The sequence below is a fragment of the Schistocerca americana genome, chromosome 3, assembly GCF_021461395.2.
Source record: "Schistocerca americana isolate TAMUIC-IGC-003095 chromosome 3, iqSchAmer2.1, whole genome shotgun sequence".
Lineage (NCBI taxonomy): Eukaryota > Metazoa > Arthropoda > Insecta > Orthoptera > Acrididae > Schistocerca > Schistocerca americana.
The window spans coordinates 692,098,550-692,242,728 of NC_060121.1; the positions used below are offsets into that span (position 1 = coordinate 692,098,550).

General features: G+C 42.9%; 1 protein-coding gene across 2 annotated transcripts; it reads right to left on the bottom strand.

Moving 5' to 3' along the window:
* Positions 1-8,854: 8,854 nt before the first annotated feature.
* Positions 8,855-112,712, bottom strand: LOC124606916 (putative inorganic phosphate cotransporter). Of its 2 annotated transcripts, XM_047139025.1 has the most exons (10): positions 112,498-112,712; positions 93,674-93,907; positions 91,808-91,892; positions 76,792-77,015; positions 70,094-70,255; positions 66,860-66,992; positions 40,419-40,660; positions 18,225-18,348; positions 10,452-10,479; positions 8,881-9,056 (listed from the first exon to the last, which is right to left on the bottom strand). In XM_047139025.1, exons 1-10 carry the CDS (start codon positions 112,684-112,686, stop codon positions 9,023-9,025), a joined length of 1,455 nt encoding a protein of 484 aa, XP_046994981.1. In that variant the 5' UTR covers positions 112,687-112,712; the 3' UTR covers positions 8,881-9,022. The 2 variants fall into 2 exon arrangements, with proteins under 2 accessions (XP_046994980.1, XP_046994981.1); XM_047139024.1 differs by lacking the exon at positions 10,452-10,479 and having other exon boundaries at positions 8,855-9,056.
* Positions 112,713-144,179: the final 31,467 nt, after the last annotated feature.

The window sequence follows — 144,179 nt, forward strand, 5'->3', positions numbered from 1 at the left end:
GTGCTTAAGAAAGAAAGCTTCTTATTAATTTCAGTCACTAAATTAACTTTCAGTTTTCCGGTTTTATTAATTCTTTTGCTAAATTAAGTCAGAGTGCAGCGAAAGTTGTTACTTCTGACAAACTTTCAGTTTTCACACTACACGTGTCAACCTTCAGTTGCCACGCTTCTAGTGCTAATTATATGTGTAATTACCTTTCTTTTTCAGTTACTGTAGTAATTGTTCTTAGGACTGGCGACCGTAATTTCCCCCAAATCTCAAATATCTAATTACCGCTAGTTAATTGTTAACGTAACGGCCGCACATTTACTTTCTTCATTAACTTTACCCCTTTTCAAAATTAATTTCCACCAGTTTCATTTGCATTTTTCCTTTCATTTAGATGTAACCCTTTCCTCCCTCTTTACCGACAGATTAACTTCGGTGACGATTGCTTTTCCCAAATTTCCATTAGGTACACGCGGTTTAATTTTTCACTGTCATAAAGGTCGATAAGTGAGGGGGAGGTTACAAGTAGCTTAAGAGTCGATTTCATAAACTTGCAATTGCCCAACAACTTCGCTCTGGCTGATCGTAACATACCTAATCCGTGAGTCGGAACTTATGTACTTAATCCCCATAAACCTTTTCCAGAACGTTTTTCCCTCAACGCTGTTCTCTGGAATGTATGGCTTACACATATCTCCAACTATTTTTTTTTATTTGTATGTGTCTTACATATAGTAAAGTGTGTATTAAACCGCAAGAAGACTGATCCTAAACTGAATTTTCCAGACTAAGTCTTCTTCTCCTTAAAGCCATGCAACAGATGGTCTGGGACTGAAGTATTTGTGTGTATATGTTACAGTACTTGCTGAAAGAAGACTTATATCAAGTGTACGTCCGTCAGAATAAAGGGTTATTTCGCTTCTCGTTTTAACTGCTAAACGTTAACCTTTGGACATTATTTCCTAAGTGGCCTGACACTTTTATATCTGTCTGGAGTGGAAAACATAAGTTGGAATTGGTAGCAGGACGTGACCGGGGTGTGACGCAAGATCTGATGACCGAGAAAAGATTAGCCTCAAAGTAAGGCGCCAGCGATCAGGAAGATTACTTATCTTTATTCTCCACACTGAAGCAGGCACCGTCTATTGCTCCCATAGCACGTAGCTACGTAATTAAGTTCACAATACAATTCACAAATCCACGGTGCAATCCAAATGGTAACTAGGTTCTAGGCCCAAGGTTGTCATATAAGATCTATACAATAACACTTCGATACTAACACAGCTAGCGAGCAAGAGCGAGTGGCCGAGGCGTCAGGTCTGTGCTCCCGTTATATCTTGTGGCCATAGAGGGCGCTGCAGGCAAGAAATATTGAATGGCGCGACGTCTTCAGCCGGAGATAACGCCACGAACCTCCGGCGGCCGCGACGTGAAGCTAGGGCCAACCACCGCGCATGTGCGGTCGGGCTGAGCGACGGCAGCGCGCGCGTGGTTCGGTTAGGTCCGCGGACATAGCAGACACATTATCTGTCTCTATCCTATGTTACATCCCTTTCTTTGTTCAATTTGCTTCACTCTGATGACGGTGCCGCCTCTCTAAGGTGCTCTATCTCTTTCCTCTAGGCAGACAAATTAGCAGAGGACAGATATTTCCAAAATGCGGATGTGTTACCTAGGGCGAAGTTGACAACACTGATCCACTGGATCTATCTCTTTGCTCTAGGCAGACAAATTAGCAGAGGACAGATATTTCCAAAATGCGGATGTGTTACCTAGGGCGAAGTTGACAACACTGATCCACTGGATCTATCTCTTTGCTCTAGACAGACAAATTAGCAGAGGACAGATATTTCCAAAATGCGTATATGTTACCTAGGGCGAAGTTGACAACACTGATCCACTGGATCTATCTCTTTGCTCTAGGCAGACAAATTAGCAGAGGACAGATATTTCCAAAATGCGGATGTGTTACCTAGGGCGAAGTTGACAACACTGATCCACTGGATCTATCTCTTTGCTCTAGGCAGACAAATTAGCAGAGGACAGATATTTCCAAAATGCGGATGTGTTACCTAGGGCGAAGTTGACAACACTGATCCACTGGATCTATCTCTTTGCTCTAGACAGACAAATTAGCAGAGGACAGATATTTCCAAAATGCGGATGTGTTACCTAGGGCGAAGTTGACAACACTGATCCACTGGATCTATCTCTTTGCTCTAGACAGACAAATTAGCAGAGGACAGATATTTCCAAAATGCGGATGTGTTACCTAGGGCGAAGTTGATAACACTGATCCACTGGATCTATCTCTTTGCTCTAGACAGACAAATTAGCAGAGGACAGATATTTCCAAAATGCGTATGTGTTACCTAGGGCGAAGTTGACAACACTGATCCACTGGATCTATCTCTTTGCTCTAGGCAGACAAATTAGCAGAGGACAGATATTTCCAAAATGCGTATATGTTACCTAGGGCGAAGTTGACAACACTGATCCACTGGATCTATCTCTTTGCTCTAGGCAGACAAATTAGCAGAGGACAGATATTTCCAAAATGCGGATGTGTTACCTAGGGCGAAGTTGACAACACTGATCCACTGGATCTATCTCTTTGCTCTAGGCAGACAAATTAGCAGAGGACAGATATTTCCAAAATGCGGATGTGTTACCTAGGGCGAAGTTGACAACACTGATCCACTGGATCTATCTCTTTGCTCTAGACAGACAAATTAGCAGAGGACAGATATTTCCAAAATGCGGATGTGTTACCTAGGGCGAAGTTGACAACACTGATCCACTGGATCTATCTCTTTGCTCTAGACAGACAAATTAGCAGAGGACAGATATTTCCAAAATGCGGATGTGTTACCTAGGGCGAAGTTGACAACACTGATCCACTGGATCTATCTCTTTGCTCTAGACAGACAAATTAGCAGAGGACAGATATTTCCAAAATGCGTATGTGTTAGCTAGGGCGAAGTTGACAACACTGATCCACTGGATCTATCTCTTTGCTCTAGGCAGACAAATTAGCAGAGGACAGATATTTCCAAAATGCGTATATGTTACCTAGGGCGAAGTTGACAACACTGATCCACTGGATCTATCTCTTTGCTCTAGGCAGACAAATTAGCAGAGGACAGATATTTCCAAAATGCGGATGTGTTACCTAGGGCGAAGTTGACAACACTGATCCACTGGATCTATCTCTTTGCTCTAGGCAGACAAATTAGCAGAGGACAGATATTTCCAAAATGCGGATGTGTTACCTAGGGCGAAGTTGACAACACTGATCCACTGGATCTATCTCTTTGCTCTAGGCAGACAAATTAGCAGAGGACAGATATTTCCAAAATGCGGATGTGTTACCTAGGGCGAAGTTGACAACACTGATCCACTGTATCTACCTCTTTGCTCTAGGCAGACAAATTAGCAGAGGACAGATATTTCCAAAATGCGGATGTGTTACCTAGGGCGAAGTTGACAACACTGATCCACTGGATCTATCTCTTTGCTCTAGACAGACAAATTAGCAGAGGACAGATATTTCCAAAATGCGGATGTGTTACCTAGGGCGAAGTTGACAACGCTGATCCACTGGATCAACAAGCTACTTCAGTGCATCGATCTCGTCTTATTGTTCATTGTTGCCATTTATAAAGCCAAAAAATAGCCTCAACAATACATATGAAGCTGTAATCTGCATTCCTGAACAACAAACGACCACAGATATTGCGGATGTGGCAGTCTGAGTTATAAGTGGGGGCTCGAATGAATAATATTTAAATTGAGACTAAGATCTCAACATGTCCCCCTTCAGACATTCACTGCAGTGCTACGTGTGCTAGGCGTGTCTAAATCCAATAGTATTTTCTTCCAGAAAGCAAGTCACGTTTGTACCAAGATAACCTTAAGTTGCTCTATGCGAGCCACTCCCACTCCTAAGTCATTAATGTCATCGGCAAAGTTGTCGTCGGAAAAGTCATGAATCAGTCCAATAACCTCAACATTGTTTGTACTGTTGCCTGATGTCGAGACGGGTGCAGTTGTTTTCGTAAATGCTATTTCGACAGCGTATCTTTCCGTCTTTTAGGCGATACCTGTAGAATGAGTGTCTTTGCTGCATCCAGCCTCCTGAATACTCTCATCGCCCCTCTACCCCTTCCTTCCTTCCTCCACTGCCGGCCGCACCAAGGCGGGTGGAGTGGAGTTGGCGAGTGCTGGATCCCAAACTTTGCTGAGAGTGAACCCAGTGTCTCTGTTGATTAGCCAATCAGCCACTCGTATTTCAATAGCCACCGTCAGAACACAGTCCCAAAACGACAATTTATGTTTCGCACTTCCGTTTCTTCGTACTTAATGGAGAATTTGTTGGTTGCTTAAGTTCGGTAGAATGATTACAGCCGTAAGAAGAGCAACAACGACGAACCATAATCACCCTGAAGGGGAAAGAGACTGATAATGCGGAAAAATCAGTTCTGGAAAAAGGGACTGAAGTTGACACCAACGCCAACTACTAAACCTGATTTAGAACAGTGAGAGGTGGCGCAGTGGTTAGCACACTGGACTCGCATTCGGGAGGACGACGGTTCAATCCCGTCTCCGGTCATCCTGATTTAGGTTTTCCGTGATTTCCCTAAATCGTTTCAGGCAAATGCCGGGATGGTTCCTTTGAAAAGGCACGGCCGATTTCCTTCCCAATTCTTCCCTAAAACGAGCTTGCCCTCCGTCTCTAATGACCTCGTTGTCGACGGGACGTTAAACACTAACCACCACCACCATCTGATTTAGATTTCATCAGTCGTGTAGAACAAGTAATTTTCATCCTCTCTAACGATGATGAGGTCGCTGGCTCACTTGAGCCTTCTCGTAGAGGACGAACATCACGAAAGCGGAATGAGTTGCCTCTCGAGAACTAAGGAACGATCCTGAAATAGTCATTCTACATGCGGATAAAGGAAATGCCGCTGTACAGCTACCGCTGTCACAGCACAATCGCAACATGTGTGACATACTCGAGGATCCAGAGAACAGGAAATAGAAGGGAGACCCTACTAACAGACTGAAGAAGAATGCTGTTGAGCTTCTGCGCCAATCTCTGCCGAAGGAAATCGTCAAGAAGCTTCGGCGACGAGCTGCTGTACCATTAGGCTCTGAAGCATTACACAGAATCATAAACGGGATGTTCCTCTACGTCTTATTCTAAACAACGTAGGCAAACCAACATACCATCTAACGGCAATGTGAATCTTCAGGTTTTGGCGGCGCAAAGACTGTTCCATTAAGTTTGAGGTGTGCAGCCGCAAGAATTCTCCTTCTTCTTGTAATATTTCAGCCGTATAAGGTTCAGCCATCCTCAGAGTGAGCCGCAAAACTGCCGCTCCAGTGCTCGCTTCGTCCCTTTACACTCGTGTAACGCGCAACTGCGCATGCGGCCACAGATACAAATGTGTCAGAGAAGACTTGAAACCCACGGTATTCTGGAGATATGTTGATGATACCTTTGTAGTTTCGCCCCTTGGTGAAGATAACTTGCAAGACTTCTTAAGACATCTGAACTCCCACCACGATCAAACAAAGTTCACAATGGAAATTGAAAAGGAGGGATGCCATACATTCCTGGATGTTCTGGTTCGGCGCAGAGAGGATGGCACTTTGGGACATGAAGTGTATCGGAAGCCGACGCACACGGATTTGTATTTACGTGCAAATAGCTGCCACCATCCTGCCCAGTCGATGAGTGTTCTCCGAACTTTGACCCATAGAGAGCATATTATTTCTGACGAAAGCAGTCTGCAAGATGAACTTTTCCTCTTACAAAGAGTATTTGAAGACAATGGGTACTTCCCACAGAAAATACAGAAGGCACTGAAAATGAAACTGAAACAGGCCACATAGAAGGCAGAAGAAACCTTTAAATCGATGGCCTTCCTGCCATATGTGGGTGGCCTCTCATCAAAAATAGGACGGATTCTCAGCAGACACAAAGTAAAAGTGATTTTTTGTCCTCCACCCAAGACAGCTGCACTCGTGGGCTCCGTCCAAGATGATTTTCTGCTCCGAAAATCTGGAGTTTACATAATTCCATGTGAATTTGGCCTTTCTTACATTGGACAATCAACTCGTACTGTCCAAGAAAGATGTTCAGAACACCGGAGGTACACAGGGCTTGTAAAACCTAACCAGTCGGCAGTGGCAGAGCACTGTATTGACACTGATCACAGTATGTTGTATGACAACGTCGAAATTTTGGCAACTACATCTTTTTCGGACTCTATAGTCAAGGAGGCAATTGAAATTCGCTTGACGTCGAATTTAATTAATAGAGATAGTGGTTTCAACCTTGATAAACCATGGAATCCGGCACTTGCTGTAATAAACTCACAAAGACGCCGTCACAGTGCTGCTCACAATGATATATCGACATGCCAACACAAATCGACTGCGGAGTCACAGATGTAACTCGCGCTCTGTGCACGTCTCTGCCGCCGCATTTGGCGCATTTGCATCTGTGGCCGCATGCGCAGTTGCGCGGTACACGAGTATAAAGGGACGAGGCGAGCACTGGAGCGGCAGTCTTGCGGCTCACTCTGAAGATGGCTGAACGTTATACGGCCGAAATATTAGAAGAAGGAGGAGAATTATTGCGGCTGCACACCCGAAACTTAATGGAACATCTTACGGCAACATTAAGTCTCTAAGTTGTAAATGTCAGCAGCACATCAGGAGCTCTGTACATTTCATTCAACAGTTGCAAGATGTACGCCTCCGTCACCAGGACCTTACAACAAGCTTTGAAGTGGTATCTCTGTTCACCAGAGTGCGCTTGCTAATACCATCAAGCTGATCTTTGTATTAACACCCTTTCTCTTCAGTGGCGACTAGTGTGAACAAACGGATGGCGTCGCCAAGTGTGCTCTCTGTCACTAGTTGTGGCAAACTTGTTTATGAATAATTTCGAACAGAAAGCTCGGGAAACAGCTTTTTCAGATATGTTGACGTCACGTTTTTGGTGTGCACACGTCGGAGTGAAAGACTAGGAGTTCCTCCAACATCTGAACCCTCTGCATTTCACTATATAATTCACCATGGAGGTGAAAGAGAATGACGAACTGCCCTTCTCGGACGTCTTAGTCAAGTGCAGAACGAACCGCTCTATACGACTCAGTATGTACAGGAAAGCCACCAACGATGATTAGTGTCTCCATGCTGCAAGCTTCCATCCTCCTTCACAGTGTGAGTGTGTGCTGCGTACACAGGTACACAGCATGCTCGCAATATCGGACGATGAAAGCTTACCAAAGGAGCTAATCCACAATAAGCACGTTTACAAGGAGAACGGTTTCGACGAGTGGCAGCCCCGACTTCTTTCCAGACAGAAAGTACTTCCCCAGCAGACAGAAAACGACGACGAGGAAAAGACAATGGGTATCTGCCGTGCGCCGGCCAATTATCGAACAAAACTGGCAGCATCCTGACTCGACGTAACGTTAAATGCGTTTTCTGTCCAACTCCGAAACCGCGTGCCCTATTAAGCACGGTGAAAGGTGACTTGGGGAGAATGGACGGACAGTCGAAGAAAATCGCAAAAAACACAGAAGAGACTTGGAATTTAAGCAACCAAAAAATCAGCGGTTGCAAAACATAGCATGGCTACAGAGGACTCCATGAAGTATGAAGAAATGGAAGTGTCGAGGCAGAGCCCGTCGTTTTGGCTGTGTTCCGAAGGAGTCTATTGAAATAAGAGAGGCGGACGGGCTGATCAACAGAGACACTGGGTTCATTCTCAGAAAAGCTTGGGACCCAGGACTCAGCCAACTAAAATCATAGCGCCGGCCGAGAGAGACTTTCACGCCCAACGCAGACCGCAGGAGAATTGAGGGGCCAAAGGTCGCGCCCAGCTTCCAGCGGCGCCCCCCTCCCCCTCTCCCCCCACCACAACCACCACACCCCCACAAACACCACTACCATAGACACCCCACCATCGCTTCACCATCCGTGGCGTGCGGGAGGAAGGAATGGAGGACGATAAGAGTGTAAAGGAGGCTGGATGTAGCAAAGACACTCATTCTACAGGTAATCATCTGAAGATAAGGGCAAGGTACGCTATCGAAATATTTTGATACCAAAACGACTGCAGACCGCTGGACATCCGACAACGATACAGATTCACTGGGAAGGACTAAGATCACAAACCCTGAAAATTAGAGATTTTCCACTAACACACGTGCTAGTCGTCTCTTATCCAAACTATATTTTTTCGCTGATTGAGCCGAGTATGTATTCACTTTAACTCGTACAGGTGTTCAAGTGCTACACGTTTACGTCATCTTGTTCACAATACAATCCCCTACAAGTACTGGAGCTATAAGTGTCCTACCCTGAACACAGCTGTCTGTTTGTACCAAGTCACATGTGTACAAAGTTAGGTTGAAGTTGCCCCAGATGAAACTCAGATTCGATTAAATGGACTCTCGATGTGTTTTGGTGTGTGTGTGTATGTGTGTGTGTTTATTAGGAAGTAGAAACATTCGATTTATTGTTTAGGGCTGACTTGCACAAGCAGGCACTACAGTTGTGCAAAGACTGTCACTTGTACTAGAGCCTAACCGGTATAAAGCTACAGGCGACTCCGTATAAAAGTTCTGGAGAGTACGCTTGACACTCACGTATTCCAATTGCATCTCGTGAACAGCAGCAGGTGGGACTAGTATTTCTTCCTGTGCGTTCAGTTGAAGAGTTTCTCGTTTTTGGGGGCACCTGCATAACTAAACTATGATCGGATATGTCACAGAAACGTATTTTTTTCATGTAACACAATATATTTAATATGTAAAACATTGCAATCTTTACACAACAACTATTTACATAATATTTACAAGACAACAGGTAACAAATAATCGTTACAAAAGTTAAATAAATATGAGACTTAATTTAAGCGTAACGTCCAACACAGCTTACAGCTGCATTTCAAATGTGCACTGACTGTTCCTTCTCAAACGCATTGTTGATATGACCCTCGACGAATTTCTTATAGGATTCCGGAGTCTCTGGAATCTGACACACTACAAATAAAATAAATACGAAATTATTATTTTGTCCTATACTATGGAGTACTTGATATATAAAAGCAAAAAATTTTAGCTCCACATAAATTACACATTGGATGAAGTTATACATTTATAAATTTTAATTTTATAGTTCCCTCTCAGGCTGTGACTGAAAATTATATATTAGTAATTTAACAGCTTTTGGCAATTTTTTTCTGCAATACTACATTAGAAAATACAGCGTATTCTTGATGAGTGAAAATAATACATGAAAGCAGTATGAATGAACAAAACCTTTTTTTACATTGTCGGGCACACATGTTAATAACTAGAATAAATGACTGCTTCAATTATAGAAATTATACTGAAAAATTTATATGATGCATTCTCCAAATTTTTATAATTTTTTAGCTGAATATTAAAAAAATATTAGCTGATTATATGACATTACATGATTATTTGCTTGTCTCTGAGTGCTTTTAGACAGCAAAAGGAACTAAATCTATTTATAGAGAGAAATCAAAGTAACTTTATTTATATGTGTAACAAGACAATAAGGTCAGTATAAAAAAATATTAATTCAAGGAAAAAACTTGGTTTAAACACCAGTTTTTCTTTCCCTTCCAGAATGAATTTGTCTGTAGTAAAAGCAAGGCGATTTGGAACCCACCCCTAGCCTTTCATTCTGTTCGACTGAACTTACACTTAAATGTCACTGGGACTGTAAGGAATCATCTTTTTGACACCGAAACCCATGAATTTGACCCTAGCTTTATTTCTGTATACCCCCTTAAACTCCTACGTGATCTACTATTGTGTTACTCATACGGTATCTTCTTTTTTCAACTAGTAAGTCAGATTAATTGCTCTCGGCGTTTGAGAGTGAATCTATGTTTTACGTATCATCTCACTTCCACCCCTCTTGACTCCTGGATGTCATATTTCCATAGAAAGCTTTCCCACTTAGTAATACGTTCATCAAATTTCACCCTCTCCACATCTAGTCATAAGGATGCTAGGGTACAGTGTTCCCACAAAATTTATTGTATCATTTAGTGAATCATATATGTACAAAATTTGGTTGAAATTACTTAAGCAATTCCTCAGTTCCAACGACATTTCCTTCCTCTACGAGTGATAAGCCCAACATTTAACTGGTGGGATAAAATGATAATACAGAATTGAATTTTCTAGTAAATAAGGAACATAGGTTGTGCATGTATGTGGTAGGATGCGTTCTACATTCGATGTCGTAGGAAACGTTGTATATTACTTCTTACATCCAAATTTTCTGAGATAGGAGACAACGGTGAAAGGTATCCAGGGTCTAGTTTCACAAAGCGGTAAGTGATCTGCTACAGGTGCTAATCGGAATCTATAAGTCAACTGGGTCAAAACTAAGCTCATTACCTGATCATCTCCATCGATCCGCACCAATCTTGATTGTAAGCAAAGAAACAATGAACAGTATGGCACAGTTAAGACATTTCATTCATAATATCAAAGAGACTACATTCCTAGTTCCTAGTTTGTCTAAAAATTCCAGAAATATCTCACTGATTATTTCAGCTACGCTGGCTACTGCAAATGTGAGAGCTTAGAAAAGCTTTGCTAGCGTATCTATTTAGACGTACATCTACAGCATCACAGAACATCCAAAAAGACGCACCTGTTGCAGCACCAATATTGCGCGTGAATGAAAGACAACCAGCAGTAAACTTTTTGTTTCATTCGAAATACAATGAAGCTGAATTTGGTCATAACTGGTTGAATTTTTAAAAGGAAATGAAGAGAATTGCAGTCAACTGAAAAACTCCAGTTTTGTTTCTACAAGGCCTATAAATCTGGAATTGTTTTATTTAGTCCTTCAGTTGTTCCTGTTAAATACGACCCCGTCGTACTTTGAAAGACGTCCTCTTCGGTCTATGGTACATATTTAAATGCACTTTATTATGGCAAGGCATCCAGCACCATTGGGATCTCACTATTTCAAAATTTTGTTTTTGTTATCCATGCATAACAACGTATTCCAGAGCCCTCTTGTAATCTACGATTTTCTATCGTCATCGATCATTTTCGCTACACAGAGGTACTCCGAATGTAGCAGCACGCTAACGTTTTTTCTCACAATTAAGTATTTGTCACAAATGGAAGGCATGTGCCTCCACGAAGTACAGTCACATCTTTTACACTTCCATCAGACTTCAGGTGATTATTGGAAGGTCGGCGTGCTACGTAATACCTTATGTCATGCTTCTAATTTTCCATTTCTCTTTGCTTATCACCAGAAAATCTGCGTACGGCACATACGATGTCCGTTCTATGTTATGTCATTGATCTGCTGTAACTGAGTTCAGATAGCATTTCACAAGTTGATCAAGTAGAAGTGAGAATAATTTATCACACTACGTGACCCAACAATCCATTTAGAACTCCACAGATACCTCTTCATCACAAAGTAATGCTGATAGCGATTCTTGTGTGCTTTTTCTTGTTAGGTTGTTCATCTGTCCAGTTATAGTTAACAACGATGATATTATGTAGACAGTCGCGATGGTTGTGGTCTTGCGTCTTTTTAAAGTCAATAAACAGAGATAAAAGGATCCGTTTCACAATTTTACGAAAGTACCCACAATAAATGTGTTATGCACAGTTCAGCGCTCTTGACGGAATTCTTTTGGTGGTCAGGCAAGGTGTGTTCCATAGCTTTTACAAATCTTTACAACAAATAAAAAAACATTTTGTATTTTGAGGAATATAGCTCGAGAGTTGCTACAGTCTTTCGATTGGCCATTTTTGTGAATTGGTCAAATCCGAGTTCATTTAGTCATTTTCTTCGTGCAACTGATGATGTTTTGCGTTAGGCACAGTATCACGAGGTGCAGCCAATTTTCCTTCATTTCAGTGTTCCTCCATATGTAGGTCCCTTGTTGATCTTCATATTGTAATTACTCTTCAGTTCTTCCATAGTGTGGTAGGTCATTATTCTCCTCACTTTCACTATCTCTCATGATTCGACTGGATCATCGTTACTTAGGGGAACACTAAAATAATTTTCTAATATCTAATATTTCGTCTTTTCAGTCAATATGTTACTCCTTCTTTCCATAATAGTTCTTTTCATTTAACACTCACTTTTTGAGTCTTTTGATTGCCCGAAAGAAATCTTTTGCTTCATAGTAATGGTCATAGTCCGTGATTTCCGGTGTTATTACACAAATAGCTAAATTCCTTACATTTATTATTTTTTGTTGCTTCGGACTCATTTACCGAAAGTAGTTAAAAGAGAAGTTTTACCGATAAAGAAGACGTAGAGTAAACTTTGTGGCGTATCGGAGCTGAATAGCGGTAAGATTCAGTAACTTCCGCAGCAGTAGCACCGATTCGTCAGTTGAAGACATGATATTGCTTAACGGACCACTAAAAATGGAAATGAATCAGTTCGATGTGGTTCGGTGCCCTCGCTTTCGACTCCGTGCCTGGATTTGTATAAGGCGCAGGCCATGCCCTGTTTACGTGTTGGCTCTTACTAATGAAATAAATTAAGTCATTCAACATTTATTTGTCGATTACGATCGCTGGAAACGCCCTGCAGTTATGATGCTCTCATGACGATCGTACATTCATTATAAGATGTAGAAAAGTTGTGACTTTGTTTCACAATCTTCTAACAAAACTGTGACCATGCTTGTTGGATACAAATCAACCAAACATTTATGAGTCATAGGACAGTGCACACATCGTAACATGTGAGCAACCTCCCTAGCAGTATGACCCATGTGTGTCTTCAGTGTACAAGATCCAGTATGAAAACATCTTATACGGAGTAAAAGGAAGTTCACATATCCTCAAAACGAAGCTATTGTTTGTGATAAATGGCACATCATGACGAGAAATGGAAGGAGAAGAAAATTAAGTCGGAGCAGTGTCTGATATTCAAATGACTCGAACTATCCTACAATGTGACATGCGTGAGCTCTTTGTAAATATCCTTCTTATATAGTGTTCTGTAAGAACTGTATGCTCCTTATTCTTAGCTGCAGGGATAACTATCACTATGCGTCTTTTTGGCGAAGACCAAGCTACGATTATGTCTCAGATTTTGAACGGGAGCGAATCTATTTTATTCTTTCGTGTAGATGCAGCACTTACGGGGCCAAATTGGATAACAGGAGTTGTTGCACTAAAGAGGTCACCTACATCTAATTCCACGTTTACATCTACAGTCACATCTACATCTACATTTATAATCTTGAAACCAGAGTGAAGTACATAGCTGAGGGCACTTCCGACTGCACCACGTATCTTGGGTTTCTTTTCGTTCCATTCACGAATGGAGCGGGAGAAGAATGGGCACTAAAATGATTCTGTGGGTGCCGTCATAGGTGTAATCTTCTCTTTGTACACTTTACAGCACCGATATGTGACTGTGGTATATTCCTAGGTTCCTCGCTGAACCGTCTGGTGCAGCTGTCCACTGCAGTGGACGGCTGCTAATGTCACTTCTTTGGCGTTCTTAAACAGCCCTGAGGCACGCAAGGCACAGAACAGTAAAGGGTATCCACTGGAATGGACTGTGTGCATTTACAGCCTCAGGAGGATTAAAAACGTCAAAGAAGGAACATTAACAGCTGTTCACTTCAGTGGACAACTGCCCCAAAGGATTAATACTAGTTCTTGGAACTTTGCCGCTCTTGCCGTACAGTTGACGTCTACCTTTAAGGATCTGTCAGTTTTGGCGTTTCAGCTTTTCCTTGATGCTGAATGTGAAACAAACCTGTAAGCATTCGTGTCGCTCTTCTTAGTTTACGTCCAATATCCCCTATTTCTCCAATCTGTAATCGGTCCTATGCGAACGGTATTCTAGACTGAGTTGTGTGTTTTGTAAGCAATCTAGCATGTGAATAATCATAACCAGACATTGCAGCTCCAAATACGACAGCACAGGATGACAAAACCGCACGTGGCAGACTTTAATCGAAGATACAGTGATGGGGCGCTGCCACAAATGTCTTCCATCACATTCTGGACTCATCTACAGGATACACATGATGTCAAAGCAAACACACCATTGAGTTAAAACGATCATTAGTGCTCTACTGACTAGGAACATACCCTCTTTTCTGATTAGATGAGCTACAGAAGCAGTGAAGGGATATGAAATGCAGTGGAAGTATAGTGCATCTACTACGGCTAGTACTGGACAAACGCATAGTGTCGATGTCGTTAGTGTGATATCATGTGAAAAGCTGCTCTTTACAACCTCTGTCAGTAAGTTTCTGAAAACAACTCGATCCCTGTTCATGACGACTTACTTTCACTGCCCAGGAAACGCCCCAAATCTAGAAGATCATCATGTGAAGTGAGAGTCCAAATGCTGTCCACAGGATTTGACCAGGGCGCAGAGTGGAAACGTGAGTGGCAACCTACAAGAACCCGACAATCCAACAGTTCCAGTTCCAGGCTTCCACCAACCAAGGGAGGTGTGGGTGCAGTTAAAGAGGTATCGGACTGAAGAGGGTAGGTGCAAATACAACATGCACAAGTGGGGCTTTTCAAGTGACAGTGTGTATGACTGTGGTGACACCCAAACAATGGGCCACATTGTGAATGAATGTCCAATCAGACGCTTCCCTGGTGGCAATGAGAAGCTCCATCAAGCATCCCACAAGGCACTCCGCTGGATCGAGTCCATCAACATTCAAGTGTAGTCTGCGCCGTTTTAAAACTTGCATATAATTTCACATGTTCATTTTTATATATATTTCTTTGTTTTGCTGAATGTGTGTTACTGTAATTGATGCATACGGTAATAATAATAATAATAATAATAATGTGACAGTGATCCAAACTGTTCTGAGTTGTAGTACTGTAGCGTTGAAATGTGGACAGACTGCTGCATCTGAAAGTTTTAGAGTTCGAGATAGTTTCTTTCTTCAAGTACATTATTCTACATGCATTCTATGAGGAGAATTCCCGTCCAAATGTTGCAACTAACATGCAAGACTACTTCGCTGCAGTGGAGATACCTCCCCCTTAATCCATCCATCTCTTAACACGTTAGCTGACTAACATGCCTGCGATTTAGCTCTTCGGTCACACGTTCATGGCTTTCCTACAGGGAAAACTTTATAGTCATATTCGAAGGCTTGCAGTTACTCGGGTATACGGTATTTCAACCGATACTGATTTAGTACGTGCGGTATTTTTTTTATTCCTCTGAACGTGTCATTATAAGTCGTATGCGGAATTAACGTCACAGTGCAGGTAGTTTTCACTAGTATAGTAACGTAGAAAGGATATCCTATATGACTACAGTTGGAATAAGAAGCATCAAGGGAAAATACCATAAAAACTGAAGAAGAAATGAAAATACGCTCTAAGAAGGAAAACGACGCACTACGATGGAATTATCCCAATGGGACAGAAATTGGTAGGTGTGATATACACCTACAGACAATCAAATTATTACAATTTCGAAAGAAATATATGATGTACATAAGCGAGCTTCACAAACAGGAAATAGCAATAACTCATTGCTTTACCTCTGGCCCTTGTGAAAACAGTTATTCGGCTTTGCATTGATCGATAGAGTTTTGTATGTGCTCCTGAGGGATAGCGTGCCAAATTCTGACCAGTTGGCGCGTTACATCGTTGGAACTTGTCCATAATGCTGCAAACGTTCACAACTGAGGAGAGATCCGGTGGCCTGTCTGGTCATAGTAGCGTTTGGCAAACACGAAGATGAGCAATAGAAACACTCGCGGTGTGCGCGCGAGCATTATCTTGCTGAAATGTAAGTTCAGGATGGCGCAGAACATCGTCGACGTACCACTGTGCCACGGATACAACCAGAAGGGCCCTATTATGAAAAGAAATGGTACAGCAGACCATCACTCGTGATTGTCGAGCCTTATGGTGGGCGACAATCAGGTTGATATCCCACCGCCGGGGCGTCGTCGGTCTGGAATCTCATTGACTGGAGCAGAATTGTCTTCAGACATGAGTCCCGCTTCGAATTGACTCCGAAAACCAGCGAAGCAAGATAATGCCCGCCCACAAACGGCGAGAGTTTCTACAGCTTGTCTTCGTCCTTGCAAAGCCCTACCTTCTCCAGTAAGGTCGCCAGTTGAAAACGATTAAAAAATTGAGGGCAGGACCCTCCAACCAGATCGGAATGTTGACTGTCTAATGCACCAGTTGGTCAGAAATTGGGACGATATCCCTCAGGTGGACACCCAGCTACTCTGTCAATCAATGTCAAGCTGAATAACTGCTTGCATAAGGGGCAGACGTGGATCACCCCGTTATTGACTTGCTCTTGAATAAATCATCCAATTTTTCTGAAACTGTAATCATTTGTTTGTCTTTACATATACATCGCGTCTACTGATTTCCGTCCCATTCTGGTGCTTCGCATGTTTTGTTGTATTGGAAATATTACACATAAATGAAGACAGTGTCAACACAGTCTTACAAACTGAAAGGAAATGTAACACAGAGATGGTTAGCTAGAGGTGAAGCTTGTTGATAAATGATCGTATGTACAATTTAGATGAAGACCAAAGAGAAGTTTGAGAGATGAGATGAAAATGTGTCACCATCGAAATTGCTCAAATTAGGAGAAAGAGGAGGGGAAATAATTAATATATGTGCTACGTAACAGATTTGGTCCGTAAACCCCAAGAAATATATTTACTAACTTCACCTTGGCGAAATATAGGGCGGTCTTTCCTTTCACGAATGTGAAAAATGTTTATTTGCAGCGAACAAGTGCCTCGAATTATAAACGCTAAAACATATTTCAGAACACTCAAGAATGGTACACAATAAGGCCCATATACAATGAATCAACATAATCATGCACTTAATTAAGCATTAATGTGACAGCACGACCTTACTGCTTAATTGTTATCCAAGAAATTATTAAATATTTCCTAACACCTGAATGCTGAAGTAGACAAGCAACAGGAAGTAAAAATTTATTGTTTTGAATTGCCTTCGTTCTCCTAAAGTCAAATGAGAGTAAATCACTTTAAGATAATAATTGGGAAAGCTGTTCATCAGACAGAAAGCACGGTTTATGTGATGGTGAGTAAGCCGCAAGTGTAGTGTTTGGATGTTTGGATGTGAGTTACGAGAGAATCTTGTCTTATGGGAAGTCGTGTCCTGCCTCATTATTGAATCAGTGGCGTAATAATAGAAAACAAGTCCAATGGCATCTTCCGCGAGATACGTTAAATAACATACTCTTGAAATAATGCTATATGAGCAGTATTCTGTGTGAAACAGGAGCATGGATACGGAGAATAGCACTAATTAATACACGAGCAACGAATTAAACAAACGTCAGCAGCACTGTTGTCAAAATGGGATATACAGACTTAATGGAGGGGAGTTAATGCTAAAGAGATTAGAGAGCGAACTACACGGTCATGCAGATAGAACAAGCGACGGGAGGAAGCTCATTTGAAAACAAGCTTATCAAAAGAGACAACAGAATTACGAGTCCAGGAAACTGAATTTTTGCTACTATTTTTGTTTTCAGAGCGGAAATCCCATTGCAAGTAGCTGCACTGCTATTAAATCTGACAAAGCTGATTCATTATTGAGCGCAGCTCGCATTGAACGTCTGACCTACGTTTCGCTACTGCGCAATATTTTGTAAGGGCCAGAGACTATTGAAAAGAATAGTATCCGAAGGAGGAACGTATATCTTAGATAAACTGCGCATAAATAAGTAGCGATACATGTGGATGACAACAGCCATACAAATAAAAGATGTAAACCAGACAACGCTGACTTGAATTAAAGCCGTTAATAAAAAACATACGAAAACAAACCACAGTGTCTCTAACAACGCAGTTCCCGAAAGGATAAAGCTCTATAATTCTGTAGGAGATACTACTGGTACTTACAACATATCATTGATAAAAGAGAACCCTTCTAGTAAATTCTTAGCGTAAGTTGTGCCATGAGGAGTTTCTTTTCTATGGGTTTTCGGTAGTGACATAAAAACTACGTTCTCTGCGTTGGATCAGCTGCAGTTTGGATTCTGAAAGTTCTTGTGAACACTGATGATTTAAGCTTTTATCACCACCTTTGGAACAGTACTGTAGAGCAAGTAGAATGGTGCGTATTTTTGGAAATGAGAAGTACAAATCCGTGCACGTCGGTACCGACCTTCTTCTTCAGGCCTGTTCCAGGGCTGCTCCTTGTCGGTGGCCAGCACCAAGTACAGCAGGAACGTGACCAGGCCCACGCCAGCGGAGATGAGGAACATGATGTCCCACTGACCCCTCGTTTGCTGAAACAGTCAGGCCGGACGAGGAATGAAGCACTCGCTATCCTCACTACTTTACAAGCATTAGCCCTTACTAACCGTTTCCAAGAAAAATCAGTAGGCCTTTGGTACAAGTTACATTGTGTTTATCATTCTACCTCAAACTTTCTATACATATCACCTATACTGCAATGTCAAATACGACCATATTTACTTTATTGTTGAAACCAAATATTCATACACTGGGCTGTCAATTATCACTCGTCGCATCCTCGTTTAAATGAGAATATTGCCGACGAAAGTAATTTTAGCAAACGATTCCATCCCACGATAGGGAGCTAACGGCCGGCCGGTGTGGCCGAGCGGTTCTAGGCGCTACAGTCTGGAATCGCGCCACCGCTACGGCCGCAGATTCGAATCCTTCTTTGGGCATGGATGTGTGTGATGTCCTTACGTTAGTTAGGTTTAAGTAGTTCTAAGTTCTAGGGGACTGATGACCTCAGAAGTTAAGTCCCATAGAGCTCAGAGCCATTTGAACCATTTGATCCAGGGAGCTAACTGACTTATTATGACCAATGATCATCTATATGGTGATGTAAAATGACAATAGGAAGAAATGGGTTACTCTTCATTTAAGCATCATTGATTTTCATGTTTCACTAACGGTAATACTGCCCACAAAAAGGCTCTTCAAACCAAGAAGTACTTTCTGATGGCACAGGCTTATAAATTCATATCAGAAATATTCACGAGAACAGTTGTGCCGGCGCTAAATTTCGACTGTCAAACTGTGTAAATCAGTATCCATATGTATTTTAAAATCAGTGTACATATTTATGTATGTATGTATGTATGTTACATACTTCCTACACTCCTACACCACTGGCCTGATGGCAACCAAATTAGGTAGACATATCACTTACTGACTGGAAAAAATTGCTGTGGGGTAAGACCTACCTATGTATCAGAGGGGTGTGGGTGGAAAATCAGTGTAGCTCACGTGCAACAAACTTTGCAGATAAATTCAAACCCTCGCGAAACTTTTCTCGCTGATAACCCCACAAATTGATGGAAATAAAAGTTTATCGCTTACTACATTTTCACTGTACATGCAGTAATAATTCCGCATGAAGAATACTGTTTTTAATTTATCATTTCTTTACAACTAACCGTATTCGCTACGCAGTTTGCAGACAGAATTCACGTACACCACTGAATGTACCAGCAAAATTATATCATTGTACGACAAGCATAATGTAGGGGTAATGTCTCAGATCAGTATTCAAAACGTTTTCTGTTCCGGGTTCGAAACCTACCGCCGATTAAATTTTGATCAATAACAAGCATTGACGGCCGAAGAGTTCCGGTAAGAGAACTCATCCTCATTCTACCAACGGCCTTCTCAAAGAAAACTGAGAAGCGAAAAGAGGTGGGGCACTTTCTAGTCCATGGGACAGGAAACTGCCCAAAAAGTTGGAAGAATGATCAACGGCATGAGGAAGGCAATGGAAACCACTGCAATAAAGACACATAAAGTGTGTCCACAGAACATGTTACCTGTAATTGAAAAAAGTGTCTTGATGATCTGTCCATTGGCAATAGATTCCGCAATAGAGCCCCATTTCCTCGGATCTCCGGGAGGGGACTACCAAGTGGGAGGTGACCGTGAGAAAAAGGCTGAATAACCAACGAAAGGATAACATTCTTCCAGTCGGAGCGTGGAATGTCAGAAGCCTGAACGTGGTAGAGAACGTAGAAAATTTGAAAATGGGTATGTAAAGACTCAATCTAGATATAATAGCGGCCAGTGAAGTGAAATGGAAAGAAGGCTTTCCGGGCAGATGGGTATAGGGTAATATCAACAGCAGCAGTAAATGGCCTAAAGGGAATAGGGTTCGTTACGAATAGGAGGCTAGGCATAGACTGTTACTGTGAGCAGTTTAGTGATAGGGTTATTATTATCAAAATCGACGGCTAACCTACATCGACAACGATAGTACTGGTAAACACGCTTACATCGCAAGCTGTAGATGAAGAGATAAAGCACAAGAGGATACTGAAATGGTGATATAGAACGTAAAGTCAGATGAAAATCTCATAGTTATGGCGGACTCGAACGCACTTCTAGGGGAAGGGACAAGGAATGAAAGAGGAGAAAGACTGATTGATTTCTGTAACTAATTTCATAATAGCGAATACTCTATTCAAGAATCACAATAGGAGGAGGTATACTTGGAAAAGGCCGGGTGACACGGGAAGATTTCAGTTAGATTACATCATGGTCAACAGAGATTCCTAAATCGGATACTGGATAGTAAAATGCACCCAGGATCAGATATAGACTGAAATCACAATGTAGTAGTGATGAAGAGTAGCTTGAAGTTTAAGGGATTAATTAGGAAGAATCAGTACGCAAAGAAGAGGAATACGGAAGTACTAAGGAATAACAAGATCCGTCTGAAGTTCTCTAAGGCTATAGATACAGTAACAAGGTATAGCTCAGTAGGCAGTATAATTGAAGGGGAACAGACATTCTCTAAAAAGTGCAATCATAGAAAAACATAGTTACAAAGAAGGTAACTGCGAACAAACCATGGTAGTAGAAGAATTACTTCAGTTGATCGATGAAAGAAGGAAGTACAAAAATGTTCAAGGAAATTCAGGAATACAGAAATACAAGTTACTGACGAACGAAGTAAGTAGTAAGTGCAGGGAAAGTAAGACGAAATGGCTGTATGAACAACGTGAAGAAATCGAAAAATAAATGATTATCGGAAGGACTCATACAGCTTATAGGAGAGACAAAAAATCTTCGGTTAAATTAAAAGCAAGGGTGGTAACATTAGCAGCGCAACGGGCATTTTACTGTTGAATGGAGAGGAGAGAGCAGATAGCTGGAAAGAATACACTGAAATCCTCTATGAGGGGGAAGAGCTCTGTGATGTGATAGAAGAAAAAACAGGAGTCGATTTACACGAGACAGGGGATCCAGTACCAGAATTAGAATTTAAGAGAGCTTTGGAGGACTTAAAATAAAATAAGACGGAGGTGATAGGTGACATTCCATCAGAATTTCTAAACCCATTGAGGGAAGTGGCAACCAAACGATTATTTACGTTGGTGTGCAGAATATATGAGTATGGCGACATGACTTTCGAAAAAATATTATCCACGTAATTCCGAAGACTGAAGCAGCTGACAAATCCAAGAAGTATTGCACAATCTGCTCTTACACCCAAGGAGTTGACAAGAATAATACACAGATGAATGGAAAAGAAAATTGAGGATGTGTTAGATGAAGACAGCTTCGCTTTAGGAAAGGTAGAGGCACTAGAGAGGCAGTTCTGGCGTTGGGGTTTATAATGGAAAGAAGGCTAAAGGAAAATCAAGACATTTTCATAGAATTTGTCGACCTGGAAAAAGCGTTCGACAATGTAAAATGGTGCAAGATGTCCGAAATTCTGTGAAAAATATGGTTAACCTATAGGGAGAGACGGGTAATGTACAATATGGACAAGAGCCGTGAGGCAATAATGAGAGTGGACGACCAAGAAAGAAGTGCTCCGATTAGGAAGAGTTAGAGACAGGGATGTGGTCTTTCGCCCCTACCGTTCAATCTGTAGATCGAAGAAATAATGATGGAAATAAAAGAAAGGTTCAGGAGTGGAACTGAAATTCAAGGTGAAAGGATATCAGTGATACTACCAGCTGATGACATAGCTATCCTGAGTAGAAGTGAAGAAGAATTACATGATCTGCCCAATGTAGTGGTCTAATGAGTGTAGAATATGGATTGGGAGTAAATCGAAGAAAGACGAAGGTAATGACAAGTAGCAGAAATGAGAACAGCGAGAAACTTAAGATCAGGATTCATGGTCACGGAGTAGATGAAGTTAAGGAACTCTGCTACCTAGACAGAATATAACCAATGACGGACGGAGCAAGGAGGACATCAAAAGCGTACTAGCACTGGCAAAACGGGCATTCCTGGCTAAGAGAAGTGCCGCAGTATTAAACATAGGTCTTAATCTGAGGAAGAAATTTCTGAGAATGTACGTTTGGAGCACAGCATGGACTGTAGGAAAAGCAAAGCAGAAGAGAATGGAAGCATTTGAGATGTGGTGCTTTAGACGAATGTCGAAAATTTTGTGGACTGATAACGTAAGGATTGGGGAGGTTCTTTACGCAGAATTGGACAGGAAATGAATATGTGGAAACCGTTGACAAGGAGAAGGGACAGGATGATAGTACATCTATTCAGACATGAGGGAATGACTTCCATGGTTCTAGATGCAGCTGTAGAGGACAAAAACTGTAGTGAAAGACTGGCATACATGCTGCAAATGACTGAGGACGTATGTTACGAGTGCTACTCTGGGAAGTTGGTACAGGAGAACAATTCAGGGCGTGCGGCATCAAACCAGTCAGAAGATAGTCGATTAAAAAAAAAGGGCATTTAGTTCAGGAGGTATGGCGTCCAATACCGAGATGTATCCACATATGCCGCTGAATACACTAAAAAAGTATACCACTGTAAGACACATAATACAGATGATATAGAGTCATAAACATTGAGATGTACGAACTGCCGCATCATGCAACACGTTTAAACTCTGCTTTCTTACTGTTGACTCTACTCACAGTACATTTCGCTGACAGTAGCCACATAAACCTCTGGATCCATCTTCAGAATCTTATTACTGTATAGAAACTGGTGAAATATGTGAAAATATATTAAACGTACTTGAAATATATTTTATATGTGTGTATGTAGGCATAGCCACGGGTAGAAAGCTCATCCTAAATCCAAAAGCTGGTACAAATATCAGCTACGATTTGTGGTGTTAAGAAAAAAAGAGAAGATGGTCAGAGAGAGGGTGAGGAGGAGATAGTAGAAAGAGGGTGGACGAGGAAATGGACGGAAAAAGGTAAAAGGAAGAGTTGAAATTTTTGAAATTTGTAGTAAGTACCTATGGGACAAACTGCTGAGGTCATCGGTACTAGCGTTCTCGCTTCCCACGCCCGGGTTCCCGGGTTCGATTCCCGGCGGGGTCAGGGATTTTCTCTGCCTCGTGATGGCTGGGTGTTGTGTGCTGTCCTTAGGTTAGTTAGGTTTAAGTAGTTCTAAGTTCTAGGGGACTGATGACCGTAGCAGTTAAGTCCCATCGTGCTCAGAGCCATTTGAACCATCATCGGTACCTAGGCTTACACTCGATTTAATCTGACTTAAACTAATTCACGCTAAAGACAACACAGGGAGAGAGGACTCGAACCTCCGACGGGAGGAGCCGCACGAACCGTGGCAAGGCACCTAAAACCACGCGGTTATCCCGCGGGGCAGGAAGAGATTGATAGAGAGAGTGGGGAGGAGCAGATGGACATAAAGGAGAGAGGATGAAATGAACAGGGCGAGGTGGAGGAGGACGTGGACTGATAGAGGATATGGACAGAGCGTGGGAGGGTGGAAGGTGTGGGCCGAGGCAGTGTATGGAGAATATGGACAAAGAATCGGTGAAGGAGGGGATGTGCAGTCAGAGAGGAATGGAGGATATGGACTAACAGAAGATTGGAATAAATGCACACCCGGGCAGTGCTGGGTACTCAGCCAGCCTTCTATAAGTCTGTATCGTACAGTTTAGAATAATGAAAAATTATTTATAAGGACGAAAAATAAACACGACAGTCACACACCAAAAACTACGCCAACACAACGACTCTCAAATTCTTCATCGGAGTGCAAGCAGTTGAATGCTTGTTCCTAGACCGTTGTGTTTTGAGTAGTTGCACCGTGCTTTGGAGTTCACTTTGAACTGTAGGTACCCATTCAACAGCAGGGTACGTTAGTGCTAACGTCCGAGAAAGGCAGCACCTCTAACACAACGATGTGTAGTAGAGAACTGTGGTGCTCAGACTACACTCCAGATTACGTGCTTTACTAGGCAGGACACAGGGCGATTCTTATTAACTTTTAGGAACCTCCGAAACGTTGTATATGTCGCTCAGACAAGTAATTTAATGTAAGATACATGGAACGTGAGTTACCGGGAAATACCCCAAAAGTGGATGAGATATTGCACGTGAGACGTCGCCAGATGATGTACCTCGGCGCACGTGCAGGGTTTGAGCGTATCGCTCTGTCAACCTGATCATCACAACAATAGTTACGTATTTTATTCGGTGTGGCTGCGGGCTCACGAGTGCGACTTCAGTGCATGGGGCTCAGGGATCGAGTGATGAATCTGACGAACAGTATTTTCCTCACTGCTTTAGACAATTGTGTGTTTACACTGAGCTAAGATTTATTATTATGTTTATTGGTCTCGCCGTCTCTGCTGGTTTATTGCAAAGTACAGTACAGCAAAAACCTACGTCTTATCAGTAAATAACCTACGTTTCCTTTACTCAATAATGTCCGCATTAAAAAAAACTAGGGGACGAAAGGAAAGGAAACAATATAAGAACAGCTTTCTCTTGGTACTAGCAAGGACAATAATTTTGTAACTTTTGCGTGTTCAACATATCACATTTACAAAGTGTGCTGGGAACTTAGCTAAAATACAAGTATTGCATCGCCCAAGCATCTCTTCACACCCTAGCCCAACAGCTTCCAGTGTGGCGAGGTACGTAATCTGATGGCGTCATATGTGCAATATTTCTCAACCAGTTTTGGAGCATTTCCCGACATTTGCGGTCCCACGTGTCATATTAAATTATTTCTCTCAGCGTTGTCTACGTCGCTTTTGGGGATTTTAAACGTTAGTATGAGTCACCCTGCAGGTAGTCAGCAAAATTTCAGAGACAGATAAGTTTCACGATCTAATGTATTTCATGCTGAAGGGCATAAATACACAGTTAAATTTGCCGTAGAAGTACAGTTTCAGTGCAAATGTGTCATTGCTCAGGGTTATGCCATATAATATGGATTTTATAGCCTTACTTACCAGATATGTAGAAAAGTTAGAGGTACAGTTTGTGAAAGCCTGTTGTGAATCTTCAATGCATCACACCACAAAGAGCACTCGGCATAAATGGTGCTGTTTTCAGAGACAGCAGCTAGTCACTAATTTTTACATGTTTGCTTTCATACCAGTACTAAAGCGCTTCCTCATGATGTCATGGTGAATGATAGAAGACTTCTTAAAAGGGAAGCTTCATCTCAATTGCAGTATCATGTTTTCTTAGTCGTAAATGACATGCTAAGCATTACAATGAGCTGGGGTCTCGTATATGCCTATCTCATTTTCCTGTAAAGTATTTCGTGTAAATCCTTGGATTGGGCGCAGAGGACATGTACCTTAGCCGACCCCTTAAAAAGCGTATGTTAACGCAAAAAATACACTTTCCAAGTATTGTTACAATCTATTTATTGGTTCACAATACGAGCCCCTGACTTCCAATGCATTCTTCCAGCCAGAAGGCTTAGTGTGGTACTAAGGTATAAAGCAAACAGGTAACCCTGCCACGAAGACGCATTCGTGCTTCCTACTCCCAATTGAGTGAGTTTGAAAGAGGTCAAATTGTGACCTTCCGGGTCACAGAATTTCGGACATCTTGCACCATTTTACATTGTCGAACGCTTTTTCCAGGTCGACAAATTCTATGAAAATTTCTTGATTTTCCATTATAAACCCCCAACGCCAGAACTGCCTCTCTAGTGCCTCTACCTTTCCTAAAGCGAAGCTGTCTTCATCTAACACATCCTCAATTTTCTATTCCATTCGTCTCTGTATTATTCTTGTCGGCGCCTTGGGTGTATGAGCTGATTGAGCAATAATTCTTGGATTTGTCAGCTGCTTCAGTCTTCGGAATTACGTGGATGATATTTTTTCGAAAGTCATGTCGCCAGACTCATATATTCTGCACACCAACGTAAATAATCGTTTGGTTGCCATTTCCTTCAATGGGTTTAGAAATTCTGATGGAATTTCATCTATCACCTTCATCTTATTTTATTTTGAGTCCTCCAAAGCTCTCTTAAATTCTAATTCTGGTACTGGATCCCCTGTCTCGTGTAAATAGACTCCTGTTTTTTCTTCTAGCACATCACAGAGTTCTTCCCCCTCATAGAGGATTTCAGTGTATTCTTTCCAGCTATCTGCTGACTCCTCTCCATTCAACAGTGGAATGCCCGTTGCGCTGCTAATGTTACCACCCTTGCTTTTAATTTAACCGAAGATTTTTTGTCTTTCCTATAAGCTGTATCAGTCCTTCCGATTCACAGGTAAGAGGGCTTGTGAGCCCAGACGTGTAACACTAACTGTTGGGTTGTTGTGGTGGAGGAGACCAGACAGCGAGATCATCGGTCTCATCAGATTAGGGAAGGACGGGCAAGGAAGTCGGCCGTGCCCTTTCAAAGGAATCATCCCGGCATTTACCTGGAGCGCTTTAGGGAAATCAGGGAAAACCTAAATCATGATGGCCGGGAACGAACTGTTGCTAACCGGTTAACAACAGTAGGACTAAGGGCACGCAAACGTCTAGCCTGTCTTCTTCTCACGCCACATCATCGAAGAGCACGGCTCGATTGGTGCCCTAAGAGATCACATGGAAGATGGAATGGCGCGACGTAGTCTTCAGCGATGAAAGCAGATTGTGCATGCACGCAGATGATGGTCGTTTGCGCTTATGGCGCAGATCTGGTGAGCCCTGTCTCGCAGAGCGCGTTCGTCCAAGGCACACTGTGCCTCCCTCAGGCCTTATGATCTCGGCTGAGATAAGGTACAACTCTCGTTCATCCTTAGTGTTTCTGGAGGGGAAGCTAACCTGTGCTTGGTACTTGAAGAATGTTGTTGTTCTATTGCCGTTCTTGCAACAGCAGGGTGACGTGTTGTTCCAACAGGACAATGCTGGTCCACATGCTGACAATGAAACTGAAGATGCTGCGCAAGATGAGCAACTTCCCTGGCCAGCACCATCTCCAGACTTGTTTCTTGTCCGGCAGGTGTGGGATATGATGGGACGAGACGTGGCTTGTACGACTGCGTGAGCAGGCCCAAGAAGCGTGGCGTAACGTATCCAAAGACGGTAATAGCCACCTGTGCGATCGAATGGATGTCATTTTCTGCGCCATCATTACCTCTCGTGCAGGCTACACAATGTACTAATTAGAGTGTTTCAGCATCGGTTGATACCTGGCACCTCAAAATCACTTGCGCTATTGATCTGTGTATGTAATTCTCGTGCTACAGCCGTTTGAAATAATGTTTGCTAGGTAGATATACAACAGGATAGTCATGATACTGGATGCTTACGTCGGATCGGCTGATGTCATTTGACGTCCATCCTACCTCTCTCACATACTGTAGCTCGAGCCTCATTCACGTACTTGTTAGAGTAACATGCTTGAGAACATCCTTGCATAATACACCGGCATGATCCTTCCGTAAGGGAAAGCTCTCTGTAATGGAAGAGCTACTCGTCATCTTTATCAAGATCGCTATCCACAATGTCCGACTCCATCGGACGTCCTTTACGCCCCAATTACGCAACGGCTTCGAGGAGGGGATACCTTCACAGTCAGCAGGCGTTACACCTTACACCCTAATTGGAAGAGGCCGCAGTGCACCACGCTGAAGGGGACCCCATCGACAAGTATACGAGCAATTGCGCATGCAACGGATGCCACATCGAACCTTACTGGTGGTGGATTACAAAGCTAACCCTCCTTTGGAAAGGACAATAATGGATTAACTGTAAACAACAGTATTTGTGAAAACTGGTTAAATTTCCTTTTCGTTCTTCGGCTGTTAATCAGTGGTATTGTAAACGAGTGATATACTGACGCGCGCCTAATAAATTACTTGTAAAAAGGGTCACCTTAAAAAAGTGTTTTCGAGTAGTTATAGCACGGAAACTGTACGTTTCTGGACGTGGGTTCTAGTTCAAAATATAATCTACTCATTTCCCTCTATAAGTCCTAGATGTTTCTAAGGAAAATGTAGGGCGTCCAAAATTAAACTTCAAGTTTCAAAACGCGTCAAATTTGAACACAACATTATTTAAACAGGGAGAAATGTCACGGAACAAAAAAAGGAAAAAATCGAAACTTTTGCCAATGTGTGTTGCTGTTAGCATCTTAACGTAAATTGGGTCGAGTACAAAAGACAGATGAATCGCAGTACGACGGCTATGGTTCGAGATGCACATTACACCATCTGTACTGTTCAACGTGCATCTCTGTACAAGTTCGGCAGTCAACAGTCGTTTCACCGCTAATTACGTAAGGGCATCCACCACAGCAAGATCGAATCACTTTGTATGAGAAAAATCAGTTTTTAATAGTCCTGAGGTCAAAAACCGTATAAAAAGCAAAATAACACTGGTTTTTAATTGTCCTGGGGCAAAAACAGCATAAAAATGAAAATGACATCGGTTTTTAAATGTCGTATGACTGGCTCAAGGTATGTACAGCACGCTGTATCGTTTTCTGCCTCAAGTTGGAATCAAGAAACAGAACGTTCCACAACAGATCGAAGTACCACAGGCGTCACGTTCAGAATGTGTTGCTCAATGCATGCCTTCAGCTACGTTCGATTGGTTGACTGATTCGCTGGAGGGGACTACACAGCGAGTTCATCAGTTGGAATAGGGAAGGATGCGGAAGGAAGTCTGCCGTACCCCTTCACAGGAACCATCTCGGCATTTCCCTTAAGCGATTTAGGGAAATCACGGAAAACCTAAATCAGGATGGCCGGAGGCGCGTTTGAACATTCGTCCTCCCAAATGAAAGTCCAGTGTGCTAACCACTGCGCCACCTCGCTCAATGGCTACGTTCGTAAGTGAAGCACTGAACTTAACATCTCTCAGATAACCCCACAGACACAAATCATAGGTGATCTGGACGGCGAGGCTGTAAGGAGATTGCGGCTGATAATTCTCGCATTTCCGAGATGCCTCAACAGCAGCCGCTTCACTGGCTGTGAAATGTGCGATGGAGCTCCTTCTTGCATAAAAGTGACCCTGCCCATACATCCACGATATTGAAGGGTTGGAATGATGGTGCACTGAAGACTCTCCTAGCGTTCACCAGCGACGGTACAGGTAATAGGAAGAGCAAGACTCATCTCTTCGACATTCTACGACCCTCAAATAAATCATGCCGCCAACCAGCACCACACAGACACCTCTCAGAAATGAAGTGGTGGCTAGCCGGCCAGAGTGGCCGTGCGGTTCTGGCGGTACAGTCTGGAACCGCGAGACCGCTACGGTTGCAGGTTCGGATCCTGCCTTGAGCATGCATGTGTGTGATGTCCTTAGGTTAGTTAGGTTTAAGTAGTTCTAAGTTCTAGGATACTGATGACCTCAGAAGTTGAGCCCCATAGTACTCAGATCCATTTTGAAGTGGTGCCTGTTGATGTTCATGTGGATTTTGCGTTGGCCATATTCTGCAACTTACAGTCGCTTGGAGGCTTAGGTGGGCTTCGTCCGTCCACAGAATGTGCAGTGGCCATTCACTGCCCACTTCCAAGAAAATCCAGAGCGAGCGCTTGTCTTGCTGGAAGGTCCACTCAAAGAAGCTCCTGAACATGAGTGACTGTATCTGGACAGCAATGCAGGATGATTCGTAGGATTTTATGCGCCGTACTCGCAGGCATGTCCAACGTGCGGGCAATTTGCCGTACAATGTACGTTAGCCCGCCGCCACTCGACCCCTCATCCAACGCTGTGACCACATCTTCAACGGACGTCGGATCAACTGCTTTCCTCCGTCTGCCACATTGCCTCTCCTCCCTCGGCCTGTTCGAATTTTGTTATAATTTTCTCCAGACATTTAACAGACATCGGGCCAATGCCTTCTTTCACACCTCTGAGTGTACAGAACTTCTACAGGGCTAGTGGGCCACAGTCAACATTCTTGTCGGAGGGATTTACCAGCAGGGTGCGATACTTCATGAACGCAGTCACGTTAGGAGTCTCGGACGCAATCTAAGGAACAGCCGTGCGCCGCGCTTCTTTCGGTAATCGATCCAGAAACCTTCCGTTTAACATGTGTCCGCACACGATTCGTTTGTGAGATAATTGAGGCATTTTGTGGAAGGAAGGCTCTTAGGAGAAAATGGTTATTTGAGATAGGGCAGTTTAAATGCTTATTTCCGATAAATTTTAATAACAGTCTGAGTCCAATACACAAGTAAACTTCAGTAGGAAGTGTACTACTATTAAGTAAATATATTCATAATATTAAATATTTTAACCTGTGCTTTTAACGTAGAAAATAATATTTCTGATAAACATTTATATGGCCTTTCCCATAAAACTGTATCAGTAGGTTATGATAAAGAAGCATTTCTTTCATTACATGTTATTATAAGCCTCAGAAGACGTTAAAACATAACAGTACTACTATTCTTAATAATACCTACGATCAGGGAACCCTATGAATGGTACGAAAATAAAATAACGGGAAGTAAATTGATAACAAAGTACGACTACACAAATGAAATCCCACCGTGTTGGTCCTGTGATCCATACATTATGATGGATAATTTTTCTGGAGTAGTTTCTAGTTACTGTAGGACGTTTCCGTTTCTCTTCTTCTTCTACTTTCTTCTTCTTCTTCTCCTACTTTGTCCTCTCCTGCATGGATGTCTATTTTCTAAATAACTTCTGGTTGCTAGTAACTATCTTGAAGGGTGTTTTATAGCAAAAAAAAAAGGGTTCAAATGGTCCTAAGCACTATGGGACCTAACATCTGAGGTCATCAGTCCCCTAGATTTAGAACTACTTAAACCTAACTAACCTAAAGACACCACACACATCCATGCCCGAGGCAGGATTCGAACCTGCGACCGTAGCAGCAGCGCGGTTCCGGACTGAAGCGCCTAGAACCGCTCGGCCACAAAGGCCGGCCGTTCTGTAGCCATGAACTACTGTTGTCATCTGTGTACTTAAATAAACTGACATCTTTTTTATTTTCTGGCTTCACTGGATTAAACGCCATAGTAGGTAGTCTCAGGTTTTTCAGTGCTTCGTTATTGTATTTCTGTTTCCAAAACCTGAATAATGCACATGGACCTTTGTATGTCAATGAGACCAGTACTGAAACATCTGCTTTATATTTCAGAACAAAATACTTCTGAGTTTTAAGCACAGTTCCCTCAACGATAGATGCAGCGTGCACACGCTTCACGAAAACGCTGCCTTGTCCTCTAGCATTCAGACAATGAAACAAAACTCTGGTAGAATATTTTCCGTGATCCGCTAACAATATCCCTAAAATGGGCACATAGACCTATGGACCCTTCTCCAGAAAGTGCCTCAATTGTATGTGGTTCCGGTACAACGTTGACTTCTGTGTGAACTGTTGTCCTAGGGAGTACAAATTTACTTTTAGATTTAGTCCCCATCTAATTAAGCTGAAATTTCGTCTACTTTAACAAAAGATAAAACATTACTTCAACATGTTACATGTCAAAGTGTAGAGTAGTACATTTCAGAGGAGGTGGTCCTTGTGTATTCCTAGACATGGATGCAATACTGCGCCCTTCGTGCAGCGAACTATGAAATCTTTGAAATAGCCTTCACTTCTCGTAAATCTTGATAATACTGCACAACTGCGGCTGCAGATCCTCAGTTCTATCAAAGGGAGCGTTGTACACCTCACTTTTGAGATGCGCCAGCAGAAAAATTCTGACCACTGAGGTCAATTGAAATAGGATGTCAACGTATATCATCTTACATCAGCAGCAAAACTTGTCAGTGATGTATCACGTTCCCCAACCACAGCCATGGATGAAGTTTCAACCCAACTGGATAGGGACTTACGCGAAAACTTTACACCGTAGGTACTATCGTTGTGCGTAGGACAATATTTCACAGTGAAATCTGTGGCGGCTCATACACACACACAATTATCTCACAAACAACTCATTTGTGAATTCATGATTACTGGAACATTTTTCCTTGTATTGCCGTACATTTTCAGTCTTATCAGTTTTCGCAATTAATGTAACGGATCGTTAATTACTGTAATGATTTATGCATAATGATGAATTTCTTACTATGAAGAGTGGTGTATTATTTACCTGTTGTAATGTGCAACAAAAGTACAATATAATATTGTAAATTTAAAATTAATCCTCTTCCCTTTCTTTCTTTATTGAACGTACTTCTTGCAATTGCATTTTTGTTTCACAACCAAATGCAACCTTTGAATATTTCAGTTGCCACTATGGACGAACAGCGACTGTGCATTGGACCAGAGCCGGCCACGCCACGCCAAACTGCCCGCCCGCCGAGTGCGGGCTGTATGCAGGCCAAGGCTTGGTCTGTGTCGGCAATACCCGGTCCTTCTCAGAGGTACTCGCTATGGTGCTACATATTTAGTATCGCGGTGTGGCATTTTTAGGTCGGCACAACTCTCTTCAGTTCGATAGAATCGTAATATAAGAGCAAAAAGTTACAATCATCGTTAGATGAGGTTCATTGTTCAGTATAAAAAAAAAAAAAAAAAACCTTTGTGTTAAATTTTCAGGCATTGAAGAAATTTATGATAGGAACAGTAAAATTTCTGATTTCGCACACATTATTCCACTGTCAGCTGGAACAGTTTACGATGGAACTGAACAAAGGGTACGGAGACTCTTAATATGTAATGTCGTAAAATACACTGTTTAAGTCAAGGGCCTTGCCTGGAACGATTTTTCGATTTAAAACCTACTATTGTTGGAATTATGAACGGAAAACGCAAGTAGAAACGAAAATTAGAACGTGCATTGTAGACCTCGCATTTTAAGAAGACTTGTCTGCGCGTTACCCACACTAAAGCACTGCAAAATGAGAAACAACTAACTTCTGATTTGTTGGGAATCATTTTAAAAGAAAATAACATCGTAGGAGAGGCAAATTCTAATAAACAGCATAGATGGTTACCCTAAGATCACGGGCTTTAAAGAAAACGCGAGTTTTAAATTATTCATTGTTGGTTTGAAAGAATTGCAAGGATATTTCTCTAAGCGTTTTGAGGACAGTGCCTATCTTACATCTGATTTCGAGCTGTTTTCGCGATCGTTCGCAATTTCAGTTTAAAGCATCCCTGTGCATGTGCAGCTGTAACTGATGGATCTGCAATGTAATTCCCTGTTTAAAGACGAATCCTTTCGTCAGAGTTGTCCAGGACCTATACATTGTTCTCCTCAGGTAGAGTTTCAAATTCTCTGTAATGAAGTTACACAAGTGCTACACTACTTCGATCAACATATGTGTAAAAGACGCTTTCTCGATTATGAAATTAATTATGTCGTATTTAAGTAGCAACCTGACTGCAAGAATCTGTGAAACGTCAGCGTCTGTCTGTATGCCGACAGTTTGCACCAGAGAAAAATTGTATTATCAGAATGAGATTTTCACTATGCAGCGGAGTGTGCCCTGATATGAAACTTCCTGGCAGATTAAAACTGTGTGCCGGACCGAGACTCGAACTCGGGACCTTTGCCTTTCGTGGGCACGTGCTCTACCAACTTTTTTAATTATTTTTTTTAATAGCCAGTTATCCTAGCCACTTTTTTAACAAAAATGAAAAAAAGGAAAAAGGATTTTGGGAGGTTTGTTTTTCTGTTTTTTTTTAATTTTAATTTTATTTTATTTTTATACAAATGGATAAAAGGAAGGCCGTTCCTCTTCGGCTACATAAACAGAATAATAGGAAGTCGTCCCGTTACGACAAAGGATGCTCCGTACTATAGCCCGCTGCGAATTTTTCGATGACTGTCGTCTCGTTGCTGTGTTGTTTCCGTTGTTTGTTCAATCTGATAAAAAAGTAACTGAGAAGAGGTGCTATGGTTATCTTCTCATGCCGGCCGCGGTGGTCTCGCGGTTCTAGGCGCGCAGTCCGGAACCGCGCGACTGCTACGGACGCAGGCTCGAATCCTGCCTCGGGCATGGATGTGTGTGATGTCCTTAGGTTAGTTAGGTTTAAGTAGTTCTAAGTTCTAGGGGACTGATGACCTCAGCAGTTAAGTCCCATAGTGCTCAGAACCATTTGAACCATTTTTTTATCTTCTCATGTCATCGATAATCCAGCTGCGAGGCGGATTATGGAATGCGCTCCAAAGAAAATTAGTAAAATATTGCCTACATTTAGGGTTCTTGACGATCGCACAATGTCGTTCGTTGAGGTAATAACAAAAATCGGGTACTGTCTTTTCGCAATTACCGAATAGGTAGACAACAGCGTGGCCGCTGATCCACGTCACAGAGTTCGTTTTTGCTCTTGGGAAATACATCTCATCGGGGAAAAGAAGTGATCGGGTAGTTATCCTGTCGGGAGTCGTGCGTGTGAGAAAAGCCAATATCTGACGCACCAAATACCAAACGTCCTTTGCCGACCCGCATTCGAAACGATGTTCATCCGTGCCAATCACGTGGCATGTGGCACACAAGGGTGAATCAGCGAGGTGGATGTCATGTAGGCGGGACTGGCACAACTGTTTCCCATTAACAGTTACGTACCATGCAGATTGCACGTCAGTATCAAGGGTGGTGGCATTCACTGCCTGCCACACAGCGCGCCACTTTGTAGTGGGGTGTTTGCTTTCAGTCACATTCGGCGTCCTGTTCGTTCGCATGGCAGCATATATCGCCCTCGTCATCATCAAGCGTGTGGGTAGTAGTGCGGTGCGGATGTAGCTTAATTCAAGGAAGAATTGGCTAATGAAGAACAAAGGTGCTGGAATGTCCGATATCATAACAGGGAGGTGACAGCTGACGAACAGGGCCTTTGCTCTGTTCTGAACATGACAAAGGCCTAAACCCCCTCTGCTCCTCGGGAGGGTTAGGGACTCGTAACGAATCTTAAATAACGTGCCCGTATTAACAAAGGATCCCAAAACCGCCAACATGCGGTGAGCCAGGTTAGGTGGTATCGGGAGTATCTGTGCAAAATGGGGGATACATGACGCCAAATAGACGTTAGCATATCGTGTCCGTTGCAGGAGGTCTAGATATCTAAGACGGTGGTCACTTATTCCTGCTGTCATCTGATTCAATAAACGCCTGTAGTTAAGGCTTCATGTCAGATGTAAATTCAATGCCAAGACAGCGGATTGTGTCACTGATTCGTAGCGGTGTGACGCTCTCGTCGGGTAGACCTCTGCCTATCGACAGGGCGTGTGATTTGTGGAGATTGAGATGGCTCCCCGATGCCGCGCCGTAGGTCGCCACCCACGCCAGTGCTCCACGAACATCGTCATTACTGCGAAGAAGGAGTACCAGATCATCCATACAGGCAGTGCAGCAAAAAGTGTGTCCACCAAGGGACATCCCAGTCAGGCGTTGTCGGAGGCAGCAGAGGAGTGGTTCCAAGACGAGGGCGTACAATATCGCCGAAAGAGGGCAGCCTTGTCGCACCGATCGCTGGATCTGTATCGGCGGCGTGAGACGGCCATTATATAACACCTTGGACGTCGCGCCGCTTAGGAGACGCATCAGTACCTTAACTATGACGTCCGGATACCCCATGTGTCGCAGTACCTCCATCAAAAATGTGTGGTCGACTCAGTCAAAGGCCTGGCTAAAGTCGAGTGAGGCCAAAACTCCTGACAGTTGGCGAGTTTTGGCTAGCGCGATGATATCTCTATATCGGCACAGTGCTGTGCGAATATTATGGTCACCACCTAACGATGCCTGGTCTGCGACACAACACATCGTACTGATCGCTTTAGGCGTGCCGCCAGAAGCCGGGTGAAAATCTTGAAGTCACTGTTGAGTAAGGTCAAGGGCCGATAGTCACTGATCCTGGATCCGCCTGGTGGTTTGTGTATGGGCACAATCAGTCCTTCTAGGAAAGCCCCAGGGATCTGCGTCCTGGGAGACATGAGATCGTGGCAAATATCAGTCCATGCTGGTGCCAGCAATTGTTGATATGTCCGGTAAAATTCCAGAGGAGGGCCATCAGGTACCGGGGACTTATGAACAGCCCCAGCCTGTATTGCTTCAATGATTTCCTCTTCCGTTACATCTGCAGTCAAATCTGCTGCCGCTGTCGGAGAGATCGTGCCATAAGTGAGTTGAGAGACTTTGGCGATAACCTCTAGGGGATGTCGATGTTCCGAGTACAGCCTAGTGTAGCGAGCATGAAGGGCGTTTCCTATGTCGCGCTGGGTATCAAGGCGGCGTTTGTCTTCCGTCGTGATAGCTTGGATCAGTGTCCTGCGTCAGCGCCGTCGTTCTGCAGTGACATGCTACATGGACGGTTCATCCTGGGTCACTCTGTCTTGAGTGCGCGCTCTGACGATCGCACCCTCAAGGTGGCAACGTGTTAACCTGATGATCTGTACCTCGGCACGGTTCACCGTCACCTGCCGTGTGGTACATTCCCTTAAGATGTCTCTTCCATGCTGCAACATCTCGGCCGTAGCCTATCAAGGTCTTCCGGAGGGCTGGTTTGGCGCAGAGTAACCACCACGACAGTGTAGACCGGTAGGTGCCACGCCGGCTGCTACAAGAATCCCACGTGTTCTCTATAAGGCAGTGGCATTCCTGAGAAGCTATGTGGGCGACGTTCAACTTCCAAGGACCACGGCTGTGCCATACCTTCTGGCGGCCGAGGGTAATATCCCAGATCTAGGCCTCGTGGTCAGAAAAAGCTGTGGGTCAAACTTCGGCAGCTCTTGTCCCCACAGCTACGGAGCGCGAGATGTAAATCCGGTCGATGCGGCTGTAGGAATGGCTGGTGTAGTGAGTAAATCCGGGTCGATCGCCACAAACATGTTCCCACGAGTCCACCAATTGAAGATTATTTAAAATTGTCGCAAGTTATGCGCAGCGAGAATGATGTGGTAACTGATCCTTAGGTCCTTGGCTACAGTTGAAGTCCCCTCCGATTATCAAGGCATCCTGACGGCCCATAAAGAGGGGCGTGATTGTATGAGCGAAAAAGGTGGATGGTTCGCGACGCCGACCAGATCCTGACGGTGCATAGATGTTAATAAGTTTGACTCCTTGGATAGTAAGAGCCATTTCTCTGGCGTCAAGGAGATATTCGACTTCGTCTGCGGATATACCTTCGCGGAGGAGGATCGCCACACCAGTGCCATTGGCAGACGCATGTGAGACCCAGGTCTTGTAGCCATAGTGTTCCTTGAAGTCTGCGACATACACTTCTTGAAGGAGCGCAATGTCGATGTCTGCTGCGTTGAGTAGATCCTGTAGCATCGCTAGTTTGTGTCGGGCACGTATGTTGTTGATATTAATCGTCGCTAGACGGTATGTTTGGTCAGCCAGGTCGGCAACTGGGTTGTTTAGGAGGCCAGGTGTGGGCGGCAGGGGCGGCGCCACAGAGGCTGACGATACAGCCGTAGTCACTGTAGTTGGTCGGTGCTGGGTACAGCCGAGCGAGCATCTGTGCCTTCGGCATCCTCCTGGTGCTGTGGCTCATTCTCTGCATCATCCGCCCAAGAATCAGATGCAGCGATTGGTAACTGTTGATTAGTGCTGTCAGTAGAGCGCTTGCGCGCATGTTCAGTAGCAGAAGTGATGTTGTCATACCGAGGCTCAGAAATTGTCTCCGCCATAGCATCGTGATGGGAAGGGTGAGTTGTGGTGGTAGAGTCCTGAGTGTCGTCCGACGCCGGATGTTCGTCCGGGTCACACATCCGATGCAGGCAATCTTCGGATGGCGTATGGCGCCGTTTCTTGCGTTTTCGAGGGGACCGTTGTTTCCGGACATGTTGTTCTGTGTCAGAGTGCGGGCGGCAATCATCTGACGCGGTCTCCATTGGTAGGAAGGCACAGGTAGGGACAATTTCCGTTTCTACTTCCATCTTCTCTTCAGGCTCGTCTTGGTGGCACAATTGATCACCGTCTTGAGGCAAGTCTGCCGATGACGTCGTAGAGGGGGATATGCTGTCCGCCACACTGTCATCGACCACTGACAGCAATACGGTGTTACGATCCTGGGCAGGAACAGCTGTTGCGGTTGCAGCCGCTGCATACGTGATGGGGAGTGAAGTAGGCGTCGCCGGGGATGGAACTTCACCAACCGGTGTCTGAGTCAGTCGGCGTTGAATGCAGGCCGATCGGACATGTCCTTCCTGGCCACGGCTGGCGCAAGTACGCGGTTGTCCGTCGTACGTGACAATGTCTTTGCAGCCGCCAATTACTAAATAGGATGGCACATGCTTCGTCAGTTCAATCTTAATTTGTCGCACTCCGTTTATGACGGGGTACGTCTCAAACGTTTGCCATTTTTCAGCCAAGTGGCTTAGTACGTTGCCGTACGGTTTGAAAGCTGTCATCACAACATCTGGCGGGACTTCGAATGGCAACTCGAAGACAGAGTGCGAAGGCCTAATCCAGCGTGGTCGATCGTGACAGTTCCTATGTGACCATCTGGATGCTTAAATTTAAGTTCATGAGTGTGTCGGCACACAACATCAGTGCACACCTTTCCAATGATCAGTTTTATGTAGACGACACTTTGTGTTATAGAAAAGTGGATCCCAATGATGTCCTGAGGTGCAATATGAAGTTCTTCCCGGATGAAACGTTCAATGTCAAGTACTCGAGGTCTTGCATAGTCCGCTTGAAATGTGATCGTAATTGTGGACTTGCGGCACGAGTGCGCCATGGCACTACCGAGACACGGACGCGTGACACTCGCCGCAGCGGAAGGTAAAAAGTAAACACTCGCGCGCGCGGAACGCTAACAGGGGGACACAGGCACGACGACCTTGCCCCACCGCTGGTAACAGCGGACTGAATCTCATTTTGTCGTTGCATCTTCTCGGGGCGGACGTCGTAAGACATCCTTTTAAGTTCGTTGTTGGACCATTAACTCAGTTTTTTTATTACAGAGGGTAGCTAACCCCCTGACCGAACACGCTGAGCTACCGTGCCGGCGCCAGCTGAGCCACCCAAGCACGACTCACGCCCGGTCCTATCAGCTTTACTTCTGCCAGTACCTCGTCTCCTACCTTGCTAACTTTACAGAAGCTCTCCTGTGAACCTTGCAGAACTAGCACTCCTGAAAGAAAGGATATTGGGGAGGCATGGCTTAGCCATAGCCTGGGGAATGTTTCCAGAATGAGATTTTCACTCTGCAGCGGAGTGTGCGCTGATATGAAACTTCCTGGCAGATTAAAACTCTATGCCCGACCGAGACTCGAACTCGGGACCTTTGCCTTTCGCGGGCACGTGCTCTACCAACTGAGCTACCCAAGCACTACTCACGCCCCGTCCTCTCAGCTTAACTTCTGCCAGTACCTCGTCACCTACCATCCAAACTTTACAGAAGCTCTCCTGTGAACCTTGCAGAACTAGCACTCCTGAAAGAAAGGATATTGGGGAGACATGGCTTACCCACGGCCTGGCGGATGTTTCCAGAATGAGATTTTCACTCTGCAGCGGAAACATCGCCCAGGCTGTGGCTAAGCCATGTCTCCGCAATATCCTTTCGTTCAGGAGTGCTAGTTTTGCAAGGTTCGCAGGAGAACTTCTGTAAAGTTTGGATGGTAGGAGGCGAGGTACTGGCAGAAGTACAGCTGTGAGGACGGAGCGTGAGTCGTGCTTGGGTAGCTCAGTTGGTAGAGCACTTGCCCGCGAAAGGCAAAGGTCCCGAGTTCGAGTCTCGGTCCGAAAAACGTTTTAATCTGCCAGGAAGTTTCAAATTATATTATGTTTCCAGCGCGCAAAAAATTATTAATCATGCTGCAAATTTGTTTTGCTTGTGATTTATATTGTTGTGAAATGTGAAATATGAAACCAGCCCGTACTCAATGCTACTGCACTTCCATTTAAATGTAGCTCGTTCACAGTTTCGCTCTTCCCACGGTCAAAGTGCCGTGCCGATGGGAGAAGTGCGCAGCTAGGCCGAGCCCTATGGCACTCGCGCCAGGGCATGACTCACGAGTGGAATTCTTGGTTACTCCTGCAGTAAATCTTATAAAGTAGCTGTGAACCCAAGGGCAAACTCCGCGCTATTCTCTTAATGGTTCAGTATCCGTTATAAAGTTTCTCCCATTACCATTACCTGAATTTCCATTACTGCGTTCTGTTTGCCCCCTTTTTTTAAGTGTAATAAAGAATTAATAATCATTAATTCCATACACGTTTAGTTCTTCAGCACAGCTACTCTGTGCGACATGTGGGCTACTTACGTTTCCATTGGTGAGGTAGCCGACGGCGTACGGGGCGAGGATGCCAGCGATGTTGGCGAACGTGTTGGAGAAGCCGTACAGCGAACCGGAGAAGCTGGGCGCCAGCGCCAGCAGGTTGGAGCCGTTTCCGGCGTACTGAGCTCCCAGGCACAGCCCGTTGAGCGACAGCAGCGCCACGGCCATCGTGCGGTCGCAGCCGGCGCGAGGCAGCAGCAGCAGCGTCAAAGCCGCTCCGGCGCCCGCTGCGGACATACGTGGGCAGCGTCATGCGGTGCGCCGGCCACTAGGGCCAGGGCTGAGGCTTCAGAAATGGTTCAAATGGCTCTGAGCACTATGGGACTTAACATCTTACGTCATCAGTCCCGTAGAACTACTTAAACCTAACGACATCACACACAGCCATGCCCGAGGCAGGATTCGAACCTGCGACCGTAACGGTCACGCGGTTCCAGACTGAAGCGCCTAGAAACGCTCGGCCACAGTGGCCGGCGCTCAGGCTTCAACAAGTATTTTCGGGCGTACGTGAAAGACCGAATCCAAATAGTTCGGCCTGCTTTGTCTTTCGGTCTAACCCCTTCACCCTAAAAGCAGCTCTACACCGTAATATTGTGTGCTTAAATGACTAATACAACAACTGATGTGTGTTGGAGATGCTGTCACGAATCATAGTAAGTACCGCTAAGATCGCTGCAGTTATCTCGTCCTGTGTGTCAGCACCGTCCAGGTGGCAACGAGGAAGGCCCCCTGTGAATGCAACACAGAATATTGTGCAGCAGCCCAACAGGACGCACTTGAAGAGTTGCCTGGGTGGCACGTTGATGGCAGGAAAAGCGAGTGTACAGCCCCAAATGTGGAAGTACTACCTTACCATAACATTATTGTACTTGGCCTCCCGTGACCGTTATTGGAAACATGCTTAAAGGGTCCTGTAACCACCTTTCATTAGTCCGGTAGCCCATTTTCACTAGTATTTCTCTTTCCTTCCTTGTTTCTCTTTTCTCATAATTATCATAGTGGCGTGATTGAATGAATGTGGTTGTGTGTCACGTTGCTAGACGGTGGCGTAGTCTGCTGCAGAATGTCTGCGATAGTCTTACACATTCAGCAGCAGTTGTACAGAATAGCCAACTCTCGTAGTGGTCAAGTAGGCAAAGAGGTTTTCGCTACGTGCGAGAAATCCACCTGCGTTAGGTTGGTGGCGAAAATGGCATCTTTGGTTTTTCCGGGCCACGCGGAGCGTGGAAGAGGCTGGAGAAGAAGCGGGAGGCAGTCTGCCGCCGGTACGGGAAGCGTCCACAGCTGTGCTCCAGTCGAAGAAGGGTGAGTTACACTGACCGCGTGGCGCGTTGTTACTTGGCGAGAGGAGAGCTGTTAGCTTTTGGCCTCGCTTTTCAGCTCTGAAAGATTGCTTTGCCTTGTCGCAACAAGGAATGCAAAACTTCGGCAGATTTTTCTTTTGGTAAATTTCTATATCAGAATTGGATCCACCGGAAGAGCGCCACACAAAGGCGTCGATAAGAAGTGAGCACTCGCTTCTGTATGAATGTCTGTTTGCCTTCAGCTGTGCCTGTATAAGCTTTCATTTTTCTACATAGTAATTAATAGCTTTGCCTTCTCGTAAATTTTCCTTGCTTTATGTGTCTTTCGTCCGTGGGGAGCCGACCACGTGGTTGAACATTAGAGTTTGTTGGGCTACCGTCATCACTAACTGTCCAGTCTCATGTTTGTTTTAAAGAACGTTAACTGTTCATGATTATGTGATGTGATATTGTTGCAACTTGGCCACGATACCTAGAAACTGCGTCTCCTCAAACCACGTGGGCACGCGGGCGTACTGCAAAACGTGTACCGTTTCAGGAGTTATTGCGATCAGTTATCAGGCATCAGCAGTTGTATGAATGATTCACACCAATGATTTTAGGTGTACATTATAACGGTGAATGTATCGATGCTTTTCGTTAATGTTTTAGGAATTAATGTTATCAGAAATTGTGTACATGCCTTCTTATTCATGTCTTAGGAATAAATGATTTTATCTACAATTTTCTCTTGCATTCCGAGGTTACGTTTTTGCACCTAAGCCACTCACCTCGTAGCTTTCCCGTTAGCACTTCCAACGCGTTTCCTTACAAACAGGTCCAGTGATTAGTTTCCCTTTTATTTTAGACCAAATGTCTTAGATTAAGTCTTATTTTCAGGTGTGTTGCTGGGAGCTGATCTTCTGCACAGTGTTCTTACATGTGCTATTTTATTTTAAATGGTTGATTTTCGTGAACAGTGCACGGGAAATACAATTAATTACATCGCATCCCGTATGAACGATATCATGATGTATGCATTTTTATGAGTTTTTTGTCTGTGATCAAATTAATTTATTTCGGACTTGACCAAACCGTTGATTAGTTGTATGGTTAGAGTCGGTGGCGACCCTAATCTTCTCACGTTAATTTCACAATGAATAAGCATTCCCATTCCCATTATTAATGTAATAACCCGTAGTAACAGGTTAGCTACAATGCGATGATGTTACAGTACACAAACACACTGGTGATTAAGGATAACGCATTAGATTGTGAATGTTTTCAGGACGCCTGTGCGTATACTACCAAACGGTTCAGCATGTCCTCACGAAATATCATGCAAAAAAACTCATAATGTGACCGATGTACCCTCTCCGTCACCTGCAGTTGTATAATGGTCAACGTCCCCCACTACTTTGGCGTCCAACAATCTGTTCCTTGCTGTCCCAAGAGAGCATGAATTGGGCTTGCTTCTTCAGTTGGGTGTGTGTGTTTTACATGTAGCGCTTCAGTGGTGAAGAGTAAGTTGTTGTTCAGTCTCCCCGCTGTATGACCCATATTGTACTTATAGGAAAGGGCAGACATTAGTACTGTATGGCACATATGGGCCACTACAATGTGTGATGTTCTACTATATGATCATTGCACTGCTGTTAACTGATTTGTGAGTGATAGATCACATCTGCCACTGGGTAAACAAGCTAAGCTTATTTCAGTCTCTTCACACAGGCAGTATTCAGGGACCGAATTGTTTGAGAAGTGATGATCGTGCATATGGGTTACAAAATTGTTTGTAGATAAATTACTCTCATTCATAACTCTGACTTTTTTGTCATTCTGTAAATAGGTAGGAAGCGTATGCACTATTAATGTGGTCAATTTTTACATGTTCCATTAAGTTTTGGGTGTGCAGCTGCAAGAATTCTCCTTCTTCTTCTAACATTTCGGCTGTATAACGTTCAGCCATCTTCAGAGTGAGCCGCAAGACTGCAGCTCCAGTTTTTTTTCTTTATTGTGATTTCATTCCCCTGTCCCATATGGGCAGGGGAGGGCTGTCAGTGGCACAATCCGCCGCTCTTCAGCCGATTGACATGGCAATTAAAAGAAGAATAAAATGTTACATACATAAGGCGATATAAAAGGGGAACATAAAACAGAGTAAAGGGAGAAAATTGAGGTAAAAATAGAGTGATATGGAGACGTTGATCGCGGACAGTTAAAAAAGTCACCAGAAAGTTAAAAAACACAGTTGGCGATTCTTAAATCAAAGAGAAGACACTGAATGGACATGCACAGGTTAAAAGTCGGCCACAGCATTAAAAACACTCCAGTACAACACACTTAAAACCCACTTGTAGCACACACGACGAAGAACAAAACTGCCAGGTGGGACGTGCCGAGGGAAAGGTCAGAGAGGATGGAAAAGGAGGGGAGAGCAAGGGGCAGCAGGGGAAGCGGCGGGATGAAGAGAGTAGGGGCGTCAGCGGGTACACGAAGGCAGCTCCAGTGCTCACTTCGTCCCTTTATACTCGTGTACCGCGCAACTGCGCATGCGGCCACAGATGCAAATGCGCCAGAGACGTTGGTCGGCGGCAGAGACGTGTACAATGCGCGACTTACATCTATGCATCCGCAGTCGATCTGTGCTGGCATGTCGATATATCACTTTGAGCTGCACTGTGACGACGTCTTTTTATGTTTATTACAGCAAGTGCCGGATTCCATGATTTATCAAGGTTTAAACCACTATCTCTATTAATTAAATAGGTCGTCAAGCGAATCTCAATTACCTCCTTCACTATCGAGTCCCAAAAAGATGATGTAGTTGCCAAAATTTCGACGTTGTCATACAACATACTGTGACCAGTGTCAATACAGTGCTCTGCCACTGCTGACTTTCTGTGTTGTAAAGGTCATGTGTCCTCCGGTGTTCTGTACATCTTTCTAGGTTAATATGAGTTGTTTGTCCAATGTAAGAAAGGTCACATTCACACGGAATTTTGTAAACTCCAGTTTTTCGGAGCAGCAAATCAACTTTGACGGAGCCCACGAGTGCAGCTGTCTTGGGTGGAGGACGAAAAATCACTTTTACTTTGCGTCTGCTGAGAATCCGTCCTATTTTTGCTGAGAGGCTACCCACATATGGCAGGAAGGCGATTTAAAGGTTTCTTCGTCTTCTTTTGCATTCGTTGTGGCCTCTTTCGGTTTCATTATCAGTGCCTTCTGTATTTGCTGTGTGGAGTACCCATTGGCTTCAAACACTCTGTGTAAGTGGGAAAGTTCATCTTGCAGACTGCTTTTTTCAGAAATAATATGCGCTCTATGGGTCAAAGTTCGGAGAACACTCATCGTCTGGGTAGGGTGGTGGCAGCTATTTGCACGTAAATACAAATCCGTGTGCGTCGGCTTCCGATACACTTCATGTCCCAAAGTGCCATCCTCTCTGCGCCGAACAAGAACATCCAAGAATGGAAGGCATCCCTCCTTTTCAGTTTCCATTGTGAACTTTATTTGATCGTGGAGGGAGTTCAGATGTCTTCAGAAGTCTTGCAAGTTATCTTGTGGCTCACTCTGAAGATGGCTGAACGTTATACAGCCGAAATATTAGAAGAAGAAGGAGAATTCTTGCGGCTGCACACGCGAAACTTACTGGAACAGTCTTTGCGTCGCCAGAACCTTAAGATTCATAATTTTCATATGTATTTTCTGTCTCTTGTACAGTGTAATTTTATGTAGACCTGTGGTTCCCTTTGTCTTGAGCTTATTGTGAATCTTGTGTAATCATTCTGGATTGTTTTTGTTCCATGGATTTGTCCAATGCAAATTAATTGCCCCATTTCCAATACTATAGTTAATATCCCTTTTAACTTCTGGGGCTCATTGCATCACCTTAATAATTATTCTGTTAACCATTTTTGCATTCTGTCTTCACTGAGCAAGCCTGGATCTGTTACTAATTTTTTTTTTATTGCCGGTCTCGTAGCTCAACATTTTTATCAAAGTTTTGAATTTATTGTAAAATGAAAATTGATGCATGTTTGTGAATAAAATATTAAAGATTATATTTGCTCACAAGTGAACGTAGCCCTACTACAACCCTGTCTTACTACGCGACGTTGACCTCATGAAACAGCTGCGTGAGTCTGTTCCGCGACGTGGCTGTCTCACCCTTTCATTTACATAAGCCACCCGCCTCCGTAGCCGGAGCCGCTAACGCACACCTGTGCGGTGGCGCTCGACTTGGAAGCAAGCCAGTTAGAATCCTGGCGCTGGATGAAATTCTCACTACCAGTGTTCGGTCGGCAGGAAGAGGAATGGTGGTGGTGTAAATTTTCCTGATCAACAGTCGCTGTACCAAGACCCTGGAATAAATTACAAAACTCTCCGCAGTACCTCATGAAATCAGGACATATGACACTGCTGACGGTGATCCATCTGTCAGATGGGCACTTTAAATTCTTTTGACGCCCTCGGAGTTATTTGAGAAAAATAGACTATTTGCCATGACCCAGGTTCACCCTATCCCATGTCTCACCATCATCATCATCATCATCGTACAGCCCTAAAATTACACTATAAAGCATCTATTACACTCATCTACACTCCGCGAAACAAATGAATACTACACAGTTACACCAAGTTATGGCGGCGAACTCTGTGCCTATGTTTGAAAATTCGTAGAAAGTGCGTTGTCAAACGACCATATGTCACAGAATCAGCGTATTCACCTCGACAACAAGTATAAGAAAATACTATATAAAAGCCGCAATTTACACACACAAAAAACGTGATGTAGACTCATTTCCCTTCGTAAATGCATACTAAACAGAAAAATAAAAATTACGTTTCGCTGTTTGCATACGACATGTTCATTGTGTAGCAGACCAGCTACCAACATAAATACCCAATAGCTTCTAGTAAAGTATGTATAAACTGATGCATACATCCACTCTTTTGTCTATAACTTTAGACATATCTCAGCTGTGAACGTGAACAAATGATGTTTAATATTTTACAGCAATTATTCATTCACTGTTATAAATATTTTGTACTAAAAGTTTCGCTAAATGTTAATATGTAACAACAATTTTACAATAAAAAAATGAAATGACCCACTGAAGATATCACAAAAAGTGCTGAAACATGTCTGGGAAAAACGAAACTGAAAAGTGTCTTGCATAAGGCGGAATTCCTCGTCCAAAAATTTACGAAGTTCGACAACAGACTGAAACTACCTTGTGTGATTCACGGTGATACAGATTATGTTCCAGAACCAGCTGCTACTTGCAGTCTTTGTAGTGACTCCGGTTAGCTTTCGATCAGGTACGTGTGCATACACCTTTCAGCATTTCCTTCTACATACAATTCAGCGATTGCAGGAAGTGGTTGACTGAACTACTATATGCGATCGCTGAGACAGTAAATAGGTTTTTGTTACAAAACTGGAAATGTGCACTAAGGAAAATTAGCGTTTCGCTGGGCTGAGACTTGGAGCGTTCATAGGAGCTGACGTAAAACCAGAGATTACTGTCATATCCTTGGCACTTACAGGGGTGTTCCTCATATTGTCTGCAATACGAGCTACATGTCTTCCGTACAGTCCCTGGCGTGTTCTACAGTCTTCGCAATGACGACAGACGTTTCTTGATCACGAACCTACGTGAACAAAACGACAGTACATGAGAGTAAAGAAGAAGTTCAGGAAAACGATGGTCGTATTTCGCTGGTTCCGTATAGCATGGAAAAATATAAATGATTTACACACAGTACTTCAGTAATGCACCGAGAGAGGAGATGTAGTATAAATTTCGGACTTATGGGTTCACTAAATTTTCTGATGCATTCCCATGAAAAGTGCGTGTTTCAAGATACTGAAGTCATATGCCCTGACGAACATGAGTTTAATTCAGTTAACCAAACAGATATTTTAATACCTATGTGTGACCAATGAATCGTTTCTACTGCATGATCATTTACCTCGAAATTAAAATTTTGAAATTTTGTTAACAGGCACAACAATAGCGAAACTGAGTAGCATAGAACTTGCTGTGTGTGATAAGCATTCAACTAAAAGACACGAGAAGAGTATTCAGATTTACATTTGTTCGAGTAGAAACTGACGTTCTACTGTTTGCCAACGTTTTTAAAAACTTTCATAGTGTATGTCTTAAATCATATGAAATGGATCCAGCCCATTGCATTATCTCGTCTGGCTTGCCTCTGCTAAAAATTACTGGAGAGAAGATATTAAACAAGTCCAGTTTGTTGAAAGAGGTGTTGGAGACGGTACTGTCCATTGTTCTTACAGTCATGCAGTTGCTAACAATGGATTCACGGTCGTTTATGATGACAAAAGTGAAGGATCTTACATCATATATCTTGATGTGAATAGCCTGTAGCTGAGTGATGATGCAATTTTTCTCACTGTCCAGTTTCATTGACTTCCTCCAGAGAGTGTGAAAATGTTGTCGCGCAATATGTACCAAATGACCTGAACACAGGTTACATATTAGAAATAGACCTGAATACCATGAAGGTATTGACGATTTACATTCGGATTTGCCCCAGTAGCCGCAAAAATATTTCACCACCATCAGGGACTAAGAAACCAAAGAAATTGCCCTCAACCTTGCATGATTCGTAAAACTACATCATTCATTACACAAATCTGAAATAATATTTTCAAAATAAATTGGTTTTAAACACAGATTCGCCGAATATTGAGGATCTCCCTGGGTGGAGCAGTATATTAAGTTTATCGCACAAAACTGTATGAATTCAACCAGTAAGTTTGAGAAGAACTTTTTCAAACTGATGAATGATAGTATGCTTGGATAAACTATGTAAAATGTGCCACAGATGCGTCATAAAGACTAGTAACATCCTGCAAAGTCACATTTGAAACAGCTGCCAAACCAAATTTTCAAAGGGCGATACTTTTAGCTATGATTTAGTTGTCATTGAGCAGGCTTAATGTGGTCTTCGATGAACCCATATAGTATCCCTTTCGAAATATTCAAGCCGATATATTTTAAGTAAATAATAAAAGGACTCTGAATAATATTATATGGACATAAACGACAAATTAATTATGAAAATGTATTAAATTAGCTTCAAAGAAAGACTATATCGATTGGAGTGTAATAAAAAGACATTATTTATGTTAGATGAGATCGTAGTGCATAACGTTCTCGCAACTAACGTTATTCTCTTTGTCATTATATATAAGAGAAAAAAGATATTTAAAATCACTTCGAGTCGGAGCTTTTCTTCTGCTGCATGTAAGGTACGCTTGCTATTGTAAAGCGGTAGCTTTTGTTCTATTTGCTCTCGTACATAGCGAATAACTCAAGTGTGTATTCTGCGCTTAGTGAAAATATATTTACAAAAAGTGTTAAAGAAACCATGCAAACAATTCTTCCTGGATTAATAATTGTAAGAACTTATTTAGCATTTTTTCAGTCTCTGGGAAGTGAGCAGAGGTGATCTTTGACTAGCAACAATTGGCCGCCATTACGCGGCGTATTTATTTTATTTATTTATTTATTTTTGTAACATATCAGCACAGCCGGAGCAGAAAGAATCATTTCAAGTTATTCAATTAACTAAAGTGCAAAGCAAAAAAATGCATTTCAGAGATACGATTTATTCTATGTCAGTGAACTTAGCCTGCATTACATTTCGCCGAAAGCATTTGAAATAATTTGTAGGGAGCCTGGCGCTCATTTGAAACATAATTTAATATTTATCTTTGGCCACCTACGTATGTGTTAACACTTTCTTGTGTTTCACTTAATAATAATAATAATAATAATAATAATAATTAGTAACCACAGAAAGTAAGGTATAATATACCCATTGCAGCTGGAATGCCATTTTTTATATTTTCAGGACAGTTTCTTTCAAAAATTCCAGCCAAATTATATAGAATTGTGCTACCATATACGGATAGACACACACTGATAAACCAAATCGTTGTGGCCACTGCCCTATGCGAGGTTGGATGTCACGTGGTGGCGTTGCGAAAACGTGACACGGTAAGGAATGTACCGGGTGATCAAAAAGTCAGTATAAATTTGAAAACTTAATAAACCATGGAATAATGTAGATAGAGATGTAAAAATTGACACACATGCTTGGAAAGACATGGGGTTTTATTAGAACAAAAAAAAAAAAAAACAAAGTTCACAAAATGTCCAACAGATGGCGCTGGACAGCAAAACGTCAGTGATTGCGCATGACAATCGTGTATAAAAGGAGCTGTAATGAGAGAGAGAATCACATGCGCCAGCAGTCGCAGCATGTTGACGTTACCTGAAACGGCGCTTTTAGTGAAGCTGTACTATCAGAATGGGGAATGTGCTAGTTCAGCGTTACGATCCTATTGCCATAGGAAGGGGATTCGAACTTGACAAATGCAGCTGTGGCGAGAATGATTTCGAAGTTCGTAGCCACGGGTTGTTTAGACGATAGACCCCGTAGTGGCCGACTGTAATGCTGCTGACACAGTTCAGGAAGAAATGGAGACTGTAGCAGGTTCGTCTATGCACGGGGAAGTCAGCGCTCGTGCAGTCGCACGTCGCACCGGCATTCCATACAATACTGTTCGGTTGACACTTAGGCGTACCCTCCGATGCTATCCGTACAAAATCCATCGGCATCATGAACTGTTACCTGGCGATTTAGTGAACCGGAGGGCATTTGCGGTGTGGGCGTTTCAAAAGATGGCGGAAGATGTCGATTGGTTGAGTAACGTGTTGTGGACCGACAAAGCTCATTTCACGCTGCGAGGGTCTGTCAACGCCCACAACTGCAGAATTTGGGCTACCGGAAATCCTAGAACTGTCGTAGAAACTCCATTTCACGACAAGAAAGACACGGTATGGGTTGGATTTACCACATCTACCGTTATTAGGTCTTTCTTCTTCGAGGAAATGCGTGATTCTGGTTTTGTAATTGCTACCGTGACGGGTGAGAGGTACGCCGATATGTTACAGAATCGCATCATCCCCAGCCTGGCTGATAAACACCTCCTGGAACGTACGATATTTATGCAGGATGGCGCTCCACCCCATATTGCTACACGCGTGAAAGATCTCTTGCGCGCGTCGTTTGGTGATGATCGTGTGCTCAGCAGCCACTTTCGTCATGCTTGGCCTCCCAGGTCCCCAGACCTCAGTCCGTGCTATTATTGGCTTTGGGGTTACCTGAAGTCGCAAGTGTATCGTGATCGACCGACATCTCTAGGGATGCTGGAAGACAACATCCGACGCCAATGCCTCCGGACTGCTTTACAGTGATGTTCACTACATTATTCCTCGACTAGGGCAGCTATTGTTGAGGAATGATGGTGGACATATTGAGCATTTCCTGTAATGAACATAATCTTTGCTTTGTCTTACTTTGTTATGCTAATTATTGCTATTCTGATCAGATGAAGCGCCATCTGTCGGACATTTTTTAAACTTTTGTATTTTTTTGGTTCTAATAAAACCCCATGTCATTCCAAGCATGTGTGTCAATTAGTACCTCTCTATCAACATTATTCCGTGATTTATTCAGTTTTCCAATTTATACTGACTCTTTGGTCACCCGATATATAAATGGATAAAATGGTGACGGGGAATAATTCTAACCACGACACGGGCCGCAAATGGGGAAATCTACTGACATAAGCGACTTTGAAGACATTTTGACTGTTTCACGATAACATTATGCTGATGTTACATATTCTTTTCATAAATGCTGTGGTTATCCTGTGGAAGAAGAGGAAACTTTGTAAGAGGCCATGTCACTTTGGAAGCTAGATTGATGTTTGCATGAAAATGTTTTGTAATAGACACTCAACTGGTTCTTCTAGCGTGGCAGTCTCGTTGTGATGAGCTGAGGTGTTTCCATTTCAGTGGCTCTCGAGGCTTTCTTGATCACTGTTCACAAATTTTCACTAACGTAACAATAACTTGTAAACACGATCTCAAGAACAAATCTGTAATGCAGTGAACAAGATGGTGGTCAAAACCAGTCCAGCTTCCAAAATGACATCACCTCTTACAAAGTTTCCTCTTCTTCCACAGGATAACCACAGCATTTATGAAAAGACTATGTAAAATCAGAATAATCTTATCGTGAAATAGTTTTTGTAATGCCATTTAGCCAGAAGATGAGGTACTCCCTCGAAACATGTAGCAAAATAAATAAATAATACAATAGTTAACAAAGTTTGCTATTGGTAGCGGTAATTTAAATAACCTTTACATATAAGCGACTTTGACGAAGATGATATTATTATTACGCAGAGCCTGCGAACGAGTATCTCAAAAACACCGTAGCTGGTCGATTGTTCACGTACTGCTGTAGTGAGTACCTAAGGAAAGTAGTAGAACGGCAGTGAAACTGCCTCTGGGCGATAAGTGGTTGGACGTCCAAAACCATTCATCGTACACTATTCAAAATGGGGTTCGTAGCAGACGATCCCTACGTGTGCACATGTTGGCCCTATGACATCGTCAATTACGATTGCAATGGCCACGGGGTCATCGCGATTGGACCATGGACCAATGCAAACGTATCGCCTCGCCTGATGAATAACGGTTTCACTACATCAGGTCAACGACCGTCTCCACAAATTTCGTCATCCAAGTGAACCGCGGTTCGAAATGTGTACCGCGCCAAAGACGCAGGCCGGTGGGAGCAGTACTATGCTTTAGACATTCCGCCGAACTCGCATGGGACCTGACGTAGTAATCGATGATACGCTGACAACTGTGGACCACCTACAGCCCTTCATGTTGATACCTTACCCTCCAGCGATGTCGCCTTCCAGCAGTATAATTGTCCGTGTCTCAAAGCCAGAACCGTGGTACAGTGTTTTAGGAGAATTATAGTGTACTGAAGTTGATGTCTTGGCCTCTAAATTCTCTTGGTGTGAATCCAGTGGAACCTTTCTTGATTCCCTTAGTCAGGCGCCATCACCGCGTACACAAATCAGCGTTCTGCTGTTTAAGATTGGTTGGTTGTTTTGGGGAAGGAGACCAGACAGCGTGGTCATCGGTCTCATCGGATTAGGGAAGGAGGGGGAAGGAAGTCGGCCGTGCCCTTTCAGAGGAACCATCCCGGCATTTGCCTGGAGTGATTTAGGGAAATCACGGAAAACCTAAATCAGGATGGCCGGACGCGGGATTGAATCGTCGTCCTCCCGAATGCGAGTCCAGTGGCTAACCACTGCGCCACCTCGCTCGGTGCTGTTTAAGGAAATTGTATGACTTGTGCTTGGACACATCGTGCGACGTATCTTCACAAACCTACCAACAAACTGGCGAATCGACGACTGCACAATGAATAAGGCACTGCGCTTCAAAGATGGACCAACAAATTACTAAGCAGATGGTCACAAACTTTTGGCTCGTCAGTGTAGATATCACATTACAGTTTAGAGTATCTACGAGGATCTCAGGAATTATGTGGTTAGTATCTCCGCCAGTACACATGGAGAAGTGTGGCATTGTCAGAGCCTCTGTCGCTCGTGTATAACTGTCGGAGGACGTAACGCTGATTTCAGTTATCTACAACCAGCCCCTCGCCTTTCGCTATACTTGGTTTTCCACGTGGTTTCGACGATTGCGACGCGCGAGTTTGTGTTTGTGTTCGTGCTTCATCCATACAGGGTATTCAGACTCTCTCCTCTCCTGCAGACTGAATCGCTAGTCGATTATCATTCTCTGTTCTAGGGTTCCGCTCCTGACTTGTTGTCGAGACACTGTCGGTTCGTATAGTTTACATTTTTACAGATTGTCACAGTCAGCGACTTTGTTGGGTATTGTAAGGACACTAAACTGGCGACGTTGGACGTTCTTACGTGTGTCACGCTTTCAATTTCTTTTATGTATGTTTGCAGGTGGGGATAATTAGCCCCTGTAACAGTTCTGATACTAAATGTAACTGGGTTTTCTCTTTTGATGCTAGTCAATTGTCAGGATGAGCATTCTAAAGCATTATGTCAGGGTGAAAATACTAAATTAATTAATTTTTCTCTCTTAACAACTTGTGGGCAGGGTGGGTTCTTCCTTGGCTCGGGTATGAGGTCGAATGAAACATCATTTTTATGTAAGATAACTTTTATTGAGGATTTGTACAACTGTTTCTTACTCGATGTTCTGGCTCGGAGAGCGGCAGCTGTGTCGTTTGCGAAGTCTTCTGCTGCGGCAGCGGCGGCGGCGGCGTCTGATTACGCGTGGCAGTGTGTATCTCGTGTCGCCGTCTCGCCCAGCTAACTGGAGACGCGCAGCGCGAGGTGGCCCGTTTATTTATTTCGAGCGAAGTCGTGCATCGGATGGTGATACCTTGGATGTGGCGTCCCAGTGTTTCTCTTCTCTAAGCGGCCGCGTGTGTTGTGTGTCGGCCAGCGGAGCGGCGCGGCGGGGGAAGGCCAGTGTCCTGGACTCGAACCACGGACTCCCGCTTGCCAGTCTTCGGCTGTCAGATCTTCATCCCAGCTCACAGGTGACTGCTGATGTGAGGCCGTCTCCTTCCCATCCACACGAGTCACCCGGGTATTTAAAAATCAGACTTCAAATAACTTTCAACTTCTGTCTTCTGGCGCCGCGGCTGCTGCTTGTTATTCCATTACAGCGGCGGACTTGGTGCGTCTGTGCATGATGCAGTCTCTTCTTGCATGACGGTCTTCAGCACCGAAACTGACTGAAAACTACTGCTACGCTTCTTCACTTCTTCGTCTTCCTCGTCTCTTCTCTCGTCTCCGTCTCCGTCTTCGTCTGGCCCACTGCGTCTCGCGTATTTATTCACTTCAGTTTACTGGAGGTGAACGACTTCACGGTCATTACCTCTTCTGTCACGTTGAGAAGCTCCTCGAAGAATCTTCTTAACGTCGGTCATTGGCTCTTGGAATGTAGGCGAGGGCCTTTGATCACACGTGACGACTGAGAAACATGTGAGCCGGTCATTACCTCTTCTGTCACGTTGAAATGCTTCTCGAAGAATCTTCTTAACGTCGGTCATTGGCTCTTGGAATGTAGGCGAGGGCCTTTGCTCACATGCGACAACTGAGAAACACGTGAGCCGGTCGGGGGATGCCCTGACGGCTGAATCGACAGCGCCCGCTTATGTGGAACTTGCTGACTTCACGGTCATTGTCTCTTCTGTTCTGCTGTTTTGCCCGCTGTTTGCCAGTATGTAACTCTCTAAACTAAACCAAGTTTTTCATTTATGTTCTAATTTCTAGTTCACTTTGATTTCACTAATTTATTTACTTAAGTACCACTCAACACCCCCAAATAATTGTTAAAATTCATGGTGAAATCTTCAGCTGTCACTTATTTTCACAATTCGCTACTAATCGAAGCTTGATATTGATCATTGACCGAAACTAGTAGCGAACTGTGCAAAATAAATGGCAGTTGAAGGTTTCACCATGAATTTTAACAATTTTCTTTCTATTCTTTTTTTTCCTTTTTTGTGTCTCGAAGACAGCAAACAACACCTGCCGAAAGAGCAGGTGCAGCAACTGCTGGAACAGAATGCGAAATTTCTCCATATTGAAACCGCCCTGATAGCAGAGCAGGGAAGCTTCCCTCTCCCGCCCCCTCCCCCCCTAAAGCTATTTGTCGTTTCTGACAAGTCTACAGGGAAGTGGGACATCTAAATGTGCTGATCCCTGCTGCACTACCAGGTGAGGCGTGTCATCAGTCCAGTGATAACGCTTACTTGTTACTGGGCAGCAACGTGGGATTAGACATAATCATATAGAATTTTAAAAGCTATACTGACATTGAGAATCTTAAATTTGATAAGCTTTGTCAGTTACTCACGATATAGTGTGGTCCTCAAACCCATGTGGTGATGGCACCTTTACAGTGCCTTGAACAGTCGTACGCGGCATTTCTTCGACCAGCCGGGACTCTCGTTTAATTGTCCGTTTGAGCGTCAGAATGTGCTACCTCACACGGAGAACTGATTGTCCTATTACCTTTCGACCCAGTGGGCCAAACGAGGGTGTTGGGCGTGTCTCACCCCTTTTTAGCCAAAATATTATTGAATCACATGAAGTTTTTGTGGCAAGGAGCGTGCTTTGCGACAACTGGCAAAAGGAAAATTTAGCCCTCAGTGCCCCGTCGAGCGAGTCAGGCAACCTTGTTTTCCAGGCTACGCGTTAATATAAATGTCATAATCCCCGCTCGCGACGAGCTTCTGTTGCATTGTGTCACTCTCCTTCGCCAATTATTTCCGCTCAATGATCAAGCCGCAGTCCTACCTCTGTTGTTTTTTGTTTCATATGCAGAGCCATGTGAGCGTGTGACACGAAATAGGCCATCTACCAACGGTTTGTGACAGTCATGAGCCTTGGGACGGTCGTCGGAGGCAGCAATTCCTGATGGCATGCAAGCACCGTCCTAGGGTATTCTGCGTAGTTGGCGGTGGATGAGTGAACTATTGGGTTTCTGGTAGCTACAGGAGCGATAGTTTAGCCTAATTAACTTAGATATGTACAGGCTATTGCACTGGCCTCCGTTGAAATGAGCACTATGTCAGGATGTGTGTTACAGTAAATAATTTATTCCTTTGAGGAGCCAATTTTCCATCTCTGCACGCCATAAGAGTGTGCAACTGCAGCTTACATTGTTAGTGGTAAACTCACCGTTGTCATAACATAGGCCGGCCGGAGTGGCCGAGCGGTTCTAGGTGCTTCAGTCTGGAACCGCGCGACCGCTGCGGTCGCAGGTTCGAATCCTGCCTCGGGCATGGCTGTGTGTGATGTCCTTAGGTTAGTTACGTTTAATTAGTTCTAAGTTCTAGGGGACTGATGACCTCAGATGTCAAGTCCCATAGTGCTCGGAGCCATTCGAACCAATAAAATATTTTGGGCTGGTCGTCTTTGCTGTGTTTGGCTTCCTAATAGTTAACAAAGCATGTTTAGTGTCCCAGGTGGTCCTCTATCAAGATTTGAACTTCTTATTACGATCATAAGACTACCTGTTTGAGAATATCTTCAGTTTGGTACGAAATTCTGAGGCACAGGTCTCCCTTAATCTGTCAGCGGTATCTGAATTTTGACGACCCTGTCTCATTCCCTTCTCCATGCGCTGCAACGTTAGTGCCGGGCTGCAGTGTCGTCGGCAGGAACTCATCGACGTTTCTCCTATGTCGTCGAGTCAATGGGCCACCCCTTTGGTAGTGATTCAGAAACTAGGGGTCGCCGTGCATTTTAAATAAACAGGCAACATGCAATGTATTCTAGATTCATTTGTTGTTGGTGAAGTTGTCAGGGAACCGGTATCTGTCACGTATCGACTTGCATGATGGCTACCTACAGCCGTCGGTGGACACAGCTTCTCGGAATTTTGTGGTGTGTGTTTCGCCAGTTAAGCCTCTTGCCTTTAGGAATCTCGTCTGTACCAGGAATTTGACGGTATTTGGAGCAGCTGATTCAGGACAGTCCCTGTTGCATTAACTACTTCGATGACATCTGGTAACGGGCTCTATGTGAGAGGAGCATTTACGAAATCTGCTGGCGTTGTTCCAACCCCTTCTGGAAAAACGCAGACGTGCAGTTTCTGGGACACCCGATTAGCAATGATGGCCTCGTTCCTACGGATGTGCACGTCAAAGTACACAAGAGCCTGAATGGGTTCCAGTCATTTTCGGTAAGAGCTTTTATTATGCTAAGTTCACCGACGGGGCATACGCATTTGCCATCCCCTTCGCTGAAACGACGTCAGATTCCTGTGTTCTGCGGATTGTCAAATGCTTATCAGTCTCTGAAGCAATGCTCTGCCTCCTCTTTATCATCCTTTATGCGAATTCAGCTGCTAACCCTGGTCACTAATGCCTCTCAGTGCAGTTCTGCCCCACTGGAATTCAAATGGCACCGGCCAGGCTATCGATTATGCATCGAAGATGTTTAATGTAGCGCAACGTATTTACTCGCAGGTAGAAAAGGAGGCACTGGCCATCATTTACGGCATAAAAATTCCGCGTATTCTTATATGGAACGCAGTTCCTACTCATCACTCATCAGAAGCCCTTCGTTTCTTTATACGACCTCACTCTCAGCTACCAGATGCGACAGCCCGTCGGTTGCAAAAGATGCGCCCTTTTTCTCAGCAGTTATGATATTCATTAACCGTCTCCTGAATGGCCTTCTACTACAGATGAACTAACGCAGTTGTCGAATATTCCCTATCCGCTGTTCAACTGACAAAAGTCTCTAGATTTTTGCTGTGGACGATACTTTGCAGCAGAGATTGCAGGATTTTCCTTTGATGGTATAGGAGGTCGTAGCTCCCATGGCCGCTGAACCACTGTCTCGGAAAAAAGGTTCAGTTGTCCTGATGGGTTGGCCTGTGCGTGCACCTTTGGGAGCAGATTCAGAGTGGCGTACGTCTTTTATGAAGCGGAATCTGGTAACATTGTTCAGCAGGTCCTCGTTCTTGCCACAGAGGAGGAAAGTGATCGAATGGTCGTCCCTCCAGCATTGTGTCCGTGCCTACTCTAGTTACTGCATGCATCGCACTGGGGTATATCTTGCATCAAGGCTTTCGTGTGGCGTCACGTCTACTGCCCTGCGATTGATCACGATAATGAACTTGTTGTGCAGGCTGTGCTCACAACCACGCTGCGCCGCTGCAGCAGTTTCCTTCTAGCATTTGCTTGTTGGTGACTAATGCTTACACACTGATTGATTTGTTCGCCGGTTACTGGGTGCAGTCCGGTGGAGAGTTTGTATGGCCGCCCGCTGCATGATTTTTGGATTCTTCCGACAGCTGCTGATGGGGAACCCATCGAATCTGACTCGGCACCCCAATCTCCACATTCGTCAGTGGATGAGTCCCCATCCATGCTAATGCCAGCAGACCAACCCTCAACTGGCTTCTGCAATCTTCCCACCCCCCTTGACGGTGCTGGTAGTGAATAAAAAGTGATTGGGTTAGTGTAAGACACCTGCATGTACATCTACATATATGTACATACACCGCAAGCCACCGTACGATGCGTGGCGAAAGGCGGCATGAACCCTGTACTGAATGGTGAGCCTCTTGCAGAATTTGTTGGCCCTGAAAGCAGAAATACTGCCCACATAATGTGCAGAGCAAAACGCCTAAAGCACTCTTCTGTAAATACGTTAACTATTGACAGATGAACAGTGCGTCTTGAATTCAGAAGTAAAAACCGCTGAGCACTTTGTCATTCGGTCGAAGGAACATGTTTCGGCTAAATCCAAGAGCAGATGCGACAGTGTTTGCCAGACTTAAAATAAACATATTCTTAATTAGTATTCTGACTATTGTTCTCTGTAGTCTAGTAATTCTCGGTGTTAAAGAATTTGCTTAACAGAAAAGTTTGCGTAACGTTGTCAAACGGTGCACTCAGTGCAGAAGGTGAAGGTGAAAAGTTACGTACGCACTTTATTACTTCCTCGAACGTACATAGCGTTATCTTTTAGTTACATTATTCCTATAACACGTGTTCATTAGAAGAAGTATTTAACTAATGAAGGACTCGAGTGGCTCGCGAATGAAGATCCAGATTTTATGAAAGATGAAGGCAGTTTACCGGATGACAATGTTGATAAGGATGAGGAGGTAATTACTCGTAGTGACCATGGCGCTGAAAGTGAAAAAGAGTGAGAGTCAGACGGAAATGAAGATAACAATTGTCAATTAGCGCTCTTCTGGTGATTGATTTGTGAGAAGTTCAAAAAATGGCTCAAATGGCTCTGAGAACTATGGGACTCAACTGCTGAGGTCATTAGTCCCCTAGAACTTAGAACTAGTTAAACCTAACTAACCTAAGGACATCACAAACATTCATGCCCGAGGCAGGATTCGAACCTGCGACCGTAGCGGTCTTGCGGTTCCAGACTGCAGCGCCTTTAACCGCACGGCCACTTCGGCCGGCTTGTGAGAAGTAACAAAGATTCTAAAATGGAGGAAAACTATTAGCTCAGCCACAAGCAAAGCGAGAAGTAAAATTATTGTAGAAACGTTTTCAGGACCCAAGGCTACAGGAATGTAGCAACTGAAATTTCTGGATTCAGTAAGACAATTAGAATGTAAGAGATTGATAACATTGTAAAATACACGAAAAATATGAGGGCTATTTCGAAAATAATGCCCAACTGATCGCGAAATGGAAACTATAGTGAAAATCCGACGATGCCTTGCACAGGTGTTTTGAGAAGTGCCTCTAGAATGCCTATTGGTCGCGCCGCGTCGCTCTATTCACTTCTGAGCACAAAGTGAGCATGTGAAGATGCCTGGAACAGTATTGTACCCTGACAAGTACGTGTGACTGCTGTGATGTTTCGCCTGATTTCATGCAAACTATCGTAACATACCCGTCACGCATTTGATTCTTCATGACATTCTCTGGCACACGCTGCAGAGGCAAAGAAGAAGCCCCTGAACCGTTTTCGATGGGAAGCGTTTGATCACCCATCATAAGGCCCAGACTTGGCTCACTGTGATTCTCGTCTCTGCTCACATGAACCACTGACTGTGAAGACAATATTTTGGCACATATATCAAACTGCAGACCAGCGTACGGAAGCGGCAAAATCACAGGCGGCTGCCTTATATGACGCAAGTATTGGGAAGTTGGTACAACGCTACGACAAATGTCTAAGTTGGAACAGCGACTATGTAGAGAAGTAACTGGAAGATGTTGCAAACGAATCACTTTTGTGTTTCATTGTGGTTTCTGTTTCGCGACCAATTGGGTTTTACCCCCTCGTACATTCAGCTCAAACCCGAATTTGCTGATTATCAGAGAGAAACAGATTAAAAAGAGGTGAAGAGAAATGAGATCCTGGCACTCCTTTGCTTATTTTTTCGGAATGAAGAATGCTAATCACGTGAATGTAATGGAGCTGTGGAATACCGATTTATCAGAAATCGATACTGCAAGAGCTGCGATGAGCTGCAAGTGATTCCTTTTCCCACTACATTGTATTCGTTTCGGAGATAACAGAAAGATATCGGGTAAGTTAGTTGCAGTACGTTCAATTTTAGATGAATTTGTGATCGATCGGAAAATTTCGTACAATCTCAGTGAGTTGGAAACCACTGATGAGAAACATCGAGCTCTTCTAGATCGTGGATTTCTACATTCCCCACAAACCTACCAAATGTGTCATTAGGATATTTCTACTTTGTGATGTGAAAATATTTTTTTTACATTCAACCACTCCTATTCAACAAACCTGCCAAATATGGTATTGGGATATTTCCACTTTGTGATCTGAAAATATTTATTACATTCAACCTCTCCTATTCAACAAACACGCTAAATATGGCATTAGGATATTTCCACTTTTTGATATGAAGACATTTTTGTATATTCAACCTTCAAGTCTGTTGTAGAAAGCAGCTAGATGGACCTTGTGCAGTCTCAAATTCAGCATCACAGTTTATAGACTAGTGGGCCGTATAAAAGAACGCGATAGGAGTATAACAATGGACAACTGGTGCACAAGTTGCCCCTTGACTTTGTTACAGTTACAGAAAAGTCTTGTGTTTATTGGGACACGCAGAACGAAAAAACGTAAAGTATCCTTGGAATTATACGCTCTTTGGGTATAAGAAGGATCTGACATTGGTTTCCACGTGCCGAAGAAGAACAAGACGATTCTGATGCTGCCAACTATCATTATTCCGGTAACACCGATGAAGAATCGCGGAAGTCAGATATTGTGTTATCTTACAGTGCCATGAAGGGGTCGTTGATACTGTCGACCAAAGTTGCGGCACATATTCTGTGGCTCGTATAACAAGAAGACGGCCTTTCGCAATCTTTTTCGCTCCAATGGACATTGCGGGCATCAATTCACAGATCCTTCTTTTTACTACAATGTAGTGAATACAGCAACTGTGCAAGCTGTTAAAACATGGTTTCCGTAGGCATCCAAAGCGAGTATTTTTTTTCAACCCTGATTTAGAAACAAATTCGTTTTGCCTTTTTGTACAGTATCATTTACGCACTTGGTTTTTAGCTGAATTTATTATTAAAAGTGTCAATAATAGGCTTATTGATTTATGAAACATTTTTTTGCATTGAAAGTGATCACGATGTCCTCATATTTCTTAAGCAGATATTTAATAAAATCAGATAGTACTTTGAACTGAGGCGATAATGTATTTTTTGTATTAATTAGACAAAAAATTAATATTTTGATGTTATTAATAACTTCAGTGATTGTATATCTGCCATTTAAAAAATAAACTAATTAAAACAATACTGACAGGAGTTCACATGAAAATTATTTTAGAACCAAGTAACATAAAATGAAAAACGGACACGTGGTCTAGGGGTAGCGTCTTCGGTCCCGGGTTCGATCCCCGACACTATCTAAATTTTGATAAATAATCAGCATTGGCGGCCGAAGACTTCCGGCATAAAAAGTCAGCCTCATTCTGCCAACGGCCTTGTCAAAGAGGGCGAAGGAGCGGATAGAGGTTCAGGGCGATCTCTTGCCCTAGGGGTGGGATTGCCCCTAAAGGCGGAAGAATCAGCAATGATCAACGACATGAGGATGCAGAAGGCAATGGAAACCACTGCATTAAAGACACATAACGTGTATCCACAGGACATGTGGCCTGTAATTGAAGAAGTGTCATGATGATCCCTCCATTGGCAAAAGATTCCGGAATAGTCCCCCATTCGGATCTCCGGGAGGGGACTGCCAAGGGGGAGTTTACCATGAGAAAAAGATTGAATAATCAACGAAAGGATAACGTTCTACGAGTGAGGGCGTGGAATGTCAGAAGCTTGAACGTGGTAGGGAAACTAGAAAATCTGAAAATGGAAACGCAAAGGCTCAATCTAGATATAGTAGGGGTCAGTGAAGTGAAGTGGAAGGAAGACAAGGATTTCTGGTCAGATGAGTATCGGGTAATATCAACAGCAGCAGAAAATGGTATAACAGCTGTAGGATTCGTTATGAATAGGAACGTAGGGCAGAGGGTGTGTTACTGTGAACAGTTCAGTAACCGGGTTGTTCTAATCAGAATCGACAGCAGACTAACACCGACAACGATAGTTCAGGTATACATGCCGACGTCGCAAGCTGAAGATGAACAGATAGAGAAAGTGTATGAGGATATTGAAAGGGTAATGCAATACGTAAAGAGGGACGAAAATCTAATAGTCATGGGCGACTGGAATGCAGTTGTAGGGGAAGGAGTAGAATAAAAGGTTACAGGAGAACGTGGGCTTGGGACAAGGAATGAAGAGGAGAAAGATTAATTGAGTTCTGCAACAAGTTTCAGCTAGTAATAGCGAATACCCTGTTCAAGAATCACAAGAGGAGGAGGTATACTTGGAAAAGGCCGGGAGATACGGGAATATTTCAATTAGATTATATCATGGTCAGACAGAGATTCCGAAATCAGACACTGGACTGTAAGGCGTACCCAGGAGCAGATATAGACTCAGATCACAATATAGTAGTGATGAAGAGTAGGCTGAAGTTCAAGACATTAGTCAGGAAGAATCAATACGCTAAGAAGTGGGATACGGAAGTACTAAGGAATGACGAGATACGTTTGAAGTTCTCTAACGCTATAGGTACAGCAATAAGGAATAGCGCAGTAGGCAGTACAGTTGAAGAGGAATGGACATCTCTAAAAAGGGCCATCACAGAAGTTGGGAAGGAAAACATAGGTACAAAGAAGGTAACTGCGACGAAACCATGGGTAACAGAAGAAATACTTCAGTTGATTGATGAAAGGAGGAAGTACAAACATGTTCCGGGAAAATCAGGAATACAGAAATACAAGTCGCTGAGGAATGAAATAAATAGGAAGTGCAGGGATGCTAAGACGAAATGGCTGCAGGAAAAATGTGAAGACATCGAAAAAGATATGATTGTCGGAAGGACAGACTCAGCAACAACCTTTGGTGACATTAAAAGCATCGGTGGTAACATTAAGACTGCAACGGGAATTCCACTGTTAAATGCAGAGGAGAGAGCAGATAGGTGGAAAGAATACATTGAAAGCCTCTATGTGGGTGAAGATTTGTCTGATGTGATAGAAGAAGAAACAGGAGTCGATTTAGAAGAGATAGGGGATCCAGTATTAGAATCGGAATTTAAAAGAGCTTTGGAGGACATAAGGTCAAATATGGCAGAAGGGATAGATAACATTCCATCAGAAGTTCTAAAATCATTGGGGGAAGTGGCAACAAAACGACTATTCACGTTGGTGTGTAGAATATATGAGTCTGGCGACATACCATCTAACTTTCGGAAAAGCATCATCCACACAATTCCGAAGACGGAAAGAGCTGACAAGTGCGAGAATTATCGCACAATCAGCTTAACAGCTCATGCATCGAAGCTGCTTACAAGAATAATATACAGAAGAATGGAAAAGAAAATTGAGAATGCGCTAGGTGACGATCAGTTTGGCTTTAGGAAAAGTAAAGGGACGAGAGAGGCAATTCTGACGTTACTGCTAATAATGGAAGCAAGGATAAAGAAAAATCAAAACACTTTCATAGCATTTGTCGACCTGGAAAAAGCGTTCGACAATATAAAATGGTGCAAGCTGTTCGAGATTCTGAAAAAAGTAGGGGTAAGCTATAGGGAGGACGGGTCATATACAATATGTACAACAATCAAGAGGGAATAATAAGAGTGGACGATCAAGAACGAAGTGCTCGTATTAAGAAGGGTGTAAGACAAGGCTGTAGTCTTTCGCCCCTACTCTTCAATCTATACATCGATGAAGCAATGGTGGAAATAAAAGAAAGGTTCAGGAGTGGAATTAAAATACAAGGTGAAAGGATATCAATGATACGATTCGCTGATGACATTGCTATCCTGAGTGAAAGTGAAGAAGAATTAAATGATCTGCTGAAAGGAAGGAACAGTCTAATGAGTACACAGTATGGTTTGAGAGTAAATCGGAGAAAGACGAAGGTAATGAGAAGTAGTAGAAATGATAACAGCGAGAAACTTATCATTAGGATTGATGGTCACGAAGTCAATGAAGTTAAGGAATTCTGCTACCTAGGCAGTAAAATAACCAATGACGGACGGAGCAAGGAGGACATCAAAAGCAGACTCGCTATGGCAAAAAAGGCATTTCTGGCCAAGGTAAGTCTACTAATATCAAATACCGGCCTTAATTTGAGGGTCGGCCGCGGTGGTCTCGCGGTTCTAGGCGCGCAGTCCGGAACCGTGCGACTGCTACGGTCGCAGGTTCGAATCCTGCCTCGGGCATGGATGTGTGTGATGTCCTTAGGTTAGTTAGGTTTAAGTAGTTCTAAATTCTAGGGGACTTATGACCACAGCAGTTGAGTCCCATAGTGCTCAGAGCCATTTGAACCATTTGAAGCTTAATTTGAGGAAGAAATTTCTGAGGATGTACGTCTGGAGTACAGCATTGTATGGTAGTGAAACATGGACTGTGGGAAAACCGGAACAGAAGAGAATCGAAGCATTTGAGATGTGGTGCTATAGACGAATGTTGAAAATTAGGTGGACTGATTAGGTAAGGAATGAGGAGGTTCTATGCAGAATCGGAGATGAAAGGAATATGTGGAAAACACTGATAAGGAGAAGGGACAGGATGATAGGACATCTGTTAAGACATGAGGGAGCTTTAGAGGGCAAAAACTGTAGAGGAAGACAGAGATTGGAATAAGTCAAGCAAATAATTGAGGACGTAGGTTGCAAGTGCTACTCTGAGATGAAGAAGTTAGCACAGGAAAGGAATTCGTGGCGGGCCGCATCAAACCAGATAAAAGGTGCACTTAGTGTGCCATGCAGCTACTTCTGCACCACGAATATGTGAGCGTGATGGAGGGTCCAGTAAACAAACCTTCTTTGTTTCTAGAGAATGACAAACGTCAGATAGTTTTGGATACCACCGTTGACCAATGCCCGTTGCAGATCTGCCTGGCTCAGACTAATCTGGGAAGGTACCAACAATCAAATCTGGGTTCCCCCCAAAGGCAGTAATGTCAACTGTTTGGCTATTTATTTATTTCATCTCAAAATTTCTTCAGTTTAGTAGGCAGTTGACCATTAACCTGACATACTATATTGATTTGCTGAAGGAAGTATTGAAGATGATTTAGTATGTACATGATAGCATAAGAAGTGTTTGTGTTTTACTATAACAAACTGATTGTAAGGATACTAATGAAAACAAAACATTGAGCGTAATAAACATTGTAGAATTTAAACTCTAAATATTCCTTGTTATTTGTAAATATGTAGAGTTGTAAGAATTTTGGATGACTCTACATATTTCCAAACAACAAGGAATGTTTAGAGTTTACATTCTACAATGTTAATTACACTCAATGTGTTTTTTTTCTGTAGTAGCCTTACAACCAGTTTGTTGTAGTAAAACAGAATCACTTTTTATGCTCGCTCTCCCTCTCTCTCACACAGTATATATATATATATATATATATATATATATATATATTCGCGCACTCGGACTTCGCAGTACGAGTCCTCAAATTTCCGACAATTTTGCATTTTCGAATTTCCTACCAGTGCCATACTGCACTCTTTTTTTTAATTCCTCGCCATATTGATGACATCATAGCCCCTGCATCTAGGCAAGGCTCTAGCCCGCTTGTAGGAAATCCAATGAGAAAATGTCGAAGTGTGCCATAATGCCTGTTTCTCCAACTACACTGTACCAGTTTGTTATCCAGTATTCAGTATTTTTAGATCATTGGAGAGCTTTAACGGTACCCGTCAGTGGGTGCAGTCTCATTCCGTTTTGTTTGTCTATCTGCTCAACTTCTTTTCCCCATTTGCTCAACTTCTTTTCCCCATTGAGTACGCTTAAAACATGCTTGCAGGACGACACAGTTTATTAGATATTTTACTGTTTAATTTAAAACTAAACATTACTTTCTAGAGAAGCAGTTGTATGCTTCAATAAACTGTGGGACTCCCTGCAGTTTTGCTTACTGAAATGGAGAAAGATTTGGAAAAATGGGAAAAGCTTCGAAGCAGTTGTGAAGCAATGTGTTGCATAGTATTACTGCTGAAGAAACGTGAAACTACCATTTAGCATTTGAACTGTGGGGAATCCTCATCTACATATTTTTTAAATCCATGTAGTGTCTATTAATTGCGTGTGGTGAGCAGCTGGTACTCACTAATGCCGTTGAAGATCTTGTAGCCGGAGAGAGGCGTAACCAGGCCTTTCTTGATGATCACGTCCAGGATGATGCTGGATAACACACTCGCCGTTCCGCCGACCACGTAAGGCAGTGCCGACAGTGCTGCGTTCTGCAACAGTGGTACAGCACATTAGTTACACAGTATGTCTGCGATTTATAGCCGGATCGGAGAAAACTCCTGATCTTAATGGAAACATTCGTAACCCATGACCACCATCTCACAATCTAGATTTGTGTTTTAAAAAATGTTGCTACTGACTAATGTGAATGACAATTCGGCAACAAGTAGGATTCATATGGTACATTTCTTCGTTTAGGTTCCCTGCGAAGGAAGTAAAATTATAGAACATTGTCAACTATTGTTCTATTCGTGCCCTTCCAAAAATGACCAAGCCGGTTGATCAGGAGATTAATGGTGACGTGAAGGTTCACATGGAGGGAAACAGTGATCTCTTTCCTGTCAGTAATAGCAAAAAGTGAGCGATTACATCCACATTCCTATATTACACATTTAGTATTAATTTAACAAATATGAGGTTATAAGAGTGATATTTCACTCTGCAGTGGAATGTACGTTGATTTGAAACTTCCTGGAAATGAAAGGTGTGTGGCGGACTGGGACTTGAAACTGGCATCTCTGCCTTTCGTAGACAAGTGATCTGCCAACTGAGCCAGTCCGGCGAGATTCGCGACCTACGCTCACAGCTGCACTTCCTCCAGCACCTCTTTTCCTACCTTCAGAGTTCTCCCGCATACCTTGCCATACTAGCATTCCTCGGTTCGAGTCACACGTGTATGTATTGATAGTATACGTGGCCTTAAAAGTTTTAATAAACGTGACGTTACTTCCCGTACTTTTAGTGCTGTTGAAGTATTCAGTAAGAGCATCGGTACTTCTTCTTATTATTATTCTACAAGGCCTTTTTTATTGAGGACCCATGGACGTCGTAAGGTGGTTCAAGATGAAGATATTTATGTATGGTGTAAACAATCTGCTGTACGTAAAAATGTGCGACTTGTTGGCGATTTTACCGTATATTATCATAACTAAACACTCCTGATTTGCCAAAAGCAGAGAAGCGATTCTTGGTGTCGCAGCTCTCAGGGGCATCCTGCGATGCTCTCTGTGTGAGGCACCCCTGTGCATCTCTGGGAGTCGCAGCTCGATTGCGTAGCCCTCCTCACAGTTGTATGTGTCATGTGGCCTAGGACTCGTTTCTCCGTCAAACTAGCATGTTCATACTTCTGACATTCAAACCTCCACACAAGCGATAAAAATTTATAAAGTTAAAAAATTACGGTTTCCGAAATATGTATTTGTAATTTAGTAGTACCGGTTCAGTTATCGATCCAAAAGAAGGATGTGAAATACGTATCTTATTTTGTTGCCTCTAGCCTCGTGTCGTGCGTCCATTCGCTGATATACGAGGGCAGTTCAATAAGTAATGCAACACATTTTTTTCTGAAACAGGGGTTGTTTTATTCAGCATTGAAAGACACCAGGTTATTCCCCAGGCTTTTAGCTACACAACACTATTTTTCAACGTAATCTCCATTCAATGCTACGGCCTTAAGCCACCTTGAAATGAGGGCCTGTATGCCTGCACGGTACCATTCCACTGGTCGATGTCGGAGCCAACGTCGTACTGCATCAATAACTTCTTCATCATCCGCGTAGTGCCTCCCACGGATTGCGTCCTTCATTGGGCCACGCATATGGAAATCCGACGGTGCGAGACCGGGGCTGTAGGGTGCATGAGGAAGAACAGTCCACCGAAGTTTTGTGAGCTCCTCTCAGGTGCGAAGGCTTGTGTGAGGTCTTGCGTTGTCATGAAGAAGGAGAAGTTCGTTCAGATTTTTGTGCCTACGAACACGCTGAAGTCGTTTCTTCAATTTCTGAAGAGTAGCACAATACACTTCAGAGTTGATCGTTTGACCATGGGGAAGGACATCGAACAGAATAACCCCTTCAGCGTCCCAGAAGACTGTAACCATGACTTTACCGGCTGAGGGTATGGCTTTAAACTTTTTCTTGGTAGGGGAGTGGGTGTGGCGCCACTCCATTGATTGCCGTTTTGTTCCAGGTTCGAAGTGATGAACCCATGTTTCATCGCCTGTAACAATCTTTGACAAGAAATTGTCACCCTCAGCCACATGACGAGCAAGCAATTCCGCACAGATGGTTCTCCTTTGCTCTTTATGGTGTTCGGTTAGACAACGAGGGACCCAGCGGGAACAAACCTTTGAATATCCCAACTGGTGAACAATTGTGACAGCACTACCAACAGAGATGTCAAGTTGAGCACTGAGTTGTTTGATGGTGATCCGTCGATCATCTCGAACGAGTGTGTTCGCACGCTCCGCCATTGCAGGAGTCACAGCTGTGCACGGCCGGCCTGCACGCGGGAGATCAGACAGTCTTGCTTGACCTTGCGGCGATGATGATACACGCTTTGCCCAACGACTCACCGTGCTTTTGTCCACTGCCAGATCACCGTAGACATTCTGCAAGCGCCTATGAATATCTGAGATGCCCTGGTTTTCCGCCAAAAGAAACTCGATCACTGCCCGTTGTTTGCAACGCACATCCGTTACAGACGCCATTTTAACAGCTCCGTACAGCGCTGCCACCTGTCGGAAGTCAATGAAACTATACGAGACGTAGCGGTAATGTTTGAAAATATTCCACAAGAAATTTCCGGTTTTTTCAACCAAAATTGGCCGCGAAAAAAAAGTGTTGCATTACTTATTGAACTGCCCTCGTATTACTTCCGACTGCAGCAGAGCTAGCGCTATCACCTGATTATACGGTGAGGTTATCGTCTGAGTTAAATGGCCGATTTCCTGAATGAGTTGTACATTACCAAGTGTGGCGAAATCATACTTCAGCGAGGCAGGAGATACCACTCTGTTACATAACAGAAAGGGAACAGACGTACGTAACAGGTCGTAGGTATGAACTTAGGGAAAACATGAGATGATGCGCGTGATTATCCGAGCGTTCTAGGGCGCTGCAGTCATGGACTGTGCGGCTCGTCCCGGCGGAGGTTCGAGTCCTCCCTCGAGCTTGGGTGTGTGTGTTTGTCCTTAGGATAATTTAGGTAAAATAGTGTGTAAGCTTAGGGACCGATGACCTTAGCAGTTAAGTCCCATAAGATTTCACACGCATAACATAACAAAACATGAGATGAGTTTTGTGGATATGCTTACCTTGCGAATGGGAAACCTGAGGATGGTCGCCATGTAGGTGGGTAGGTAGGTGATCTGGCCGAAGAAGTTCCATCCGATGCCAACGTGCATCATGGCGCACGCCCACACGCCAGGGCACTTTATGACGGAGCACCACGGCACCGGCGGCCTCTTCCGCTGGCCCTGCAACCCGAGAAATAGACTCACTCGGATGGACTTGCATCCAGATGACTAGCAGACGGAAATCATATCCGGAGACTCACAGGCTGAAAGAGATAAGCAGCAAGAAGACCGAACCAACTATTGTACAGGGAGTTCCAAAGTGATCTTTACAACTTTAATCTCGTATACTTCAGAAATGAGAATAGGTAGAAAGATGCAGTTTGCGGCATAATGTTCACACACACGCAGATAAGATTTTAGTAACACACACACACACACACAGATAAGATTTTAGTAACCATTTAACAGATTTCAATGTGTCCGCTATCTGTAGCATACAGAGTATCTAAGCAATATTTCCTTTCTCCGCATGTCCGACGTAGAATATTCTTATTAACGTGTGTATTGCTTCCCTGAAGCAAACTCGCATATCCTACAGGTCCCGCAGGTAAACACCATCCTTCACAAAATTCAAAGAAAATGCTCTAATGGGATTATGGCTGGACACTTTGGGGCCAGGAAATTGACCCTCCTCTGCCAATCCAGCGACCAGTAAATGTGTCATCCAAAGCCTTCCTACCGATCGAAGACCAATAAGGATCATTTGATTGTGTGGGTAACTCCGTAATATTGCCTAAATTGGAGCAGTACGGGATAAAGCAATATTTCGTCCACAAAGGACGGCGTCATAAGGACGGCGACTGTCGATAAATATGAATAAAACAGTTTTCTGAGCCAGCCACATATTTATTTTGCCATCAAGTGTTTCGATGGCGCACACCACCATCTTCGGGTGGAGAACTGTTTAGTTATGTAGCTGGTGTTAGGGAAGAGCATTGACGCCTTTCCACAGAACCAGACAAATTCAACACAGGTTACGTAGCGTCTTTTGCTGGTGGTAAATTTGTGCTTTTAGAAAAGGCACTGTTAAACTAAAAAAAATCTTGAATTTCTGAGAGGAAAGTGTATCTACAGTGGCCGAGCGGTTCTAGGTGCTACAGTCAGGAACCGCGCGACCGCTACGGTCGCAGGATCGAATCCTGCCTCGGACATGGATGTGTGTGATGTCCTTAGGTTAGTTAGATTTAAGTAATTCTAAGTTCTAGGGGACTGATGACTTCAGAAATTAAGTCCCATAGTGCTCAGAGCCATTTGAACCATTTTTTGTATTTGTAGGGAAAGTATAGTTGAAGAAAGACTGCATACTCCTGTTTGTTGTATGTGCTCTCCACTGTACACTTTGTTTACGAAACGAAGCCTATGAGGAAGAAGAAAGATTACTACATGGTGATGGAATCGCAGATTAATCGGTAAGCATTTTAAATTATGGTTTCGAGAATTTGTTTTTCAAAAGCGTTTGTCTCGAAATGACTTTTTTCACATTTGCATGCACTCTAATATAAAAAGTATATAACCAATCCTTATGAAAATTGATAGCATGACTATAAAATTACAAATTATATGGGCCAACCAGTGAGATGATATCATAATTTTAAGGGTTTTTTCATTGCATAATTACAGAAAAATTTCATGAAAATCGAAGTAAATTTTTCCAACGCCTGCACAATTTTTAATTTTCATTATTTTCACCTGCATTGAGGTTCACATTCTTAGAAAATAATTTTTTAATGTAAAGTCAAAACCTTTTTGATTTCATATGGAACTCGGAATGGCTACAGTGCACGCAGTTGGATAACTATATTCACAACCTTCAGCGAACATCACAGCATAACTTCGTTATTTTTGGCTCAAATTATTTAAAAAATTCACAAAAACTGTTAGAAATATGGATAAAATGATTTTATTAAATTCTCATTAATTGTACCCACCAAAAAAATATCCCAAAAAATCAATGTCAAACAGCCCCCTAAATTGGTTTCCCCCCTGAAAATGTACATGAATGTAAAATTGTGCGCTTTGAGACATGGCAGTCATATTTCATTCCACTGTCCATGCTCATTATTGACTGTAGTATTACATCATACGTAAGTTAACGCAAAAAGTAATGTACTGTTTATTAGGGGTGAAAAATACACCGTACAATATTTTCTGTTCGTTGATGCAATCCGCATAGCAATCAAACTTATGGTTATACTTGGGTTCGTAGTGGAGAATTTCAATATACTTGCGTTTAATGCTTTAAGTCCTGCCTAGCAGAGTGCCACGACTTCGTAGACAGTATTTTGGGAAAACAATTACTGTGTACTGATGTCTCCAGAAAAATGTAGACACTCCTTGATAGTCAATATTAGTGGAACAAAATTAAACAAAATGACACACCGCTACAATTCTTGCACCGGATGGGGGGGGGGGGGGGGGGGAGCGGAGGTTATTATTTTATGTGATAAAAAAGTGACCCCATTACCAGTCGAACGACGTCGATGCCGATGAACTGGTAACAGAATTACGGCTGTCAGTGTTGCCAGTGTGATAACCGCACGGGACGCCTCGGTTGTTTCTTCTAGCTAGTTGCAACCGAGCAGCGCTGGAAGCAGGACTTGTTGACGTTTTTAGTCGGCTAGAACTTTCCTTATGCACATCCTCAACAATATCGTTGGCTTCAAATTTATCCTGAATACAATAGCTTGGCGTTGTACCTCCATCATGTTTTCTTACTTTCAATGCCACATCGGTACGTCCTTGCGTTGTTCGAACAACATCTTACTTTATTCATTGCTGCACTGTCGTCTGCTAGAAAACGAGCCGCAAGATCTGTTGAGAGAACAATGGACAACGCAACGCGCAAAACGGCAATGGTGTGTCATGTTGTTCCGAAGATGTTAACTATCAAAGAGTGTCTACATTTTCTGACCGCTCTGTTTTTGCGGATCGTATGAAGACTCCATGAATTCTGGTAATAGGCACACTTGTTTTGATCGAAAATATATCAACGTCATTGAAACACAGGGCCTCGACAACACAGTCTGTTTATACTGGACGAGTTTAGTATTTATTTGCTAGCCAAACATCCCATGCCTATTATTTGATTCAAAGTATACGAATGTGCCGCCAGAAGGAGCTCAACGACAGCACAGCTCGTGCGGTGAAAGAAAAGCAGTGGAATTTTACGAAGCTTTGTCAGTGAACTCTCACTCTCGACTAACAAAACAAAGTGGTGCCAGTCAGAGAATGACGGTGCTTGCCTTTGGCTTAGCTAACTGCCTCTGCAGCGAGCCCTTTTCTGTACAGATATACTTGTGCTTTACACCTTACTTGTAAATACCGCTGGAAAACTTGTACATAGGTGTAAGAATTATAACTTCGCAAAAAGGAGGACGTCAGTTCCCTACGTTTACAACAACAATGAGTCGCAATTAGAACCAGTCAACACTAATACGTGGGTGTTACACTCAGTGAATAACAAATTGAATGATTACACTGGCTCAGTCATAAGTAAATCATGTGGTACACTTTGATTGGTTAAAATATACTGGGAAATGAAGGCAGTCTACAAAGGAGGTAAAAGGATCTTGACTGCCTGAGCAGACAGCTCTAGAGAGATCTAATCGACTGAGTAGTCAATTACTTCTTTCTAGAACACCCTGCTCAATCAGCCCAGCACCTATCTTCATCGCGGACTAGAGGGTCTGAAGATGATGTAAGTATAATAAATTGAAACCGGTCACCAGTTTAAATAAAATATTTATGCGATAAAGATTGTTTTTGTAAAATTTTATTGATATACCTGAGATCGCTGTGTTCCGTTCCAGAAAATGTTTACTCACAGATTTAATTGACTTATGGAAAAGCGTCGCCGAAATGCTGAAAGTCGTGAATCGGCACTGGTTGGACGATAAACGCCAGTTATCTCACGAAAGCCTACCTAAGAAGTTTCAAGACCCAATATTAGGAGAAGAATCCCCAAATAGAACGGAGCCTCCTACAAGACAAGATTAAACTAACTGCAGCGCGGACACAGGCATTTTGTAGCCATCGGAAAAATGCTCCTATCGGACCCCAAAAAGGCACATATACCGCTGTTTAAAGGACTCTCACTGGTAAGTGGGGTACCAGCTGCCTCATTCCACCTTCCTCAGCATCTTTAAAAATTTTCCCAAAAATTATGGCATGTCAACGTATTCATGCTCTTTTTAACGTGCAATCCACCTTTCACTCCCACAAACTCCTCAAACTCTAACAAGTCCATCCACTCCCACTTGCCCATTGTCACTCTCTTATTCATCCCATCTTATTGTCATTATCTCTGTTTCTCTGTAACCGTCATTGTCTCCTGTCTCACAGCCACAGTCCCTTCGTTCTGTCCCAATACTACTGTCTCCTAACATTGTCACTGTCTCCCTCCTTCTCTCTTTTACAGCTACTATCTCATTCATTGCTTCCCACTGCTGCCGTCTCTTCTGTCACTTTCTCTTCCTCGTTGTCACTGTCATAGACTCTGTCACTGGCTTTCACTCACTTCCACTTTTTCCTTCTCTTTATTCCTCCCTCACTGGCGTTAGCTTCTTCACTCTTTTCGTACCACTGTTCTGTCGCTATCACTGTGTTTCACTGCCACTGTGTCACTCTCTTTTTCTCACATTAACACTGTCTTCTGCTCTTCTATACCACGACCACAGTCTATTATCTTCCGGTATTATCTACTTTCACGTCTTTTACCCACTGTCAACGTCTCCTTCTCTCTCAGCATAAAAAGGAGCCAATATGTATGCATGCCAACATTTTTGTGAAAATTTTTGAAGGTACTGATCAAGGTAAATGGAGCAGTTGGTACCCACTTTAGCGTCAAGGCCCTTCAAGCAGCAGGATATTCGCCTTTTTGTGTTCTGATAAGAATATTTATTCTTTGGGTGACTTCTTTTCCTTGCTACAGCAAAACATGTCACTCAAATGAAAAGAATTTTATAGATCAGAAAAACTTTGATTGTTTACTTACGTGAAATTGAAATAACACAAAACTAATTTTACGTCTCAGATATGATTTTTTCCATGTACTTCGGAACTCTTCTGATGACGGTAGAGGCTACTTCTCCAAGCTATGTCACTTTATGAACAACATTTTCGCGTCTCCATAGGATTTTACGTGCACATTTTACTTGTGCAAGTACGGTAATTTAGATCCTCTCTGTATCACTCTGTATCACGGAAACGGGTAAAGATATCAAGAAAATTTTCAAGTTCTTTCGAGATCATGATCTTAGGAATATATCGTAAAAATTACAGCCATATACTGTGCATAGCCGTCTTGGATCCGGTGTTTAGTTTTGGTACCCAAAAACCAAATTTTTCGGGTTTTCTAAGAAATCACCAATGAACTAAATGATGCCTCCATAAGCCCCTTAAAGTGCACCGTAGACCATGTCTAATGCAAAGTGGACCAACTGATTTACTTCATTTGCCAAATCTGGATGAAACTTCGGTCCTGCACTATAAGATATTTACCGTAAGATGATCCTTCTGTTGAGTGTACAACTGGCCCCTAGCCCAAGGGCTATCCAACACTCTTGATCTCTTTTATGTGCGGGGGTTTGCAACACACCATGTAGTAGTGCATGTTATAGCATACACACCAGTTCTTCTTGTACTCAGTAAGCGAATAGTAAATGAAGAAACCCTAACATCTTGTCCAATGCGTTCTCTATCATGCAGTTCGCAGTTGTTTTCCGAGTATGTATGTGGATGTAGATACGAGTTCGGTGCGCGACAAATTTTTCCCTTGGCAGCAAGAGGGAGGAAGGGGAGGGGCAGTTGCGCTCTTCTGCCCCTAGCGAAGAGTTTAAGTAGTCCAGGACCAAGCGAAAGTAACGTCAATGGAACGGGAATGTGTGAGACGACGATGTTTATTAATCGAATTTAATAGTGACCGATGCTTCAATATAGAATGTAAGAGGAAATAGTACGTGTCGCACACTTTAATGTGGCCTTTTCTGATTGGTGAAATTTGGCTGACTTCGGGGCACTATGGAATGTTTACGCTCGTTGCAGATCTTAGTTGCGCAGCAATATTGTGCATCGTATCAATAAGGTATCCATTATGAAAGTTGTGTTCAGTTGTGTGTGCTACTTTGCCAATTTTTCTAATTATTATTATTATTATTATTTATCAAATGCACTAACTCAATATACGTCCCTCTTTTTTTATGAACAGCAAGCTGGCTGCTCTGAGAGTAGGTGGCAGGATTTATTCCAGCAGCCCCTGTGCCCCTCACAAGATTTTTCTCCCAGAATCCTTCGCAAAAAAGGCACCTTGCAGTGTACGTAGTGAAAATTAGGTTGACTGATAAGTAAGAAATGACGAGATAAAGGAATATATGGAAAACACTGACAAGAAGAAGGGACAGGATCATAGGGCATCTGTCAAGACATCAGGGAATAACTTCCGTGGTACTAGAGGGAGCTGTTAAGGGTAATAACTGTACAGGAATACAGGAAAATGGAAGATTGGAATGAGATTGGAATACATCCAGAAAATAACTAGGGACGTAGTTTGCAAGTGCTACAATGAGATAAAAAGCTTGCCATCGGAGTCCGTGGCGTGCCATATCAAACCAGTCAGAAGGCTGAAAAAAGTGCAGATGTGGGCGGAGTGGAGCACCGACCTGCATCTTGTCTGTGCCGACTGAGGCCTCGATGTAGCGGCGCTCCTCTTCGGAAATCCATGGATGGTCTGCGGGCGAGTCATAGACAAGCGCGAGCCACGGCACGTACCACAGCAGGGCGATGGCGCCGAACACGTAGAAGGCCAGCGGCCAGCCGCCGGCCAGGTTAGAGTCGCACAGCAGGCCCGACACGGGCAGGCAGATGCTCAGGCCCAGGTAGCTGCCTGCCGCAGACACACAGAAACACGTACACTGCCGCTCATACACCAGTCACAAGCAACGACAAGAGTTGTAAAACTACCGTAAGCTACAGCGGACTACAATAAGTAAACATAGATTCTGCTAGTTTTCGTAGTAGCCTTGGTCAGTTAAGATCGTAAACACATTACCTCTACGTAAGGTATGTTGCAAAAGTGTCAGGCGTTATCTCATTTCGACCCTTTCTTTATGTATGCGATCAGTGTCTCACTATATTGTCCTAAAAAATGGAAGTGCCGAACCATTTAGAAACTGATGGAAGATATATAAAAGGCTACATTACCCATGCAACATATCTGTTCTACATAGTTATTCCCTTGCTTGTTATTTAAAAATAAACAGTATTTGTAATAAAATTGAAATTGTCAATGTATCATTGAGGTTTTATTCGAGACATATTGATTAGTAGCGTTAAACAGAGGAGTCCTGTAGTACAAATTTAACAAAAAAAGAGATGTATGATATGGCGCTGAAAAACACAATTTCCCAGAAAAATGTAAAATTAAAAAAGATGGGCAAAACAAAACCATATCTAACATGGCTTTAACGCTACGAAAACGGTAATGGTACAGTAATAAAGGACCAAGATGCAGCTGAAGCGGTTATTAATACCCTAGATGAATACTAATAGCTGTGGTTGCCCCTGCTACAAGGTTGTCTGCATATTAAACATGGCTTCAATACTTTGTTGAGCTGATATAGAGCATTTTTATGCTAGTCAAAAAAGGCTTTCACACTCATCATTAAGAACAGGAAACTCTCGCCTTTCATCATAATGAAGAATGTTATATTGAGTGCAAAGTAACAGCAATAACCATACTTACTTTTTTCGTGGTTGTGCATGTAAACTGTACTTGCATCAAAGTTAACAGCTTTGGTTACATAAAGGCGCAGAAGTTGCACGATCGGCTCTTTTTGTTGCTTAGAAAATGCAATTTATAAGGACATAAATGCGGAATGGACGAACACTGAAAGATGTGAGGTTCTAATTACGTGAAAAACAAAACAAAACAAAAAAAGAAGTAGTCGTCTCCCAGTTTCTCTCTTACGTGGTCATTTATGTTTCTTTCCCTAACAATCTTACCAATACCACCGATAATTGTATCATTTACTGCGTCATTTATGCACTGTACCACAACTGCCTGACCGTAATTTTGGTAGATCGCAACTCTAGCATCAACAAAATTACTACAAAATCCGATCAGTAGTAAGGCTCTCCAGAACCACGATAAGTACCCCATACGCAGTGCTTGGCTCACGGAATTCATCAGACCTTCAGAAGCTAAGCTTTCTGGTCACAAATAAGTCCTGACATAATTAAAATCCTATATTTTTTATTATCCCCCGTGATATTTCTGTATTGGATCAGTTTTAAATACTCTTTTCATTTCGTGCATTACAGGTGCCTGCAACAAAGAGGTTTTGTGTCAGTACTCCCTGATATTGTATCTTCCTATCCCGCATATTCTCGTAAGGTGTCGTTCCGAACACGATCCACCATAGAGATGGCACCGCCTTCCCTCGAAGTGCATTTCCAGTGCGAGTAATCTCGAAAGTTTTCTTTTGTTTAGCGCCCAAGTCCCGGCTCATACTCTCAAGTATTCTGTAGTACATAATACTTTTCATATTCTTTGGTTCACTTCTACTCTAGATTAAATGATAGTTGACATATTGTACACGTACTTGACTGACTTTTTTGTCTTCGGATGTTATACGTAAGAACAGAATATATATCAAAAGCATAGTAATTTTGGAGGTTACCACTCATTGTTCACACCAGCGAAATGTAGTTAACAATATCTATAATGGAGCCCAAAAATATGGTTCAAATGGCTCTGAGCACTATGGGACTTAACTACTATGGTCGTCAGTCCCCTATAACTTAGAACTAGTTAAACCTAACTAACCTAAGGACATCACACACATCCATGCTCGAGGCAGGATTCGAACCTGCGACCGTAGCAGTCGCGCGGTTCCGGACTGCGCGCCTAGAACCGCTAGACCACCGCGGCCGGCAAATGGAACCCAAGATATTTAAAGTAAACATGAGTGTATTCTAAGTCTGCAGGTTTCCAAGTCTCTGCTTCTTATTATCAGTAGATTACCACAGCATTCATTACGTTCATAAGCCAATATGAGAGGTAACGTGCTAAATTGTTCACATACTAAATTAATTCATGTGACAAATATCATGAAGACTTATTTCGATTTATACAGAAGTATTAATCATAATAGTGTAAACTGTGAATTGGATATTAAAAGTCTATCGTTCTTTTTGCGATAAATTGGTCATTATTCATCGGAAAATACGACTTTTGTAGCAGCGACCATAACGCCAAACGGCGGCAACGTGCCCTGGAGCACAGAAAGTTTTGCATTGGCGAAATGGATAACCCAGGATGGAATTTAAAAATTTAAAATGCTTAATAATCGACTCATTAAGAGCTGTAATCTTATGTTAAAGGCTTAACACAATAAATCAAGTACGATAGTTAGAAAGTGTGTGTATGTCTGAAGGCACTACATTTTCATTATTCTTGCCGTAAAATTTCAGCATCAGGCATGGTTCAAATGGCACTGAGCACTATGGGACTTAACATCTAAGGTCATCAGTCCCCTAGAACTTAGAACTACTTAAAGCTAACTAACCTACGGACATTACACACATTCATGCCCGAGGCAGGATTCGAACCTGCGACCGTAGCGGTCGCGCGGTTCCTGACTGAAGCGCCTAGAACCGCTCGGCCACACCGGCCGGCCATCAGACATGACCTTCAAATTCATCACTTCGTTACTACTAACTACATTTACGACACATCTTACAGAAAGGTTCCCCATATAGCACTGAACGTACATACAAAAGTATAGGATTGTACGACGAATAGTTCATGAGATATGACATCATAAACATTCAGAAATGTGTGAAACGAGTTTTTCCTTACAATGGATAGCAAGATACCCAGACTATACTCGCTCAGTGACAGGGGACTTAGCAACTTCCAATTTCAAACATAATTTCAAACACTTTTAAAACTCTGAACTTCATGTAATTAACACATTAACTCATTTTTCAAGAAATCAGACAACTGAATGTGTTTCGTGTATATATATATATATATATATATATATATATATATATATATATATATATATATATATATATATATGGGAGTAGTCTATAATCAGTAGCCCATCGCCACAGATTTTTTTTAAAGAATCGACCTCTCTTGTTTAAAGCAGCTTTAAATTTTATTGAACATTTGTTGGAGGTCCCTAAGCAGTCAGTCAGGGAAGTTTGCATAACTTGAGCTACGCTGCCTCAAGATATACTCATTACCCGAAACAGACGTCACCCTATTGAATTGTCATGTAATGTACGAGTAGTAGGAAAATAAAATCATTAAAGCTCTTCCTTCTCAACAAATGGTTCCATCTAGTTGTATTTTATGCTCGACCTGTAGTCCATAACTCGTTACCTCTTATTTCCATGTCACGAGATGCCCTTCCTGACAATTACATATAAAAACTCATCACTGCAAGTACATTATCGAAAGACAATAGCCGGCCGGTGTGGCCGTGCGGTTCTAAGCGCTTCAGTTTGGAACCGCGTGCCCGCTACGGTCGCAGGTTCGAATCCTGCCTCGGGCATGGATGTGTGTGATGTCCTTAGGTTAGTTAGGTTTAAGTAGTTCTAAGTTCTAGGGGACTGATGACCTCAGAAGTTGAGTCCCATAGTGCTCAGAGCCATTTGAACCATTTTTGAAAGAAAATAAACAGTATCCCCCCCCCCTACATAAAAAAATGAAAACAAAATAAAACTGATAACATTGATTCCCACTCATCATCTAACCACTAGTTAATCTTGCATGTGCAGTAAATCGTTTAGATCACTTACTAATTAAAACACAATAATCACATAAAGGCACTTCGTCGTTAATCTCGTACGTCCCTATCGCCACATTATAGTACAAGTTCAAATCATCCTGAACACCCAAAGAATCTGCATCATCTGTTTAACATCTTAATCATTGAAACGCATATTCCTACCATTAATCACAGCAAAAGTTCACTTGAAATAACGAAATTCTAATACCACTGCCAAACAATGTAGAAAATCTAAAAATAGTAGTGGAAAATTCTTCCTCTTTTAACCAAATTATCCGTAACATATCATTGTTAACAGTAAATTGTCGAATTCCATTGATCTCTTACGTTCGGCATTTCTTTTATTCTACCCTGCGGTTTCATAACCCTCTGTTTTGGTACATCATCGGGAACTTTGTTCCTGCGACAACAGTTCCCCTTCCATTTTCCTAGAAAAAGCACCCCTAAAACTATGCCCACGCAAAACCCACGTACATTACCAGCAGGCACAATACGTTGATAGGTAGTGCTCTTCATTCACCTCACTATAACGCTAAACGCGGATTGAAGTCTTCTTGCAAGGTTACATTTCCTTGCGACTTGCGGTGCTGCATCAGGCATATTGAACCTCAGGAACTTTCCTGCAGTTTAACCGTTTTGCCCCTCTTCCCCCCAAACTTCCACCATCATTTCTGGAACCTCCAGGTCCTCAAGCACACTCTCCTGAAAGAATTTAGCCTTGATGACCCGAACAGTAAGCCAACAATCGTTTTTCTTCTCCAACCCCACCCCTTCTTCTGAGGAGGTAAGGTCACCACAGATGTCGAAACTTCTTCGTTCATCCGAAATAATACACTACCCACATCTGCAACACACGCACACTCATCGATTAACTCTTGTGCATCCTCCGCAGTATTTACAAGAAAGTCACTGTCTGTTATTCCACTCTGCACGACACCCATGCAATTCCTTTCCATTTGACTTAAGATCCACGGCCTGTGAACAACACACATTATCATCCAGTGTGATAGGTAATACTGCACTTAAACTAGTCATGTTATTGTCCACACATTTACATAAGAACAGCATAATTCATTTACAATGATCCTCTAGAGTGCGACGTTGAAAGCTCAATATGTAACAACGTGCATTTGAAAGTGTTGAGTTAGCAATTATGACAGGAAAAATATTAGCTACTAACGACTCACCAAGAGCATCAGGAGAATGACAGAGAATAAGTGTACTATATGTGCAGAGACCAAAGTTCTATAGGACGTATGTATTACATTTCACAAAATGAACGTCGTCGATATTCAGGAACTGTTCTAAACAAACCATTAACTTGCACAATGAACACAGAATGAAAAATGGCGCGCCACCGTGATCACAAACGTTCGCAGTATCAAGATCGAAGGCGCGCCCCTTGGGAGCTAGAAACCGTGCAGGATGTTCAGCTAGGTATCCACTCTTAAAGAAGGCATATATAACGATATGGGGGTAACGGGCTGATAAGAACCGATGGAATGCGATGGCATGCAAAAGAACGTGAAACATCCTATCGTGGAACTTATTGTGAAACTGGCTATCCTTTACGGCGTAGCTGCAGATAGTGCGATAATCTGTTTTATAGGCACGGAAAAAACAAACATTCAGAGACCAGATTTGTCCAATGGTCCCAGGTGGTATGAACTGCCATGTTACACGCTTTTCAGAAGGGATTGTTTGCTCTAAACGAGTATGATTTTTAAATGCGAATCAGGAATCAAGCAAAAGCAACTTATTTTGACCAGCTATTGGCCGAAAGCAGTGCTCATACCATAGCTGTATTCTTTAAGCCCATTTGCTTGGCGTGACGTAAATATTCCATAGTTCGATTACAAGATCACGCACACGAGAAAGAATCGTAGAGGGTGGAGCACCTCCAACTTCTCGCAGTACAATAAATAACTCTCCAGCCAATTTAACACCCAGATTAACAGCCGGAATAATAGTAAACGAGTGCTTTAAGGCACTCGTATACTTGATCTTGATACAACTCTCTTGGTACCTCGAATTTCAAGGGTTCCTTTTGTATGCATTTCAACTTCAAATCCTGATTGGGCGGAGTTGAAAACAATTTCCTAACTGAACGATAGGATAAGTTTGTTTATCTCATTTACAAATTTTCGAGCCGATTCTTCAGTTTGTTGTGCAGTGTCAAGTTCTTGACTTGTTTGAAATTTCGTTATCTTATGTCTGCCAGTTCCGTAGCACTGTTTGAAATTATGCAGTGATCTACTGCTTCCCTTGAAATGACTATAATTATATCGCGTGCAATTTGATGTCCATAACGTAATAGGTCACTATGACGCACATCCTGTAAATTGTATCGAGCAGCCGTGAAAAGTGCAAACGTCAGTTCTTGTAACATGTGCACCTTCTCCTCCTTTGAATACCCGTAGTTTTTCTTATACACTACACTGGCATATTGCTGCTGTCTTAACGGAAATCTGTTCGTAATTGTTTTTTTGCAATGCTAAGAATGATCTCCCATGTGCTTAGCACCCACTTTTCGGAGAATGGTTGCCGTGCATTACGTTTCACTGGAGACGGGATTTGTGGCTCCCCGTCCGACAAGGATGATGAACTAGATTGGCTCGACACCTGCTTCAATATCGCTGTCATTTGTTAAGCACGTACCGTCATCATTATAGTCCTCATGTAAATTGTCAGCACAGTCGATCGTATACGACACCACCCATTCCACTGACTCATCTTGGAGAAACGCTGATATCTCATTTGCCACATCTTTATCACTGTGAAATTTCTCGGGTTCCTTTCTGACGAAATGTCAACTTCGGCAACTGATGTTGTGGATATAATGCAACGTTTGCTTTGTTTATAGCATCCTATTGGTATGCTTTGTATCAATACTACTAGTAAGTACTGTACCACAGCTATGAGTTACTCGTGGACTAAGCAGTTCAGCTACGTGCCGTAGCCTCGTGCTATGCGCACCACTGGCTACCTCGAGTCCGACTCCATGCTGCCGTTTCCAGCCAATACTGTGGTTGCATAGCAGACAATATGTGGGGCGTCGAATGCCTTAAACATCAATGGCCTTTTGCGAGCTCGGGTTGAAGGCATTCCTTGTTAGACTCCGCATTTTCAAAAGGTATTGAAGCTAATAATTCTGCATTACTCCCCCTAACCTCTACAACATTACTGCTATATTCATCCGTGCAAGCACCACCCTTTTCCATCTTTCAACTTCTTCAAAATCTCTATATTCCTAAACGCGGGATGTATATATTTGCGCTGGTTTTTAACGCATCTTTCTTCACGTTGCTTCAGCCTCCATATACTCTAGGTTATCTCCTTTGCACTGCTCTGTTCGTCACCCTTTACTTTCACTCCCAAAAACTGGGAGTAAGCAGCAGGCCAGCAGTTAGTAGAGTTTAAATCTCTTGGTGGCTGTTCGTAGAATCATGTCGACTCGTATACGCTCGTAGGCCTCTCTGTATAGATGGCTGCCAGAATACCTTTGATTAAAAATGAAGGTTATTTATACTGGCCTGGTGCAAACGTATTTTGCTACTGCTTCCCATTAAGTCCGTGGCTTTGGTGTGAAGCAACCGGGCCATTTAAGCTGTAGTATCTTTGCCTCCCTGCAGTGTCGGTATTACTTACGCTCTTGGCCTTTCCACTGGACGACGACGTGTTGTAACCACCCTGACGCCTCAACAGTCATATTCTCAGCAAACTGCCTTGATCTGCTTCTCAAGCATTATTCGAGGGAAATCTATTAATTGTACCCTGCCATGCCAAATAATTTATTTGCCGTGCAACGCAGTTGTCGAAAATTTTCTGGGCAATCGCAAAGCTGAAAACTATGTTGAACTGGTAAACGAAGTGCCTATCAGTTTCATTTCCCTTATGTGGATGATAAAACTAAGAAGGACCACTACCAAGGAAGGCGGAATATGCATATAACGGTACCTTACTGCTGCAGTTTGCAAAAGCACCGTTCCAAATTGCACAGCTTGACAAAGAAGTAAACTATGCTGAAGGATAGCAGGAAACAAAATGAAACTTTATTGGTTCAGAGGATATATAATGTTATTTCAGCGATTACAGTTCCACGTTTACAAGGGATTCGACTGTATGATGCCATTTATCAGTCGGACATTACACCCTCACCCCGCCCTCTGGCCCGGATGCGTGCACTGATTTGCCTCCCTGGGAAGGGTGTCATAAGGCTATTGATCCTCTCTGATGTGCCCCGTCGTGGGATGGTAACCTTAACCTACAGAATTTATTTCTCTAAGGAGGCAACTAGAAAAATGAGCAACAGAAACTGAATCTCTACAAAGAACAAAAGAGATCGTTCTGATGTGATATGAATAACTGTAACTCTTTGAAAACAATTTTATGAAGGTTGAAGAGAAAGCACAGTCTGTAACCATCGATTACTCTCCAAGGTCAGAGTCGGTTGTGGTCCCGATCGGTGGCATACGTGCTTTGTCTTTGTCTGGTAGGGCTATAACGGTGGCGCGATGTTTACTTGGCGGTAGACTTGGTGGCACACTCTATAGTACACACGTCTGCACACATTGCTGGAGAACTGCTTTTTTTTCTCCTTTATTGTATTTTAATTCCCCCCGAAGGGGGCGGGCTGGCAGCAGCTTATTACGCTGCTCTGCAGCTTACAGACTTTTTAAAACGTAAGAAAGAAGATAAGAAACAATAACAGCAGGCGATAAAACGGTGACTGAAATTGTAAAACGGCGGAAAATTGTGGAAAGTTAAAACATACAGCAAAGGGGTGGCAAAGCTAATAAAATACACAGTAAGCAGACAGGGAACATAGTAGACAGACAATTAAAAAACATGGCGACAGTCTGGTTTCTGTTCGCAAGAAATACACTCCTGGAAATGGAAAAAAGAACACATTGACACCGGTGTGTCAGACCCACCATACTTGCTCCGGACACTGCGAGAGGGCTGTACAAGCAATGATCACACGCACGGCACAGCGGACACACCAGGAACCGCGGTGTTGGCCGTCGAATGGCGCTAGCTGCGCAGCATTTGTGCACCGCCGCCGTCAGTGTCAGCCAGTTTGCCGTGGCATACGGAGCTCCATCGCAGTCTTTAACACTGGTAGCATGCCGCGACAGCGTGGACGTGAACCGTATGTGCAGTTGACGGACATTGAGCGAGGGCGTATAGTGGGCATGCGGGAGGCCGGGTGGACGTACCGCCGAATTGCTCAACACGTGGGGCGTGAGGTCTCCACAGTACATCGATGTTGTCGCCAGTGGTCGGCGGAAGGTGCACGTGCCCGTCGACCTGGGACCGGACCGCAGCGACGCACGGATGCACGCCAAGACCGTAGGATCCTACGCAGTGCCGTAGGGGACCGCACCGCCACTTCCCAGCAAATTAGGGACACTGTTGCTCCTGGGGTATCGGCGAGGACCATTCGCAACCGTCTCCACGAAGCTGGACTACGGTCCCGCACACCGTTAGGCCGTCTTCCGCTCACGCCCCAACATCGTGCAGCCCGCCTCCAGTGGTGTCGCGACAGGCGTGAATGGAGGGACGAATGGAGACGTGTCGTCTTCAGCGATGAGAGTCGCTTTTGCCTTGGTGCCAATGATGGTCGTATGCGTGTTTGGCGCCGTGCAGGTGAGCGCCACAATCAGGACTGCATACGACCGAGGCACACAGGGCCAACACCCGGCATCATGGTGTGGGGAGCGGTCTCCTACACTGGCCGTACACCACTGGTGATCGTCGAGGGGACACTGAATAGTGCAAGGTACATCCAAACCGTCATCGAACCCATCGTTCTACCATTCCTAGACCGGCAAGGGAACTTGCTGTTCCAACAGGACAATGCACGTCCGCATGTATCCCGTGCCACCCAACGTGCTCTAGAAGGTGTAAGTCAACTACCCTGGCCAGCAAGGTCTCCGGATCTGTCCCCCATTGAGCATGTTTGGGACTGGATGAAGCGTCGTCTCACGCGGTCTGCACGTCCAGCACGAACGCTGGTCCAACTGAGGCGCCAGGTGGAAATGGCATGGCAAGCCGTTCCACAGGACTACATCCAGCATCTCTACGATCGTCTCCATGGGAGAATAGCAGCCTGCATTGCTGCGAAAGGTGGATATACACTGTACTAGTGCCGACATTGTGCATGCTCTGTTGCCTGTGTCTATGTGCCTGTGGTTCTGTCAGTGTGATCATGTGATGTATCTGACCCCAGGAATGTGTCAATAAAGTTTCCCCTTCCTGGGACAATGAATTCACGGTGTTCTAATTTCAATTTCCAGGAGTGTATAAAAAACACACCCAGCGACAGTATGATGTCCGTTCGCAACACTTCAGAGAAGACACACAACACTTATTGTAAACACTGTACTACAATGTCTGCACAATGATAACACACGACAGCCGAGGGCTGATTGGGGGGGGGGGGGGTACCTGGGCAGATAGGGGGTCTGGAGAACTGCGAGCGGCAGTCCTATATATGCCACCCGGCGTAGGAATACCGGGAAATAGCCGGCGTCATGTGGCTTCGCGGACGGGAAATAGTACCTGCTGTTAAGTGATCATCGCTCCCTCCCTACCGCACCGGATGGCGCAGCGAAGACGAATGATGTTAGCTGCAGACACCTAGCGTGGCGGCAACCCGCAGAGCACTGCCGTGTGGCGGTGTGCCGGAATATCAGGCACCCAAGGTACACGGCAACCTCCTAAGGACTTGCACGATAATTCATTCTTGGTGTCCCGGATACTCTCACTCGGAAATTGTTGACTTCCGAGTCACGGTTCCTTTCCATATGCTGGGGTTTGTGTTCTGGTGTTAAAGGCAGCTTTCACGTACGACGTTAATTCCCTAGTCGGGCTGCTGCTAGTCTCTGACAAATGATACAGGTTGACAGAATGTTGCAGGGAGTCCTTTACTGGTTCTCGGTTGGCAGGCGCAGATGTGAAGCGACTACGATGAACCTGGTGCATAATACTGCGATCGTCCCTTGCGATGGTCAGACGTGGTAGTCTGGAAGCTTGACGACGAGTATGCCTACCCTGCTGCGCTGAGGTTCTTTGCGAGTGTGTAGCCGTGTAATCTTCCGCAGCACGATTTCGCGATCTGGGATATTGAATGGCGCACCTTCAGTACACCAAATAAACTTCGTGCTATAAAGGAGACCACGAATATGTGGCCTTCATTCATACAAACCACTAGCAGGGACTTCGTTGTCCTCCGCTGGCTCCGAATCGGCCATATTTGCCTAACACATGGTCACCTTCTCCGTCGCGAGGACCCATCTCGGTGTCGCTGTGACTTCCACATGTCTTGTTGGACTGCCCTATTTTAGCCGCTCTGCGGCGGACTTTTAACGTTCCCAGCCCCCTGCCTCCGGTGTTGGGCGACAGTGCCTCAACGTCTGGAGTTGTTTTACGTTTTATTCGTAAGCGGGCTTTTTACCACACAATATAAGGGTGGGATTCTGGCTTTCTGTCGCAAGCCACCACCCTCCCTCCATTTCAACTCTTCCTCACTTTTACTTTGCTGTTTGTTTGCCTTGGTGTTATTCTTGTCCCTATGTGTGTTCATCTCGCCTTCTCTTTTAGGCTGGAGATTTTAGTGTGTTGCAGAATGGCGGGCTCATCCTTTTTTAATCTTGTGATCAGTCAGCCTCGGCCACCTGCTTTATTATTTTAATACCTTCCACTATTCTTCTCTTTGGTGTACGTTTTCCGCATTTTGGTTAGCTTCTTTCGTTTCTTCCTTCCGTGTGGTTCCCAGTTATTTTTCCGCCCTTTTCCTTCCCACCACTCCTTTTGGGAATTTTTTTTAGCTTGAGCTCTGTTTGCATAAGGAAAAAGAGACTTATGACCCTGTAGTTTGATCGCTTCATACCCCAAACCAAATCCATTAATACTTACTAGGAAGAAGAGACAGTAATCGAATTGGTTTTCGAATCCTTTCGAAATCCTCAGCATGCCGAATTTTGACTTTTTCTTTTCACGGTAATCCACTGTCGTACGTTTTGTACAAGTTTTACAGAACTAATCCAATACCCATGTTTTATCCTGATCACCAAATCTAATACCAAAGCATCCAAGATAAGCTCTCTATAGGTCATTAACACGTTCACGCTGGCGTTGATAATTTCGATGCTCGCCATACGGCCACGTATTCACGCTTACCTTAATCTGCCAATGCTTCTTTTGTAATTCCTCGCTGTGGACGGCGGTCTTAGTCAAACGACCTAGGCTGCTATTTTAATACAGGTATATTGAACTTTTGTTTTTAAAGTACCGTAAGGCCATTCTTTAAAAATAACAGATCCCATAAAATTATTTTAAAGTGAGCCGTGGTGAAATTTGCTGTTTTGAAGAGCGCGCCGCAGCGCGTAGTGTAAAGCAGTCACCTTCCGTTTCTGACGTTGGCGCCACTGCGGCAATCGCAGCTTTGGTGTCTCCCTCTGGTGGAAAAGGGGAAAAGTCTGGGGGCAGTTTGTCGTCTCGGCGAGTCGGTCAGTTGGTCAGCCGGGTCAGTGTGGGGCAGTCAGTGTCTGTCTGGCGTCCGAAGTGCTATTATGTGTTAGGCCACCAGTCTGCTCGAGTTTGTTCTGGCAATGGACATTGACGGTTGGATTGATCGGTAGGTCGGTCTCTTCCCGGGACAGGGATATCGGGTAGCGTGAGGGCATGCTTCCTCTGCAGGGGTTGGTCCGACCGAGTGATCGCTTAGTCAATGTCGGTCTGCCGTCTGGAGTGCCAGGATGTCTGTCGTTCGGATCGACCTTAAGGCCGGTTGGATCTATCGGTTGGTCGGTCGTGCCCTGAGACACATGATGCCTTGTCCGTCTTGAGCGTCGGCGCATGCGAGGTCGCCACGTGGAAGCCAGTGGGCCTCTCCGTATAGCGAGTAGTGGCTTCGCGGTCGACACGAGAGCAACGGGAGTCAACCCACGACATCGGTCTGGCTGGCGCGAGCTGCTACGCTGTGAGACGGGAGATCGGCGCGCCTTCCTGCGTCCGTTGAAGCGGCTAGCAACGGACGGTTCCGGAGAGCGTTTTGGGGGTGCTGCGCCAGGTCTTCGCCAGAAATCGCCGTTTATTAGAAGTTAAGTGACTGGAGATATGTTGTGCCATTTACTTGTTAAATTCTACTTGTGTCTGTCTGTCTGTCTGTCGGTCGGTCTGCCGTACGTTAATAGCTGCCTCTGTCATATTTGTCGGATTCGGTGTTAACGAATTTATAGAATTAAGGTGTAAAGGCCGAATTTCTGAAATATGCGAAATATGTTTTTATCTTGCCTGCCATCTTGCGAGACGGTAACCGGCCGCGGTGGCCGTGCGGTTCTAGGCGCTGCAGTCCGAAACCGCGGGGCTGCTATGGTCGCAGGTTCGAATTCTACTTCGGGCACGGATGTGTGTGATGTCCTTAGGTTAGTTAGGTTTAAGTAGTTCTAAGTTCTCGGGCACTGATGACCTAAGATGTTAAGTCCCGTAGTGCTCAGAGCCATTTGAACCATTTTTTGCGAGACGGTATATGTGTAATGTAGAGCATGTTGTACATTTTATGTAAATCTGAATTTCATGGGTTTTATTTAAATAGTCATTTTTATAAAGTTGCCACCCCTCCACCGTAAGAGTCCATTTAAAAACAAATTGCACTTTCGGTGGCAAGTAATTTCTTAGTGTGAGTGTTTGTACCATTTCCATCCCTCTTACGGGGTGCATAGTTAATGTGTTTGTGTGAGTTGTTAAAATTTTTAGTTTAAAGTAATGTGGTGTGTATCAGATTGCACCAGTGTAGTCTTTCAGAGGTTTTTGTGAGCAGTCGTGACTACGGCCATGTTGAAAGGGAGCGGCAAGCTTCTCAGCCCAAAGTCTCAACCGTCAATATTGTTCTTTCTGCTTCTAAATAAAATTGTAACTTGATATTTCGAGGGTGCCTTTCTGCTTATAAATTTTAAATCTGTTTTTGGAAAGGCTTTTATGAATAAAATTCTCATTTGTTAAAGGTAATTTCATTTTCATCAGTTACTACCTGGCAACTACTTCCACGCTCACGTAGTGTGATTAAATATGTTAATGTACTTGATGAATCGCTAGTAAATAAAGTAAATTCTTTAAGAAAAGATTTTGAAGGTATATTCACGGTTCATAAAGTAGTCATAAATTATGTGGTATCTCATTTGCTCAGAACGCTCTCTCGTGAAATGGTCTCACAAAATTTTATTTACAGCTGTTCGTTGCACTTAGCTGATAGGCCATACGTTAGCGTACTGCTGGTAGCATAATTGGTAGTCTAGCATGTAACACATTAGTACATGCCGCCCAATAGAAGGGTCTAGCCGGGCTACAGGTGGTCGGCGTGAACTTGTTAAACGTGTATTTTCCGCATACGTAGAAAAAAACCTCAGAGTAATTTGCACATACTCCTGTACTTGAAATAATTTTATTTCTATTCAGCAACACAAATACAACAATCTACAATGCAGTAAGTTTCAGATTAACTTCATAACGGCTCTTTCCTAAACACGGATACCACACGAAGCCACGTTCTCTGTACCACGTATGGCGAGAACTTCTAAACTAACCTCACCTCTACCTGATAGACTCTTCTCGAACTAACTGGATAGCAGACTGACAATAGGGCAAATACGCAGAAACTGATCATTTACAAAATACTGAATATCAAATTTTTGTTGTTCGTGGAAACCATTAGATATACATCGGCGACTGGGTGACCGGATGACCATCTTAGCCGCTCAGTAATATAAATAATAACTTGTAGTGGTACACGTCCTAGTAGAATCAGCCTCAGAAGACGGCGAAGAGGTCTTCTATTTCTAAAACTTGAGAGCAGTGTAAGAAAGTATACCTGAGAATATTATGGAGAAGCGACTCCTCTCCCCGGGTGGCGACCACTTGGAGATCATATACTGGATGGATGGGAAAGTCACACCCTGAAACAGAAAGCAGTTGTCACCTAACATAAAGCTCTTCCTACATCCATATTTAAATTGGACGATGGTGGGACATCAGCTGGTATAATTTTGATTAAAAATGAAATTCCTCCAGCTGTACTTAAGACTTCATATTTAAAAATGGCTCTGAGCACTATGGGACTTAACATCTGTGGTCATCAGTCCCCTAGAACTTAGAACTACTTAAACCTAACTAACCTAAGGACATCACACACATCCATGCCCGAGGCAGGATTCGAATCTGCGACCGTAGCAGTCGCGCGGTTCCGGACTGAGCGCCTAGAACCGCTAGACCACCGCGGCCGGCACTGCATATTTATTTGGCTACTACTTTCGACGTTAAGTCAACACCATCTTCAGACCCGTACACTTCGATGATATCAATTGTGTGTGGCTGAGTGCTAGAAGTCCGCAGTGAGACCAATACGTGCTCCACATGGATGGCGGGCACTAACTAGTGTCATTAGTTACTCACCGCGGACTTCTAGTACTCTGCCACACACAATTGATCATCAAAGTGTACGGGTCTTAAGATGGCGTTGACGCAACGTCGAAACTAGTAGCCAAACAAATATGAAATTTAAAGTGCACCTGGAGGAGTGTAATTTTTGTAAAAATAACATAAAGCTGTTCTCAAGTTGGTGGTTGGTTTGAACACTTCAATACCTTACTAGGCAATGAGTAATAGGATGTACATGCTTTAAACCTTTGACATCTAGTCAATTGACTACAATTTTTCGCATTCCTCGCTCCCTAATGCTTTGCACAGCTGTCAAAACGAAGATTATTCAACATCCCCTACGTCAGGTTGTGCCATCCACACTCCAAAAGCTTCTGTTCTCTTGTTGTCTGAACTGTATATCGTCCACTTTTCGCTTCCGTACAAGGCTACCGAAAAGTACCTTCAGAAAAGATTTCTTAGCGCTTAAATTTTACATTTGATGTCAACAAATTTCTTTTCTTACACAAATATTTTCCTTGCTATAGTATGCACTTTATATCGTCATTACTTCTTCCATTGTCATTTACTCTCCTACCTTAACAGCAAAACACCTTCCACATTTAGTATCTCTTTTTCTAATCTAACTCTGTCAGTACTTGATTGCAAGCTACTAAATTCCATTGGTCTCTCTTGCTGATATTCATCCTGTCATCTGTTTTCAGTACGGCATCCGTTCTGTTGAGTGTTGTACTAAGTCATTAGCCATTTCTGACAAAATTATACCGTCATTGGCTAACCTTACAGCTCTGATCTGTTCTCCGTGAACCTTAATTCACACATTTCTCCTTATTTACTTTTACTCGTTATTCAGTGGGCAGACTGACTGGCTACAACCCAGTCTCACTCCTTTCTCAGCTACTGCTCTCCTTCCAAGTTCTTTGATTCTTAGAACTGTAGCCAGGCTTCTATACATGTTGTATATAACTTTTGGCTCCCTGTACTTTATCCCTGCTATCATCGGAATTTTGAAAGCCGTATTCCAGTCAGTATTCCCAAGAGCTTTATGTAGAGAAACAGAAGTTACACCGTATCTCTTTACCCATGTTTACTTCTTAATTCGAACTTCTGACCCACTTATCGTTCGTCTAGACGTGAAATTTATAGCTAAAATTTTAAAGGTAACACTCCAGTCAATATCTGATGCTCATACTGTATCCCCAACTCTAAATGTAATGTTTTTGGACGGCAAAGAAGTACAAACTACATCCCTCCAGAATTGTAGAAAGACTGCACATACATCATATTCGGCAGGGCTTACCTCGGCAAGGCCTTCGAGCAAGCGCACAGCGAAAAAGAGGTCCTCGTGCAGCCAGACGGCAAACGGGCTGACGATGGTGAGGACCCCGGTGAGGAATGTGCCCAGACCGAACACCAGCTTGCCGCCGAACCTCTCTGCCAGGATGCCGCCCGGCATCTGGCCCAGGGCGTAGCCGTAGAAGAACCCGGCCAGCATGTAGCCCTGGCGCTCCTCGTTCCACAGGAATTCACCAGACTGCAAGCAGCGCAGCACGGTGCAGTGTTACCTAACATCACACTCCTGTGAATCACATCACTTTATACACAAACGCAAAATGTCTTACAATGACGATACATGGAATGTACCTGGTATTCCAAAAAGATTCATTAGATATCACAAAAGTGCAGCTTCTGCATGAATGAAGGTAGAAACTTGGGTGAAATTTAAAACAGGCATCGAAAGTAAAAGTTTACTCAGACCCACCAGTTACAAGCTGCTAGTTAAGGTAGTCGACGATAGTCGTTCACCAGATGCAGCTGTCTGACATTACCGAAACTGCGTTGACGCAAGTTGACGGTAAAACAGTAACAAAAAGCGTTTTGCGTTCTCCGTTTCTTCAGGCACAATTCAAAAACTATGAGTCGTTTTATTTGTCGAGAGTACAGCTCTATAGCTCCTACAGCATTCGACGATGGCACCTGCAGCTCAAGACTGTTTTCTTGTGTGACGCGAGATTTACAGGTTGTCGCTGTATGCTCGCTCTTAAGCGTAGTGTGTCATCAACGCAGTTTTGCGAGTAGTCCATAAAAATGTACTCGTCATGGCGGACGAGATTCAGATAGTTCTTAAGTGTACTCTTTGTGGGACATTCACAACCGATGGATAAAATCGTACACACGACCGTGTTTCACGACGTGAATCCCATCTTCAGACACTACTCAAAAACAAGGGAAACTAAGAGGGACACTACGTAAAATTAATTAGTATTAATAAGGTCTATTTATATGTGAAACAATTTTATCAAGCAGCTTGAGTGATCCTGTGCGGGTGAGGCACAATAACTTTGTTAGAATCAATCAGCACCCCACTGGGTAAAAGGGCCCTAACCGAAAAAAAAGAATGAGTCAACAAATAAACATTCATAGCTAGACTAATATAGCCTATGAACCAACTGTGGACATTGATACATCTGGGGTAGGCTAAAGAAAGTAAAATGAAGGCAAACATTCCGAAGAATGCCAACTTGTGATCTTCAAAATTAACTTGCCAAGTAACCGCCCATCCCGCCGCACATCATTGACACCCAATAAGACCGGCCAACAGCCTGCTGCGATAAACGCAGTGACACACCTCATTGTAGGGCAACAGGAGTATCAGGGAACTTTGTTGATGTGGGTTACACACAATCAGGACAATGACCCGCTCCCTTACCTTATTCTGTTAAGTGGCTTTTGACTCCCTGGGGGTTGATTTATGGGCCTATGAGAATAATCTGTACTTATGAGAAACCCGCGACCACTCCCCCTGCCCCTCTTTCACCCCCACACCCTCCGTAAACCTCAAACCCTCCCCCCTCCCCCTCACGGTACAAGCACAGTTTCAGGCCTCGGTTATTCGAATAGCCCCATCCAACTCTATGAATTTGATGACTAATTAATTAAATTGATCAATTACTTAACCCCTCCCACTCATTTAAATAGGCCAGCACTCTACTCCCCTCCCTCGCCTGCAAACTGGCAGGTCTATGCTGAAGAAGAAGGTTATCACAATACGAAATTCAATTACATAGCAGCAGATATATTATTTATTTATAAAATTCAATTGGCAGAGTTTTAATCTCTCTTTCTCATCTTCTCTGCTGCAGGTCTCCGACGCAGGTCTTGTAAAATACTTCGAAATCAAATAATTAAATCGATTCCTTTCTTTTCAATCGCATGAGGAATACTCTCAACTTAACTCATCACAGTTAATTAAACTGTTAAAAAATCTTTCGCACCGACCACAGGGCATTGCATACCCATGCCCCAACCACTTCTCTGGGCTGCACCACACGCCAGCCCCCTCACATATTCCTGCACACACAGGCCGACACTCTGCGTCAGCTCAAGTGGTGTGAAGCCTGGAAGTCACTCTAATCCCTGAATAACAGCTTCAGGTGGCGCCAACCCTTTGGTATTTGACACCTGGGAAACCACCTCCACTCTCTTTCAAGTTCCCTTTTATGCATGATCTAACTGGTCGAAATACGCAAACGTAGGTTTTCATCCCCCCTCAGAATACTGCAGTCTGATTGGTTCCCGCCAAATTAGTGGGCAGATCTTGAGTCTGCCCCTCCACCTCTGGCCACAGTCTGCTGCTCTTTGCCGGTGTCTCGGGTCATCCTATTGCTCAGGTGTGCTACCAGTTTTTTATTTGGAAAAAAGAAGTTATCAGTGGCAGTGCCAGTGGTGGCAAAAGCCGGAAGCAGTGGGAAATATCTGGTAAGTTAACATTCAAACAGGCAATTGTAACTCTTTCCTCGAATAATAATTTCGTAGTTGCGGTATTAAATACATTTCACCTTCTTGTTTCAGCATATATCCACCAAATTGTGGATTAAATGAATGGTGCGATACATCAGTGGCAGCAGCAGCAACAACAGCTTTGTAAGTAGTATATATCTTTTCCTATACATACATAATATGCGGATGGTATGCCCGCATCTCGTGGTCATGCGGTAGCGTTCTCGCTTCCCACGCCCGGGTTCCCGGGTTCGAGTCCCGGCGGGGTCGGGGATTTTCTCTGCCTCGTGATGGCTGGGTGTTGTGTGATATCCTTAGGTTAGTTAGGTTTAAGTAGTTCTAAGTTCTAGGGGACTGATGACCGTAGATGTTAAGTCCCATAGTGCTCAGAGCCATTTGCGGATGGTATTTAGTGGTCAGTCACTGAGTCTTTACTATTGGACATGTTTTCGAAAATCAAAATCGATAAATGTAACCTTTTTCGCTAAGAATTTAGTAGCAATGAGTATATCTTGTCGTATTGTTTCAGTGTACGGCCAGCAAATGATTGGTGAGCTGGCTGCTGAAATCCATCAATAGCAGCAGCATCGGCATTATAAGTACTACAAATATTTTTGTTCTTCGTAGTACTGTGTGTACGTAATGCACTACTGCCCATTAAAATTGCTACACCAAGAAGAAATGCAGATGATAAACGGGTATTCATTTGACAAATATATTATACTATAACTGACATGTGATTACATTTTCACGCAATTTTGGGTGCATAGATCCCAAGAAATCAGTACCCAGAACAACCACCTCTGGCCGTAATAACGGCCTTGATACGCCTGGCCATTGAGTCAAACAGAGCTTGGATGGCGTGTACAAGTACAGCTGACCATGCAGCTTCAACACGATACCACAGTTCATCAAGAGTAGTGACTGGCGTATTGTGACGAGCCAGTTGCTCGGCCACCATTGACCAGAGGTTTTCAATTGGTGAGAGATCTGGAGAATGTGCCGGCCAGGGCAGCAGTCGAACATTTTCTGTATCCAGAAATGCCCGTACAGGACCTGCAACGTTCGGTCGTGCATTATCCTGCTGAAATGTAGGGTTTCGCAGGGATCGAACGAAGGTTAGAGCCACGGGTCGTAACACATTTGAAATATAACGTCCACTGTTCAAAGTGCCGTCAATGGTAACAAGAGGTGACCGAGACGTGTAACCAATGGCACCCCATACCATCACGCCGGGTGATACGCCAGTATGGCGATGACGAATACACGCTTCCAATATACGTTCACTGCGATATCGCCAAACGCGGATGCGACCATCATGATGCTGTAAACAGATCCTGGATTCATCCGAAAAAATGACGTTTTCGCATTCGTGCACCCAGGTTCGTCGTTGAGTACACCATCGCAGGTGCTCCTATTTGTGATGCAACGTCAAGGGTAACCGCAGCCATGGTCTCCGAGCTGATAGACCAAGCTGCTGCAAACGTCGTCGAACTGTTCGTGCAGATGGTTGTTGTCTTGCAAACGTCCCCACCTGTTGACTCAGGGCTCGAGACATGGCTGCACGATCCGTTACAGCCATGCGGATAAGATGCCTGTCATCTTAACTGCTAGTGATAAGAAGGCCGTTGGGAACCAGCACGGCGTTCCGTATTACCCTCCTGACCCACCGATTACATATTCTGCTAACAGTCATTGGATCTCGATCAATACGAGCAGCAATGTCGCGATACGATAAACCGCAATCGAGATAGGATACAATCAGACCTTTATCAAAGTCGGAGACGTGATGGTACGCATTTGTCCTCCTTACATGAGGCATCACAACAACGTTTCACCAGGCAACGTCGGTCAACTGCTGTTTGTGTATGAGAAACGTCAACACGTTGTAGGTGTTACCACCGGTGCCAGGCTTGTGTGAACGCTTTGAAAAGCTCCTCATTTGCATATCACAGCATCTTCTTCCTGTCGCTTAAATTTCAAGCTGTAGCACGTCATCTTCGTGGTGTAGTAGTTTTAATGGCCAGTAGTGTATTTTGCTGTTTGATGACAATTTCATCGCGTATGTACTATGGAGGACATTCTTTGTTGTTGTTATAGACTATTTCACAGTAGAATAAGATGTAACGGGAAGGATATGTGCTGAGGATAAGCAGGAGCAATCGCAGAGATTTTTTCCTCATAGTTTTCGCGTGCGTATATATGTTTTTAGTATTAAAAAACAGTGTGTAGTTTTAGGCTAATTCAGTGAGATGGACAGATGGATCTTCCCAAATACAGGCGAGAACGAAATGCCATAGTGCGTGGTGCAGATGGAGGAAGACCTCCACTGGCCTGAGGAGATGCTGGATGACCTGAGGGGGATTCCAAGGAGCCAGAGCGAAGTAGGTAATACATACTCACTCTGCTTACAAATCATAATAATCTGTGTTCTTCCATTCCTTGTAGCAACAGCAATTGGCGAAATCTGGAACGTTGTACTCAATTATCTTCATGATTCTTTCTCTACAGCGGCAGCGTCCGTGCAGTACGCCGTCGCGCAGCGGCGGCAAAGAAACAACTGTCAACAGGAGGTTCGGTGAGGCATGCCTCGCCGGCAAGGACGCCACTATTCGCCCCATGAGAAGCCCCTGCCACCGCCGGGGCTGTTCCCCCGTCGCTATCCCCACGCCAGGTCTCTGGCGGCGGTGAGCCCCCTCCCCGAGGCAAGCGGGTCAGGGCTGCTGCCGCAGCAGCAGACGGGCTGCTCGCACTGGCCCGATACGACAGCATCTTCTTCTCCTCCTCCATATTCTCATCCTCGCCGACCTCGCAAGCTACGGCACATACCCCCAACACCTCACCACAAGCAGCTTCGTCATCTAGTTATAGTAGTATTAGTTGTAGTAATCCTGTACCTAGCGGCAGTTCCTTTTAGTGAAGGACGTCAGGACAGTGACACCATACAGCAGTTACAATATTCGGTGATTGCGGACGCCTTATGTGATTAACATTGGCTTGTGACAGAAAAGAGACAGGGGATCCAGAGTGCATATGTCGACATGGTAGACACTTTGACATTCGTAAGTGTTATAACTTTAACGATGTCGAGTTCCCCATCAAAGAAGCAGGACATACCTAAATTTGAGGCGCAGGAATACCGGAATATCAGTACATGTTTATGGCCTGCAGAAGAAAAGCAAGTCAGATGAGCAGAGCAAACATATAGTCTTCGGCCACCTCCATTTCTCAAAATCTGCCAGTGACCGTAAGATGCATATGAACATGCTCCTATTCTCCGACGAGAATAATAAGGAGAAAAGTAATTATCATTATTTTTGGATCAAAGATATGTCCCGTCTTCTGTTCTCTCAAATGAGTAACTACGAGTGAAAAAAGTGTATTTGCTTAAAGTGTCTGAATTATTTTCCTCAGGCAAGTTATTAACAAACTATCTAATAGAGTGTTCTTCCTAACACCCAGTATGTGTTGTTATGCCTGCTGTGGAAGACAAATTCACAAAGTTTAAAAATACTCAGCAACTGGACTGATGACCGTTTGTAGTGTACGCTGACTTTGACTGACTGCCTCCTCGCTCCTGTGACCTGCTGTGAAGGTGACCCTACAACGTCACATACTACCTTCACAGAAAAACACGTACCATATGTGGGGGCTGCCAGATTGTATCATTCTATTATTCAAGTCTTAAGCGATACAAATCTTATGTCGGGGATAATCCTGCAGTTTGGCTGCTCACTGAGCTTGAAAAACTTTCATTCGATGTTGATAGGCCTTACACTGACAACGTTCCCATGACCAAATCGAGTGAAAAAGAGGAGTTGTACAATAACTCGGCTAACTGTCATAATTTGCGGCCTGCCATATACAGAAAAGCAGAAACTCCCTGTAGGGACCACTGTCATTTTGACGGAAAGTTCCGTGGTGCAGCTCACAATACGTGCAATTTCAAGTACCCTTTACCAAGATACGTGACCGTTTTCTTCCATAATTTAAGGCTGTAGGACGCTCACTTTCTTGTTGAGCATATGGCTGATTTCGGCATGGAGGAAGATCAGGTACGTGTCCTACCTGAGAGAGTTGAGAAATATATTTCATTCTCCAAACGAACATAGCCGAGAATTACGCTCCGCTTCCTTGACATGCTACATTAATGCAGGCACCGCTCCACAAACTCACTACTTCGGGAGATATGCATATCACTCGAATTGCATTTCCCAACGAGCAAAAGTTTCAAATTGTGACTAGGAAGACGTTTTTCCCACATGAGTATCTGGATAGTATGGCAAAACTCAACAAAACCCGGCTACCTGACATAACTGCATTCTCCAGCAACCTTACAGGGGTGACAACAGATGCAGAGTATGAGCACACTATGAATGTCTGACGAAAATCCAACATCACCACTTAAGGAAAGTATGCATGGCTTTACAAAGACACAGACGTGCGCTTGCTTGCGGACGTTTTCGAGAAATTCTGGAGTCTATGCATGATCACCTAATCTCTGGATCCCTACTTTTATTACACAGCAACTATGTTGTCTTGGGACGCAATGCTCAAGAAAACGACGAGCATCATCGACTTATGCTGGCATACCTCTTTTCTTTGAGTGATGGATCCGTGGAACTTCGCCAATGTGTCCATAGACACGTCAAGACAAATAACCCACGAATGGGTGACAGGTTCAACACATCCCTTGATTCGAGTTACATCATGTACCTGGATGAAAATAACTTATGTGGGCATGACATGCGATAATCACTGCTGACTAGTGAGTTTCGATGGGAACCCAAAGACAAATGCGAGGGATTAGATGGAAATATCAAGGGGAGTATGGTGGCTGATTCTGATGTAGGGTATGTAGTGGAGGCAGAACCCACATAAACCATTAGTTTGCATGGTGCACATGCCAATCTGGCACTGTGTCCAGACTAATTATGTCCATGAGGATGTTCCACCCCAAAACTGACGACAATGTTGGGCAATACGCTGAGACACATTACTTATTATCGTAATCTCCAATAGTGTCTCAGCTTAGTGATGGAGCTGGTTAGAATCTCTGGTCTATCTCCTTCAAGCAGTCCCCCTGGTTGAAGGGCTCTATTGATTAGAATAGGAGACAGAGAGTTTTCAAGGTGAGTGACTTTGAGAAAAAAAATTTATAAATCATTTAATAATTAAATTTTCGGCAAAACAATGGTGAATTTGAGGGAGCAACGTGAAATTTTTATTAGAATCGAGTGGGATGGACGTTATGACGTAAGTGGATCACCATATTCAATAAGAACTATGTTTCTGTGGTGATGGCGAAAAATGCAGTACAGTTCACGAAGCCATTCTGTGTGGGGCTGTGCATACAAGACCTATCCAAACTTCACATGAATCGATTCCACTATGAGTTTCCGAAAACACATTTTGCAGATCCTAAATTACTTTAGATACACATAGCTTCATCTACTAGGTGAAGATCTATGATCCTTCTGAGGTAATGAAGTACCACAGTAGTGTATTCGACATGTCCTCATATATGGCCGATAATCCTTATGGTATTGTCCGACAGAACAAAGAGGTTATTGGCTAAGGGTGTGCATGTGTGCATCACACTGGCACGGAAGCCCTCTCCCCCCCCCCCCCACGTATTTTTTTTTTTTTTGGTTGTCTGTCTTCCGGCTGGTTTGTTGCAGCCTGCTACAAATTCCTGTTCCTCTCCTGTACCAACCTTTTTATCTCAGGGTAGATCTTGTTACGTTCTTAGTTATTTACTGGCTGTATTCCAATCTCTGTACTCCTCTACAGTTTTTCCTTTCTAGTACCTTGGAAATTACTCCCTCATGTCATAACACATGCCCTTGCATACTGTCCCTTCTCCTTGCCAATGTTTTCCACTTCTGCCTTTCCTCTCAGATTCTGCACAGAACCTGCTCATTACTTACCTTATCAGTCCACCTAATTTTCAACATTCGTTTGTAGCACCACATCTGAAATGCTTAGAGTTTCTTCTGCTCCACTTTTCCCGTTGTCCATGTTTCACTATCATAAAATGCTGTGGTCTAAATGTACACTCTCAGAAAGATCTTCCTCAAATTAAGGCCTATGTTTAATACTAGTAGATTTCTCTTGGCCAGGATTTAGCTTTTGCTCAGTGTTCCAACAATCATTTCTTTTTCGATTTCTTCACAATTTTCATGCAGCCATTTCGTCTTAGCTTACCTGCACTTCCTATTTATGTAATTCCTCAGCGACTTGTATTTCTGTATTCCTGATGATGTCCTCATTGCTCCGTCTGTCATTGGGTTTGTTGCCTTCTTGGTATTAGAATTGTTAAATTCATCTAACCCCTGACAATAAATCCTGATGTTAAGTTTCTTGCTGTTTTCATTTATATTATTCCTCATTACTTTCGTCTTTCTTTGATTTACTCTCAGTCCTTATTCATTAATGTAATCAGTGCTTCGTATCATTGACATTATTTCACCTTGAATTTTAATCCATTCCTGAACCTTTCTTTTATTTCCATCATTGCTTCTTCAATGTATAGATTGAACAGTAGTGGCGAAAGTCTACATTCATATCTTACACCCCTTTTAAACCGAGCACATCTTTCTTGATCGTCCACTCTTATTATTCTCTCTTGTGTCTTGTACATATTTTATATTATCTGTCCCCCCTGTCTGCCTATAGCTTACCCCTATTTTTCACATACTTTCGATACCTTGCACCATTTCACATTGTCGAACGCATTTTCCACGTCGTCAAATCTTGTGAATGTGCCTTGATTTTTATTTAGTCTTGCTTACGTTATCAACCGCAACATCAGAATTGTCCCTCTGGTGCCTTTACCTTCCATAAGGCCAACCTGACAGTCATCTAAAACATTCTCAATTTTCTTTTGCGTTCTTCTGTTGTCAGCAACTTGGCTGCATGAGCTGTTAATCTGATTGTGCGATAATTCTCGCACTTGTCAGCTCTTGCAATCTTCGGAATTGTGTGGATGATATTTTTCCGAAAGTCAGATGGAGTGTCGCCAGACTCGTACATTCTACACATCAACACTTCCCCCAATGAATTCAGAAATTCTGAGGGAATGTTATCCATCCCTTCCGCCTTATTTGATTTTAACTCCCCCAAAGCCCTCTTAAACTCTCATTGTAATACTCGATCCCATATCTCTTCAAAACAGACTCCTGTTTCTTCTTCTATCACATAAGAGAAGTCTTCGCCCTCATAGAGGCCTTTAACGTATTCTTTCCACCTATCTGCTCTCTCTTCTTCATATAACAGTGGAATTCCCGTTGCACTCTTAATGTTACCACCCATGATTTGATTTTCATCGAAGGTTATTTTGGCTTTCTTATATGCTGATTCAGTCCTTCCAACAATCATTTCTTTTTTTATTTCTTCACATTTTTCATGCAGCCATTTCGTCTTAGCTTCCCTCTACTTCCTATTTATGTCATTCCTCAGCGACTTGTATTTCTGTATTCCTGAATGTCGTTGAACATTTTGGTACTTCCTTCTTTCATCTATCAACTGAAGTATTTCTTATGTTACGGATGGTTTCTTCACAGTTACCTTATTTGTACCTACGTTTCTCTTTCCAAATTTTGTGACTGCGCTTTTTACAGATGTCCATTCCTCCTCAACTGCAATGCCTACTGAGCTATTCCTCATTGCCTTTTCTATTGCCTTAGAGAACTTCAAGGTATTGTATCCCATCATTCCTTAGTACTTCCATATCCCATTTCTTTGTGTATTGAATTTTGCTGACTAGTCTCTAAACTTCAGCCTACTCTTCATCACTACTACATTGTGATCTGAGTCCTTACCTAATCCTGGGTTTGCCTTACCATCTAGTATCTGATTTCGTAATTTCTGTCTGATCATGACGTAATCTAACTGAAATCTTCCCGTGTCACCCAGGATTTTCAAAGTATATCTCCTCCTCTTGTGATTCTTGAACATTTGTCATTACTAGCTCAATTTTATCACACAATTCAATTAGTATTTCTCCTCTCCCATTCCTTATTCAAAGCTCATATTCTCTTGTAACCTTTTCTTCTACTCCTCCCCTACACCTCATTCCAGTTCCTCATGAATATTAGATTCTCATCTCGTTTTATGTACTGTATTACACTCTCAATATCCTCTCTATCAGCGACTATTTACATGTCGTGTACAGTGGTATTCGCAGTGCTGCATCGTAACCGCCATATGTGTTACAGCAAATTAGAATTCGATCAAGAAGGAATCAGAGGTGGTTTTCCAGGTATCGATATCAAAGGGTTACCGCTAGCTGACGTTTCGTTCAGGGATTAGTGTGACTTCTGGTCTCCACACTGCTCGAGCCTGCGCTGTGTGGGGTCCTATCTTCTGGCCTGCGCGTGGGGGAATATGTGGGGCAGCTGGCGTGTGGTGGAGCCCAGCGAAGCGGTCAGGGTGTGGGCGTGCAATGACCTGTGATCAGTGCAAATGATTTTTAAAAGTGTAATTATATGTCGTGAGCTATGTTGATGTATGACTTGCAAAATCCGAAAAAAATACATCGATTTAATTACTTTTTTTGTGATGTATTGTACAGTTCCTGCGTCTGACAAAACAGGGAGATCCTAACCCTGAAAACTTAATTCTGTAAAGAAACAACGTACCTGCTGCTATGCAGTTTAATTTTGTATCATGAGATCCTGCCTCTCCAGCACAGACCCGCCGATTTCCAGGTGGGAGAGAGGAAGGCTGGGATTTAAAAGAGGGGGAGAGGTTGATTAATTGATCAGTTTCATTATTTAATCATGAAACTGATAGAGTGGGAGGGGACTATTCCAATAAATCAGGCATGAAAGTGTACTTGTATCAGCGAGTAGGAGGGAGTAGATTTGAAGGGTGTCAGAGGAAGGAGGTAGTTGGAGGCAGATTGTTGTGGAACTTCCTCAGAAGGATGGGTTAACCCCAGCAGGTCATAAATCAATTATTAGAATGGAAGGATAAGGGGAGATGGAGGATGTCATATATCAATCAAGTTTGCCCCTAAATGTATGGACCTCACACTAACAAAATGCCATGATACCCCTATTGCTCCACTACTACTACAACGATTGGCGTCAGCTCCTTGAATTTCCCTGGACTGAGTAGACAACCTTCTCCTTCACAGTATGAAGCACAGAAACTCACATACATGTCATATGCCAGACTGTATACATTTTCATCCCACTGCATATAAATCTGCATCTACATGGATACTCTGCAAATCACCTTTAAGAGCCTGGCAGAGGGTTCATAGGACCACCTTCACAATTCTCTATTATTCCAATATCACATAGCGCGTGGAAAGAACGAACACCAATATCTTTCTGTATGACCTCTTATTTCCCTTATTTTATCGGGGTGATCATTTCTCCCTATGAAGGTCGCTGTCTACAAAATTTTTTCGCATTCGGAGGAGAAAGTTGGTGATTGGAATTTCGTGAGAAGATTCCGTCGCAACGAAAAACGTTTGTCTTTTAATCATGTCCATACCAAATCCTGTATCATGTCCGTGACACTCTCTCCCATATTTCGCTATAATATAAGATGTGCTGCCCTTCTTTGAACTTTTTCGATGCGCTCCGTCAGTCCTATCTGGCATCAGCAGTATTGTAAAAGAGGATGGACAAGAGTAATGTAGGCAGTCTCCTTAGTAGATCTGTTACATTTTATAAGTGTCCTGCCAATAAAACGCAGTCTTTGGTTAGCCTTCCCCACAACACTTTCTATGTGTTCCTTCCAATTTAAGTTGTTCGTAACTGTAATACCTAGGTATTTAACTCAATTTATGGCCTTTAGATTAGGCCGATTTATCGTGTAGCTGAAGTTCAACAGATTCTTTTTAGCACTCATATGGATGACCTCACACTTTTCATTATTAAGGTTCAACTGCCAATTTTCACCTCATTCAGATACCTTTTCTAAATCGTTTTGCAATTTGTTTTCATATTATGATGACTTTATTAGTAGATAAACGACAGCGTTATCAGCAAACAACCCATGATGGGTGCTGAGACTGTCTCCCAAATCGTTCATACAGTTAAGGAACAACAAAGGGCCTATAACACTACCTTGGGGAACTCCAGAAATCGTTTCTGTTTTACTCGATGACTTCCCCTCAGTTAGTACGAATTGTGACCTCTCTGACAGGAAATCACAAATCCAGTCACATAACTGAGACGATATTCCATAAGCACGCAATTTCACTACAAGCTGCTTGTGTGGTTCAATGTCAAAAGCCTTCCGGAAATCCAGAAATACGGAATCGATCTGAAATCCCTTGTCAATAGCACTCAACACTTAATTTGAATAAAGAGCTAGTTGTGTTTCGCAAGAACGATGTTTTCTAGGTCCATGTTCACTGTGTGTATATGGACAGTTTTCTTCGAGGTAATACATAATGTTCGAACACAATATATGTTCCATAATTCTGCTGCATATAGACGTTAACGATACGGGCCTGTAATTAAGTGGATTATTCTTGCTATCTTTCTTGAATATTCGTGTGTCCTGTGCATCTTTCCAGTCCTTGGGTACGGATCTTACTTCGAGCGAACGGTTGTATATGATTTTAAGTATGGGGCTAATGCATCAGCATAGTCAGAAAGGATCCTAATTGGTATACAGTCTGTACCAGAAGACCTGCTTTATTAAGTGATTTAAATTGCTTCACTACTCCCAGGATATTTACTTCTACGTTACTCATGTTGGCAGCTGTTTTCGATTCGAATTCTGGAATATCTACTTCGTCTTCTTTTTTGAAGGCATTTTGAAAGGCTGTGTTTCGTAACTCTGCTTCGACAGCACTATCTTCGATAGTATCTTCATTGCTATCACGCAGAGAAGGCATTGATTGCTTCTTGCCACTAACATACTTCACATACGACCAGAATCTCTTTGGATTTTCTGCCAGGTTTCGTGACAAAGTTTCGTTGTGGAAACTGTTATAAGCATCTCGCATTGAAGTCCGCGCTAAATTTCGAGCTTCTGTAAAAGATGGCCAATCTTGGGGATTTTGCGTCTGTTTAAATGTGGCATGTTTGTCTCCTTGTTTCTGTAACAGTGTTCTAACCCGTTTTGTGTACCAAGGAGGATTAGCTCCGTCGTTTGTTAATTTATTTGGTATAAATCTCTCAATTGCTGTTGATACTATTTCCTTGAATTCAAGCTACATCTGGTCTACACTCATATTATTACTTTGGAATGAGTGGAGATTGTCTCTCAGGAAGGCGTCAAGTGAATTTTATCTGAGTTTTTGAATAGGTATATTTTTCGTTTATTTTTGGAGGATTTGGAGATTACAATATTCATTCTCGCTACGACAACCTTGTGTTCACTAGTCCTTGTATCGGTTTCGATGCTCGTTATTAACTCAGGATTATTTGTTGCTAAGAGGTCAAGCGTGTTTTCACAACCGTTTACTATTCGCGTGGGCTCATGAACTAACTGCTCGAAATAATTTTCAGAGAATGCGTTTAGCACAATTTCGGATGATATTTTATGCGTACCTCCGGAATTAAACGTATTTTCGCCCACATATCGAGGGGAAATTAAGGTCACCACCTACTACAATCGTATGAGTCGGGTACGTGTTTGAAATCAGACTCAAGTTTTCTTTGAACCTTTCAGCAACTGTATCATCTGAATCTGGTGGAATCATTTGCTACATTTCCTCTTCTATTGGTCTGAAATATAAGTATGATGAACGTGGGCATCTCCAGCTGAACGGAGGTTTCAATAGACTTCATCTGTCTGCTGGCAGTCGGTAGTACCGGGTACTCGAAAATCTCCCATGAACAGAAAGATAACGGTAGAAATACACCAGCATTCAGAACCTTTATAAGCTTCAAACACTGCTCATCCGATTCTGTGATTTGTGGCATTTTTCATGTTACTATATTGATGGTGATTTCGTTCTCCTCTAAACTCCCTGAATGTATAAATTGTCATCCGTTGCACTCTGAACCAGAATAAGTACCTGTTTAGCTTTCTGAATAATTCGCCACATGTCCTCATAGTATCCCATAAGCAATTTTACAGGTATACATGCAGTAAATGTCTTGTACTCTTCCATCGTTCTATCCACTGGCTCGTCAATGAACCATCCAGCATTTTCTAAATTGTTCAGATCCGAGTGAGAAGCAGAGACAAACGTTTCAAGAGTTGGTTTTATACCTACAATGCATGTGTAGTCCGTCTCGGTCCCATTAAGTCCATATCGTATCTCGTTAAACAGGGATACTAAAGCATTACGTGTAAGGTTTGATGCCACTGTAGCAGTACCATCCCTCTTCGTAAATGATGCATCAAGATTTTTGGAACTCTTACATGGTAGGGATAAAGTGTCTTGGTGTTGGGTGACAATGTCAACTAACTTCATCATTCCTGTTAAATGTGGTTGATGCATTAGATTTATGGGAGAAGTATTCCTGGCATAAAATACACTTGTCATATTCCACAATATTAGTTGTATCGACCAAAATCAATGTGGGATTCAGACCAACTGATTCAATAAACTCAGGGTTTGCATCTGTTATCACCTTGATGTTCTGTTGTGAAGTTCCGTGCTGCTTGTTCGCACTTTGGTTTAGTACACTACGTGATCAAAGGTATCTGGACGCCACCAAAAAAATACCTTTCTTATATTAGGTGCACTGTGCTGCCACCTACTGCCAGGCACTCCATATCAGCGACCTCAGTAGTCATTAGACATCACAAGAGAGCAGAACGGGGTGCTCTGTGGAACTCACGGATTTCGAACGTGATCAAGTGATTGGGTGTCACTTGTGTCATACGTCTGTACGCGAGATTTCCACACTTATGAACATCCCTAGGTCCACTGTTTCTGATGTGATAGTGAAGTGGAAACCTGAAGGGACACATACAGCAGAAAAGCGTACAGACTTACCTCGTCTGTGGACTGACTGAGACCGTCAACAGTTCAAGAGGGTCGTTATGAGTAATAGGCAGACATCTATCCAGACCATCACACAGGAATTCCAAACTGCATTAGGATCCACTGAAAGTACTATGACACTTGGGCAGGAGGTGACAAAACTTGGATTTCATGATCGAGCGGCTGTTCATACACCTCACATCACGCCAGTAAATGCCAAACGACGCCTCGCTTGGTGAAAGGAGCGTAAACATTGGACGAATGAACAGTGAAAAAAACGTTGTGTGGAGTGACGAATGATGGTACACAATGTGGCGATCCGATTGGCAGGATGTGGGTATGGTGAATGCCCGGTGAACGTCATCTGCCAGCGTGTGTAGTGCCAACAATAAAATTCGGAGGCGGTGGTGTTATGGCATGGTCGTAGTTTTCATGGAGGGGGCTTGCAAGTCTTCTCGTTTTGCGCGGCACTATCACAGCACAGGCCTACATTGATGTTTCAAGAACCTTCTTGCTTCCCACTGTTGAAGAGCAATTCGGGGATGGCTATTGCAACTTTCAACAGGAAGCGTTGGAGGTTTCCAGAGGGTTGGGGGGGAAGGAGGAGGAGGGGAAGGAGTGGGAGGTTCCTTAGAAGAACAGGTTATCCCCAGGGGGTCGTAAATCATGCCAATTAATGGAGCTAGAAGTTGTAATTCAGTCAAGTTTGCCCCTGAATGTATGCATTCAGCACTAACAAAACGCCTTGATACCCCTGTTGCCCCAATACTCACTTGTACATCATAGGGTGGCTGCTGCCAGAACTAACACTGAAGAACACGGTCTGGAACGTATATTGTAACCTAGTTTTGAAGTTCACAAATTGGCATTCTTTGGCATTTATGCTTTTGATTTACTTTGTCAAGCTTACATTGCATGTCTGGCCATTCACATTTGGTTCGTATGTTAAATTAGCCTGGAAAGCAGTATTTATTTGTTGATTCATCCCTAGTTTCTTTGATTAGACTCTGTTTCTCTGTGTGGTACTGGTTCACACAAAGAATCCTTTTCTGCCTCACCCACATGGGTTATCGCATGCTACTTGTTATATTTATTGCATTTTTAAATGACTGGTCTGAATTGATCCTTTTAATTTTTCAGCTCGACGGAGCACCACCACACTGGCACAGGCATATAAGAGCATTTCTTGACAATGTGTTGCCTCAATGAGGGGTCGACTATAAGGTGTATACACATCTCACGTAGAACCACTGCCCTTAAATGTCGCCTGATCTCTGGATATGTGACCTTTCCTGTGTGTGTGTGCACGCATGTGTGTGTGTGTGTGTGTGTGTGTGTGTGTGTGTGGGTGTGTGTGTGCGCGCGCGCGCGCGCGCGCGGCCGCACCTTCCCTTCCATCAGCTTTGCATGAACTGCAACGTCGTACAGCAATATCACAGAATACGGTAACACCGGACGCGTCTGCAGAAGTGTGGGATGAGTTCGACTATGGTCTAGATGTTTCTTGTGCGTCTGGGTTAGCGACTGGCAGTGAATCGAAGAAGAACGAAAGTAATGACAAGTAGCTGAAAAGGGAACAGCAAGCAACTTAACATCAAGATTGATTATCACAAACTAGACATAGCTAAGGAATCTGCTACCTTGTAAGCAAAAACATCCGTGATAGATGAAGCAATCAGGATATAAAAAGCAGACTATTACTGGCAAAGAGGGCATTCTTGGCCAAGAAAAATCTACTCATGTCAGACATAGGCCTTAATTTGAGGAGACATTTCTGAGAATGTAGATGCAGAGCTCAACATTGTGTGGGAGTGAACCATAGACTGTAGGGAAAAAAGAACAGAAGAGAATCGAAGCGTTCTAGATGTAATCCTACAGAAGAATATTGAAAATCGGGTGAAATGATAAGCTAAGTATTGAGGAGGTTCTCCTCAGGACATACAAAGAAAGTAACATATGGAAAACTCTGGCAAGAAGAAGGGACATTATGAAAGGACATTTGTTAAGACATCAGGCAATAACCTTCATAGAGATATTCTGAGATGGGAGGTTGCTACTGGAGATAAATTCGTGGCGGACCGCATCAAATCAGTCAGAAGTCTACAGACTCAAAAAAAAGTGAAGAATACATTGAACATTTTTGAGATGTAATGAAAACATAGATCCTGAACGTAATTGCAGAAAGCAGTTGAAGATTCTACGTGCATCATGTGAAAGTTACACCCTCATAAAATTGATTGGTTCTTTTCAAAATAATAACAGTAACTTGCGGTAAATTTTAACTTACGCATCAGACTGTCATCTTTACCCATGTAGAACATATGATCTGGTGATATCGAATGAACCGTTTTGAAACATTCCGTATATAGTGGATGAAAACTGCAGCAACGTACAGACGTTACAAAAAAACATAAAACTTACGACAAAATCACATGATGAGCGCTGCGCTGAAAAGCAATGACTCATTCGCTTCTCAAAAAGAGGGTTGAACCTTCATGTTTTTTGTTGACGGATCCGTGTAATTTTGCCACTTCAGTTTTTTATCCAAATGGTTTCCTAGGAACTTCAAACACTAACTTTGATTCACTGTATGTTCATTCATCTGTACTAATACCTGAAAGCACTGTATTTTTATTTGGATCAGATACAGTAGGATTAAGAATTAAGCTGTTTGCTGTGAACCACGACTAATCCTTTCTAAAGTTCTTCTCATTTCTGTGTGTGATTTGGATGCATTTGGGTCCTTTATTAATAATATATCAGCAGTATACTGAGGCTTGGAAATTTACGTTCAACACGCGTTTCATAGCGTTATAATGAGCGAGAGGTGAGTATTACGCCATTGCGGGCAAGTGTTGACTATCCCAAATGCAATGCATATCGGACATACCCATCGCCAAACCACACCATCGTTTATACCCAGAACAGCGAAATTTTCCGCTGAAAATGGTTGAGCACCTGCTGGAAAGACATTTTACCAATTGGATATAAATGAAATAGGTCGGAAGAGCGGAGGAGGAACCACTCGAAAATGATGAGGAAATATTGGGAAGAGAGAAAAAAAGATCAAAAAGCCGGGCAAGTGAATTGTTGAACGTGGTCCAAAGATGGCCGAAATCGAAAGAAGAAGAAGAAGAAGAAATAGGTGTTTCGTCATTTTCCGGAAACTTTCTTGAAATGATCTATAGACGTGAACTAATTCTTCCAGGTTGAAAAGAGCAAGGAAATCCCGTATTTGAAGGACTACTTTGATTCGATATAGTCAACTCGTATAGAATGCCTTGTTTCAGATCATAGTTACCGCAGTGATTATATCGCGAATTCTATGATTGTGGTAACTTTAAGACACACAATACTTCAGTCCAGCGCTCCACATGTGAATTTTTCGCTACTTGAAAAGACTAACAACTGCTGGAACAATGAGAGTTACTCACGTCCGCAGTGCTCGGTTCGTAGATTTCTCCAGGACAGACGTCTTCGGTGCTGGTGTTGGCGTAGCCGTTCAGGTGATGACCGTCCCTGGCCTCTCGGATCTCCAGCGCCGTCAAGTTGACCATGGTCACGATGGCCACCGAGAGATTGACACGCAGCGCATACAGGTTTGCCACGCCCAGCATGCCCATCAGCTGGAGGGTGTAGCGTGCTTTCCACCATCCTGCACACACACAGGTGGCACTTTGACTCAAGTAGACTACATTTCCCTCTCTCTCGACAAGTCATTATGAACACAGCGCAGAGCTACACTCGGACATGGCTAAGGTTACTACCACTAGCTACTGTTATGGCGCTCGACTAGGAGATAACCTGTCCGTATGCTAGAAGAGGCTTTCTTAGTCAATATTTGGCAAGCAGTCAGATACTAGCTGTTAATGTAGAATGATCATGAGAAAATGCTGCAAAAGTTTGGATTAAATTGAAATCTATCAGAAAGTACTCGACAGCGCTCTTGGAATTGCTGTCAGAGAGGGCGTATCTCGATTTCATCAATACGGAATGTGGATGAATATTTCCTATGAATCATTATTTCTTGCAGGTGGAGTAGTAAAAAAGAAATAACAATGTCGACGCCTGGGGCTGAGAGAACCTTCAATCACACCTCAAGAAGTGTGCGACACAACAAAGATTTAATATTTCCTTAATGGGATCAGATGTTCAAATGGCTCTAAGCACTATGGGACTTAACATCTGAGGTCATCAGTCCCCTAGACGAAGAACCACTTAAACCTAACTAACCTAAGGACAGTACACACATCCATGCCCGAGGCAGAATTCGAACCTGGGACCGTAGCAGCAGCGCGGTTCCGGACTGAAGCGCCAAGAACCGCTCGGTCACAGTGGCCGGCGGGAATAGATGTGTTATTGATGATGAACACAGGAGTTGACAAAGATCATACATATCATATTGGGGTAAGGAACAAGAGCGAATAGGGACGTTGCACTGTTGGAGATAGCCATCTCCTTGCAGTTGTAGGAACGACTGCAGAATGTTTTCTGATGATCATCTGTCCATGTTTTCTCAAAGAAATCGGTAAACAGCTTCTCCGTTATTTAACTAATATGTCTGTCCTGTTGTAGTCTTCAGTCCGAAGATTAGTTTGAAGCTCCTCATGTTACCCTATCTTGAGCAAGCCTCTTCATTTCTGAATAACTGCTGCAACTTACATCCTTCTGAATCTGCTTACTCTATTCATCTCTTGATCTCCTCCTAAGATTTTTACGTCCCCCCCCCCCCTCCCACTTCCCTCCAGTACTAAACTGAAAACTCCTTGATGTATCAGAAAGTGTCCTATCAACCGATTCCTTCATCTAGTCAGGCCACCTCCTAATCAGTTACGTGATCCACCAATCTAATCTTCAGGAATCTTCTGCAGCACCACATTTCAAAAGCTTCTCTCCTCTTCTTGTCTAAACTGTTTATCGTCCATGTTATATTTCCATAGGCTACACTGCATGCAGATAGTTTTACAAAAGACTTCTTATCTCTTAACTCTGTATTCGATGTAAACAAATTTCTCTTCTTCAGAAACGCATTTCTTGCCATTGGCAGTATACACTTTCGGACATCATCTATTTTTTCCTGCCCAAGTAGTAAAACTCAACTACTACTTCAAGTGCCTCGTTTCCTAATGTAATTGACTCAGCATCACCGGATTTAATCTGACTACATTCTAACATCCATGTTTTACTTTTGTTGCTGTTCATCCTATATCCTCCCTTCAAGACATTGTCCATTCTGTTCAACTGCACTTCCAAGTTCTTTATTGTCTCTGACAGAATTACAGTGTCATGGGAAAAATTTAAAGTTCTTATTTCTTCTCCCTAAACTTTGATTCCTACTCCAGATATTCCTTTGGCGTCCTTTACCGCTAGCTCAGTGTACAGACTTGAGTCGGGGATACGCTACAACCCGCCGGCCGCGGTGGTCTAGCGGTTCTGGCGCTGCAGTCTGGAACCGCGGGACTGCTACGGTCGCAGGTTCGAATCCTGCCTCGGGCATGGGTGTGTGTGATGTCCTTAGGTTAGTTAGGTTTAAGTAGTTCTAAGTTCTAGGGGACTTATGACCTAAGATGTTGAGTCCCATAGTGCTCAGAGCCATTTGAACCAAGCCATACGCTACAACCCTGGCTCGCTGTCTTCTCAACCACTGATTCCTTTTCATGCTCCTCGTCTCCCATAACAGCCGTCTGGCTTCTGTACAAGTTGTAAATAGCTTCTCGCTCCCTGTATTTTAGCCCTGCTGTCTCCAGAATTTTAAAGAGAGTACTTCAGTCAAGTCTAGATACACTATAAACGAATGTTTTCCTTTTCTTAATATATCATCTAAGATAAATTGTATGGTCAGTATTGCGTCGCGTATTCCTATATTTTTCCGGAATCCCTACTAATATTTCCCAAGGTCGACTTCTACCAGTTTTTCCAAGCTTCTGTAAAGAATTCGTGTTAGTATTTTGCAACCATGAATCTGCTAGTTCATTAATTTTCATACTTGTCAGCACCTGCTTTCTTTGTTATTAGAATTCTTCTTGAAGTCGGCGGGTATTTCGCCTGTCCCACGTTCCTTGCACACCAGATCTAAGAGTTTTTTAGTGGTTGGCTCTCCAAAGGTTATCAGTAGTTCAGAATGAATGTCGTTTACTCCAGGGTCCTCATTTCGACTCAGGGCTCTCAGTGAGCTGCCAGATTCTTCTCGCAGTGCCATATCTCCCATCTCACCTTCATCTACGTTCTCTTACATTTCTATAATACCGCTTTCAAGTTCGTCTTGTATAGACCCTCTATATACTCCTGCCACCTTTCATTTTCTTCGCTTGGGACTGGTTTTCCATCTGAGCTCTTGACATTCATAGAGACGCTTTTCTTTCTCCAGAGGCTCTTTCCATTTTTCTGTAGGCAGTATCTGTCTTTCCCTTAGTGGCATATGCTTCTACATTCTTACATTTGTAGTCTAGCCATTCCTGCTTAGCTATTCCTGCTTAGCCATTTTGCGCTTTGTCAACCTCATATTTTAGACGTTTGTATTCCCTTTCGCCTGCTACATTTGCCACCTTCCTCACATTTTCTCCTTTCATCCGCTGGATTCAACATCTCCTGTGTTATCCAAGAATTTCTACTAGGCCTTGTCTTTTTACCTCTTTCATCCCCTGCTACCTTCCTTATTTCATCTCTCAAAACTACCCATTCGTCTTCTGTTATACACTCCCTGTTCTAGTCGGTCTTTGCATAATGCTCCCACTGGCTCTAACTTGTGTAGGCAATGTAACGTTGATCAGTTTAATACCGTTTCCAACTCCGAATTACTTAAGAGTCCGTGCTGGAATATCTATTACCGGAAATTTTAGGGCATTTGCACTAATTATCTGTAGTGTAGCAATACGGATGCGATCGAACCGTGGTATTGACCGTCGAGGCGTGGTCGAACTACGGACAACACAAGCCGTGTACCTCCTTCCTGGTGAAATGACTGGAACTGATCGGCTGTCGGACCCCTTCCGTCTAATAGCCGCTGCTCATGCATGATTGCTTACATTATTGGGCAGGTTTAGTGACATCTCTGAACAGTCAAAGGAACTATGTCTGTGATACAATATCCACAGTCAATGTCTATTTTCAGGAGTTCTGGAAACCGGGGTGATGCAAAAAATTTTTTTGATATGTGGACATCTTTCTACTTGTGTTAGTTGCCCTATGTGTTTTAGTATTCATTGTTGCTATAACTACCTCATAGACACGGATACCAATATCGATGTGAACGTTCTCAAAGAGGTTTAGTCGATTTGTTGTCGCTAGATCTAAAGTATTTCCATCATGAGCGGAGTTCTCAATTACCTGCTGTAAGCAGTTTGCGGAGAAGATATTACATCATGCTTCACGAGATGTATCTCTAACAAAAGTGTAATTATCGCAATTGATTTTTGGACGGTTGATGTTTCCTCCGTTGATTATCGTACATTAGGAAAGTTATGTAAAAGCGAAATGAGGTTTTCTCTAAAGTATTCGATTACATTAGAAGGTACGGCTGGTGGTCGATAGAAGGACTCGGTCATTATTTTATGCCCAGCCTTGATCCTGAGTCTTGCCCAATCAGTCTAGCACTCAGCTTCAATTTCTATATCCGTGGATTTCAGTTTCTTGTCTACTGTGGCAAATATGACACCTTCATTTCCAGTTAGGTTAGCCTTTCGGTATCAGCTTATATTTTCCCGAAAAACCTCGCTGTTGTCAACTTCTGGTTGCTATCTAAACAAAACAAGCGCGTTTCATGCGTTAGCCACTATTGGATTCAGTGGAATAGCCATTGTCAACCTCCTCTAATAGTCTCATTGACCGTAATGTAATTATCAGTTTGACTGAGTAAATAAAGTGGAAGAAAGGCGAGTCAAAAGACCTCCTACTTGATTCAGAAGTCCGGGGTAGGATCTTTTCTGGGAACAATGCTGGAGACTGTGATGTTCGTTGAAATTCCACGAGCAGGGCAGGTATTATCAATCTTATCTGCTAGTGATGGAATGATCCAAGTACTCCGTTGGAGCCCAGACTACTGGCATCGTTTGTTCCAACGTGGGCCTCTCTTTACAACTGGTTGCACCCTTCACCTTAAATAGCTGCCATAACTGCCTCTTCAGCATGTTGAATGAGGACGCCAGCCAGAAGCATTGAGTGCGTCTGGTGTTCCTTATCATCAATTGCTACCATTTTCCATTTATTCGTCGTATGTTTGAACTGCCGACAATTAATAGACCCATTTGTGTCTTCCTCCCTTTGACACAGGACGCAGCGTGTTTCCCCAAAGGTGAAGGTCTTACTGGTTCAGTTTCGATTTTAATGGAAGATAGTGGGATAGGTATAACGTCCTGAGTACTCCTTAGTCGCTGTTTCCCCCATAAAGGGCGTCTAGCCCCGTCACTACCACGCCACTCACAGTCAAGTAGACGGGTAGTGACAGATACTATATTTCTCACAGAACAGACAATATCCACAGAAGAGAATGGTACATAAGGTACTTTTGGAAACTCTCCCAAGACATAAATTCGAAACAATTTCCAATAGCTTGACAGTAGTTAGGGTGATTTCTAATACCTTACGAAGAGTAATTACCTCATCTCGTGCCCGAGCATAGCATACACAGTGGGGCTGCTTTATGCCTGATGCAATGTTTTCCAGGACCATAAAGAAACAATAATTAACTTTAAACGAAGTTTGCTGATTCTCTTTTAATTTGGTATACAGGCTTATTACGCTACGAGTATTACCAGCAACCATTTAAAACTGAAGCGGAAACGAGATATCTATCACAAAGGGGTAGCTGCAAAATTTACTGTATCTCTGAAACGTTTTCTGCTTATGGTCAGTGGCAAATTTGATAATAGCGCTAAGTTATGATAAATACAGATCATACTTACTCCTCTTAATGGAGATAGCTAATCTGACAAGATATGTTTGTTATTTACGGTAACTGTAAACCACTAAAGCCGATTTACTACCAAACGTATTATGGTCAAGAACAGTAACAGAAACACATATCAAAAAGTTTTGCGTCACCTCTGTTCCTAGCATTCCGGTACCTGTTCAGAAAATAGGAATAGAGATCAGCATAAACATCATTTCCGCCCTTTTAAATGCTCATGAAAACCACATAGTGATGACTGGGTGTTGTGTGATGTCCTTAGGTTAGTTAGGTTCAAGTTGTTCTAAGTTCTAGGGGACTGATGACCATAGATGTTAAGTCCCATAGTGCTCAGAGTCATTTTTGAAAACCACATATTACGTGTTGTACCACCATACAGCGAGAACTTCAGATGTGGTAGTCCAGATTGATGTACACACCGGTACCTCTAATGCCTAGCAGCACATAATCTTGCAATGATGCATGGTTGTATTCGTCGTGGCATACTATCCACAAGTTCATCAAGCTACTATTGGGCCAAGATTGTCCCACTCCTCAGCAGCGATACGGCGTAGATCCCTCAGAGTGGTTGGTGGGTCACGTCGTCCATAAACAACACTTTTCAGTCTATCCCAGGCATGTTCGATAGGGTTCATGTCTGGAGAACATGCTGGACACTCTAGTCGAGCGATGTCGTTATCCTGAAGGAAGTCATTCACATGTGCACGATGGGGGCGCGAATTGACGTCCGTGAATACGAATGCCTCGCCAATATGCTGCCGATATGGTTGCGCTATCGGTCGGAGGATGGCATTCGCGTATCGTACAGCTGTTACGGCGCCTTCCATGACTACCAGCGGCGTACGTCGGCCCCACATAATGACACTCCACAATAGCAGGGAACCTCCACCTTGCTGCACTCGCTAGACAGTGTGTCTAAGGCGTTCCGCCTGACCGGGTTGCTCCCAAACACGTCTCCGACGATTGTCTGGTTGAAGGCCTATGCGATACTCATCGCTGAAGAGAACGTGAGACCAATCCAGAGAGGTCCATTGGGCCGAGCTGTACCGCGCGGCATGGTGTCGTGGTTGCAAAGAGGGACCTCGCCATGGATGTTGGGAGTGAAGTTGCGCATCATGCAGCCTATTGCGCACAGTTTGAGTCGTAACACGACGTCCTGTGGGTGGACGAAAAGCATTATTCAACATGGTGTCCTTTCTGTCAGGGTTCCTCCGAGTCATAATCCGTAGGTAGCGGTTATCAACTGCAGTAGTAGCCCTTGGGCGGCCTGTGCGAGACATGTCATCGACAGTTCCTGTCTCTCTGTATCTCCTCCATGTCCGAACAACATCGCTGTGGTTCACTCCGAGATGCCTGGATACTTCCCTTGTTGGGAGTCCTTCTTAGCACAAAGTAACAATGCGGACGCGATCGAACCGCGGTATTTGCCGGATAGGCGTGGTTAATCTACAGACAACACGAGCCAAGTACCTCCTTCCTGGTGGAATGGCTGTAACTGACCGGCTGTCGGACATCCTCCGTCTAATAGGCGCTGCTCATGCATCTTTGGGCGGGTTTAGTGACATCTCTGAACAGTCAGAGGGACTGTGTCTGTGATACAATATCCTCAGTCAACGTCTATCTTCAGGAGTTCGGGGAACTCGGGTGATGCAATACTTCTTATGATGTGTCTAGATGTTCAGTAAACTAGGCGAAGAGGTGGTAGTGTCGTATCTCATTAAGGTCGTTGAAACTCTTAGCTCAGGACAAAAGCTTGTAGAGAAACTATGGCTTAAATTTAAAGGAATGGCTGACTGTAAGGTGGAAGATATTTACCGAGTAGAACAGTTCGTAATGGGAGGTTCCCTGCATGGTTTAGAGTAACGGTATAGAAACTTGTAAGGACAAAGAGACATTTGCATAAAATATGTCGAATAAAGCAGAGGCCTATAGATACAGAGATACTGAATGAAACGCATTTAACTATCAAGAGAGCAATACATGAAGCATTCATGTGACTACTGTAGCAGAATACTTTCACTTTTCCACAAAATGCAAAGAAATTCTGTTTGTTTGTGAAGGCTGCTTGTTAATAACAGTTCGAAGTGGTACATAGGTTGATACTGCTAAACCTAGTATTCTATGACTACAGTATGTCAGTCACAGATGCAATTAGTAAACTCATACAAATACCTTCGTCCAACACATTGGAGGGACATTAAATGGAATGGATACATAGTCTCAGTCATGAGTACAGCAGGTAGCAGACTTCGGTTCATTGATAGAATACTACGGAAATCCAGTCAGTCTGCAAAGTAGTTCGCTTACAAATCACTCCTGTGACCCGTCCTAGAATACTGCTTAAGTGTGTAGGATCTGAGCCAGATAGTACTAAGAGTGGTATTGAACATATACAGCGAAGAGCATCAAGAATTGTTACAGGTTTGTTTGACCTGTGGGAAAATGTTACACACATGTTGAAAGCATTGTACTGGTAGACTCTTGAAGATAGGCATGAAGTATCCAGAGAAGTTTTCTGGAAACGACTTTGAATGATGTCTCTCGGAATGTACTACAACACCCCACATATCCCTCCCTTAGGGATCTTGTGGACAAGACCAGACTAATTACAGTAATGGTACACACAATTATTTAAGCAATCACTCTTCCCATGCTCCATATGTGAATGGCACGGCAAAAGGCCCTAATAATTCCTACTATGGGACATATATATGCAGTGTACTTTAGAGTGTTTTGTATACATACAAACGTAAATGTAGCAAGGGACAGTTTTTTGGATGGTCGTTTAACATCTTGATACGATCATTGTAAGAATCAACCTATCTAGGTATAATTTGTCTCAATATGCAGGATGAACATTTTTAAAACTGGCAAACTGCAGGGACGGATTCGTGACCGAAAATGGAGAAAAAGAGGTCCTATGAACATGTGTCCAGGAATGGACGGTGTGCGTGCAACGACAACAAATCGTTCCAGAACACAGTACAGAGATGCATCGCATCCACGTCACAAAACATGTTCAAAGTGGCCTCCATGGGATGCAATGCACGCATTCACACTCGGCATCATGGACTGCCGCACTCTTTCGCACTTTCCGGCCTCTCTGCGAATGACGCCACAGGCGTCGTGAACACGCTGTTGAAGATTCTGCACATTAGTAACTGGTTAAGCATACAAAACACTTTTCAGATGCCCACAGAGATAAAAATTCAGTCATTTTACGTCCAGTGATCTAGCAGCCCATTCTACAGGGCTCCGCGTCCCATCCAGTGTCCGGAAACGATGTTGTTGAGGGGTCGGCGAATTTTAACAAACTGTAATGCGGAAGTGGAGTGGTGCTCCGTCGTGCAAAAACCACATAACCTGACTTATTTCCAAAGGCAAATTCTCAAGCATCCCAGGCAGAGTTTTCGCAGGAAGTCCAGGCAAGTTCCTCCATCGAGGCGTTGTGCAAAAACACCCGGTCCTTTTATGTGGTCGCGAAGAGTTCCTTGACACACATTGATACTGAACCGATGCTAATAACATGTCTTAACCATTCCCCGAGGATTGTCTGTAGTTCACAAATGACAATATTCAGATTGATGATGCTAGTACTGGCGAAATTGGGTTCATCGGTAAAGAGGACTGATGACAGGAATGCAAAAATTGTGATGATCTGGTGCAAAAACCATAGACAAAATCCTTTCCATAGAGGAATTCGTTTGTGATAATCCTTGGACAAGTTGCAGGTGATAGGGATAGTAGCGGTTGTCATCAAGCACACATAATCGTACATACACTACGTTGGCATGCCACTTGCCTGGAGCTTGTACTGGGGTTCGCCTCAATATCCTTCGTAACCCGGTCCTCCGAATCCGACGTATGGACAGTCCGCCACCTCCCTGCACGCTCGTCTGAAAGGACCCATAACCGCACAAACGCCCTAAATGGGCTTGAAATGATGTGTGATGGCGTTGGTGTCTGTGAGAGTACTTGTTTTGGTATAGCCGTGCTGCCTCTCGACCGTCTCCATTTGCTTGGTTCAAAATGGTTCAAATGGCTCTGAGCACTATGGGACTTAACATCTATGGTCATCAGTCCCCTAGAACTTAGAACTACTTAAACCTAACTAACCTAAGGACATCACACATTTGCTTGCCCTTACACAAGCACCATCTCGGTTTGTTCCCGACATGAATACCGGATCATTCTGTTGCTCACAGTGAGCTGCGTCAACCACACAGCCTGAAACACACGCGGCGCGGTCAGAGAAATTGAAATGAAATGATCTTGCGGCATTGATGACCGTAAGTTCGGCCGCTGCGTTGCAAGTCTTATTTCAGGTGATGCCACACTTGGCAGCCTGCGCGTCGGTGATGCTGAGATAGACAACACAATACTCAGTCCACGACCGGAGAAAATCCCCAACCGACCCGGGAATCGAAACCGGACTCGCTGCATAGGAGGCAAGCATGTTACACCTCAGCTAAGCAGGCGGACGTGATCAGAGGATCTTTCATTCGTCAGCACTGTCTACCATGGCATCGATACATTTCGGGACGCATGTTCAAAGGACATTTCTTCCTATATCCCCAGTCAGGAATCTGTTCCTGCTGTTTGTCGGTTTTATTAATCTTCGACCTGTAAAATGATGATGTACCACTTTAACAGAAAAGCAGTTACATTCTGTGGAGTTACATGGTCATACAGCATTTCCTGCTAACTCTGCCATAATATTTATGACAGTGTATATCTAATGCAGCATATCCAGAACGTCAACTTATGTCCCATGTATGAAGTATAACGTAGACTAGTGCCTGTGTATTGCCGTATGTTACAGTAGTAGTACTGCCGTGTTTTATTACCACGTTACGTAGAAAACGTGGGAAAGAGAGTCCGCATATACTACGCTTGACATTGGATGCATACTCACATTCTAAATCTCAGTCGTGCCACAGGTATTTTTCTATTACTATATAATAATCAAGACACAGCTGTACTGCTACATGCAAGTTTTTATATTCAAAATCTTTAACAGGGATCGGTTTAAATCTGTTCTACACACTTTTTCATTTTCGTAACGCCTACAGAATAACATCCCTTGTAGGAGTCAATCGTAATTCGGTCGTATCTATGTTTCATGGTATTGTGGTGGGAAAGGGATTTTTCTTGACCCTGTAATGTAACACTTCAGTTTCGCTAATATTTGATACTTTTAGTCATCACAGCCTGAACCCATGTTCTTTGGCGGAGGAAGATGTAAACGCCTCTACTGGACGCATATCAGCGCTCATTATGAGACGGTTCCGGATAACTTCCATCTCTCTTAAGCCCGTGATTTGACATATAAAATTTATAACATATCATTATAATTGGAACTCGTCCACCTCAAACGCCCCAATGATTGTTTACAGTAACCTTGCAGTACACTTAAGTAGTCTTCTTCTTCTTGCACACACAGAAAATCAGTCAGTACCTATTTCTATGTATTTCAGTGGTCTTGGGTTAGTGTCTATGACTACCAATCGAAACGTACTGGGTCTAGGGTTCGAAATCATTCACTACTAAAAATTCTGAACAAACATGATAGCTATGGCTGCTGAAGACATCCAGAATAATAAGTAATCCTCATTGTGCCAACATGCTTATCAAAGAGGATGGAGGGACGGACAGATTTTTATGGTACTCTCTTGCTCTTGTGGTGGGAATCTGCTTTTAAAAGGAGGGAGAATCAGAAACGATCAATGCTATGATGATGCAGAAGGTAAGGGAAACGGCTATGTTAAAGGCACATATTGTGTATCCATAGGAATTGTATACTCTAATTTGTAACGTGTCATGATTACCTCTCCAGTAACAAAAGATGCTGGATTTAGATGTCTAGATGGTGATTGCCAGGGTGAAGTTGACCATGAGAAATAGATGGAATGACCAACGGTGGGATAACATTCTACAAGGAGGAGTTTGGGTTGTTAGAAGTTGGAACGTAGCAGGAAAACTACAAAATCTGAAAAGGAAAATGAAAAGGCTCGGTTTAGATGTGGTAGGGGCGAGTGAATTGAAATGGATAGAAGATAAGGATTTCAGGTCAGACGAATATAGGGTAATATCAACGGCAGTAGAAACTGGTAAAACTGGAGCTGGATTGTTTATGAGTAGTGAAGTACGGCTTAGAGTGAGCTACAGTGGACAGTTCAGTGACAAAGTTGCTCTCACCGCATTCGACAGCAAACCACCACCGACCATGACAGCTCAGGTATACATACCAACGTCTCAAGCTGAAGATAAAGAGATAGAGAAAGAGTATGAGGATACTGGATGGCAATTCAGAATGCAAAGGGAGATGAAAAACCTACCGGAAAACAAGGGCTAGCGAGTGGAAATGAGAGAGAATAAAGACTGAGTTCTACAATAAATTTCACATGGTAATAGCAAATACCCTTCTTCTTCTGCTACCAGTCAAGGATCAGGCCTTATGGCCGCTTCCGTCCACACCATCTCTTCCTCGGCCTTTCCATACTACCTCTTCCAATAGGACTGTATTCCATCTCTTGTCTAGTGATTCTCTGAGGTGACATACGCAATACATGCTCTTTCCAGTCTTGCTTTCGCTGGACCACTTTTTCAGTTAATGGCTGAAACCCCAGCTATTTCCTTCTTTCTTCATTCCTTTTGCACCTTTTCATTGATCTGAGGAACTTTATTTGTGATGTTTCACGTTGTCTTACTTCTTTTGCTCTCAATGTCCAGCTTTATGGTCCATATAGTACTGTTGGTAGTGTCATGACTTTATAAAATTTCATTTGTGTTTCTCTTCTAGTTTTACCCTTGAATGTTCTTCTTGTCGTGACAAATACGTGTTGGGAGGCGCTACTTTTATTATTTATGTCTTTCTCTTAAAAAGTTGTCACAACCTAGATACTGAAAATATGACACCTTTCCTATTATTATGTTACTGATGATTATTTCATGGAAGCAGTATACATTGTCCGTATGTTTGTCTGTTCGTCGGCAGAAATAATTGTATTCAGAAATTTCCCCGGACCATTTATTATACCTTGAGGTACTCCGTCCATCATTCATTCCCTGACCAAGTCGTTAAAGTAGATGTTGAATAGTGTAGATTTCATACCACAGACTTGTCTTACTCCATGGTTTTACTCTATTTCCGGTGTCAGCTCCTTGCTAATATCTGTTCTTATGTTGGTGTTTTTGTGTAAACCGTGGCATACTTTTATCAGGTGTCTGAAGAATTCTTCTCACTCCATTACTGACCAGAAATTCTCAAAGTCGGTAAATGTAAGGTGCGTCTCCTAACTGAACTCTTGTCTTTCTTAAATAATTTGTTTCAGAGTGAAAACATCGTCAGCACGAGATCTCCCTTTACGAAAGTCTGCTTTCCGTTCTAATAAATCTGAATCAGAGATGTTTCGAAGCCTTTCACTAATTATTTTGATGTAGATTTTATACGAAGCATTCAGAAGGCTGATTCCTCTGTGATTAGTAGTGTTACTTCTGTCTCCTTTCTTAAACAGTGAAACAACTTAAGCGCACCTCCATGTTATGGTACGTCACCTGTATGCCAACATTTGATACATGGATCATTCCGAATTCTAGAAATTTTCGACCATAAATGATCAGTTCTGAGTTAATTCCGATTAATCCAGGTGCTTTTTGTATTTTTTGTTTTCTTCAATGTCTGTTTTAAATCTGTCGACTATATTTGCTCTGTTCCTGTCTCTCCTTTCTCTCCCGTATCTTCTCATCCGTTAGCTCTTTTGCTTCCGGACTATACCATAATTATGTGTCATGATTTATCCTGTCTTCTAAAGAAACAGTATTTATACTGTATTTGCAGTAACTGTATTTGCAGCATGATCAATTTATATGCTATTTTCGTGTATGCCATGATCAGTCTGCTTATAAATGTATCGCATGAGAATCTATATGCCTGTATTACCAATTTCTTTTTGTTTCTTTTTTGAGTCAATTATATTTTTCTTTAGATTCCTCAGTCAGTTTCTGTAAGACCTCCTTACATGCTTTGTTTTTCTGTCCTATGGTTTCTTCTATGCCTTTGCTCCAAGTCCACTTTTTGATTCATTTTAAGTTTTTTGCCTAGTACTTATTTAGTGACCTGATTTACGATATTTTTAATGTTTGCTTATTTTTCAGTTAGATCTTCGCTTGATGGTATTTGTTGGATTAGCTTAGTTATGCAGCACAGATACAGATTTCTTAAGCTCTCTTCTTGTAGCAGATACAGCTTAAAAGCAAATACTCTGTTCAAGAAGCATAAAAGGAGAAGGTACACTTGGGGAAGACCCAGAGACACGAGAAGGTTCCACCTGGATTACATCGTGGTCTGACATCGATTTCGAAGGAAGATACTGGATTGCAAGGCGTACCCAGGAGCAGATATATATGCAGTCCACAATTTGGTACTGATGAAGAGCAGACTGATATTTAAGAGAATCATCCGAAAGAATCAGTGTGGAAGGAACTCTGCTACTGGACTACTGATGAATGACAAGACGAGTGTGGGGCTCGCTACGGGTGTGGATACTGCGATAAGAAACACCAGAACAGGCAGTTCAGTTGAAGAGGAATCTTTAATAAAGGCACTTACAGATGATACACAGGCAGACATAGTTACAAGGAAGGTAACTACGAAGAATTCAATTGATCTTTGGAAGAAGAGAGTACAAAAATGTTCAGGAAAAGAAAGGAAAACAGCAACATAAATCACTTTGGAATGAAATAAATAACAAGTGCACGGCAGTCTAGGCGAAATGACCGAAAAGAAGATAGGAAGAAATCGAAAAAGAAATGATCATCGAGAGAACTGACTTAGCACATAGAAAAGTCTTCGATGAAATTTAAAGCAAGGGTGGTAACTTTAAGAGTGCAGTGAGGATCCCACTGTTAAATGCAGAAGAGATGGCAGATAGCTGCGGAGAGTATATTGAAGTTCTCTGTGAGGGGGAGGACTTGTCTAAAAGACATGAGGAAGAAACTGAAGGCCAGGAATGGTTAGTACTATGTCCTCCATACGTGAGTCCGCACAGTTGCCTAGCAATGGTATGTTTGTACAATCCTTAAACGCGAGATTCAAAACTGCAGCTTTCCTGTTACTATCTTCTACTTTCACGCCATACTGGTCAATGAGTGAGAGACTTTACATACGACCAGAATTTTCTAGGGTTTTAGACAAGATCTTTTGCTAAGAAATAACGGTGGTAGTTGTACGCTTCGACCATCGATTTCACAGACGAACGAATTCTGCTAACTTCTGCCTGTTATTCGCGCGTTCTCTTTTCAACCGAGACTGCAACGATCTTTGCTCCCTCAGCATTTTCCGAATTTTATTATTAAACCACGGTGTGTTTTTCCATTCTTAACCCACTTACTCGACACTTACTCCCCCAGAGCGCTATTTACAATTCGTTTAAACTTTATCCATAATTTCTCTACGCCCATCATACTGGTACTAAATAATGTCCGTTTATTGTCTACGTGGGATGCTGACAACTGCTTATCTGCTCTTTCTAGCATAAATACGCTCCTTGACTTCCTGATTTATTTATTAACTTTACTAATCATCGTCGCTAAGATGGTATCAATCTCTGTACTAACGCCGTCGACAAGATCAGGCCACAAGGTCTAAAATATTTTCCCCTGCGTGTGGATTCTCGAAGTAGCTGCTCAAGAAAGTGTTCGAAACAGGTGTCCAAAGGAATTCCTCAACTCTGCCTGTCTGTACTATCTGCAATGAACCATAGATGTCCCAGTATACACTCGGTAGGTTAAAGTCGCCTCCAAGTAATACTACACGAACTCAGTATTTCCGCGCTACTGAGCGTAGACCTACGCTTAATGACTCTAAGACTGTCAAATTACTCTTCAAGAAAGGTGATAGGAGAGACATCACTGCTGATGCCTTTTTCCAAAATTTTTGATAAGACGATGTATTCTAAACATTTTCTCGCCAGAGGTACAATAATATCCTCAACAAATCACAGTTTGCATTTCGAAAGAGTTCCTCTGCTGAGAGTGCCATTTAGATGTTCCCTCACCAAATCTTACAAGCTTAAATAAAGAAATGGCTCCCGCTCGTATTTTCTGCGACCGATCTAAGGCGACCGTGTGTATCACGCTATTGCACTATCGTCATAGATAAATTGAAGTTTAATGGGATTGATAGAATAGCGAACCAATGGAAAATGTCGTATGTAACCAAAAGAATGCAGAAACCTTTCTTAGTAAGTCAAACAACCTATCCCGGGATATTCTTCTGAGCGGGGAGACATCACTTATGGGGTTGCCCAAGGCTCAACTTTAGGTCCACTGATGTTCCTTATCTACATAATCGACCATCACTGACTGGTTTTCAGCAAATGGTCTTACACTCAATTTTATAAAGACAGTGCATATTCAGCTCTGCACTTCTAGGGGTACTACACCATTGATAAGTGTAACACATAATGTAGAAATAATAAATAGGGAGGAAACCTCAAAATTCTTAGATGACCATTTGATGAGAATTTAAACTGTAAAAAGCATGTTACTGAACTTTTGAAACAACTTAGTTCAGCCACATTTGTATTTAGAATCATTCTGAGACTTGCGGAGAGATAAATTAGTATTTCGCATATTTTGCCTATTTTAAGTCAGTAATGTCATGTTGAATAATGTTCTGGGATAACTCACATTTATGAAAGAATCATTGCTCAAAATGTGCTGTAGTATAAAATGTGCTGCTCACCCACGATGACATTGTAGACGTCTCACATTACGTTTGTTGTAAATAATGCACTATAGTTCAAACGAAACACTGATGTACATATTTACAAAAAAAAGGTAAAATGACATTCATTACTCCACATTAAGACTGCCTTCAGCACAATAACTACTGGCACTGTAAGTAAAATTTTTGATATCCTACCCAGTGATATAAAATATCTGACAAACAGCAAAGTAGTATTTGACAACAACAAGAAGTTTCTGCTCGACCACTCCTTCTATTCCGTAGACTAATTTTTGTTATTGTAATGTGTCAAAGATAGAGAGTAAGAATTACTAACTCACGTTTGAACATTTTTTTAAGTACAAGCTTATAATCGTCCAGCGTGTAGCCATATTTACCAATTAATTTGCAATGTGAATGAAAAACACCTCATCCATATCACTAAGATTTATTATGCAAATGATCCATGGAACATGAAACTAACTAACGGCGGAAACGGGTTGCCGGCAAAAGCATCTAACAGTTAACTTAATTTCACCTATACCTGTTATACGAGATCAGATAACTTCACAATCACGCTCAAATTCGACGTCAATAGAGTCAATGTTTTCATCAACTGCAACAAATACTCTCCGTCCAACTACCCTTCTATTACGTTTTTCCAAAAAAGGTTTCACAACTCGCTAAATATCTCAGAGCTTTCTACTGCACTTCAGGTTTCAGTCAGATCTCGGTCACAAGAACAATTTTTAGCGCGATCAGTTTCCTGGAGGGCAGTATATTCGAGAACTTTGTTACGGATACTTCAGCAAGTTACTGATAAAAGTTTCACAGTCGAAGTGTCTTTACTCTGCACGTCGTATGATTTCACTATCTACTTGATGACAGCGAGTGTGCAACGGATTACCTCAAACCTGAACGTCTGATATGAGTTTCTGACACAGACAAGACAGGTTGCAGATGCAACTACATAAATCTGAAGATGACCCAGAGTGACAGAAACATGTCATGTAATTAAAAATGTACAAATGAGACTGAAGAATAAACGAGAGTTTTTTAAAGTAACATGCTTCTCCTGCTTTAATATGTCACTTCTGTATCCCTTGCATTTAATACATTTAGACAGACCTTCACGGGATCATGCTCAGAATAGTTATAAATATCAGCTTAAAAAAACCATGTTCTATGGCGAGATGTAAACATTTCTAGTAGACGTGTCTCGTGATGCATTATAAAATGGCTGCTAGTAACTTCGTTCACACAGAGGCCTGTGTTTTGACACATAAATCATTTGTTATTCATCTTCACAATTGAAGGTTTCCCACGCTAACTGCCTTATCGTTACTTACGGTAAGATTACAATACCATGGCAATCTCCTTCTGGTACACACATAAGTCACAGTTCGATGTTAGATAGGTACTCATATTCGTTTTGTCAAAAAAGAGAAAAGGATCTGACGCTATATCCAAATACACAAGCGACAACCGACTCTGCAGTTTTTTTTGTTTTTTTTTTTTTTTCATCAGCATTTTCACTGGTTTGAGACAGTCCGTAACGAGTTCCTCTCCTGTGCCAACCTCTTCGTCACGTAGTATCACTTGAAACCTACGTCCTCAGTTATTTGGTAGAGGTATTCCAATCTCTATCTTCCTTTCAGTTTTTACCCTCTGCAGATACCTCTTGTACGATGGAAGTTTTTCCCTGATGTCGTAACGGATCCCTGTCCCTTCTTCTAGTCAATGATTTCCATCTATTCCTTTCTTCTCCGATCCTGCGCAGAATCTCCCCATTCCTTACATTATCAGTCCACCCAATTTTCAGCATTCTTCTATGGCAATAGAAAATGGCACTACTACTGTGATGTATGGCAATACACCTATACTGGTCTACATCATACTTCAGTCATCGGATATAACTAGACGTTTTGGGTGCTCTGCGTTAGATATACACAGTCACAGATACTATGATACAGTTAGCAGGAAAGGTGTAAATATATATCTGCAAAGAATGTAACTGTTTTTCTGTTAAAGAGATAGATCGACATTCTATATTGAGACAAATTACACATAGATAGGTCAACTCTTAAAATGATCACATCTTGATCTTAAACCTTCCTTCGAGAAAATATGATCTATACTGCCAATAGTTCAGTACCATCGACTAACAAGTATGCTTGGCGATGTCGCGAATAGCATATCAGAAGCCACTTTTACACTCTGCTAAGATGCATCAAGGTGTATTGTACGAAAAAAGTATTTGCCTTCATTAACATATATAGGGCATCACTGAGAATTCACAGTTAATGCACGATCTTTTTTTTTTTTTTTTTTCAAGATAAACCCCTACAAAGGTCGCCGCACTGTTGTTGCAGATATTTCTGTTGTTGCAAACACCCATATTTCCTGAATCAATATACAGGACGTGGACGTGCGATCCTGTACGGCTGAGCAAGCAATATGTGTGGTCTCTCGTCCGCTAGTAGTGTACAGCCCTTTAGATGCCGCATGGCGTTGACTACGACACTGCTCACCATTTCCATTCCATGTTTACATGGCATCGTGGTAAAACGCGAGCAGCAATATCGCGAAACGGTCAGTTTCTGCAGACCCCTATGCTGGCGCTGCCGAATTCCGACACTTGCTACCAGATATCGCTCTTCACGTGTTCCTCATGTAAGCAAAGAAGATTCAAATGCGATTTGTGAATCTTTCCGTGAATGTGATGTCATTTCTACTTACTTCGTGCACCTGCGCTGATCTGCTAACCATTTGCCTATCCAAGCACACTTCGGGCTAATTCATGTTCGTTACATCTCGTCTTCATGGCGATAGAATTTTATTGGCTAATAATGCGCTTGTGGAGCTTCTGGAGCTCTGATTAACCCTTTCAGCTCCTTTGGCTACAGTTGTGTACATTAACTTTTACTGTGTCTTAGGTGCAACATAAGTATTTTTACCAGTGGAAACCTCAGGTACACAATTGTGAATGTTGAACCTTTTCATCACACACAACTGCTGTCAAATGTTGGGCACCACTTTGAAAATATGAGCAAGTCAATGTAGCAGTGCACACCAGCTTGTGACATTGCAGAGTAGCTTGTGACTGCACATGGATGTGGTTGCTTCACTGTATTCTACTGTATAATTGCATATTGCTATTGTTATTTTGCCTAGTAATTATTGAATGATCATTTTACTATTTATTACAATAGTGAATATTTGGTAATTAGTTATTTTAGTCCATAAAATAAAGACAACTGTACAAAGTATGTTTTGAAAGAGTCCATATATTTGAATAAATCTTGCGTCTAAAATCACTAAAAAATCACATAAATAAAAATTTTCCTTGCTCCAGAAAAAGTTCGGGTCTGAAAGAGTTAATTTCGACTAAAGGTATCAAGTCTTAATGAAAAAACTCTAATGCATAGTTTCAATAAATGATGTATACAGACAATCGGTTGCGTAATAATTTGCCTTGACCAGGTTTCAGTACCACTGGGATTGTCTTTTTCAGACGGTATAAAGTCACCTACGATGTTTCAAACATATTACAATATAAACATCTAAAATACCCAACACATTATGACAATGAATTGAAGTACATGGAATAAAAATATGCTTATAATCCGTTAAAATTATAAACACACATTATGAGCTAAAACGCCCAAGTCAAATAACAAAGATCATGAATTAGGTCCTCCTTGGAAAACCGCAACAATTACTTCATAGGTTCAGATTGTTAAAAGAACAGACATTGAGCAAAACATATGGTGGCGACTAGTTAAGAAGCGGAGTAAAAGTAGCTAGTTGCCACACTTTTACTTAAATGTTTCTTCTTATAAAAGCTACGCCTATCGAGTAATTCTTAGTGTTTTTCATGTAGAACCTAATCTATGATTTCTGCTATTTCACTTGAGCTTCTTAGCTCATAATGTGCGGTTATAATTTTAACGTAATATAACAACACAAATACCGTCCGAACAGGCCGTGGAGGCCCAGCGGTACCGACCGGCAGCCCTAAGGCGTCGCCGGCTGCGGATATGGAGGGGCATTTGGTGATCATTCTCCTCTGCCGGTCGTTGTCAGTTTTCCAGGCCAGTGGCGCTAATTCTTAATCAAGTAGCTCCTCAATTGGCCTCACAAGGGCTGAATGCACCCCGCTTGCCAACAGCACGCAGCGGGGTGCAGCAGACCCATCCAAGTGCTAGCCAAGCCCGACAGCACTTCTTTAATCTGACGGGAGCCGATGTTACCACTGCGGAAAGGCCGTTGGCTGACGAAATTTAAGTACTCTTTTATTCCATGAGCTTCAATTCACTGTTGTGATTTGTTGGTTGTTTTATATGCTTACTTTGTAATATTTTGAAAACTAAGTGACTTTATTCCTTCTGAAGAAGATACCCCTAATGGTGTTCAAACCTGGTCAAGGTTTATTACTTTATGAAAACTTTTGGCTACATAAATTATGTATCGGAAGTTTATTTACTACTGCTGCGGTCAGCCATGATCAAAATTGCATGATGCAGGGAGTGGTACGAACTGCAGCGATGTTAAAACTTATGAAGCAGGCATTGCAACAGTCCAGTTTAGTCAGACGTAACGGACGTATTAAAACATGGAAATGTTTTATATTCGAATGAAAAAATCTTATCCTTAAGGAGCAACTTTTATTTTCGGTCGTTAATGGGCACAGTGGTGACCGTTACAAGATATTCAAAATGATGCTCTTGAACGGATGAAAAACCGAAGTCTGAATATAATGTGTTCGTGTTCGCTTTAGGTTTATGAATATCCTGCCAGATCCAGAACTACAATGGACTAATTTTCTCGAATCCGGGCGTACAGATGTGACACTGTTGTCGCAGCTCTACAGTCACTGCTGTAGGAATATGTTTCTGTAACTCGTCAACACTCCTGCTTATCCACTTTCAATGCCTCTCGTTGCTCCTGCACTTGCTCCTCTGCTACACTGGACTACTATTCTGATGGACCGACCTTCAGTTGCGGCTCTACCGATCGCTGTGTCTGTGGAAAGCCGTTTTTAACCTTCCTTCATTCCTTGTGCGTGTTACCACTTACAGTACATTCCAGACAGGAAATGATGTCGCTGCATCTGCTTCGCACTCTCCCCAGATAGAGTTGGAATGCATTTACATGGCACCGGTGACCAACGTGATTTATTTTTCAACGAACGCCATATGTTCCCTAAAAGCAGCGGCCGTATGTTACCTGCAACACCGGAGATAATAGACTAATCCCTCTATCATGACATCGCTATCGACAGGCCACAAATCCTCTTCCAAACAACAACAAAAACACAAGTTTCGGTCGACGATATTCGTGCTCCGACAAGCTTACTCCTTATGTCATCAGAAAGAAGACGATTTCCGTATAATATGTCACTCTCCTTAGTTGTATGACAACATTTTAGCTTTTTCAGTTTGCATTGTGAAGTTATTAAGACTACATTTAATTTTTCATTCTTCAATCGTAAATTTATGCTCAGGTTTTGTTGCACAACATCGCATAAGCGGAGTTGTTCACACAGCCTTAATCGGCTAAACGCTAAGCAGTGACATCGCTCAGGCATTAGAGCCGGCCCCGTATCCTCCGTCTACTGAGAACTCACTATCATTTTTCAGTAGTTGTAATGCGAATTCCATATTTGATTCGACGCATAAGACAGTGTTGAGAGTATATATTTTATTTGTCGTTGCCTATTTACGACAGTAACGCACACGAAATATTACTCTGTTCTAGAAAACCCCAAACACAACGTTCAGAATTTTATTAACTCCATGAAAAACGGCACATTCTATCATGTTAAAAAGCAAAACTTTCTATTTTCACTACAAAGCAAACTGACTAAAATTAAAGTACGAGAAGAATACTCCTGTAAACTTTTAATTCATTTCTTTGTGTCTATGGTTGCTTGTAACGTACCCTGTTCTCAAATGGATCCTGTTTACTAACGGGGGGAAAGGAAGAAACATTACAGATTAACGTCCCTTCCACGACAAGCTCATTAGATACGGAACGTAAACTCAGACAATGCCCTGTGCATTTCAAACGACCTACACCGGTAATTTATTTAAACTTTTTTAAATCAAGTGTTAGCGTCAATTAAGATTACGTAATGCAAATACTACCAGACAACTTTTCCCTTTATTCATTTCATTCCACTTCCTGTTCTCTTACTATCTTTCCCTCTCTTCATTTTCCTACCCTCTAACTCCCATCTCGTAACACAAATTTTCGTCTCCCTTAATGTACCATACTGAGCTGTTTATTTCGCACAGTTTCTCAATCTCCGAATCATATGCGGACAAATAGGTATATAAACTTGTACTATTGTGATTCGTTGTGACTTTCTGTCTGTAATATGATGATCAGTTCACTGTGCTGTTAATAATGATTTACGGACATTCTTGTCTTGATTATTAATCCTTCTCCAGAAATTGCACCCAGTTACTTTGTGTTGATGTATGTATGTATTGAACCGGGGACCTAGAAACAACGGTGAGGATTCCACCCGCCGCTCCCCTCACTGGTACACAACCCCACAACAGGCCACAGCAGTCCAACCCTCCCCACCGCCGCCCTACACTGAACCCACGATTATTATGCGGTTCGGCCCCCAATGGACCCACGGGGAACGTCTCATACCAGACGAATGTAATCCCAAATGTTTGTGTGGTAGAATAATTATGGTGTATGCGTACGTGGAAACGGTGTTTGTGCAGCAATCGCCGACACAGTGTAACTGAGGCGGAATGAGGGGAACCAGCCCGCATTCGCCGAGGTAGATGGCAAACCGCCTTAAAAAGCATCCACATGCTGGCCGGCACACCGGACCTCGACACGAATCCGCCCGGTGGATTCGTGCCAGGGACCGGCAAGCCTTCCCACTTGGGAAGTAGCGCTTTAGACCGCACGGCTAGGCGGGCGGGTGATAACACTGTACTCACCTGCCCAGAAATAATTTTCAACTTGTCTCCCCACATCACTAAATCCCTCTATATAACGTCAATCCATCCATTTCTTCAAGTTCCCTAATCTACCTGCAGTATTAAGGGATCTCATATTTACACTTCGCCTTGAAATATGTAAGAACTATTCAAAATTAAGAACTAGTCAACGAACAATGATGAGATGCATGGAATGGTTATCGAAATGAAAATAAGCAAACGCACCAGAGAACGTACTGGTCTGGAAGAAGTGATAGTAATTGTAATGAAAATGCATTGGAGATTGACGAGACCTATAGCCACGCTAATGGCCTATGGAATTCCTTTCTAAATTCCGAGATAATGCCGAAGACCGAGAAAACGACGTAGTGGAAGACGGCCAGTTGACATACAAAAAATTGCGATAGCAACATGAAAGCATATAGCTTCATGTACTACATGAGAGCGTCTAAGAGAGTCCTTTATCCAGCAATGGATGTAAAATGGTTGTGATGGTAACAACGATGATCATGACGATGATGATTATGATTATGATGATGATCACCTAGAACTGTTGGCTATGGACCCATGTGGACTTCTGTGATATATGCTCTCCTTTAGTGTCATCAATACCGGTCTTGTTTTAACAAACATAACGACGAAGTCTGAAGTCTAGGCAAGATAGCATGTCCTGCGGGAGATATGAACTACATTCCACAGTAAGTGTCTAATATCTAGTTAGAGACACATCTCCCACCTTTTGAAATCCATCTAATCGCTAGTACAGAGCAACAAAGCCTGCCACCCCGCCAATAAATCACGCACGAAAGCACACACTACTCCAGGCAAGCCGTGCAGTAATTTCAACAATAATTCATTCAAACCTTTTACAACTGAAGTGTCAACAGAAATTTAGGGCCGCTCAAGACTTATAAACGAACTTAATTTTGATTGGGAACATAGTAATGTAGAACCTAATTTTCGAAAGCAATGTTTGATTTGTATCTCTTTTTTAAAAAAATGGTTCAAATGGCTCTGAGCACTATCGGACTTAACTTCTGAGGTCATCAGTCCCCTAGAACTTAGAACTACTTAAACCTAACTAACCTAAGGACATCACACACATCCATGCCCGAGGCAGGATTCGAACCTGCGACCGTAGCGGTCGCGCGGTTCCAGACTGTAGCGCCCAGAACCGCTCGGCCACCCCGGCAGACAGTATCTCTTTTATTGGTGATATTTATTTCGTGGGCATTAGTCCACGGTCCACGGATAATTCTCTGATTAACGTTTCGTCTATAGTTCTAGAGACACTATTAAAGTCTTTAATAGTTCAGAAAGCATTTAGAGTCTCAAACATTTCAGCAAGCCTAGCTGTTTATACGTATACACTCAACGGTCCGTTCGTAACGTCATCAGACCGCTGCCTATGACTGGGAAGTCGCTCCGACGTATGCTTTGAAGCTTGCAGTGAGGAATAGTTGCTGCTGTTTGTCTTATTCCACATTAAGGCCTACAACTTGTCTAATTTATTCTCCATTCCTGTCAATGTTGCTTTTGTCCTTTTGAATTTATATGGCCTTTGAAAGCTACATCCTAGCGTAGTAATGATTAAATGATAAAAACATAGTGTCAGAGAAATGAATTTGATTGTTCCCTGGTCCTAGTGTAGACCTACTACTTGTGATTTTACCTGTGTTGGCCTAGCGACAAATTGCTCCTACGTCCTTAAGGCGGCTTTTAATGCTTCTTTTTATAGTTCCTGTGTATACTTGATCGCTAGCGCAAGGGATTTTATACACAACTGCTCTGGCAAAAGGCGCACGTAGATCCTTTACAGTGTTCTAATTTTCACCAACATTTTTTGTTGGTTTAAACACTGATCAACACTGTGCTTCCTGAGCGCTCTGGTGGTGCGATCTGTGACAGTGTTTACAAGTGGAAGGAAAAACTTTCTTTTCGTTGGTTATTTTCATTAGAAGTTCTAAGGCATGTACGATGTAGCGCCTTATTTATTCCTTTGTCACACTACATGTTTCTTCTGCAGATAGTTCTTAAATCACTGAACTCGTCGTCCAAGCTTTGTGGAAGTTCGCCAACCGGCCGTGTTATTCTGCCACATATCTTGAACATATATGTTTCCAGTAAATCCTAGAATTTAATTATTACTTTCAAGTTTAGCGAACGTGAAAATCAATGTAACCATTTGCTCAAAGGGGACAACTCGATTTCATACACACACTGAGCGACGCAGTTTCCCGAAGCCATTCTGTCTTGCAGCAGACAATCAGTGTCACTTTAATGCTCCAGCAAATGATGAACTCAACACAAGAGGTTGTTGAATACTGACATTTGAATCACTGAGATGTCTCCATTGTCTCTCAGTTCTCCTCTTCTGATAGTTCAAATGGACTTTACTGCATCATATAAATGGAGAGAACAATTTACCTCAATATGAAAAAAAGACAGTTATTAGGAGTTTCTCATACTTCAAATTGGAGATTAATGCAATTCATACATGACAGTGACTACGATGTGCATTTTCAAGTTCAGGCGGCGTAATGAATAGTCCGTTAAATTTCGAGCATGCAGCCGCGCAAATAAGATTTCCTCCACTGATACTTCGGCCGCGTATCGTCCGGCCATCCTCAGAGTGAGTCACAAGACTGACGACAAGACGCCAAGCGCGGCCTTATATGCTCCACCGCGGCGGTACTGCGCATGCGGGTCACAGATGCTGGTCGGCGACAAAGAAATACGCTTACACATGCGCCGCCTGAGGCGAAGCCGTACAGACATTCAGACACTGGATTCGATTGAAGACACATTCCCAAAAGGAAGAGGTGGATGTTAAAATCTTCGCATCACTGTAATTCATGGAATGCCCTGTATCGATACAATGTTCGGCCACAGCTGACTTGTCTGGCTGTAATAAGCGTGTGTATCTTCGATGTTACACACATCTCTCATGAACGGTGCGTGTTGTTTGACCTATGTACGACTTCTCACAATACCGAAATACACAAATATATATCTTCATGCCAGTAGCTGCCATCACGCTTCACAGACCATAGGTGTCCTTGAGACCTTAGTGCATAGGGCGCACTGTACATCCGATAAAGACAATTTGCAAGAAGAGCTCACATACTTCAAGAGCATTTTTAAATCGAATGGATTTTCTCCGCAACAAATTCGTAGAGCATTCAACGCAAAACCTAGAATGTAGGTATGTGTTGGGAAAGAAGATAGTAATTCCTTCAGATCAAGTGCGTTTTTGCCCCATGTGGGTTCTCTTTCCTCGAAGATAGCCGTGTTCTTGAGAAACACTGTTTGAAGGTGATCTTCCGGCCCCCCATGAAGATTGCAGCTTTACTCGACTCTGTGAAGGACGATTTACAGCTTCGTAAAGCGGGTGTGTATCAGATTCCTTGAGGAAATTATGAGAAGCCGTACATAGGTCAAACAACATGCATCATTCATGAGAGATGTGTGGAGCATCGAAGATTCACACGCTTATTACAGCCAGACAAGTCAGCTGTGCCCGAACATTGTATTGATACAGGGCATTCCATGAATTACAGTGATCCGAAGATTTTAACATCCACCTCTTCCTTTTGGGAATGTGTCTTCAAGGAAGCTATAGAGATTAGATTAGCTAATAACTTAATAAATATAGATAATGGTTTTAATTTGGACAAAGCATGGAATCCGGCTCTTGGGGTAATTAAACTGCAGAGAAGTCATTATGGTGTCACCGCCGCCGATCATACATCGATAAGCGAATCCAATGTCTGTACGCCTTCGCCTCAGGCGGCGCATGTGTAAGAGTATTTCTTTGCCGCTGACCAGCATCTGTGACCCGCATGCGCAGTACCGCCGCGGTGGAGCATATAAGGCCGCGCTTGGCATCTTGTCGTCAGTCTTGTGACTCACTCTGAGGATGCCCGGACGATACGCGGCCGAAGTATCGGTGGAGGAAATTTTATTTGCGCAGCTGCATGCCCGAAATTTAATGGACTAACAATGATTACGTTTATTTTCAGAGAGTTTCCTCTCCTCTGTATTTTCTGTTCATCGAAATGAGGGCCAAGAATACAGGGGTTAAGTGTGGCGATTGATTGGCGAGACTGATGAGTATTTAGAAACTCATCAACAAATGTATACTGTGTTTGGCGAACACTAATATCATTTTCACGTATTCTCGAGTAGTATATAAATGTAGAAGACGGAAGTTTGCCACAACAAGACGGTTGTGAAAGATGGATGAATCGCACAGAGTTACACGTCAGTTTCCAGATGACCTAAATGAAGGCTATACTGGTTAATGAAATACTACTTATCATGACGTGGCTTACGTATAGAGTTTATACATGTCTCTCTCTCTCGCTGCTATTTTTCCAATTACACGTCTGCCTGGTTTGATGTGGCCCGCCACGGCCTCCTCTCACGTGCCAAGCTCTTCACATGAGAACTGCGGCCATACCCAGCATCCCCAGTTATTTGCTGGTTATAATCAGACGAAAGTAATGAGAAGTATCAGAAATGAGAACAGCGACAAATTTAACATCAGGAGTGATCGTCAGGAGGAAGTTGAAGTTAAGGAATTCTGCTGCCTAGGCAGTAAAAGAACCAATGGCGGATGGAGCAAGAGGGACATCTAAAACAGACTAGCATTGGCAAATATGACATTTCTGGCCGAGAGAAGTCTACTAGTATCAAATGTAGGCCTTAAATTGAGGAAGAAATTTCTGAGAATGTACGTTTGGAGCACAGAATTGTATGGTAGTGAACCATGGACTACGGGAAAACCAAAACAGAAGAGAGTCGAAGCATTTGAGATGTGGTACTACAGACGAATGTTTAAAATTAGGTTAAGTGATAAGGTAAGGAATGAGGAGGTTCTGCGCCTAATCGGAGAGGAAAGGAATATGTGGAAAACACTGATAAGGAGAAGGGACAGGATGATGGGACATCTGTTAAGATGTCAGGGAATGGCCTGCATGGTACTAGAAGGAGCTGCAGAGGGCAAAAACTGTAGAAGAAGACAGAGATGGGAATACGTCCAGCAAATAGTTGAGGACGTAGGTTGCAAATGCCACTCTGAGGTGAAGAGGTTGACACACGAGAGGAACTCGTGGCGGACCACCTACATTTCATCTTTACTACATTTTCATCTGCTTCTGGGTGCGCTTTGCAATCCAATATCTGATTTAAGAATCGGAGTATGATGTGATCCATTTGGAATCTCCCCGTGCCTCCAGGCCTTTTCCGAGTATACTTCACCCTCTTATGATTTTTTAACAATGTATTCGCTGTTATCAGCTGGGATTTATTGGATAACTCAATTATTCTTTCTCCACTACAATTACTAGTATCGAGTCCAACAGTTTTCCAGTCACCAAAGACTATTAGATTATCATTCTCAGTGCATTATATACTTTCTCTATGTATTTGACTATGTTTTGTGTCGTCAGCAGGCACACCTGTATTACAGTTGTTGGAAAGGTTTGTTGTTGATTCCAAAGTTTGCAGTAACTCATTCTCTGCCTTACCGTCTTATTCATAACAAATCTTACTTTCGGTTTACTATTTTCTGCTGATGTTCATATAACCCTCCGACGAAATAGCCTTATCTACGTTACATTTAATTGCATTGCCGAGCATTGTACCCTGTATTTATTTATTTGGATTTTCTAAATTCCCTGCCACTATTACACTGCTGATATGCCACGCTCCGACATAGACAATGTTAAGTTTTAGTTGGTAATTCAATCTTTTTCTTATGGTTACCTGTCTCTTGATAGTCCCATTCCGATGATCCGAATGCCGGACTAACCCAAAATCTAATACCAATGGATATATCATCACGATATGTTTTCAGCTACAGACTTTATTCGCTGAGTGTGCGCATTACATGTTTTAAATGCAGTGGTTTCCATGGTCATCAGCATTCTTATGATGTTGATCGTAGATGATCCATTCGCCTTTAGAGGCAGTCCCACATCTCAAGGGCCAGAGTGTAGTCTGTACATGTATCGGTTCCTCCGTCGTCTTTAACAAGGACGTTGGAAGAACGACGTTCATTCTCTATACCGTAAGTGTTCGGCCGACATTACTGACAAGCTTTATTAGGAGCTTAAGCAGTGGCTGGGATCGAGTTAAGGATACAGGAAGTTCTGATTAAAATCAGAGACACTCATTCACCACTATTCTAGAAAAACAGCTGTCAACATCCGGGGTCGGTTATCAGACTGCTCAAGCATTAAGTATAACTTAAAAATCCTACACCACTTAAATCAACAATTGCGCACTACTTGTTGAGTACCTTCGTAGATGATCTATGGTCACTACTTGTTCAGTGAAGACACATACAGTGTAAATAAAGCCAAACAATAAAGTGGGAACTCAAGTTGTTGAATGACATTACCCTTTTTTACGATAACGTCACATCCTTCTTGATAAAAATTTTAAAAAGCGTAAAGATTCACTTCTACGATTTTTATGGGAAACATTTCAGAATTTTTCCTTTAACACAGATCTTTTTCGAAGTAAGTTACAGCTTTTCAGATCCTAAGGAAATGTCAACCTGCATACGAATGTGATAAACTACAACAACAAGTAAAGGCGAATTACAATACTGAACTTCCCGATGACACTGTAATTCTGCTAGAGACGGCAAATGACATCGAAGGTAAACTGAACGGAAAGATTAATATAATGCAGAAGAATTAAATCAGGAAATGTTGAGACATTACAAGTAGCAAATGAGTTCTGCTGTTTGGATCAGAAGATAGCCGACAACAGTCGATATGGAGTCGATATGGATAGGATACCAAATGCAAATTGGCAATAACAAGAAAAGCATTTCGAAGATAAAGTTATCTGATAAACTGAAATTTAAATTTACATTTTAGGAAGTTGTCTGAAGAGGTATTTGTCAGGAGTTTAGCCTTGTACGGAAGTGAAATATGGGGATGAAAAGTTCAGACAAGAAGCCAACAGAAATTTTTGAAATATTGTGCTCTAGAAGAATGTTGAGGATTATACGTGGAGAAACTGAGCCAAATTGAGGAGAATAAAAAGTTAGGGCACCACCTGACTAAATGAACTTACTGGTCGATCAGACACATTCCGAGGCATCAAAGAAATGGCAGTATAGAACTGGAGTGATTGCGGGTGGAAAAATAGTAGAGGGTGAGTAAGACTTGAGAACAGTTTCTTTCTTTCCTAATCTCAGTTTTTACCCTCTATAGCTTCCTCTAGTACCGTGGAAGTTATTCCCTTCTTCTGGTAAGTCTTTCCCATATACACCTTTCCTCGCCGATTCTCTGGAGAACTTCCTCATTCTTTACCTTATCAGCCCACCTAATTTTCAGCTTTATTCTGTGGCACCACGTCTTAAATACTTCGATTCTCTTCTCTTCCGGTTTTCCCACAGTCTATGTTTCACTATCATACAATATTGTGCTGCAAACGTGCATTCTCAGAAATTTCTTCCTGCACTTAAAGCCTTTGTTTGATATTAACGGACCGATCTTGATCAGGAATGCATTCTTTCTGTACGACATTCTGCTGTTTATGTCTTCCTTGCTCTGTTCATCATAGGTCATTTTATTGCCTACTTAGCAGAATTCCTTTACTTCATCTACTTTGTTTTTCAAAATTCTGTTAAGTTTCTTGCTGTTCCCGTTTATGCTACACCCCATTACTTTCGTCTTTGTTCGATTTACAGTCCATATTCTGTACTCATTAGACTTCATTCCGTTCAACAGTTCTGTAATTCTTCTTCACTTTCATTGAAGATAGCAATGTCATCAGCAAATCTTATCATTGATATCGTTTCACTTTTAGTTTTAATCTCATTCTTGAACCTTTATTTTATTTTCGTTATTGCTTCTTCGATGTATGGATTAAACAATAGGGGTGAAAGACTTAATTCCTGTCTTACACCCATTTTAATTCGAGCACTTGGTTGTTTCGAGCACTTCGTTGTTAATCTTCCACTTTTATTATGCCCTCTTTGTTCTTGTGCGTATTGTATATTACCCGTCCTCCCCTGTGGGATCTATCCATGTTTTGCTCTGAATTTCGAACATCTTGCACCATTTGATATTGTCGAACGCTTTTTCCAGTTCGACAAATCCTACGTGCGTGTACCGATTTTTCTTCAGTTTTTCTTCCCTATGAACCGCAAATTTAGAAGTGTATCTCTGGTTCCTTTACGTTTCCTAAATCAACACGGGTATACTAAACAAGTTCAAACGGCTGAAGGTTTCAATAGTTATACAGAGATGAATGATGAGGCCTGCTCGTGGTAGCCAGTCCCTGAGGGCTGCATCCATAAAGTCTTCTCACTGAAGACCACAGCGAACATAACGTTAAAACATTGTCATAGTCAGAAACTAGAAGACTGTATACAGGAGAGAAAGGTACTCATGGAGAAGTAATAATGGCAGTAATTAAGCATTAGCTACGCATGGTTGGAGGCAGTCTGCAATTCTTGCACTACCCTTATCGATTTGGGAAGTATGTCCC

Coding starts and splice junctions, on each gene's coding strand:
- LOC124606916 (XM_047139024.1), bottom strand. CDS start 112,686: ATGGGCATGCTGGGCGTGGCAAACCTGTATGCGCTGCGTGTCAATCTC. Junction 93,908..112,497: donor ACGAACCGAGCACTGCGGAC/GTGAGTAACTCT, acceptor CGCTGCTTGCAG/TCTGGTGAATTCCTGTGGAA. Junction 77,016..91,807: donor CTTCTCCATAATATTCTCAG/GTATACTTTCTT, acceptor TGTCTGCGGCAG/GCAGCTACCTGGGCCTGAGC.